This window comes from Salvia miltiorrhiza, chromosome 4 (assembly GCF_028751815.1).
Source record: "Salvia miltiorrhiza cultivar Shanhuang (shh) chromosome 4, IMPLAD_Smil_shh, whole genome shotgun sequence".
In the NCBI taxonomy this organism is placed as follows: Eukaryota; Viridiplantae; Streptophyta; class Magnoliopsida; order Lamiales; family Lamiaceae; genus Salvia; species Salvia miltiorrhiza.
The window spans coordinates 54,185,923-54,310,722 of record NC_080390.1 but is presented as its reverse complement, the minus strand read 5'-3'; the positions used below and the strand labels follow the sequence as shown (position 1 = coordinate 54,310,722).

Genomic DNA, 124,800 nt, shown 5'->3' with positions numbered 1-124,800 from the left:
TCGCCGCTCTAGATTTTCTACGGCGAGAATCACGATTGAAGTGAAATATATATAATACTATGAATTTATACGTATTATTAAAGTATAAATGGGTAAACAATATAATATAATATCGTATGATGAGTAGGATGTATAGTAGTATGACTGAATTAAATGTGCTCAACTATAAGTCCCAAGAAATGCAGTTGTTTCAACAAACATATTTAAAACAATAAGAGAGGTGAAGCACACCAACCCATTTGAGAGACTCAATAAATGTGAAGAAAACGAGTGTGGAGCTGTATGTAATAAGTAACAAGGCAACAAAAAATAATGCATGGATAATAAGGAGTAATAATAAGTCACTTTGTTGGGGCAGATGGAATTTAATGGTAATTACCTTTGAATAGCCATTGGGCATATCTTGCACGACGCAGCCGGAGGGGAGCCTCCGGCAGCTCGGGTACTGCCCCGCCCCGCCGGAGGGCTCCCGGATGGCGTCGATCGAGACGTCCACGACGGCCCACACGCCCTCCGCGTGCTGCTTGCAGAACCGGAGGAAGCTCACCTCCCTCACCGGCACCAACGGCGATAGGACTTGCAGCTCGGCATGTATCTGAAGCGATACTACCGAACTTAATCAAATGAAATAAAATACGAGATTGAAAATAATTAATTAAGTAATTAATTAATTACCAGATGAAGTGCGCCATTCCTTGTTCCTCCCATACCATTTGATATGACATCCGTGGTTGCGGTTCTCGCAATTATACAAGGAAACATCTCCGCCCATTTGTTCTATTACGATTAATTAAACATGATTAGAACTTTAATTACTCGAAATACGACGTCGTGTTATGAGAAATCAACTGTAATTAATTAACTCACCGAGTCCATCAATGTCTCGACGAGGGCTAAGCTGTTGATGATCACCGCACCGGTCTCGCGCGAAGCCTCCGCCACGAATCCGTTAGGCTTCATTCCGATGCAGGGAGTGAAGCTTCTAGAATATTCCTCGCGATTCAGCACTTCTCTTCCACCTTCCAAGCTTCGAACCCAAAGCGGCTCGTTTGTCTGCGCGATTTTGACCAATTCGTCCATGGCGGCCAATGCGAGCTCCAGATACATGGATCGCTCCAACGACCTCTCGATCGGAGTGGTGGTGTTATTCATGGCGGATTTGGCCGGAGACATGATCGGGAGAGGGCTGCCGTAGTCGGGGGGCAGCGCGGCGGTTAGGGCACCGAATCCGTTGATTCCGACTCCGAGCTCCAAGCTCGAATTAGGCATCGGCGGGCCCATCGCGGGGATGGGGCGGCCTAGGAACTTTCCGGCGAGCGCGCAGACGCGATCCAGTTCGTCTTTTAGTCTGGCGTTCTCGATTCGGAGGTGCTGCTCCTCGAGGGAGACGTCGCCGATCATGGCGGGGCCGCCGCAGTTGGTGCACATCGGATTCCTCATTGCATCTCTTATTGACATGTTCTCGGCTCGGAGCTTGTCGTTGTCTTGCCTCAGGATCGAATTCTCGTGCCGCTCCAGCTGCGTCTGTGAATTAATCCGGTAAAATTAAATTTTCATGAAATTGAAAGAGAGGAAGCTTAATTTTATTCTCTCTCTCTCTCTACCTTCATCTGAGTTCTGCGATTCTGGAACCAGAATTTGACCTGCCTGGTTTCCAAGCAAAGGCGTTTGCTGAGCTCCAGTCTTTGCTTTTCGTCGGGGTGAGGGCACTCCTTGAACAAGCTACAAAAATATGAAGAAAAAAGGAAAAAATAAATTTTTTGAAAATTGAAGTGCGATAGCGGAGAAGATGAATTCAATTGGATGAAGACGAGAGCAGACGCTTCGAGTTCTTGGATTTGCTGAGGTGTGTGGCGGTGGTATCGTTTCTTCCTCGGCGGGCGGCCGGAGACCTCGAGATCGTCTCCAGATGCGCCGTCCATGTTATCGCTCCCAGATCTGCTCTCGTGCTCTTCATCTCTGCTTCTTCTTCCTCCCACCACATTGCTCGATTCGTACTTCTCCGCCATTCTTCCCATCTCTTGCCCCTCGATTCCGGTTTGCTGCAGAAAATTAAGCAAGGATTCGTCAATCGCCATGTCTGTGGACTGAGAGAGAGAGAGGAGAGAGAGAAAGGGGGTGCGGTGCCTACGAGAGCGAGGGAGAGGCCGGGGGAGTTGAAGGCGGGCTTGGAAGAGAGAGACTGATGCGAGACGAGGCGTGGCGGAGCAATCGCGGCGGCGGGCATGGTGGCGGCGGCGGCGGCGGTGGTAGCTGTGATAATGGAGTTGTTGGTGTTGGTGTTGGTGTAAGGCAAATCTGCCGCAATTCTTGCACTCACACCACCACAGGAATTGTTATCAAGAAAATCCCCAAAATTCATTAATCCTTCTACTGTTTCTTTCCCTCTCTATAGATATAGATGTGAGAGCTTTCCCTTAAGGTATTGTAGATATATATATTAACAGATCATCAACTAAAATTCACGCACTGAAACACACACACACACACATAAATATACATATAGTTATATTTGTAGTATATCAGAAAACAGAAATCTAGCTAGTTTCTTTGAGTAGTGAATTAAGACAAGAAAAATAGAGAGGTAGAGGAGACAGAAGGCCTTAATCCAAATGTCTCCAAACTGCCTCTCACAAAAGCTTGAGATTTTTATAGTGAGAGAAAGAAAGAGAAAGAAGGCAAGCCAGAAACCCTTGCTCCTCCTTCTCTATCCCTCTCTCCTTCTTTCTCCTCTCCTACACAACAATCACCCTCTTGCTTTCTCTCTCTAGAAGCTCTTCCAATGTAAAGAAGAAGAAAAATGAGAGACGATGGAAAATGAAAAAGAAGGGTTGAATTAGAAAACCCTAGTTGAGCTGAGAGAGGGCTTTTCTTGCTTTTCCGTTATCCCAATATCTGCATGCTTGACTTGCAAAAAGCTAGTTTTCATGCCTAGAAAAGCTGAAAAGGAAAAGAGAGAGAAGAGAAGAAAAAAAGAAGGAAAAAAAAGGCCAAAGTGAAGATAATACCCGCAATACTATGTGGAGTATCGGAAGCCCACATATATATACGACCAAATTTACTAACAGCAAAAAAGGGGTGGGTTGACTCAAGACACACACTGTGCCTTCTCTATCTATATACCTAGATTTTTTTACTATATGTGACGGCAGTGAAATATGAAAAAGAATAATTTATTTTTTTAAATAAAAAATAATATAATTATTTTACTGTATTGTTCACATTATAATATTCTCTTTTTTTTGTAATTTTTTATTTAAAGATTTATTTTTTTTAACACTTTTTATACATAGGGAGTAAAAAATGTGATGTGTATAATATGATAGCGCTATTTGTTTGTCTTGTTTCCTTACAGAGTACAGACTGTCAACCCCCTGGAATTTTCTTCCATCACTGTCCTAATTCACACTTTACACTATTTTTGTTTGGGGTTGGTCCACTCAATTTAACAAATATATTGCGATTTATCTCAAAAAAAATGTAAATAATACAACGTCGACTACATGCATGGAAATTATATATATATATATATATATATATATATATAGGGTTAGGTTCAATGAAAAATGCCTAAATATAACAAAGAAGGGAGAAGTAATCTCATCCGTTGATCTTATCTAATCTAACGGACATGATTTGTTCACGCCATGTTCAACGAATTTTTTCGTTGAACATTCGTGAACATATACAATATTTTTGGGGGTTCTGGGTTTCGACCCCCCATATGTTCAACGAAAAAATCCGTTGAACATGGCGTGAACAAATCATGTCCGTTAGATTAGATAAGATCAACGGATGAGATTACTTCTCTCTTCTTTCTTACATTTAGGCCTTCTTCATTGAACCTTGTCCTATATATATATATATATATATATATGGTGCGGTTATAGTGAGAACCACACTTATCGTGAGAACATAAGAACCATTAAAATCAATGCATCTACTATATAAATTAATGCATTCGCTATTAAATTTAATGCATCCGAAAGTAATAAAATTTTTGCTCCCTTCAGGATTCGAACCCAGGATCTGCATTCATCCACCAAGATGATGCATCCACCGTAGATCTTGATGATCGAATGGCTTAAAATGGTTCTCTGTTCTAATTTTATTTAGTGGTTCTTATTTGAACCTCTCCCTATATATATAGATATATATATATATATATATATATATATATATATATATAGTGATAGATAAGATAGTATTCCATTCATCCGATAATAGGTTACAAAGGCGACATAGATTTTAAGAAAAAGTTAATTGTTTAGACATATTTTTGTGGACGATCGAAAAAATGACAAAAATTAGAACTTATTTTCGCGAATGGAGAGAATACTAATGTCTAGGCTCACTGGACATACTCTTCAAGTTTTCGGCAGATCTAGGAGTTGTCGATAATAAGACTGAACTTATTGAATTATGGAGCATGAAAGTATTTTTGTATATATTATATATATGAGGAAATACATATATATTTTTTACTCGTATATTTTTAAAAAATATCAATAATGGTTCCTATTTTCTCCATGCATGGTGATTCAAAGTATAATTGAAAATAAATAGTTCAGGATAAAATAAACAAACTCTAATCCTTGTAATTTAATTCGGAATCAATCTCGAGCCAGTCAAATTGTAATTGTGAAATGGGTGGTAAAAAGCAAAGTCCCTAGCAAGCGCATAAACTTTTTAAGGATAAATAAACGGTCAAAATAAACCCTCAGGGCTCGTTTGGTTTTTAGTAAAGGATTATGTAGGATAATTTATAACCAAGATATTTAGCGTGGATAATGACAGATTATTAATACTGAGTTGGTGTTTGCTATCATGGCTAAATACAGAATATCCTGGTTTAAGTTAATCCTAGGGGGAAGGTGGCATTATTAATTCTAAGAAATCTGGATTAATAATACTGGGTCGTGGGATTAAATCGGGTCATCCGCATTGTTACTAAATAATATCAAATACTAGACTGATCTGTACTAAATTAACTAATACAGTGTATTAGTCAATATCAAACGCGCCCTATGTTTACTTCAAGCTAGGATCATAGGCGTTTAAAGTGTTTTAGATATAAATATCCCCTCAAAAAGGTTGTAATTAATTATCAACATACATGCCATTTTCTTACTATTGCCACTGCCATCTTGATGAAATTATAATATTCTCAATCTTTGGTAATAAAACAAACGTTGTTTTATTGGTGCATATCGTTCGATGAAAAACTGAAAATATTGTAATTGCAATTTCTAAAAAAAATAGGGTTGTAATTCCAAGGTTTGAAAAGTCATATAGTAAAATTAATGAATTTGAATAAACGCTAAACTTACAACAATTAATCCATCAATGTGTACAATCTCTCGTGAGCATTCAATGTACTTAATTGGAAAAGGACAAAATAAGTAAGGGCATCCACAGCGAGGCCCGAGCCCCACCTCGACGACCCCCGCCCCGCTGCCTCATCTTTCGGCTCAAACGGGGGCTCGATTTCACGAGCCTGACTCGAAGGTATTGAAGAAAGCCGGGTGCAAAGCACAAGCTATATAAAAATTAATTTTAAATGTAGAATGGCCATTTAAAATTTCCTATTAAAAAAATCATTTTTAAATTCAAAATACAAATAAAAAATCAATTTTAAATTTTATGATTATTGTAAGTCTCAAATTTAAATTTAATGAAATTTTTTGTTTTAAATTTTATTCAAAAGTTGATTTTTAAAAATGAAATGAAAAATCTACAGAGCCCTCTGCCCGAGAGGAGATCTCTATAGAAAGATGACTCTGCAGAGAGCCTCTTAGGGCTCTCTATTGTGGATGCTCTAACATAATAAGCAATGTTGATCATATATTTTTTTTATGAGATAGTTGCAAATCTCAAACTTTGTAGTGAATCCATCTCTTCTATATTTTTTTTGCACGGGTAGGAATTAAGATCTAGCTAGACATTTATTCAATATTGAAAACAAAAATTTATTGAGGACTTTTAAAGCTCATTTATTTGAATTATCTTCCCTTATTGTTAATTTCGCGTTGAACGTCCAGAATTGCATCTCGAATCATTAGAAAACTCTAAGCGTCTAACCCAATTATTTCAAACATCGAACATCCAATGACTCAATTATTCAAACGTTAAACATCCGATGATAAAATTGACAACAATGGATAACCCTGAGAATAAGCTTAATTAAAAACTCTCAATTAATTTGAGTATCCATGTTGATGTATATATCTAATTAATTTTACCTCCAAACTCATGCAAAATAAAATAAAATGGAGCATTTACTACAAGTAAAAAGATTGAGACCCCACTGAAAGTTTCAAAAATTTGATTTAATTTACAATAAAGTCCAAAATTTAGAATTCAAAGTACATTCTAAAAAAATAATGTAGATTGGAATATATTGTCTCATTTCTTTCTATAACTATAAAAATGGTGGAGAAACTACTCGACTACATATTGCATACATATTATTCACACACACACACACACACACTATTTATATACACACATATATGCGTGTATGTTGAATTAATTTATTTTCTATTATTGGGTAGAGTTGGGATTAATCCCAAACCTTACGTTGAAAAGAAAGAATAAATGATACTCCTAATTAATGATGTAATATTACACACATAAAGCCATTTTAACCTTTTGGATTGGGGTCCCTACTATGTATCTCACCAATGGTATTTATGCAGAGTTATAACTCTTTTTGTATATTGGAAAATCAGATGCAAATGGCAACCCAAAATTTAAATTGTCAGCACTTACACATCAATTTTTGGCCCACAACACCAAAGTCCGAGTGATGGAATTGGTATATATATTCCAGATAGGAATTTATTTATTTATCCGTTATTAAAAATCTAATTGTTAAGTTGATCATGCTGTCGACATTAATATGAACACGTACCCTTTAATTTGTGGTGCCTAATTTGTGGAATGAATGAATTAGCAATTTAAAGGTTATAAGTTATAAACAACCTTTGAATTATTTAATATGTGAATTCTATAAACAATACTATCTCAAAAGTATTATTATCACTTTGAGATATAGCTAGTTTGTGCTTTGAATTTTTTAACAAGCCATATTTATGAATGTATCAAAAGTTATGGGCTTTATATCTTCTTCTACACACACACACAAACTACAGAAGCGAGAAAATATGGCGCGACCTTTTAATTTCTTTATTTAATATTGTAAATTTATCAACAAAAATGAGAAAAAAAAATAGGACGTTATTGTGTAACAACATTTTTTTTTTAATTTTGACAAAAAAAATGGACAGCTGTTGGCATTGCTGCATTAGCAGATGTAATTTAATCATATATTGAATTAGATAAAACATATATATATATATATATATATATATATATATAGGAGAGAGTTCAATAGAAACGCAAATATAGGCAGAGTATAGAGTCTTAATCTCAGTCGTTGATCTTATCCAATCTAACGGTCAGCGTTCGTTCGTTCAACGTTCAACGCGGAATTTCTGATGTTCTTGTATAAGATCTGTTTCCGTAGAATGCAACCCTATATATATATATATATATATATATATATATATTAATATATATATATATATATTAATTTGCCAAACTTATAATTTTGTTATTTTTTTAAATTGAAAGATGTCAATGGTGAAAACTTGATATTAATTAATTTGCCACTTGTTAGGCTGTTATAAATAGGTTGATTTGGACCACCTTCTTGCACAATCAAGCTATGATGGGCTACAAGTAGTTCGTTATAATAAATTTTGGGGACATGGCCTACTCTCAAATTTCCCTATAATTTATTTTGAGGTCTCAATTTCCATATAATTAATGTAATTGATTATCGATATGGCGAGGCCAAGACTACTAAACTTAATACTATTTTATATCTAAAAAAAAGAAGAAGATAGTTTTACTCATAAGGTTTTAACAAGGTCATAGAGAGTACTGACTTTAATTATAAGTGTTTTGGATATGCCCGAAAATAATTTGAGATTCATAATTACATATATATAAATTAGTTAGAGGATCCTTCAAATAAAAGAATTTTTTAAAGGTTGATTGAACATCTTAATTACTGTTTCGAGACGTAGAGACATGGCTTCGAGTGAAAATCCAACTCAATTTCGAGACGTACGTGTGTTTTTCATTCCCCAAATTTTAATTGTTAAAAATGTAGATAGTACAAATCTATAATATATTAAAAAAGACAATTTTGTAGTTATAATAAAATTGAAGGTTTATTTGTAAATGATTTTTTTTTTTATCTTCTTATTTTATATTTTATTTCTTTTTAAAATTGTGAAAATTTGTTAATTATAAAATAGTTAATATGCATATCAAATTAAAGATCACAATAAGATCTTTAATTTGATATCTTTTATGTAAATATTTGATTTAAAACGTGAAAGATATATTTTATTTAAAGATTAAAACTAAAAAAATCCCTCTCATCTGTCATTTTTTTTAAATAAATCTATTTTTTTAATTTATTTTTTTTGCCTTTTCATAGTATCATTTTTCTTCTTTCGTTTTATTATTATTATTATTATTATTATTATTATTATTATTATTATTATTATTATTATTATTATTATTATTTTCAATATTCAGCTCAAATATATTGAGTTAAAATTATTTTTTATTATTCTTATAAATGTGATAATTAGGTTGATATCAATTTTATAAATATAAAATATAAAAATATTTTTCATACATCATACGGGATGCAAATGTTAGTATATAATAATAATTATTTTTTTCTTTAAATTGGGACATTTTCATCTAAAAAGGTAATGATTTTCAGTATTGGAGTGTGTTTTTCTTAATTTTATTAGGAAAATGAAAACGTAAGGTTCTCTCAATTCATTGAACAAGTAATTAATTGTTGGAGTCGTCTCCCTAATATTTTTCGTTCGGAAAATTGTATTTTTAGCAAAATTTTAATTGCCGTGTTTGTTTTCGTAGGCTTTTTTTTTAACAAACCAAACTTTCTCTCAAAAAAAAAAAAAAAACTAACAAAACTTAGTTTTTTTTAATAAAAAGTTTTAGTATTGACTTCCTGCATAGCATGCATATAATTAACCAAATTGATCACTTAAATGAAATATCCTATATTAAAGAACCCACACAATATATAAACTATTAATAAGGAGTATAATCTACACGCATTGAGCTATCTAAAGTCGTAGAAGTTTAATTTTACAGAATCTTATCTAATTAATTGAATCTATATATTGTATTCAAGAAAGTTGGTAGCTTGAAATTAACACACACATATATACTTGATAAAAATGCTAGTCGACGAGACGAAGACTACGTACATTTGCATATTGAACACATTAATTTTAGTAGGGAGTCTCAGACTCTTGCTAGCTATAATTATTTTTTTGGTACGTATTCTAAATATAGATTATGTTAATTAGTTTATCTAGATTTAAATAGTTATGGGCAAAACATGAAAAAAAACCTTGTTCTTTTAATGAAATGATAAAACTTATGTCAGAATTTTAATCATATTGTTTGACATTCAATATGATAGAAGCTTTGCATGAATGAATTACTACTCAACTTTTGAATCATATTGTTTGACATTCAATGTATCATGAAAATCGCAGATTTTGGCAAATACACGGTAGTCTTTAGAGAATAAAAATGTATTTTAATGTCAAAAGATAGAAATGTATTTTAATGGCTTCATATATTGGGCTTTCTTAGGCTTATATTTATATTGGGCCTTTATTCTCTTTTTTGACTTGATTGGGCCTTTATTCTTTTATTTTCTTTTGATTTAAAGAGCTAATGGGCTTATTTATATTGAGTTTATTTATATAAATTTTTACAAAATGAGGATAAGAGTTTTTGGAAAATATGCGTAAATAAGTGCGACGAAAAATCAAAGAAAAAAAGAATTTACTGGTAAGTTATGGTTTTATGAATCACACACTTTACTTTCTACGACACGATCATGTGTCTGTGTAAGAATTGAGAAATACGATTAATATTTTTTTGAATTTAAAATTCGATCTACAAATTTATAATTTAATATTCTTGGTTCACAATCAGATCTATTTCTAGGGATGGCAGTGGATCCTGGATCCAGTCCAGATCCGTGGATCCAGATCCGATTTTACGGATCTGGATCTCAATTTTTGGATCCGTGGATCTGGATTCGGATCTGGATCTCATTTTCTAAAACGGATCTGGATCTGGATCTTGACATTTGAGATCCGGATCCAACCCAGATCCGACCCGTGGATCCGATTTAATTTAAAATATATTATTTATTTTTTATATTTATTTTATTAATAATATTAGATATATTAAAAATTAAAAAAAATGAATAACTTTGAAAACCTAATGTCTAAGTCCTCTCTCTCTCCCCTCTCGGTTCTTCAGCTTCTCACTCTTGCCTCCTGCGCCGCCTGACCTCCATCGCTCACTCACTCCCATCTCCTTCTCGGCCTCAGTCACGCCGCCTCACCTCCATCGCCGGTCGCCTTCTCCACTTCGCTCGCTAGCCCATCGCCGGAGAAATCAGGAACAGCAGCAGCAGTGCAGCACACTCCATTTCGTGCGACTCCAGCCGCTTCACTCCCATCGCCGGTCTCCTTCTCCAATTCGTCCGCCCGCCGCCGGCGAAGGCAGGAACAGCAGCAGCACGCTCCAGTTCGGCCGCCTCTCCAGTTCGGCTCGCAGCACGCTCCAGTTCGGCCGCCTCTCTCCAGTTCGGCTCGCCGCCAGTCTCCACCGCTGCGGCGCCGCCGTCGTTCAGCCATGAGCTTGTCTACCATAGGATGCTCTGAATCAAAGGTTAGATTTTGATTTTGAGCATGTTTATGACTGAAATTTTGATTCTGATTTGAATTGATTTATATTCGAAATTTATGAATGTTTGTCTTAGGTTATTAGGTTCTGATTTGGATTGTGAATTTCTGAATTAGGTTCTGCATTTGTTATGAAGTTAGATTTGTGATTGAATTAGGTTCTGCATTTGTTAGAATTGGAGCATGAAATTAATCTTTTGAAGATGATGTTATGAAGTTAGATTATGAAGTTATTAGGTTCTGCATTTGTTAGATTATGAACTTATTAGGAAATGATGTTATATTTGTTTTGCATTTTGCTCTAAATATTTTTTTCTTCATTTTTTTAGGATGTCGATGATGTTGAAAGTAGCTGTGCCATGGATGATGACTTTTATTCTTAGGAAATGTAATTTGGATTGGGGAAGACTTGTTCTCGTAGACTCGTGGATTGAGCTTTGTTTATTTTGATATTTTGATGACTTGATTTTCATGATCGATATTAAATGTTGTTGATTTTGTACAATATTTTTCATGATGGATATTAAATATTGTTGATTTTGTAAATTTATTTTTGAATTTAACTTGAAAACAGTAGATCCATGGATATGGACCCGCGGATCCGCGGATCTGACGGATCTGGATCTGGATCCAAAATTTCCAGATCCGCGGATCTGGATCCGGATCTGGATCTAGTATATGCAAACGGATCTGGATCTGGTATTGGCCAGACCCGGTCCAGATCCGGCCCGTTGCCATCCCTATCTATTTCACACTTAATGTTCTTGAATTCACAACCAAATCTATGAATTCACAACCAGTTCGATGAATTCACAACTGAATCATTAGTGTTCGTTGTGAATTTGAGTTCTAAAGTTTGAATTCACAACTAATTATCTATACTATATTAAAAAGGGAGTTTCCAATTTGAAATCAATTTCAAATCAATTTCAAAATTGAATGGCAATTTTGTAGTTATGATAAAATTGAAGGTTTATGTTTAAACTATATATTTCTTTTTATTTTCCATTTCTTTAACTTCTTATTTATTGTTTTATTTATTTCCAAAATTGTGAAATTTGATTAATTATAAAATATTTAATATGCATATCAAAGTAAAGATCACGATAAGAGCTTTAATTTGATATATTTTATATAAATATTTGATTTAAAATGTACAAATTAAATTTGTTTAAATATTAAAATTTTATAAATTTCTCTCTTCTCTCTCATCCTTTTGAAAAAAAATGTATTTTTAATTCTTTTTTATTGGTATTTTTTTAATTTTTTTTCTTTTCATAATATCAAATTTTATAATTATAAATTCTTTATTTATTTTTTTTTAATATGCAATTCAAATATATTTAATTAAAATTAATTTTTATTATATTCATGAATGTGATAATTGAATTAGTATTTATTTTTATATATAAAATATAAAAAATATTTGCAAATGCTAGTTTTGGTTGTGAATTCGAAAATTAGAATTTACAACTGAATTTCTAGTGTTAGTTGTGAATTCACAACCAATAAAACTTGAATTCACAACCAACACTATTTCTAATTGTGAATTCCAAATTTTGGATAATTGATTAATGTTTTTGAATTAACGTTCACATCTATTAATTCACAACTTAATGTTCTTAAATTCACGACCACATCTATGAATTCGCAACTTAATGTTCTTGAATTCATAACTAAAATTAGAATTCACAATCAGCTCGAGAAATTCACAACTAAATCTTTAGTGTTGGTTGTGAATTCGAGTTTTAAAGCTCGAATTCACAACTAGTTGTTTTGGTTGTGAATTCGAGTTTTAAAATTAGAATTCACAATCAGTTTGATGAATTCACGACTGAATTGCTAGTGTTGGTTGTGAATTCGAGTTTTAAATCTTGAATTCACAACCAACTCTATTGCTAGTTGTGAATTCAAACTTTAAACTTGAATTAACGACTAACAATATTTCTAGTTATGAATTCACAACTAATGTTTTTAGTTTTGAATTCAAACTTTAAAACTCAAATTCACAACCAAAAATAAAATCATGGTTGTGAATTCGACTGTTTGTGAAATGCGCGAACTTTTTAAAGGGTGATGTTTTAAATTAAATATGCAATGATAAAATGGTAAGTGTGGCCAATTTTTCAAGTTTTTATCTTAGTGGGCAATTTTTAAATTTACTATTCCAAAGTGACTATTTTCAAAATCCACTCTCAAATATATACCAATAATATGCACTAAATTAAATTGTCAAAAACTAACGCTACAGTCTTATTCAAATATTATAACTATGATATACATTTGACAATATCATATTATTATGTTGAATTTAGGCTTTGTATGAAATAGCTTATCGTATTTGTTATGATATGTTTATATTTGTCATACACGTATTATTATTTGGTGATGTTTAAAAATTATTAGAAAATATTTTTAATAATCAGCCGTTGGAAAATTAAGAATTACACCGAGCAAACAACTCATACACTCACTCGCCCTATGGAGGATATTCCACAACACCAATATCCAACCTCACAGCCACAAGGCAATCCTCGATGAGTTGTGGGTTTGTAAAGTTTAGACGTAGGGCTAATGCTATTTTGGCCAATATACTATAATATCACAATTTTCGTAAAATGATTAGTTGTAATTAAATTTGAGTCAATGCATACAACCATATTGAGTAAAAAAGTAGAGTCATATCAAAGTAAATATATTCATATTTGAGTAAAAATATGCAGTCATATTTCTCTACATTTTTAATACTATTTTCAAATTATACTCAGATCATGATAGTGCGATGAGTGCTCAATGACGACATCATGCTAGACTAGAAAACCCTGCACCGAATAAATATAATGGTCATGGCAAAAACGACTCAGATGGATGACTGAACGAGTGCTTGCAGTCTTCCGCAGTAATAGAAACAAATTAAACCACCAACCATAATAGAAATAATTTTAGACACAATCGTATTATTTCCATTCCCCTCTCGTACCACTGTCAACAATTGGAAATGGTGAAACACTGACTCACCAACACCTAAACTAGAAGATTGATGGTAGATCGGAACCTGGGGAATGTAAACGGACGGATGTTTCTGTCACTCTTCAATAGAACCGTTCTTCACAAATATCAGAGCGTACATATAAAACTTGGGAGAAAAGATCGGTCCTTTCTACTATTACAGACATGCTATTTATAAGAGATGAAGATGAGAGGGTAAGATCGTCTTTTCCTTCGGGGCACGTGCTCGGTACGTCCTTGGCGTCGTTGTCACTGGTGACTGTCCTTGTTCCAACGGCCTTGCAGCTTTTGCCTATTTCAGAAAGTAGTTGGGAACCCTTTTCTAAGGAGCGCTGGTGCTGCGCTGTTCTTTCAGAGGTGGTGATGGCTGCGCTGCTCCTCAAGGGTGATGATGGCTGCGCTGCTCCTCAAGGGTGATGATGGCTGCGCTGCTCCTCAAGGGTGATGATGGCTGCGCTGGTCCTCAAGGGTGATGATGGCTGCGCTGGTCCTCAAGGGTGATGATGGCTGCGCTGCTCCTCAAGGGTGATGATGGCTGCGCTGCTCTCTCAAAGGGGGTGCCGGGGTCTTCACTCTTTGTCCTGCACTGTTAGTTTTCCTATTCTGTGCAATAATCATTAAGTCAGTAGATCTTTCATATTGGTAACGTATGGGGTACGGGTCGTGTGCTGCGCTGATGAGGACCTTATCCCTCATCAGGAAAAATCTCGACGAACAATCCCACAATAGTAGATAGAAATTATCTCAATCGAAAAACTCACATACCCACTCGTCCTATGGAGGATATTCCACAACACCAATATCCAAATCAATATGAAGCTAATAGCCACAAGGCAATCATCGATGAGCTCTGAGTTCGTAAAGTTTGACATAGGGTTATACTCATAATTTAAATGATAGCAGTGACAACGAAGATTATACATACTTTTACGTAGTCATGTTATTTTTCATTTTTAGGCCTAAGGCCATTTTGGACAATTTGCTACACTATCACAATTTCTGTAAAATGATTAGTTGGATTGAGATTTAAGTCAATATACATCATCACATCCGAGTCAATACAATCATATTTGACTAAAATTACACAATTATATATCTCTACATATTCAATACAATCATATTTTCTAATTCTACTAATATAATGGTAGAAATAATAGAAACAAATTAAGCCACCAACGATAATAGAAATAATTTCAAATACAATTGTATTATTATCATTCCCTTCTCGTAGCCCATGAACAGTTTGAAAATTTCGACGGACAACCCCACAATAGAATAAATTCCCCCGATCAAACAACTCACACACAATTATGTTTCTTTCATCAGATTCACTATAGGTGGTCATTAGAGTCTCCAATTAATTTTAAGTTGCTCACTTGCTTAATTTTCTCTTATATTATTTTAAGTTTATTTGCTTGTGCTGTTTGTTGTGGCCTAGAGTTGGATGACTGATTTATTCTTGTGAAAATATGCTGGCTATGTTGTAATGGCCACAAAAGATGAAAATATATATATTTCACTTAATGCAGTCCCTTAAAATCTACTTGAAATCCCTAACTGTTTCTTATATATAATCTGTTGAGTATTACCTTCTTATACTTTGAAATTGTTATGTTTGATGCTGTATACAATATCTAATTTAAAGTAATGTATAAATCTTGAAATCAAGGTTAATGGAGCCCTTCGAGTTTTTGGTCACGTTTATCATTAAGACTATAAGCTTACCCTTAGTCGCAATAATAGTCACGCGTACTACCTGCTAGGTGTGATTCTAGTATATGTTTGGGGGTTGGCTATTTGGTTTATTCTTCGTAGGAACTCGGTAGATGTTTCCCGTTTGTTATGGGTAGATAGTTGGTTCTGGGGAATTGTAGCTCATGCAATTGGGTTTGTTTTCTGTATGTTTGGATCACTTTTTGGACTTTACCAAGTGACAATGGTAGTGAGGACTTTACCAAGTGACAATGGTAGTGATTAAGAAGATAGACAAACTTCATTTTGAGGTTTTGTCGATAGTGTTAGGATGTTTGACTTGCCTAGCTTACTATGGGACTCTCCGAGTGTACATTGACTGTGTGATTAGAGATGTTAGGGATTCTCTTAATGGTTACCCATACAGCCTCCGTCCGATCCTCATGGTCAGTTGCAGCATGTTTTAGAGACCACTAGTATTACTCCCGTGCAATGCACGGTGATACTTATTTAATTAAAATAGTAAAACAAAATTATATTTTAGAATATTATAGTATGTGAATTTAGTAGCATGAAAATGAAGATGAAACCATCTTATAGTTGGTGATAAAAAAAAATTATATTTTAAGATATTATATTTAGAATGAAGATAGTAGCCTTAAAATAAAAATGAAATCATCTTATAATTGGAGGCATATCAAATGAATGACCAAGAAGTTGACAAAACCTTTTTATCTAATGATTATTATTATCTATTTAAAATTTCCACCAAAATATTTAGATATTTTTCTTTCGAATTTTCTATTGGTCTTGAAGGGGTTTTTGGAATTTTTAATTACTTTTTACTGATTTTCATTTTACAACATATTTTTTTTAGGCGATAATTGATTGTATGGAAATCCCTAACTGTTTCTTATATATAATCTGTTGAGTATTACCTTCTTATACTTTGAAATTGTTATGTTTGATGCTGTATACAATATCTAATTTAAAGTAATGTATAAATCTTGAAATCAAGGTGAATGGAGCCCTTCGAGTTTTTTGTCACGGTTATCATTCAGACTATAGGCTTACGCCTTAGTCGCAATAATAGTCACGCGTAGCTTATTGTGGACTACCTGCTAGGTGTGATTCTAGTATATGTTTGGGGGTTGGCTATTTGGTTTATTCTCCGTAGGGACTCGGTAGATGTTTCCCGTTTGTTATGGGTAGATAGTTGGTTCTAGGGAACTGTAGCTCGTGCAGTTGGGTTTGTTTTCTGTATGTTTTGATCACTTTTTGAACTTTACCAAGTGACAATGGTAGTGATTAAGAAGAGAGACAAACTTCATTTTGAGGTTTTGTCGATAGTGTTGGGATGTTTGACTTGCCTAGCTTACTATGGGACTCTGCGAGTGTGCATTGACTGTGTGATTAGAGATGTTAGGGATTCTCTTAATGGTCACCCATACAGCCTTCGCCCGATCCTCATGGTCAGTTGCAGTATGTTTTAGAGACCATTATGGAGTGACTTCGTTCTCACGAGGAGACGCTCGTATCACGTCTACACGCGCAAGAGAAGACGCTCGTATCGCGTCTACGCACGCAGAAGTAGACGCTCGTATCGCGTCTGCAGGCGCACAAGGAGACGCTCGTATCGCGTAGGGTTATATCCATAATTTGAATGATAGAGTGACAACGAGGATTATACATACTTTTGTGTAGTCATGTTATTTCTCATTTTTAGGCCTAAGCCCATTTTGGCCAAATTACTACACTATCATAATTTTTGTAAAATGATTAGTTGGAATGAGATTTGAGTCAATACATACAATTATATTCGAGTCAAAATGTAGAGTCATATAGAGTTATATCTGAGTCAATACAGTCATATTCGAGTAAAAATACGCAGCCATATCATAGCCATAAGGCAATCATCGATGAGCTCTGAGTTTGTAAAGTTTTGACCTAAGGTTATACCCATAATTTGAATGATAGCAATGACAATGATGATTATACATACTTTTACGTAGTCCTGTTATTTCTCATTTTTAGGCCTAAGCCCATTTTGGCCAAATTACTACACTATCACAATTTCTGTAAAATGATTTGTTGAATTGAGATTTGAGTTAATATACATTATTTCCGATTTTACCTCAATACAAATTTTGGTTTGTCCCTACAAATATAACACAAAATAGAGATGGAAGAGAGATGCAAAATAATGCCAATTTGATAAATTATGATGTAAATGTTAATTTAGTAAAACAAAGTAATTCCATTATATTCCTATAATTTATTTTTAGATACCAATCATAGGAATGAAATCAAACAAGGAATTACAATTCCATTCCTTTTGTATTCCTTATGCATACCAAGTAAAGGAATCACCAAGGTTTGTCATTCATTTCCTCCATTCATTCCATTCCTACCTTCATTCCATTCCACCCTCATTCCATTCCATCATACCAATCACCTCCTAAATGTTCATTCTTTTATAGAATGGACCTTCTTGAGCTGCTTGTTACTAGTGTCATTCAAATCATAGGGTTGCGCCTTAGTTGCAATGACATGATCACATGATCGAGCAGCACATTGTAGATTATCTTTTAGTCGTGTGCCTGCTGCTTGTATGGGGAGTCGCCTGTTGGATCGTTATGCGTAGGGCTGGCGGAGGGGCGAGTCGTTCGTTCGGGGGAGCTATTTGTGTGGTAGGATTGGCTGGTGGAATTTTTGGAATGACATTGGTAGTGAACCAGGAGGAGGGTAGGCTTCCTTACGAGGTCATTTCTATATTGTTAGGAGGTTTGACTTGCTTGTACTACTACGGGACTCTAGGGGTATGGTTTGATCATATGGGCAGCGATATTGGAGGTTTGCTTCGTGGTGAGCAGTGGTTACCCATTTATGCGACTGATGCGCTTGCTGCTGGTTCGCCTGTTGCTGCTGTGCTTTCTGTTGGTTCGCGTGCACCGTCTCCTGTTGGTTCGCCTGCGCAGTCTGCTGCCATTGTGGATGAGCTTCGTCGTCACATTTATACTCTTTTATTGGGCATTTTGCAGCGACTTCTTGATCATGGGGCTACTATTTCGAGCATTTCGGACCGACTTCGTGATCACGGGGCTACTCTTTCGAGCCGACTTCGTGATCACGAGGCTACTCTTTCGAGCTTTTCAGACCGACTTCCTGATCTTTCATCGCATATCCGACGCCATGAGGGTGCTATTTCATCACTTCTCAGTGAGCATCGTCAGACTGTAGCATCTGACATGCAGGACATACACTGCGATGTATCTCGTCAGCTACAAGAGTTACAACATCATATTATTCCATCATTTGAGCCACCTCGATATTCACGACAGCAGTTACGACAGCATATTATTCCATCATTTGAGCCACCTCAATATCCACTATTTCACTCAGAGATCATCCGCTTGAGTCATCTCGGTACAGCAGCTATGAGGATGACGACGATTGATGTTCCATTATTCCGTTTTCAATCCACCATTCTCCAGATGCTGTCTCCATCGACTTTTATCACACATGATGATGAGGACTCACATCTCGATGAAACATCTATGAAGATTCAGTCGTTGATTCAGCCATTTTCAGGGCATGCACCGCCCATGAGGTTGCTTGGACCACCGATTGTAGAGAGCAGTGACGAGCATGAGGACGAGGACGGTTTAGTGCCACCTTAGTTATTGATTTTCTTTTCGATGTTGTTATGGATTTTGTACGTGGATCCAACTTAGATTTTGATTGATTTTTTCTTCAGATGTTATGTTGGATTTTGCATATGAGATTTTGTACGTGGATCCACCTTATATTTTGATTGATTTTTTCTTCGGTGGTTGTTATGTTAGATTTTGCATGTGAATAGAAATTGAAAGTTGACTAAGGTATGATCTTATATTACGAGCAAAATATATTTCTAAAAGATAAATAAATAGAAAACTAAAAAAATATTTGAAAATAAAATAAAAAGAAAAAATATATAATTTATAAATAAGATCTTCTTTTCGATGTTGTTAGGTTGGATTTTGTATGTGGATCCACCTTAAATTTTGATTGATTCAGATGTTATGTTGGATGATCTTATATTACGAGCAAAATATATTTTTAAAAGAGAAATAAAATAGAAAAATAAGAAAAAAATGGGAATTAAAATAAAAAGAAAAATATAATTTATAAATAACTCTTCAAGATAATTATCTCGTTTAAAAATTGTAGACAACATCTTATTATTTTCCTTGGAAATCTTGAGTTTAAAATTATTTAAGTCCACTATCTTAAGGCGGTTTGCAAAAATAGGCCAATATATTTCGGACTTGCAAAAATAGGCTAATTATTTTAATTTTCAGTATTTTTAGGCCACATTTCAGCCCAATTCGGCATTTATAGGCCAAAAAATCTGATTGGATTCAAATGTGGCTCAAGAATGCCGAAATTTAAAATTATTGGCCTATTTTTACAAGTCCGAAAAATATTGGCCTACTTTTGCAAATCACCTTAAGATAATGGCTTGAAATAATTTTAAACTCGGAAATCTTGATACCGTTTAAATCGATTGCAAATTTAATAACTAAGCACATAAATAATTCACTTAGCCATGTAATTGCATTTGATTTTATATGAAATCTAAAGTTCTAATAATTTGATTTCCACTAAACTTGAGTAGATTCTATTGTTGAAATTGAGTATATTTTCAAAATTTTCTTTGAACTGAAATTGAAATATTCTAAGTAAAAGAATACTACCGTAAAAAGGAAATTGACTTATATAAAAATTCTAAGTAAAAGAGTGTGTTTACTTTGATGGATAAATTTATCATGAAAAAAAGAGAAATAGTAAAAATTTATACTTTTAGGGTGCGTTCTCTTTGATTGTAAATTTATCATGAGAAAATGAGGGATAAACAAAATTTTACCATTCCTTCCTTTCTTTTCCCTCATTTCTTACAAAATAGAATTTGACTTTTGTAGGAAATGTGGGAAAAGAAATGAAGGATTTAAATGGTGAAATTTTGTTTATCTCTCATTTTCTCATGATAAATTTACAACCAAAGAGAACGCACCCTTAAATGTCACATTTCTTTTCCCACATTTTACACAGAAGAGAAGTTCACAATTTTTCCTTCCTTATTTTTACTTCAATGAGGGATAATATTATTCGTCCATTTTTGTGTGATAATATTATCCCTCCTTGAAGTGAAAATAAGGAAGAAAAAATGGTAAACTTCTTTTTTGTGTAAAATATGAGAAAAGAAATGAGATATTTAAAGGCATAAATTTTCGTTATCTCTCATTTCCTCACGATAAATTTACCCATCAAAATAAATGCACCCAAAGAATATTACCGTGCAAATCTAGTTTAGAAAAACGAAGTACTATATGGGAAATATAATAGGATTCCTTTACTATTTTTACAAATTAAGATGTCAATTTTTCTCACATTTTTTTTTTTTATCAAAATGCACTCACCAAATTCTCTCTTATTATAGATTTTCTAGGGCTAAGAATTTATTAGACATTAATAGATCAAATTAATTACTACCTTTTTTTCCCGTGGGACATCTGATTTTGTCGCGGAGATAGATAAAATTAATAAGTTTAATATGATTGGAGGATGATTAAATAGCAAACACAATTTTGGAATGCTAAGAAATCATTCGATTTGAGAATTAAAATGTGAATTGAGTTATTCATCATGAATCAAATCATGCAAATCAAACATTTAATTAAGTATGATTATTTTATCAATTATGTTTTATTATAAATTAATAAATCAAACAGATTATTTAGTGGGACCATAAAGAATATTTTAGTCATTTTAAGCTTTTATGCCTATACATATATGTCAAATTTTTTTACAAATAAATCAATGTAATATATGAATAGACGGAGTTTTCACAATCTTAACTCGATGCAGTTATTCGTGATTTATATATATTTATTCTCAATATCTTATTGCAAATAATTCTGACAATTACAGGAGACAATGTACCTATTCGAGAGGGGTGTTGCATTCATCCAATAAGATCATGCATTCACCGTAAATTTTGATGATCAAACACCTGAAAATGGTCATTCATTCTTATTTTATTTAATGGCTTTCACTTTAATAAATAACAAATGCAATTGAACTAATTTTAAATATGAGTATTTTTTGGAAAGGTTAAATATTTTAAGAAGTCTATGATATTGATAGGGGTTTCGCTTCTGGGTTCAATTTTGCCCGTATAAATATGATATTTAAAAGACTTGCCCTCTGAAAATCTCATTTGCAGTAGGAAAACCCCCTTTCTCTCTCGTCAGCCATGGCGTTTCCCTACATGGAGGCGGTCGTCGGTACGGTTTCCCCTCACTTTTACGTATTTTCCTGTGATGAGTATACGATTATCGACTTCCATGTATTTGATTTGAATCGATTTTCCGTTTGGCGGTTACTGAAATGAGCTGGTCGCCTTTTGTCCGTGTTATGAGGTTTGTTAGGGTTTAAAGATTAATTTTCTTTACCGGAACAGTTATTTTCCACAAATTTTCTCTTTGGTACTCTTATACTGTGCGCTGTGATTGCCGTGGAGTAGGTGTTAGGGTTTCTGAGAGGTATTGTATTGATTGATTGTTACTTTCAGCTGTATGTCATGCTTCTTGGACTGAAGTGAATTTTTTTAACCCCCCCTCTCTCTCTCTCATTCTCTTTTTTAACTGAAGTTTGGCTTCTGTTTGGAATGCCAATGAAATGCGCTTGTGTTATGTTGAGATTTTCGTTGTTCATTGGATTTTGAATTAGTTTTGCTTCAAGAAGATGACATTAGCATCCTTTGGGACAGTTGGTAATTTTTCTGGTTTTGGATGAATCATTATAGCTGTGTGCTAAGAGTAATGCCGCTGTATATTTGTTTTGAGTTACTACTCACACACACTCACACTGGGTGACTCAAACCTCTGTATATTGTTCATTGAATTTCTTGATCCTTATTTGGCTTTACAATTACACGGTCCAGGTTTCATGATACTGGTGTACATTTTTGAGACGTATCTTGATTTGCGGCAGCATGCTGCTCTTAAGCTGCCTACTTTGCCAAAACCACTGGTAGGAGTGATCAGCCAAGAAAAGTTTGAAAAGTCCCGTGCTTATAGTCTTGAGAAAAGGTATTGACTATTAAACAGTCTTTTACGTTTCTCATAAAAACCTACGATAACAATGCACATCTGTTCTTTAACTAATCAATTCTGTCTTGGTTATGATTTTATTTTTCAGCTATTTCCATTTTGTGCACGAATTTGTAACTATACTCATGGACTCTGCAATTTTGTACTTCGGTATATTGCCCTGGTTTTGGAAGGTGAGTCATTTTGTACCGTGCCTTATTTATTGGTTGGTAGTTGCTGACTAGCTGTTCTCTTACTTTTTTTCTTTGTCTTACGTTTTTTGGTTTCTTGTAACTGCAGAGGTCTGGAGAGGTTTTGGTATATTCTGGATTTAATGCTGAAAATGAGATATTACACACTCTTGCATTTTTAGCTGGCGTTATGTTTTGGTCCCAGGTGCATTATGAGTTCCATTTATTTATTTTCACAGATCAACAAATATTTACTCGGTTGATTTTTCGACTGTTTATAAGATCACGATAACCTGCCAGCACATGTCTTGGCTTGTTATTGCTATTGCTAGTTGCATGTTAATGGTCTTCTTTTAACTATTTGGTACATATCTTGTTTGCAGATAACTGATTTACCATTTTCTTTGTACTCAACATTTGTCATTGAGACCCGCCATGGTTTCAACAAGGTGTGCAAGTTTATTTCGATTATTGGGTCATAATTCATATTTAGATTTCCTCATTTTTTCTTTAATCTCGTTGCATTTTCTTATCAATACATTTGTCGTGATTAACTTATTTTTCATTTTACAGCAAACACTGTTGTTATTCTTTAGGGACATGGCCAAAGGAATTTTATTAGCTATAGTGATCGGTCCTCCTATTGTAGCTGCTATCATCATTATAGTGCAGGTACTTCTGTCTTTTGTATTACATGATTATGTTTAAGAGATTGTATAGATTCTAAACTGTAAACAATAATGGTCAGTTATAGCTGTACCGCTAATGTTTTACATGTTTGTCCTCTATGCATTTCAATATTTCTCTCTCTGTCTGTCTCCGCATTTTCCATGGTAAGAATTTCTATGTGGTGAACTGTATCCATTAACATTCACTAGTGGTTGATTGCAGAAAGGAGGTCCTTACTTGGCCATATATCTCTGGGGCTTTATGCTAATTGTGTCTCTTATAATGATGACTGTTTATCCAGTTCTGATTGCCCCCCTTTTCAACAAGTTCACTCCTGTGAGTAATGGGAATATTGTGCCATAATATTTCATTTTCATTTGATAACCTAAAATTAAAATAACATAAGTTGCTAATTTCAATGCTGTGTAAAATCTGAGCAGCTTCCGGAGGGAGAACTCAGGACCAAGATTGAGAATCTTGCTTCATCTCTCAAATTCCCTTTGAAAAAGTTGTTTGTTGTTGATGGGTCAACAAGGTCAAGTCACAGCAATGTGAGTAATGCCTTAGTTTTTCATTTTTGTATCCTTGTAGTATTATTTATTTATTTATTACTTACAGGAACTGTTGATTTTTGAAGTATATTCTCCTCAAACCTTTGAATATAAATAACTTCCTTAAACCATATAATAGTATTTTATATTGTGAGTAGTTGGTGTATACAGTGTTGAAATGTTGTATGGTTTTATTTAATTCTGCTATGGAAAATCTCAATGGGGTTTAGGCTTATGGGTTTGTAAAGGGAGAGAATAAAAGGATAGGTTACGGATAATTGGATATCCAACTGTATTATACATATTGAATTGTTAGCTCAATATTTGGGAGTCCAGTTTTCATTATTTGATAGCTCTATAGAGGATAATACTATATTATAATAAGACATAATTTGATAAATGCAAGGGTTTGGGATTTATTGAAGTATAAAAACAGAATAGAAGAAAGACTGCACAAGTGCCTGCCCAAGCATGAACCCGACTTGGGGTTTCTCCTGTCTAACTGTTGAATGTGCTTCCTAAAAAAAACCATCCACTTGGAATGACTATATTGATAACGAATTACTAAATAACCCAGGACTCTTCAACAAGCCTCACATGATGGCCCATCAACTTAAACCTAAATAACTTTATCAATGAAGAAAATACGATATAACTATGGAATAAAATAAGTAGAGATTAGTCAGATTACTCATCCCTGTAGGACCCAATCTGTAAAATAGTTGAAGGCAATTTGCATGGAGAGGTAATGCAATGACTTGATTTTCAAGTTTGCAATGTTTGTTGGCCTCCTGATCTGTCCCATAATTGTTACTGTGATTTGGGTTGCTTTTATCCTCACCTTTATGGCTCAGCACTCCTTTTCGCTCAAGGAGACTCACTTGTTTAAAGTCATTTTTCTGCAGGCTTACATGTATGGATTTCTTAAAAACAAAAGAATCGTCCTGTATGACACGTTAATAGAACAGGTAAGGAGTTTGTAACTACTGTTCTCTTTTGTATTAATTAACTGCAGCCTTAAATTTTATTTCATGGATTCTGTATTATATAAAGCTGCAAACTAAACAGAGAGATCCTGAGACTCAAGAGTTATCATACGGAACGTATCTGAATATTCACTTATCAAAATGTAGTGTAAGAATGAAGAAGAAGTTGTTGCTGTTATTGCTCATGAACTTGGTCACTGGAAGCTAAATCATACAATGTACTCCTTCATTGCAGTTCAGGTATGTTGGCTGTCTAGGTGGAGTTAAAGTTAAAGTATCTTGTGCGGCCATTTATTTGGAAAACTGCTTGTAAATTATTTTATAATATCAGCTTTCTTTAATTAACAGAACTAGCAGGGTTTTGTTGTGTATCATTCAGTGACGTGTTGACTCCCCCCTTTTCAAAATGTGAAGACATGTCTAGTATTGGTTGCGTGCTGTTTGTTGCTAAATCATTTTTTGAAATATTAGTTAGTCATTTTTGAAATGCTAAAGAGAAGTATTGTATTCTCCCTACTTTCCTTTAATATTACTTATGTTGAACTTTTAAACTCTGTTATCCCTGTTTTTCTTGTTTCATTTGAATTAAGCTGCTGGTAAAATGTGTGTTGCTTAATTTAACTGCCTTCTGATGCTTTCATGTTGTGAATGCTGGAAATCAAACTTCATTCGTGAACTAATTTCTACCTTAATATTGTGTCATAATTTTTGCTAGTTTATGTTGTTTATGGAACTTGATTGTGTTAGAACTCTCATTCATTTTCTCATTGGTGCTATATCAGGTGTAGAATGATGAGATTTTTAGTTATACGTTAATTTCTTATGATTTAAGTCATGATTACTGCTATGATAATTTAGTGAATATATATTATCTCATGCTTAATTGGTAATTGACAATGCAGATCCTGACGTTGTTGCAATTTGGGGGATACACTCTCGTTAGGAACTCAAAAGATCTCTTCCTAAGTTTTGGGTTTGATACACAGCCCGTTCTTATTGGCCTTATCATATTTCAGGTTTAAGTGGAATCCTTGCGCATGTGCACTGATTGATTTCGTTCCTTGTCTAATTTCATCTCATGCTTTACTTGTGGCCAGACCTTGTGTATTTTGGCTAGCACATTGGCTTCATGTTGTTTTTCATAGAACTGTGTGCTTGATCTGCATTACAATCACATTTTAAAGCATATATGATGTGGTGATGCACATGTAAAAAAAAAAAATCAAAACCAGTATGTGATTTGCCTGTACATTGTATTTTGTGGTGTTTGTTGAAACTGAATTGCATACTTGGGAGCTCACTCTTTTACAGTTTAAATTTGATTATCGTGTCTGATTGTGGGTGTTAATTCTATATTTGTCATTGCAGCATACTGTGATACCTCTCCAGCATATTGTGGGGCTTTTACTCAATCTTGTGAGCCGGGCTTTTGAGTTCCAGGTAATCTTCTCGTGTTTTGTCCTAAATTGATTGTCGTTATAAAAATCTAGCATCTAAGACTGGCGTATTGTGTCTCTCACGAAGGCTGATGCTTTTGCCAAGAAGCTTGGTTATGCTGTTCCTCTACGAGCTGGTCTTATCAAACTGCAGGTAATTTGTGTTTTTGTTTTCGTTGCACTTACAAGTGAGTCCTGCCCATCTATGGTTTTCACGAAATTTTTTCTGGAGAGGTCTGTATACCGTTTCATTTAAGTATGAATGATGGTACTACCGTTCTCCTTGCTTGTTTAGAAGTAGTATGCGTAGTAGTCTCATTTATCTGCCTTTTGTTAATTCTTTTGCGTGGCTCGACAATAGAGACTAATGAAGCTTACAATTTGTTGATGTTTGACAGGAGGAGAATCTATCATCCATGAACACTGACCCTTGGTATTCTGCTTACCACTATTCGCATCCACCCTTGGTCGAAAGATTAGCTGCTATCGATGAACCCGATAAGAAGACGGACTAAACCAATAGTAAATGAGCTGCTGCGTATGAGAGTAAACCTTGTTAAGTCGTGATTTGCTCCAATGATGAAAATGTCTGTAATCTTGTTTTTGTGAATTCTCACAGCCCTTCACTTACATGTAACAAAGGTTGAACTAGCACACGAGGAAATAGCATAATGAAAAATCACAAAACTCTTTAAGATTTTAGTCTAGAAAATTCCTTTTGTAGATCATGAGCGAATTAACCGTGGTTTCTCCTTTGGCCGAGTGAGCATTTTGCATCTAGTTTTGTCATATCATGTCACTGAAACATGAAATTTGTTTCATTACATTTTTGAAGTGTCTTTGTGAAACCGAAAAAACATGTTATTAAAATATGGGTTAATTTGTTTTAAATACATAAACATTACACAGTTTTTGGTTTTTTCCAAAATAAATAACAGTTTGTTGTAAATACAGGAACTTTCATAATTTTTGGAATTTTCCATACATGTCAATTCAGACAAAATTGAATCTGGCGCGTGATGCTGAATTTTGCTGGCGTGGCACGGAGATTAAGGAGAATAAGATTAGTATAAAGATTTGTGTTTTAAGGGATAATTTATCATTATTATATCTTGCAAATAAAGTGCTTTTAAAAAGAATTCATTCCCCATTAATAAAACCATTCGAAATTTATGAAATTAAAACGTTGAATGGATCTAGAGAAACAAGCAACATGAGTTCAAAAAATTAAATTCATGCCCAATTCTGGAGAAATAAGCTCCTGTGCCCAGATCTTACCAACCAAGAAGAATTCATGCCCAATTATGGAGAAACAAGCAACACAATCAATTACCAAGCAACAAAATTGAATAAGCTCATATCCTCAATTACCAAACAACAAGATTTCAAAATCAAATTAATGAAATTGAAAAAACAGAATCAATTACCAAGCAACATCAAATTATGTGTTTCTTCTATTTCCTCAACTACCAAGCAGGGTGGTGAGATCGGGATCTGGGGCTCGACTCCTATACAGGGGATCTGTTATTCGCCGAATTTCAGAAAGGGGCGTGGCGAGTGCAAGGGTTAGACAAGAGAATGAAGCGGCGCGGATGGAGCAGGGGTGGTGGGGCGCAGCGGCGAAGGCAGCGCGAAACCAGGGTTAGACAGGAGGAGGCGGCGATGTGGAAGGAGCAGGAGTGGTGGGGCGCACTGGCGAAGGCGGCGCAAAAAGGGCTTGGGTGGCATTGGTTTTTTTAAGTGTTTAGTTAATATTAGGAGATAATTAGTGCATTAATTAAGCTTAATTCACCCCTTATTATTTCTCAAAATAGAAACGTGTCATTTAGATTGGGACAACCCAAAATGGAATGCGTGTAGGGATGGCAATGGGCCGGATCTGGACCGGATTCTGTTTGGTCCAGATCCAGATCCATATTTTTTAACTTAGATCCAGATCCGGTCCAGATCCATTGGATCCAAAAAAATGGGATCCAGACCCAGATCCATTAGATCCACAGGGTCTCGGGTCCAGACCCAGATCCATATTATTTTCTTTTCTAAACTAATTGTGACTAAAATTAACATTTCGAATAAGCAATACTTAAATATATTTCCTACATCAAATTACATTTAACTATCTTCTAATTGTCAATTGTAAGATCAGCTTCTTTACTTCCATGATTACTAGTTTACTACTCTCTCCTCCCCATGCCAGGATAGGTTTACTCCAGCCACATGTGCTAAATTGCATAAACATGTTTCGTGCCTAGTTTCACTTGCAATTAGAACTATCAATTTATTTGTATATATATTGTGTTTTCATGAAATAAATACATTTTACTTATCAAAAACATAAACAAGAAAATAAAAAAATAAAATAAAAATGAGCTTAGGGTTGGAGAATTAAAAATATTACATATTATTAAAAATAAAAATATTATATATTTAAATATAACCGGGTTCATGGACCGGATCTGGGTTTTATATCAACTACTCCAGATCCGGATCCGATTTTTTAGAGAGTGGTCTAGATCCGGTCCAGATCCGCCGGTCCAAATTTTGCAAGGTCCAAATCCGGAAAAAAGGGTCTGGATCCGCGGATCTGGACCGGGTCTCGGATCCATTGCCATCCCTAAATGCGTGTCACAATGATGGCAAGGAGGGAGTATAAAATTTGGATATTTTAATTATTGTGAAATAAATTGTACCTAATTAAACCTTTAAATATTACAAGACAACAAAATCTGACTCTAAGACAGATTTAATTTTATCTGAATTGACTTTTGTGGGAAATTCCAAAATGTATGAAAGTTTGTGTATTTAGAACTCATTTTTATTTGTTTTGGGAAAAATCAAAACTTGTGTAAAGTTTGTGAATTTAAAACAAATTAACCCTTAAAATATCTCTAATAAAAATAGTAGTGACTCTAAAATGAAGATGAATTCATTTTATAGTTGGAGCAATATGAAATGAATGATCAAGACTTTTATAAAACCTTTTTTAATCTAATAATCACTATTATCTATTTAAAAATTTCACCAAAATATCTAGTTATCTTTTCTTTCAAATTTTCTATTAGTTTAGAAAGAATTTTTGAAACTTTCAATTACTTTTTATAGATCTGTATCTCGCAGCATATTTTTCGTACGTTAATTGGCAGTAAATCCACAAACAACACTTGCCGCCTTTAGACTAAGAATTTAACAATCTTTAAAAGTGTCAAAATACTAAAATCAGATTTTTAGCTTTAAGTATTTTCTTGAACTTTTTATTTTAATTTATTATTAAAATAGCCCGAAATTTGACCCTAAGTTCACTTTTTACCTTGAATTTATAAAATTGATAAAAAAAAAATAGTTTGTGTTAAGAAAATCAACGATTGAACACAAAAACAATAAACGACACAAAATTTAACGTGGTTCGGTTTTTCAACCTACATTCACAGGACAAGACATCGGATCACTCTTTATTTATTACAATCAAACTTTGAATACAACGAAAAACCAGAGAAAAATTGTGCACTCAATCCTCAATCAAAACTCAGAAAGGAAAAACTCTCACAAATCTTTTCTTTCAATTGTTCTCTCTGCAAAATGAAACTGGATTAGATTGCTTGAGGAAGATGAAGGTCGTTATAACTAATTCCAGCTGAGCTTCGATTTCGGCCTTTAGATAAATCAACGGCCAAGATTAAAACATCCAGTAAGAATCAGTTTGCAACTAACACTTCCCGTGTCTTTCAATTTGCAATTTGATCCCTTCGCGTAATACACGCCTATTGCTTTAAGTAGAAATGCGATTTCAAACTATCAATTGCAACAGTTTGAACTTACCTCTGTTATTCAATTTGTAACTAGAGTTAAAATTCTGTCAAATTGAAAGTGACATATCTTATCGAAAGTTGAATCGACAATCAAAACAAATATTACATCCATTTTTTTTTTTGTATTATCAGTTCTTCGTGTCATATCTCCATGAATCTTATTCACCTTGTTCTTCTTTATCTTCATCTGCTTTCTTCATAAGTATGAACTTGTCAATTTCATGCAATGTTGGGTTATATTTCTCAGAAGGATAGGAATGGAGACAAAAAAAAATTAACTTGTGAAAGAAATAGCCACAAATAAAGATAATACTAGTAGTTATGGACTATATTATATATAGCTTGCTTCCTCTTTTAGTTTTAGCTTGTATTATAAGAGAACTTCAGAAGCAAGCATGGAAAAAAAAAGGGACGAAGATAAAGAAAAGACATACATTTTTTATATAACATGGGCAACTGAAAACCGATGCAGATACATATTAAGTACTCGTTTGGTTCAGGTAGAGGAATGGAAAGGGAATGGAATCAAATAAAGGAGTGGAATGGTAACAATAACCATTACTTTTATTGAGTGTTTGGTTTAACAATGAAAATGAATCATTAGTAAGGGAATCCCTTTCTTTTGTTTCCCCTCTATTTTGAGGGGTAACAAATTGGGTGATTGGGTTACCCTTAAGTAAGGGTAATGATTATCTCATTACCCAAACCAAACAACAAGTAATGGATTCAATTACTTGATTTCCTTTCCAACATCTAAAAACACCCAACCAAACGTGGGCTAAGTAGATTGCCACGCATGAAAAATCAGGCGTGACACCTAGACATACATCGTATGTAATGTAAGGAAGGAGAAAAAGAAAATAGAATTTTAAAAGTAAATAGAACAAAGCCAAATTCATTTAATTGAAAAACCGCATTAAACATGATAGCCTAATATCGTCATTCGTCAATAAGAATTTTTGGTGGTGCAAGTAAGACTCAATTTCCTAATTAGTATTAATTAATTAGAGTTTTATTTTTTAAGACACGTTTCGTTTTTTGACCCAAACTGGCAATTGCTCGGCATTTTCCTTGTTGTAGTCACCACTCATACTGGTGACGTATGGAAATCAAATGTTTGAATTTACTACAATAAGTCAATAATACTCAATAAATCAATTTTTTAAGCTACAATCAAATAGCAATATCTTATACTTTTATCTAAGATTGATTTATAATTACTCTACTCGCTGTGATTGATAATTTGATATGCAAGATATATATCAAGAAGATACTATAGTTGATAACAAGTTGACACTGATTGCTGAAATATGAAATATTGCCATGCAATATAATTAGAGGATATATATATTGTGAAAACGTGAGAACAATGCACTTTCTTATAAAATTTATGCATTCATTGTTAAATTCAATGTATTTTTTTGTTTAAAAAAAATCGCTCAACAATGTCATCATATAATTTGAATCCAGGTATGGATCAAAGGACTGAGAATGTTCTTCGTTTTCATTCTCGTCAAAGTTTCCTCTTATATATACTCCTTACGTTCACAAAAAATAATAGTATATTTTTGTTATTTTGGGACGTCACAAAAATTAGTCTATTTCTATTTTTGGATAATACACACCATATGGTGAGCAAATTTCTCAATTTTTCAAGTGAGATTCTTTCTTCGTTCACAAATCACTCAATTATTTTATTAAAATTTGTATCGTTTCCTTCCAAGACTATTTTTTGTGGACAGAGAAAATATGTAATAGTTATAAATACAAACTAGTATTAAAATATAAATTACTGCATGGTGTGTACTTCAACCGATAAGTCATTCTACCATGAATGAAGTATTTTATATCACAAAATCATATAAACATTGCTAATGATCAAGGGTGCAATGATTGTTATTATGCTAAGCAACACTTTGTCTTCAAACTTCAATTTCTCACAAAATTATGTCACTAATCGATTGCTAGTTTTGCTATAAATTGTGAAACGTTATTATCTAAAAGGACTTCATCGTAATTACATTAAGATATTTTACACTATGATTTAGTTGCATAAAGTGAGTTGGTATTTTTTTTTCAAAAAAGAAATTAACATTAACGAAAAAACATTTTCACCAAAAGGCATATTTTGGACCCATGCTGATGTCGAAGCTTATTTTTTATTTTTTTCATTTCATTTCATTTCATTTCATTTTTTTTTTTCTCACTCTCAAACTAAAGCTGCTTCTAGAGGAAATGAAGCAGAAAGATTTATGCTTAGATATATGATACTAGCGAGTGGTAAAGTGTTGATTTCGAATGTAAAGCTATAAATTGCGAGCTTGGTGACGAAATCGGAAAAAATCCGCACAAACTATGTATATATTGTTAACATGCAGTTGTTTGAAAGGAAACTGGGTTTCGTAAATATTTTACACGATGAATTATTCCAAGGAGGAGAGCTATCTGATAAAATGAGGTATATCGCAGATCTACATGTTTCCACGCGTAGGAAGTTTTCAAGTTTCCATTTGAATTATGCAATTTATGTTCAATTTAGGGTTGAATTGCAATCTGCAGTTATTATTATGGCAAGGCTCGCGGGTTTAAAATTGAAATTAAATTCCGCTTCCAAATTGACTTGTTCAAAGATGTAGATCAGCTGTTTGAATTTATTACTGATAGAAGGAAGTCTTGGTCTATTCTTATTTTTATTTTTTCGAAAAAATTGGTGTATATTCTAATTATACTTGATGAGTTGATTATTTCTTTGAACGAGTAGATAACATGGGAGACTATTATTCAATTGTGACTGGAAATGGACGGCATGATATTGAGAGGTGGGCTTCTAGTCCATGATATTTGGATCAAGCTCTCGTGTAGTGTTTGCTACCGTGCATTTTCACCAAGCTTAAATTTTTGTCTGTTTATTATTTATATTGACATTTCGAAACTTGCAGATGGAAACTTAGGAACTTTTGGCGATGGTGGGAACCTTAAACATTGAGGATAGGGAAAGTCCTAGGTTGCATACTACAAATTTCTCATTCTTGAGGTAAGAAAATGTAACAGTTAAAAAAAATTGCTAAGTCTTAGTTCATGATGTCAACTCTTGATTGTGCCTATATAGTAATATGCCTTCAAGATTTTGTCATGTAAAATGTAAGCCTTGGTTCTTGGAAAATGATGTAGATTAATTGCAGGACCATATGGAAATGTTCAGACTTTTAGAATTTGTAGATGAAAATGGTCCCATGAAGGAACAGTTGTTCTTCATGCTGTCATGCATATATATTAAATAAGGAGAAAATTCATGGTAAGTTTTGTAAAGATAACAACTGACAGGTACTAATTATTTAATTTCTACGTCATTCGATTTTCTGAATATTGTATTGTAGGTGCTATATATGTAGATGTTATTCAAGTATCATTGTCAAGTCTTTCAAAGCAATGTGTTCCTTTTACTTGTTTGGGGCATTTCTCTTGCTTCCCCTTTTTAGTACACAATCTTCAGCTATTGATTTTCATGTTGGCGTGATTCTTAATTTGAACTCAATGGCTTCACCTGTGGGGCGTATAGGAATGAGATGCTTATCGATGGCGCTGGCTGATTTTTATTCGTTTCACGGAGACTATAAAACGAGACTGGTTCTCCATCCAATGGATTCAAACGGAAGCGTCGTTGATGCTGCTGCTGCTGGTATGAGACAACTTTTCACTCACCATAATACTCTCATTTTGTCGTTGTAATTTGATGTATTCTTAGTTGTGCATTGCAGCTCTTCATTTACTGCGAGATGTCAAAGTGGATGCCATGATTGGTCCTCAAACGTCTGCACAGGTTAACTTTGTGATGGATTTGGGAGATAAGGCTCATGTGCCGATTATATCTTTCTCTGCAACGAGCCCCTCCCTCGTTCATCAAACTCCTTATTTTGTTCAGACAGCTCAGAGTGATGCCAATCAAGTTCAGGCTATTGCTTCCATTGTTAAAGCGCTCCTGTGGACACAGGTCGTGGTCATATATGAGGACACAGAGTTTGGCAATGGCATTATGCCTTATCTGTCTAATGCGCTCCAAGATGTCAATGCTCGTGTTCCATATAGAAGCGTGCTTCCCAGATCAGCCACCGACGAACTTATCAGCAATGAACTGTACAAAATGATGACCATGCAGACTCGAGTTTTTGTGGTGCATATGTCTCAGTTTCTTGGAACTAAGCTCTTTCTAAAAGCAAGAGAATTAGGGATGATGACCGAAGGATATGTATGGATCGTTACCAGTGGGATGACGGATCTATTCAGCTCAATCAGTTCGGATGTTGCTGAGGCCATGCAAGGGGTTCTTGGTGTAAGACCTCTAATCCCCAAATCTGATGAACTTCATTCCTTCGCTTCTAGATTGAGGCAAGATAATCGCGATATGAATCAGGATGAAACAAGTATATTTGGTCTATGGGCATACGATACTTTGTGGGCTCTTGGTATGGCAGCTGAAAGAGTTGGGATTAGTAGGTCAAGTGCAACTGAGAATGAAACAAGTGTCAACTTCACTAGCCCTTTCACTTTCAAAGTTTCAGAAACTGGTCCCGAGCTTCTTGAAGCATTGTTGGATACGAGGTTCAGAGGACTTGCCGGAGAATTTAACCTAGTTAAAGGACAGTTGAAGCAGACATCATATGAGATAGTTAATATTGTCGAAAGCATAGAGAGGCCTGTAGGAACCTGGACCCCATTCTCTACCTCAAAGGCAAAATTTAGGAGTATCATTTGGCCTGGAGACTCAACAGAAAAACCGAGAGGTTGGGAATATCCTATAAAAGGTGACAACCTAAGAATTGCAGTGCCAAAGAAACCTGGTTTCAACGAGTTTTTGAAAGTGCAAACAGATCTTCAAACAAATGAAACAAAAGTTAGTGGATACTACAAAGAGGTGTTTGATGCTGTCATACACGCTTTACCCTATGCTCTACCATACGAATTTGTCCCCTATCCATTTATCAAGCCCGATGGTTCAAGATCTGGGAACTACAATGATCTCGTGTTTCAAGTTTCTTTGCAGGTGAGTTCTCTAGTGAATATGTGTCAGTTACCTTCTTATCATATTTTTGGCCACGGTTTTGTTTGTTTATTTGACCTTCTTGGTGATGACAGAAAGATTACGATGGTGCTCTTGGAGATATCACCATTACTGCTAACAGATCTGATTATGCCGATTTCACTATGCCATTTGCAGAAGGAGGCATTGCCTGTATAGTTCCCGTCAAGTATGAGGATGTGAATGATGTGTTAACATTTTTACAGCCCCTTACTATAAAACTGTGGCTAACCACTGCTATCCTTTACATCTCAACTGCGATGGCAACTTGGTTCCTCGCGAAGAGGGTCGTACAAAGTTCCAGGGATTCGCTCAGCCAACAAGTTGGCATGAGTTACCTCTTGCCATTCTTTCCCGGTGAGTGGCGATACATCCTCTACGCTTCTTACTTTGTTTGATCTGATTAGTCCTCGTTTATCATCCGTATTCGTTTCCTTGCAGGAGAACGGATTGAAGTCATCTTGATTTGTCTGATTCTCGTGACATGGGCCCTTGTGGCAAATCTGCTTAACTCAACCTACACTGCCAATTTATCTTCCAGACTCACAGTAGCCAATCTTCGAGGAAGTGTAGCGAATGTGGAGCAACTTATCGCCAAAGGAGACTATGTCGGGTACCAAGATGGTTCATTTCTTGAAGCTTACTTGATTCAGTTGGGATTTGATCCAGCAAAACTCAAAAGCCATACATCTACGGAAGATTGTGAACAAGCTCTATCCCTGGGAAACAAAAACAATGGTACATCGGCCTTTTGCGACGTCATGCCCCATATCAAGGCCATACTATCTCAAGCGTGTGGCAAGTACAAGATGATCAACCCTGTCTATCGCACAGACGGATTCGCCTTTGTAAGTGCATTTCTTTTCAACACATATACTACTATACTATAGTTGTCGTTTTTCTTTAGGATAATCGTCACTTTTTAGTTGGAGGGTACAAAAAAAATGTCATTTTTCTTCATGATAATTGTCACTTTTATCTATATTCACCGTTCTTCTTTAGGATAATCGTCACTTTTTAGTTAGAGGGTACACAAAAAAATATCATTTTTCTTCATGATAATTGTCACTTTTATCTATATGCACCATTTTTCTTTAGGATAATGTCACCTTTTAGTTAAGAGGGTGCAAAAAAAAGTGTCACTTTTCTTCATGAGAATAGTCACTTTTATCTGTATGCACCGCCGTAGCATCATTGTTTGTGAATGGCAGGCTTTCCCCAAAGCTTTCCCTGCGGTGGCTGATATCTCTAAAGCCATAGTTCAACTGACGGAAAACGGCACGATTCGCGAGATCGAGAAACGGCACTTGCCCGAGCCGGAGTGTGTGGGTCCCGACGGAAGCAGCTCCCTTGCCCGAGTGTCGTTGCAAAGCTTCTCCGTCCTCTTCGCCATCACGGGTTTTGTAACAGTGACATGCTTTCTTGTTTCGCAGGCCCTTCATCTGCACAACAAAAGATCTCTTCATCAAAGGGTTGCAGACTTCAAAGCCAATGCCTGCTCAACAATCCGCCGCTGTTTCAAACCCGACCGCCCCTCTTCTCCTCCGGCGACGGCAGAGGTAGAAATTAGCTCTTCAAATGATCATGTCATAGAGGTCATCTCAGATGTTTAGATCAACCAATACAGAATGATAGCAAGAAACTGATACCTCAAAATTATACACAGAGGTGCGTTTACAAGCAAGACTCTGCTTCTTGTTATGATTGCTAACTTAGAAGCTTCATCCTCTATACAGCAACTCTTTTCCTACACTAGTTGGGCATATCAACACAGAATCCACACACAGACCACCTTTGGTGTGTGTGCAGTCGATCTGCGTCAAGGAGAAGTTGATCGTCGTGAACGCATTAGGATCCTCAACGACGAAATCTCCGACGTGGTAGTGCACCCAGTTTCCCAAGCTCCCCAGCGTGCAGCGGGAGGCTGCATGCTGGCCGTCGTGCGTCTTCAACTGAAACTGCGCAGGTTTCGTATCCCATCCGTGCACGCGGCTTAGCCTCTGCTTACCAACTCTTCCCAGCTTCAGCCTGAAGAAGAGACTGTAAGTTCCCCGCGGATATCGGAACTCGACTTCTCCGTCCACTTCAAGCCACCAGATTTGCTCAAGGCATGCAACTGTCTCAAATCTACATCATCAATCAAAGAATAACATTCAAAAAGAAAACATTAAGACATTTTTTTTGCCTAGGCAAGTACAAGGATTTAGGTTATGAATATGGAAATTTCATGCAGACAGGGGATTTGGAGCTGATTAGATATCCAGCTTTTGAAATTCATTTAGAATCTGCAGCTTCAATTTTATGCATAAAAATAAGCATCTATCATCACAGCACTGCAAAAACTTACCTAGATTCATGAGTTGGAATGTGATTCCAATACCTCCGATCATCGATTCCAGTAATCGCCATCGCCTTGGAAGAAATAGCCAAGCAAACCCCTCCGGTTCTCTTATCAATCCAAACTTCCTAATTCCACAAAATAAGAAGAATCTCACGATCAAATTAAACCGAGAAGTTGAAGAAAATTAGGTCAAAATATAATCAATCGATATACGAACCTTAGTCCCGCCATCAAGCGTGGTGTGGCGGCACAGCGAGGCGTAAATGTCTTTCCTGCAGCTGCCTCCAATTGCTCGATCGCACAATTTGGAGATGAGATAGGGTGAAGTGGAGGGCAATTTAGGAATCCAGATGAAGTCGGCCGACGACGCTGCGCGGAAAGCGCGGTTGACTCCGGCGAGCTTGGCGATCTCCGGCGGGTCCAAGTAGGAGAGAACAAGAGCAATGCAGGATTCCGGTATGTCGTCGAGCTCGGTCCGCTGTAGCGAGATAGAAGAGGCGTTGGCTCCCATTTTCCGGTGAGAGAAAAGGGCTGTAGAAAGAGAGGTGATGGGAAGGGAAGGATCAATTTTGGCTGAATATTAGTATATGTATATGTTCTTTAAAACAATTTATAAATTATTTAATAGTACTAGTTTATAAACTCTTTTAAAAAATGTTTAACAAAATAAGTTTCTAAATAATTTGGTCTGTCTAACAATTTATAAGTTATTCGTTCACAATATTGTTGTCACTTTTGTTGTTTTGGTTCGTCTATAATATTTTTGTCACTTTCATTTATTGCAAGTAGGATCTACAAACTTCACTCACAATAATAGTGATATTCAACTCCACTCACAACAATACCCACTATTATTACTATCCACCATTTTTTTAAAACTCGTGTCGTTTACAAATTAGTAACTGCCGCAACGATATTATGGACGAAAGAAGTATAATTTACTCCCTCCGTCCCGCTATTCAAGTTCCATTTTCCTTTTTGGGTTGTCCCACCGATAATGTCCCGTTTCCTATTTGGGAAAGAATTAGGGGTCAATTAATAAATTAATAAACCCCTAATTACACCACCTAAAACAATTTCACACTGAAACACACTCTCTCTCTGCAATTGTCTCTCTCTCTCTCAAATTACTAGTCTTCAATCTTCATTCACCTCGTCGTCTGCCCTCTCCATCTCGAACCCTCTCTCCACCGTCGGCCCGCCGCCGCCTCCACTCACGTCATCGTCTGCCCTCTCCATCTCGAACCCTCTCTCCACCGTCGGCCCGCCGCCGCCTCCACTCACGTCATCGTCTGCCCTCTCCATCTCGAACCCTCTCTCGAGTTGCGTCGATTTGTGCGAGGAGAAGCTCGAGGCGATCCGCAGAGATTCGTGCCGATAGCCCACTCCAGCCACCCCCTCCAACGAAACCCTAGCAGCGGCGGGGCGGGGCTGAGTCCAAGCGGTGTTGGCTTGACCGAGAAGACGATGCAGAGGCTCGAGGCGATCTGCCGCGATTCGCATCAAAAGCCCGCTCCAGCTGCGTCTATCTACCGTCCACCCCTCTGAATGAAACCCTAGCAGCGGCGCGGCGCGGCGGAGTGCGAACGGTGGCGGCTTGAGCGAGAAGACGATCCAGATCTGTTTGAAATTTTGCTCTCTCTGTTCATGAAATTCACCAGGAATCAGTTCATGAAATTTTCACTCTTTGTTCATGAAATTTTCTCCAATTTTATTTGATTTGTTTGAATTCGATTGGTTCGAAATCTGTTTGATTTGTTTGAGTTCGATTGGTTCGAAATCTGTTTGGTTTGTTGTTGTTGACTGTAGATTTTTGTTCTTGCAAATTTTTCGCCGACTGTTTTGTTCTTGTTCAGTTTCATTTTAGAATTTTAATTTTTTAGAATCTCAATTTTTTATTTTCAGAATTTTAATTACTTAAGAATTTTTCATTTTCATTGGAATTGTCTAACATTAACAATCCTTTAATCATAAACTTAAACATGTGGACCACACTCCTTATTCACCTAATTTGCTTCTCCTTAATCTCCGTGCCGAAAAGTAATGGGACATGAATAGCGGGACGGAGGGAGTATTATTTTTATTAGGGTTAATTGCTTGTAAATTCATGAAGTTTCATTTTTTTTTCGAATGTTTTCCACGACTTTTTAATTTTGCATGGTAATTCACCACTTGTAAATTTCTTTTTAATGTTCTCGCAGTGATAAAATCCAATCAAATTTCTTCTTTTTCAATACTATGCAAGATTACAAATATCAGCCAGAAAGAATCTTCAACCATCAATTAATAGATTAGAGTTTATAAGATTACTTTTTGCAGAAGAAATGCAGGTCCAATCATAAGTGATTGTCGTATAATTTAGCTGAATTTTGTTATCATGAGAATATTAAGAAAAAAATTACGAATAATAAATTATTATGCAAAACTAAAAAAATCGTGTGAGACGTCCCAAAAAATAAAAGTTCGTGCCTTTTTATTATATAATATCACTTCAAATTGTCAAAAAAAATGGACAAATAGCGTCAAAATCCGTCTACTTTCCCCGTTTTCGCATATTTCCCCTGACTTTAAAAATTCGCGATAGAATCCTCAACCTTTGATCCGATGCGCAATTTTCCCTTAATGAAGTTTCCGGCGACTAACTACAATGACGTGTCACCTATGTGGCATTATTTTGCTGAGTCATTTAAGTAAGATTGCTGAGTCACTTAAATAAAACGAAAACGTCGTCGTTTTCCTCTCCAATTAATTAACTTGTCGAACACCCTCTCCATGCCCAGCCACCTCCCTCCTCCTCTGGCAGCCTACTGCCTCCGTCTCCCTCCGCCGTCGAAGACCGCCAACCGCCACATACAAACCACCCTCTTCTCTTTTCTCTCCTCCATCTGGCACTGTCTCTCTCCCTCTAGCGCTGCACTACCGTCGCCGCCGGACTGCACCACCGGTTGCCGCCTTCTCTCCGCGCACCCCGGTCAGCCGAGTCGCTGTCAACCGCTACCGACGCCACACAAGCTCGCTCCCTAGCTGCTGCCCTCAGCCTGCCGAACTCCAGCCGCTCGCAGCTCCCTCTCGTTCCTCATTCGAAGCTTCAAGGTATTGAAGCTTGGAGTCCATGGCTGCACATAACTCGGCCCTCGTGGCTGAAACTCCACCGGGATGATGACGAGAAAGACATGGATTTGGCTGAAGAAGAAGAACCCAAGAAGAATAACCCTAATTAGAGTAACAAATCAATTTTCCCCTAATTTTCTATGTTGGATTACATTTAAATCCCTAAAAAAGGCAAAACGACGACGTTTTACATTATTAAGTAAAAGTACGCCGCTTAATACGCCGGAATTTAATCCTACGTGGATTTCCGGACTCCATGTCATCATATCTATATATCGCCGGTCATTTTTTAGGGAGAAACGCGAACGGGATTAAAAGTCGAGGATTCTATCGCGAATTTTTAAAGTCATGGGGAAATATGCGAAAACGGGGAAAGTATACGAATTTTGACGCTATTTGCCCAAAAAAAATTAGGGGGAAAGACATATCTAACCAAAAGCATATAGTTTGAGACTTATATAGCCACCATTTTTAAACCATGACTTTAGGGGTCAAAACCTATTGAAAATACTATACTACCCTTACTAAATAGTGAATAAAAATAAAAGAAAAAGAAACTCTTTCTTTCACCAAACTCTCTCTCTCTCCCTTTTGAAAAAGTCAACTTTTACTAAAATTATTTCTTGACACTCAATTAATATAATTATATCATTATATATTTGTCTGCTGTTTGAATCTCTTTTTATTCACGCATAATAAATATGTGGACAACACATGTAAGATCATCACATCAACATGCTAATTATTACTTGCAAGTGGTTATATAAGTCGTCATTTCACTGCTTATTTATCTACAAAAAGTTCATCAAAATCTTATACGTCGGTTTTGTTATTTTAGTGGAGGAAATAATTTTTTCATTTCTAATTTTTTTCATTTCGTTACTACTCGTATTTTTTTTTTCCGATTTATAATACAAATATCAAATAATTAAGAACCTGTTAAAAGCATAAGGGATTTTCTCTTCAATTCGTATAACGTAACACATATATGTACATATATAGTTAGGGTTGAACAAAATGCTGAAAATCAAATAATAATCAAATTGAAAAATTGAATTCGATTGGATTCTTAATTTTGAATTTTTTTATTCTTTTTTTCCAAAATCAGTTCGGTTCGAGTTGGTAATTTTAGATTTAAATTTGAATTGTATTAACCTAACATTAATTTTACTTGAATAAAGTGATTTTAATTATAATTTTCTAAATTCCAACTCTAACATTTAATCTTTATATTTGCAGATGGATTAAATGTTATACTCTTTCCATCTTGAAAAAATAATCATAATTTTTATATTTTGAGTTGGATAATTTCTCACTATACTCAACCACTTTTATTATAACTCGTAACACTCTTAAATTTATAAAAAAGGCCTAATAAATAAATAAATAATTATTTCCATACATAAACATATATAAAAAAATTTAAAAAGAGAGAAAATAAAATAAGAAACTTTTGATATTTTTTCAAAACTTATTCATTTTAAATTATTTTTTCATGATTTTTATACTATATTAAATTTAAAATGCATATTGCATTTTTTTAATCAAATCATGTGATAATGTTCATAAAAGAATTAACATATAGAAAAAATTAAAAAATAATGAAAAAATTGGTGGAAGAAGAGAGAGAAAAAAGAGAGGAAATTAACAGATCTTTATATATATAAAAAGCAAAGTAAATGTAATTTAATTCAATTTGAAGGACATAATTGGAATTGAGAAAATAATTATAATAACAAAACTCTCCTACGATCATATGATTTGGCTGTAGATTGACTGGATTTTTATCAAGAGTGATAATCTAGCAATTGTGATTTATTTTTCTTAGTAATAAAAGTATAAAATTGTATCTACACATAATTTTATTTGTTTAGCAATTATGATTTATTTATTTAATACTTTAAGACTCGTGAACATAATCGAGCTTATACGAACTTTCTAAATTTATATTTATATTAAAAATATTAATAATTATTCCCTCCGTCTCATTACAAATGTCTCACTTTCCATAATGAGGCATTTGAATTACATCAAATGTGCACTTATTATAATAATCGTAGTAATTGATACGTGTTTGATAAAAAAACAAGTATTCCATTTGATGTGTTATGTTTTGAATTTGACATAGGAGATTAAAAATTCAAATTTCCGATGCCCCATGCCCTTGAAATCGGGAAAATAGCAAGAGTTCTACGGTGCACGATGACAGTGCACAACTACGTACACAGTGGGCCCCAAACGGGGCATGTTTTAGTAATTCCTATGCAATTAAGTGAAATTAAGTATGCAATTTCAATCAATAGGCATTATATTCAATAAAAATAAGTCAATAATGTTCAATTCCATTACCCCCTCAAACATATTGGACATATATCGCATGAGAGTTAATTATACTAAGAGTACGTGTTAGAGTACATATGATAGCATCGTCGTAATTGATACGTGTTTGATAAAAAAAAACAAGTATTCCATTTGATGTGTTATGTCTTGAATTTGACATAGGAGATTAAAAATCCAAATTTCCGATGCCCCATGCCCTTGAAATCGGGAAAATAGCAAGAGTTCTACGGTGCACGATGACAGTGCACAACTACGTACACAGTTTAACAACTACGTACACAGTGGGCCCCAAACGGGGCATGTTTTAGTAATTCCTATGCAATTAAGTGAAATTAAGTATGCAATTTCAATCAATAGGCATTATATTCAATAAAAATGAGTCAATAGTGTTCAATTCCATTACCCCCTCAAACATATTGGACATATATCGCATGAGAGTTAAGTATACTAAGAGTACGTGTTAGAGTACATATGATAGCATCGTAGTAATTGATACGTGTTTGATAAAAAATAAGTATTCCATTTGATGTGTTATGTCTTGAATTTGACATAGGAGATTAAAAATCCAAATTTCCGATGCCCCATGCCCTTGAAATCGGGAAAATAGCAAGAGTTCTACGGTGCACGATGACAGTGCACAACTACGTACACAGTTTAACAACTACGTACACAGTGGGCCCCAAACGGGGCATGTTTTAGTAATTCCTATGCAATTAAGTGAAATTAAGTATGCAATTTCAATCAATAGACATTATATTCAATAAAAATGAGTCAATAGTGTTCAATTCCATTACCCCCTCAAACACATTGGACATATATCGCATGAGAGTTAAGTATACTAAGAGTACGTGTTAGAGTACATATGATAGCATCGTAGTAATTGATACGTGTTTGATAAAAACAAGTATTCCATTTGATGTGTTATGTCTTGAATTTGACATAGGAGATTAAAAATCCAAATTTCCGATGCCCGAAGTCCTTCAAATCGGGAAAATAGTAAGAGTTCTACGGTGCACATCGACAGTGCACAACTACGTACACAGTGAATCGGGGAATACACAGTCAACCACAAACGGGGCATGATTTAGTAATTCATATGCAATTAAGTGAAATTAAGTATGCAATTTCAATTAATAGACATTATATTCAATAAAAATGAGTCAATAGTGTTCAATTCCATTACCCCCTCAAACACATTGGACATATATCGCATGAGAGTTAAGTACACTAAGAGTACGTGTTAGAGTGCATATAATAGCATCGTAGTTATTGAGACGTGTTTGATTAAAAACAAGTATTCGATTTGATGTGTTAACCCTTGAATTTAACATAGGAGATTAAAAATCCAAATTTCCGATGCCCGAAGTCCTTCAAATCGGGACAATAGCAAGAGTTCTACGGTGCACGGTGACAGTGCACAACTACGTGCACAGTTTAACAACTACGTACACAGTTTGCCCCAAACGGGGCATGTTTTAGTAATTCCGATGCAATTAAGTGAAATTAAGTATGCAATTTCAATCAATAGGCATTATATTCAATAAAAATGAGTCAATAGTGTTCAATTCCATTACCCCCTCAAACACATTAGACATATATCGCATGAGAGTTAAGTACACTAACAGTACGTGTTAGAGTGCATATAATAGCATCATAGTAATTGAGACGTGTTTGATAAAAAACAAGTATTCCATTTGATGTGTTATTACTTGAATTTGACGTAGGAGATACAAAATCCAAATTTCCGATGCCCCATGTCCTTCAAATCGGGAAAATAGCAAGAGTTCTACGGTGCACGGTGACAGTGCACAACTACGTGCACAGTTTAACAACTACGTACACATTTGGCCCCAAACGGGGCATGTTTTAGTAATTCCGATGCAATTAAGTGAAATTAAATATGCAATTTCAATCAATAGACATTATATTCAATAAAACCGAGACAATAGTGTTCAATTCCATTACCCCCTCAAACATATTGGGCATATATCGCATGAGAGTTAAGTATACTAAGAGTACGTGTTAGAGTACATATGATAGTATCGTAAAAATTGAGACGTGTTTGATAAAAAACAAGTATTCCATTTGATGTGTTATTACTTGAATTTGACGTAGGAGATACAAAATCCAAATTTTCGATGCCCCATGTCCTTCAAATCGGAAAAATAGCAAGAGTTCTACGGTGCACGGTGACAGTGCACAACTACGTGCACAGTTTAACAACTACGTACACATTTTGCCCCAAACGGGGCATGTTTTAGTAATTCCGATGCAATTAAGTGAAATTAAGTATGCAATTTCAATCAATAGGCATTATATTCAATAAAAACGAGACAATAGTGTTCAATTTCATTACCCCCTCAAACATATTGGGCATATATCGCATGAGAGTTAAGTATACTAAGAGTACGTGTTAGAGTACATATGATAGCATCGTAGTAATTGAGACGTGTTTGATAAAAAACAAGTATTCCATTTGATATGTTATTACTTGAATTTGACGTAGGAGATACAAAATCCAAATTTTCGATGCCACATGTCCTTCAAATCGGGAAAATAGCAAGAGTTCTACGGTGCACGGTGACAGTGCACAACTACGTGCACATTTTAACAACTACGTACACATTTTGCCCCAAACGGGGCATGTTTTAGTAATTCCGATGCAATTAAGTGAAATTAAGTATGCAATTTCAATCAATAGGCATTATATTCAATAAAAACGAGACAATAGTGTTCAATTCCTTTACCCCCTCAAACACATTGGACATATATCGCATGAGAGTTAAGTACACTAAGAGTACGTGTTAGAGTGCATATAATAGCATCGTAGTAATTGAGACGTGTTTGATTAAAAACAAGTATTCGATTTGATGTGTTAACCCTTGAATTTAACATAGGAGATTAAAAATCCAAATTTCCGATGCCCGAAGTCCTTCAAATTGGGACAATAGCAAGAGTTCTACGGTGCACGATGACAGTGCACAACTACGTACACAGTCGGCCACAAACGGGGCATGTTTTAGTAATTCCTATGCAATTAAGTGAAATTAAGTATGCAATTTCAATTAATAGGCATTATATTCAATAAAAATGAGCTTAATTAATCACTTAAATTATACAATTTAACTTAATTAATAAAAAAATAAATAACATACTTGATTAGTCACTTAATTAACTAGCTAATTTAATAAAATTAAATATTTATTAATTTTTAATAATAAATTATTAAGATTTTTACGAGCTTGTAATTCAAATAATTTGTTAATGAATATATTAACAAAATCAAATAATAATTAATTAACAAATTCAAATAATTAATAACAATGCACAACATTTTTTTTATTGTGGATGCAACTGTGTTTCTAACTGTGTAGTTAAGAACAGTTGAGTTCCCAACTGTGTAGCTAAGAACACATTCATAGCTCCCAAACTGTGTCCTCAAAATCAACCATTTATTTTATATTTTTCACACTCAATGTGGTCTTAGACGTGAATAAACTAAAATTTTTCATTACAAAACAAAAAATCATGAATTTGATATCAATATATTTTAAACTGTGTCATTTACAAATACAACTGTGTTCTGCAAAATTACTGTTCACCGCTCACTAAAATCGAAAAATAAGACATACAATTGATACATTTGCCATGAATTTAACATACATACCTAAATACAATCAGAATGCCCAAAGAATTTCGTCCGACCCAAGTGTTTTCAAATAACAAAATCGCTATTTTTTTGGGGAAAATTTTCGTGGGTTTCCACCAAAAAAGAAAAGAATGAGGAAGAAGAACACAAATCCACTTTTCATCTATTTCTTCACCAACCTACCTTACATTAGCATTTATTATCACATTAATTTAGCTGTACGAACCATCTTAACCTACGAAAATCAAAGATACGATGAAGAATAAGATCGGTAGTTTCATTAATGGAAGCCATGGAAAGAGTAATGGAAGCCATGGAAAGAGAGAGAGAGAAGATGAAGAGGGGTGGGTGAGGAGTAAATTCAATTTTTCTTTATTTTTATTTAGCAATTAGTAAGGGTGAGATTGTCTTTTCATTCCATTTTGACCCCCAAAGTCATTCTTTAAAAGTGGTGGCTACCAAAGTCATAAACTATATGCTTTTGGCTACAAGTGTCTATTGTCACAAAAAATTATTAGTTCAATTAAGCGTTCGTCTATAAATTAGACTTTGAAGTGACATATGCCTAGTTGGCTTACATAATGACACTTGGTAATAAATTTTTCCAAAAGTGGCGATCCACTTGGCTGCAAACAGGCAATAGAATATCATGTTGTTGGATTAAATTCAATATGAATTATTTGAGGAATGGTGGCCCTTAAATTCCACGTCACCATATGCCCACATATGATATCCAGCGGTGGGTAAATTAGGCCTACAGAGAATAGTAAAACAATATAGTATTTGTGTATATCATTTCACAAATATATTTAAATCTTTTTAGGGTGACCCAGCAACAACAATTCTAATGTTTACGGCAATAAATAAATAATTTTTAAACATTATAGTTTATGCAACTTGATTTTTAACGTTCACAAATTGAAATAAATAAGTTCATCTGTTTGACGGAAAATTATTTGCTCCCTATTCATGAATATTAAGCATTAAGTTGCACAAATATCACGTTAGAAATCTATTTATTTATTGCTATAAACGTTGGCGCTGTTTTTACTACTTAACTCAACTTTTTATGTTGTTGTTCTTTCTATTGATCTTAATCTCCCTCAAAATTCATTAAAAAATAACGTAATTTATTTATTCAACCACTTAAATGTGAATTTTTGTTGGAGAATAGTAACATAAAAAGATTGAAGATTTTATAAAAATAAATGTGAATTTTTTTTATTGGAGAACAATAACACGCTTGAAGAATTTATGAAAAAGAAAAAAAGACCAACAGTGATTTTTTATTGGAGTATAGTAATATTATAAAAAAAGGGGTTTGAAGATTCTATAAAAATAAGAAAACGAGATCTTTTTTTGGAGAATAGTAATATAAAAAGGATTGATGATTTTATCAAAAAAAATGTGAACTAAAATAAATGATTTTATTAAAAAAGAGGGGGAAAAAAGACCAACAGTGAATTTTTTTATTGGAGTATAGTAATATTATAAAAAAGGGGTTTGAAGATTTTTTATTTTTATTTTTTTATTTGGAGAATAGTAATATAAAAGGATTGATGATTTTTTTTTTAAAAGGTGAACTAAAATAAATGATTTTATTAAAAAAAGAGGAAAAAAATTCAACATAACAAGGGCCCAACCGGGTTCGAACCGGTGACCTATTGATCTGCAGTCAATTGCTCTACCACTGAGCTATGGACCCAATTGAAAATCAAACGTTTTATAATTTATTTATTACTATAAAACTAAAATAGTGAAGATTAAAGATAAGAGCCAAAAAGATTAAATGTTCATTAAAGTGTTTTTACCGAAGAAATCTCAGCCCCACCTAACACATATTTATTGATGAAAATCGTAATTGAATTAGGTAATAATTATAAAGAGGACTGATCGTGACAATCACTATATATAAGTATACATATCTATATCTTTTGGTGTTTCTAAAGGCCACTCCAACAAATATAACTAAATTTGTCTACAGATAACAGACATTGAGTGAAATAAAAAAGATTTAAAGGCAGATATAATGAGGTGACTAGTTTTAAATCATTTTTTAAGCATAATTTTGTTATCACTTTTTACTATGTATGTCTCGTTATCCATAAATTCTTAGTATCATTTTCAATAATACACCTTTTCCTTGAACTAGGACAGAAAATGTCGATGACGACTACTACTACTACTACTATTATTATTATTATTATTATCAATCACTAAACAACTTTATCTAATAATTGCTCCAAAACATTATGATCACACAGGCACCCGCATAGCATTTGGATATATTCAAATAAATTACAAATAGTTATACCCAATTTATAACTAACTATAACTACACATAATTTATGAATCATTGACACCTAATTATATACATGAGAGAGAGAGAGAGAGTTTTGGAGGTATTTCCCAGGAGTATTGTGCTGAGGCACCAGCTTGCCCATGAGAAACCTATATGCTTAACATGTACAATTAAGGATACATATAATTATTACTAAATTTAATGAAATTATCATTTGACACTCCATTAAAAAAATGTAAAGCTACAAAAAAAACAAAAAAAAAAACAAATCTAGTATAATGATGTCGGGTGGGTCGGCTTGTAGCTTTGTAATTAAAAATGGTAAAAGCAACTTAATTAATTACGAGTCTTCACTTTTGTGTGATTTAAATATAACAATAATCCATTCACTAATTGCCAAATTTGCATTATCAACAAGTTTTATGATATGTGGATCCGAGTCAGCAAAATCCTCTTTCGGCCACAAACTGAATTCGATCATTATAATTTTTACGCACAATTTAATATATTAGTGGGTTTTGCAGGCTGACATTAAAGACTTGGTTGTGGGAAATTTTGTTTAAATCGTACGAGTATTTAGGGATTCTAAATAAATAAATAAATTTGTCTAATAACATGTGAGCTTGACTAAGGTAGTATAGAATTAATAAATTATTACGTATAAAGTCAATGTGCTTTAGATTTGGTTTATTCACTTAAATCAACATAATAATAAGAACTCATCCAAACTCGGTTTTGATTAGCAATATAGTATCAAATTACAAAGAAAATTATGCGATGCATAATTATTGGCTAATGAAATTTGGACCAGAAGATTAATTACAGGTCCATAACTATGGGCTCAAGGCCCAATATATTTACAGTCTACTGATAATTTTAGTCTTACAACTTTGGATCATCTTCATCTATCCAACCTTTTGGTGTGCCATTATTAAGTTTTTTTTTTTAATCTCATATTTCTCCCCAATTTACAATTTGTAAATATATTGATTTCAATTATTATAATTTGTTAGGGTTGATTATAAAATAATTGGCTATTATGTTTATAAGTAATAACTTTCATTAAGTTAATACTGAAAATAAGACACCAAAATTCTGGGACAAGAATTAGAGGATTAGTCTTTCAGCACCTTAGCATTTGGTGGAGCTGCGGATTGGTGACAATACATCACTGTATAATACTTACTTCGTCTACAAAAAAATTTCTTTTTGCTATTTTGGGATGTCCGCAAAAATTAATCACTTTCCACTTTTAGAAACTTTCTATCACATGGTGGGCCCATTTCTCCACTCACAATATAATTAATTATTATTATTAACACTAAACTAAACGGTTTTCATTAAAACATGTGTCGTCCCCTTCTAGAACTATTTTTGGTGGACAGAGAGAGTATAGTTTATTTCCTAAAGTTTTATACACATTTAGATTGGAAAAAGAATTACTTTACCTATATATATAGAGAGAGATTTTAATATTCAAATGAAAAGGAAAATGAAAATATTGATTCATTGCAAGTTTCCTCCATATATATATAAGTGACAGTTATTCTGAATAAATGTGAATATTGGGTCAAAATATTGTTCGAGTCCAATTCCATCATCATCATCATCATCATCAAGAATTTCATTGGTCTAACCAGAATAGGTTAATGCATACATTATTCATACACCGGTTTGCAACAAAGTGAACACTGGGAGCATTATGGAATTACAATCATGCCCTTTGTAAACAAATTGCCCCAATTCTTACACCTACATATGATTCAAAGTTTATGACAAACTTATAACCAAAACCACCCTTCAAGTAGTCTTTGTCTTCTGTGGTGATGGGAGCAACTGTCCAACAAAAATGGGATTTATCACCAAAAATGCTCAAAAACAAACATCACAATGTAATAACAATGGAATCAAGTTAAGGGGTTAAACATAAATTTAGATTAGATTTTCATTATACACTTGAAAAAGTTCATGCAGAGGCAGATAATTACCTGGTAGCAGGAGATGAGAGAGCTCGCGAATCCAAAAGCACCAGTTACACGAGCGTTCACTTTCTTGGGTGAGAGTTGAAGCAAACCAACGGCAACGACTATGTCCATGCCAGCTTTGACGAGAGCGAGTGATCTTTCATTTGATTGTTGAAGCTTAGTTCGGTATTGTTCATTCTGCAGTGGAGACGCAACCAAGAAGAATGAAACACAACAGGGAATATCAACAACAAGAATTCAAGCCTGAAACTGCCATATTAATTTCACTACGTGTCTCAAAAGCAGACCTTATATTTGTTGGTGTTCTTCAGCTCTTTTTCTAACTTTTTCATTGATCCGGACAGCCTTCCAATTTCCCCAATCTGAAGAGACAAACAAGCACATCGAGTATTGATAAACCTAAAAACTTATCAAAATAAATGTCAAGTTGAAGCCGGGCAACGAAGAGGTCAACAACATACCTCGACCAGGGTGGTGCAGACGGAAGAACCCAGCCAGCAGAACAGAGATAGCCTTCCAATCAATTCAGTGCGCTCTTTGTTCTGCATGGTAAAATTTTCTACTTACATCCGTGACCGTTTCACCAACTCTGTCGAACTAGGCAAGTTTTAAGACATACCTTATAGATGCCGGTCCTACCCAGCCACACAATTTGATCCAAAAACAAGAAAGTGGACAAGAGTGCATTTTTCGACTAAAATAGACACAAAAAAGAAAAGGTAAGTTATGAAAAGATAAAAAGTAGGTTGAGATCTCTATAGTAGAAGAATTACTACCTTTCCCAACAAAATCAGAGGAAGTGGAGTTCCTGGAGCATTTGGACTAACGAGACCATGGAGATCATTGATGAACTGTAAAATAGATAGATATTGGAAATTTGTCAAGGTTATAAACATAATAGAAAGCACACAAGCTAAACATATATCAACAGAGAAAACTGTATAAATTTACAGAAATGAAATCCTAACAGAACTTATAGGACGAACTGACCTTGAACAATCGAAAAACTTTTCGAGCCAAGCTAGTCGTTTTGTCAACATTCTGTGCTGTTCCAGGCTCTCCATTACTCAAGAATTTTGAACCATATTGTATTGCCCTGCATATCTTGTCCCTTGCTTCGGCTTTGTTCAGATATAAAACAGCAAGAGCAAGCTCTGCTCTGGCAACATCCAGTGAACTCATGTTTTATTTTGTTGAGCCTGAAAATTCAAGATGCCAAATCAATCAACGAAAATCTTGAACTTAACTATAAGTTACAGACTGTTTAGTGTTATATTCAACTTTAGCAATATAACAGAGAATACCAAGATATGGAGCAAGTAACACACAACTAACTGCTCCAACCCAAATTCATGCTCACAAAATGGATAAAGCACCATAACAATACTAAAGAAACAATAAAGCGATTCGTAGCTGCAATCTAGCAATCAATAACTTCATACATCAGGTAGTCACCGGAATTCATTTCGAGTAATTTCAGCCAAAACATTACTTCTACAAAAGCTCGAGCTCGAAAGCAGCTCAATTTAACCTCCGAATGAATCTTGTACAGTTCCTCTTTAACCTAGAATAACATATGAGTTTGATACGAACTAATTTTGAAAACTATATGGTGCTGTCTAGTGTAATCAGAAACAAGAAAATCACATGATCCAACTCCACAGCCAACACCTTCTAACTCAGAGTAAAACTTAAGCAGAAACATCAAGTTTGATGAGCTATTTAGTAATGAGTACATATTAGTATTTCATCAACCTCACACATAAGCTACTTATTCAACATTTTTTTGCCCCAAATTTCAAAAGACAATTAAATAGAACTAAGCTCGTAGCTAAACCAGCTGAAATTCAAACACTGACCGCTCTTAGGAAGAGGAAATAACACACACACACACACACACACACACACAAACCTTAGGTTCAAATAACACAAATCTGATTTTCATTTCCTTCAAATAGAAAACAATATGAATCAACAGAAATAACCTGGACAAATCCGATAACAGCAAAAAAAGTCCCTAATTTTGGTGCTGAATCAGAAAATGAGCAATAATTTACGCAAATCACAGCATCAGATATTTTCGCGCATAGAAACACATACTCGGCAAGATATTGACTATCACAGGAAATTGTGCCCACACCTGTTATCTTGAAATCCACAACAGGAAATTTCTCTCTCTTCTCTCTCTCTCTCTCTCTCTCCTCCTTTAAAATGAGGATTATTTCCTAACATGATTCAGATAATAGGCCGGCGGCGGAGATAAAGGCGTGTTTGGTCCTCTCCTTTTCTGTTTCATTTATTTATTTATTTAAAAAAGAAAAATAGAAAACGTGAATAAATTTACATGCACAAAATTTTTTGGGCTTCAATAAGTTTGGGATAGACATCCGACGTCATTAACAGATCCATAGATTGATCCAACGGTCAACACAGCTTGGAGTTTGCGTGAGTGAATATTTTTGTTGTCTGCTTGCAATTTTTTTTTTCTTTCTCTGACATTGAAATCAACAACGATATATCCATTATCTCTACTTGTCATATTTCAAAATAATAAAATTAACACGATAATTGAAAAGGGGGGATTTCCAAAGTGTTCCCATAAAAGAATCTTGCGGGGACTTGGATGAATAGTGTATTATTTAAATTCAATTTTTAGGCCTCCAAGAATTAAAAGACATTAGAGCATCCACAGCGGCCATGTCGAGGGAGGTGTCGACCCGGGGCGAAGGAGGCGGCCGCGCGCTGGAGGGGCGCCCAGATGCGAGGCGGGGTCGAGGCTACGGCACGAGGCGAGAGAGGAGATGAGATGGCGCGTCCGCGCCTAATTTAAAAAAAAAAAATTCAAAAATCGGCTATTTTGAATGAATTCGACCGTTTCCAAATTTTCTTCTTTTTTTTTTAAAAAAAAAAAAAAAACGACCGTTGTAAATTTTGATTTTTTATTTTTTTTTTCTTTTTTCTCCTTCTATAAATACTACTCTTCCTTCCATTCTTTCAAATTCACCAACACCTTCAACTACAATTCTCTCCCCAAAAAAATTCTCTCTTCTACATTTACAAAGATGGATCGTGAATTCGATGAATACATGGAGCAACAAGGCGGATCGAGGGTTCCAATGATGGGGTTTGCTCCATTTAAATTAGGAAATTATGTTTTTTTTTTTTTATTAGCGTATTTTAATTATGTTTTTAATTTAATTTAAATTATTGTAATGTAGAATTTTAATTTTAATGAAATTTGAATTTTAAAAATAAAAGTGTAGAAATATAAATTTTGTGAAAATGGGGATCTAAGCACTCACCTAAGACACAATGCATTGGAGAGAGGTGTGTCTTAGGTGGGGCCCACTCCTAAGACACCCCTCTAAGACACCACCATTGTGGATGCTCTTATTAATTTATTTCGTGTGCAACAGCTATTTGAGATCATTATAAAAGTCTAATATTTAACGAGCCTCTCACATACATATCACGTGCTTGATTTACAAGACTCCATTGTAATAAGAGGTGGTCTTCTTGTTAACAGCTAATTTGAACTTTTTGAGGTAACAAGTATATTCTCCCTTCATCCTATAAATGTGTATATAATTGTTGATAACACAAATTTTAATAAATATTAAAAGAATATGTTATTAATGAAAACCATACTTATTTTTTTTATATAAATTATATACTAAATAAATATAAGAAATTTAAAAACCACATGATGATAGATTCAATCTCAGTACCTCAGGGAGCATTAACCACAAACATACAAAAAAAGAATTCATTTTTATTACTCCCTCCGTCCACCAAAGATATGCCACAATTTCATTTTTCGTCCGTCCACAAAAAATATGCCACATCCATTTTTAATAGTAGGATCCACACTATTCCACTCACATTTAAAGTAGAACCCTTACTCCACTACCAACTTCACTCACATTTTATTAAAACCCGTGCCGAAAGTAAAGTGGCATATCTTTGATGAACATCTTTGGTGGACGAAGGGAGTATTAAAAAACGAAAAAACACATTCTTGCAAAATGTCTTAAAATGACGAAAAGAACACTCTTACGAAGCATTATTGAAACCATATTTTATAAACTATAAACCAAATCAAACAAGCCACAGCGACTTCAAAGGGATCAAATGATAGTATGCTACGACATCAATTTTACCATGAAATCCAAGATCAACTAGAACAGGCTGACCTAAGTAAGAATTATGATCTGCATAGGTTACAACATTCTACCCAAAGTTTGACAATAACTAGAAAAACACTTGGAGAAATTTGCAGGGAAGAACGATTGAAAATAGATGCTACCAAAGGCTACCGACACCGTTCTTCCTTCTCAAGATCGAGATCGAGACCTTTCACGTGGAGGAGGAGGCGAACGGCTGCATGTTAAACATGTCAAGATAAGGCAATTTAATTAGTCTTCAGCCACAGAAACTATGCAGAAAGTAACAAATGCTAGAGATGAAAAATAATGACCTGTTGTATCTATCATTGGCAGGGCTTTCTGCTCTTCCATATTGAGGACTGCCTCTTCGCTCTGACCTAGAATTCGGTACAGATCCATGTCCATAGTCAGGACTACCCCTATCCCTTTGATAGGGACTTGGGGAACGTCTCCGATCATAGTTTCTTCTATCAGGGGACGCATCACGCCCTCTTCCATCAGGGCTGTGCCCATTTCTTTTGTCATCATCCTCCCGAATTGCATATTCCACTGATATCACTCTATCCATGAACTTGCTGCAAAGCAAGAATAGTATCAGGTAGGGCAGTTTTGGCGTCCGGCTTTAAGAAACTATGATCTGGGGTTTGAATGCAAAAATATGAAATGCTATGACCTTCTTCTAAGTTCTAATTCTTAAAGAGCCTCAAATAAAAAGTTATCAACTCTTAAAACAAACTTGAGTAAAGGAATGAAATGGAGAGGAATGCTTAAATGGCCAATCATGTGAGAAACAAAAACTAGACAATAGATGAATTCTTTCCGGACCTTAAGTGAGTCTCCTCTAATGCCCGGGTTGCATCTTCCTGCATCTCATACTGCACAAAAGCGAAATTTCTTCTGATCCTGACATTGGATATTTTTCCATAATGCTCAAAATATCTTTCAATGTCCCTGGTCCTAGTATTGATAGGATCAAAGTTTATGACGAATAAAGTCTTTGAAGGTCGTGCGCTGGAAGAAGATTTTCTGGAGCTATCAGGCCTTCTGCTACCACGCTCTTGCTGCAGATAAAATAAAAACAGACTTCATTCGGTCATAAAACAGGATCAACAATAATCTTATACCATTTAGCATTAAATAACAAAGAAAACCATACAAACCTTGGTCCACTCAACACGAAGTCTGCGCCCTTTCCTGCCAAACTCTATCCTGTCAAGCTTCCGGATCGCATCCTCTGCATCCCGCTCATCTTCCATATAGACGAAGCAGAATCCTATAAAGCCAAATAGAGTTAAAGAAAACAAGCCTAGACTTCAGCTGGAAGACAAACGATTATGTTAAGACACCTTCTGCAAACACAGTATAACCGAATGATGCTAGGTGAACAATTACAACATTCAAAACCCCTGCAAATCAGACGGAGATGAAAGGGAAAAACTTTTGTATGAAGAGAACATAACACCTGCCACTGGATCCGAATTGAACATGAATCTATGTCGAAACATGTTGGAAATCGATGACTGGGCAAAGTGATGTGGAATACAAAAGTGAATGATCTACAGGTAGTGTGGAATGGTAGAGCATGGCAGAAATATCGATTCTTTCGGACAGACACAAACATGTATCTTGGGCACAAGCCAGAAAATTAAAGCAGATTGAACCATCCATCCAGGAAGACCAAGGAATATCCAAGTAATCCTGCGCGAAAGAAACTATTGAGCTCGAAGCTTCACCTTAGTAAAAAACAAAAGCGCTCTCCTCTTATAAAGAACACGAGCTAAACATTCCTTTTTCTATTATAATTAGTTGAGAGAATATACGTTTGCATTGCAATATCTACGAAGATCTTACTTTTTAAGCAAAACAATAATTAATGCTAACAATCACTCATTTCTCCCCTTTCATCCATCCAAAAACATATTTTTTAAGTCTTCATTGACATTACAAGCTTTCCTAGATGCTTCATCGAGTGGAATACAACGGTTGCAATGTTGGAGGTCAATCACGGAAGCGGATTATATCCCAATTCCACCGAATGTACTGATCTAGTGCTACAGAATTCGAGAGACGAGCTACTTCAAAAAACCACAACCAAATATATGTACTAAATCTCTTACCAGATTTCATATCTACGCGATCCACCCTCCCATATTTTCTGAAAAGGCGATCAACGTCGGATTGCCGAGCGTCAAAGTCCAGATTCCCGCAAAATATAGGCTTCATGATCCTGAATTTTTTTCAAAAATCCCTGCGAAAATAGAAGTCAATTCCCATAACCTTCCATTTCTTACAAGGACGAGTTTTGCTTTGAATTAATCATAAAATTGACATTATTCTTAAGCAATAAAATACAGAGAATAAGATTGTAGATCTGCTACCTTGGCGCCTCCCTTTGCAGCTGGATTGATGTTGAGAAACCCTAGAAGTAAGAGGTGAGGTAAAGAAATTGAAATGAAATGAGGGCTTTAGATTTTAGAGTGAGGTTTTTGGGCCTTCACAATTTGGGCCTCGAGGCCCTAACCACATGATTGGGCTTATCATCATTATATTACAATTATTGGGCTAAAAACATAATAAAGTCATATTATCATATACTTCCTCCGTCCCACGAATCTTGATACGTTTTCCCTTTTAGACCGTCCCATGTGACACATTTCCAAATAAAATAATACTCCATCCGTCCACAATTTAAAGCCCCACTTTGATGTGGGCACGGAGACTAAGAAAGCTAAAAATGGTGATGTGGATGAAATAAAATGGTAGTTGACTAAAGTGATAAAGTAGTTGACTAAAGTGTTAAAGGTGTTGTGTGGTGGGTCCACTAGTGATAAAGTGTAATAAATATAGTATATAAAAATAATAAATGTGTTGTAAGGTGAGTCCATTAGTGGCAAATGGTAGTAATTTTAAATAAAGAGGGAGAGTAAAAAGGTACAAAAAGCAGAATAAAGCTTTAATTTGTGGACAAAAATTTAAGGGGAAGTAGGGCTTTAAATTGTGGACGGAGGGAGTAATTATTACCTTCTATCTCCTACTTTATCACTTTTATTACCTTCTCTCTCATACTTTATCACTTTTATACTTTATTAATTACACATTTAAAACATTAATTTATAACTCCTTAATTCTCGTGACGAAACTAAACGTGTTAAGATTCGTGGGACAAAGGGAGTACCGATTCGATGTATTTTTCCAAATTTTTGGTACTAAAATTGTATTGTTATTTTGGGGCAAAATATATTATTGGAGATGCTCTAACCGGAAACTCAAGTAATTTGATGTAACAAAAGATATCAATATCGACAAATTTAAGGCGACTTGTTTTAGTCTATTGTATTTGTACATACAATTACAGAGTAGTATTTTAATTTGAAGTAATGATATATTCGAATGGAATTATTTGGGGGATCCAAAACGACTGTCCTTTCTTTTGGTTTGTTATCTTTAATAGATTTATAAAAACCACTTGTAGTAATTAGTAAAGCAAGCGTTTATTTATAACTATTAGGTATAATTAATAACAAAAAATCGTACCACTAATTTATATACTTAAAAAAATCGTAGAAATTACAAAAAATATATATAATTTCGAATTATATGGGTCAAGCACACCGACACCTTGTTAGGTATGATGAGTGATGAGTGATGAGTGATGAGTGATGAGTGATGAGTGATGAGTGATGAGTGATGAGTCCCAAACAATTATGTTCAATTAATAACATTGCATGATGATCATCCAAACAGTAAGCAACAAAAATTGAACTTTATGAGCCACCAACCAATTTCTGAAAAGATATTATCTTCTTGTATAAATTATTTCCTACACATGAGGAAATAAAAGGGTAAATTGAGCTAGTATTATACTTATGCATCGAAAATGAGGTATTAGAAAAGCTCGATTTTAAAATTATACTTACTGGTTATTTTAATATCTAAATTATTTCGATAAATATTTTATCATTGTTTTTCAATTTATTGCACTTTATAATTAATATTATTGTTATGCAGCTATTCAATATATGAACTGACAACAAGATTCACGATGCTTTTATTTCTTTGAGCGATGGAAAAATAATCGTACAATTTTTTTTTTCTCATTCACTTCAATTTATGATAATATTATTACAGGGTAGCGATATGATAATATCACGAGATTAAGAAAGACAGTGAGATAAAATTTTCTCATATTTTCTTATGATAAATTTAAACTAAATAAGATTTGATTGATAAAATAATTCAACTTAATTAAGTGTTTGGTTTGTATGATTTCACCTGCGATGAATAATTCGGCCTTATATTTCAATCATTCAATTGGATGATTGTTTATCACCCTAAAATTAAATAAATTATTTATTTAATAATTTATCACCGTCAATTATTTATCATCCGTCAATTTTATAGATTTTATTTGTGTCATCACCAAATCAAACGTTTAAAAATTGACCCAAGTCTTGATCTTATCTCAAGTATTGTAATTAATGCTTTAATTAAATTAATATTTTTTTGAAACGAATATTTTTAAGAAAAAACGTTGCTTCAAATTAAGCAAAAATCTCCTTTTCTTCTTCCATTCAAGAGAAAAAACTTTTACCTAACAATAATATTATAGAATTATCCCACCAACTACAACTTTTTTTTTTTATCGTAAGTTTCTTAAATCGGACGAATCAAATAAAGGAACCTATTGTAGGCCACATATGCAATAATGAAAGTTATAGATTAACAAAGACAAAAGTTTTTTTTGAATCTCACAAGAATCAGACCTTTTCCACACAGTCCCTTTAGCCGCCATTTTCCAAAGAAAGATTTCTCGCCCACCAACTGTTTGATGGAAAAAACGGTGGGTCCCAGCAAGTGGACCCTACTGAAAAAATGCAAGTGCACAAACAGAGCTCCAACTCAATCCAAAGACGAAGACTTTCTTAGCACCTCTTTCATTCTCATCCCAAGGGATTGATTGATTAATCAAGATCCCATTTTTTTCTGAATCTTGATTAGTGCCGATTCTTGGGGAACCTGTCTTTATCTTATTGGGGGTTTTATTTCTTATTATATCCGTGTATAATTATTGGCTTTCTGTTGGTGTATTCACTCATTTGGCCTTTCTTCTTGCTGCTTCTAAAGATGTGTAATGTCTCCTCATTGGCTCCCACAAGATTACAATCTTTTCCCCTCACCCATTTCTTGAGAATTCTTGATGTGGGCTTTACTTGCCTATTTTGCAGTTGATTTTCCTTTTCCTTTCACTGGATTTCTCACCTAATAGTTGACTTTCAGATGAAAAAAGTAGTCTTTTCCCCCTCTTGAATCTTAATCTTGGATTCTTGTTAATTTGCCCTGTCTTCTTCATAGAGCTGGGATTGAAGAAAATAGGTGTGGTGTTATGTTAGGGTCTGGGATGAATCTGATCACCACAATTATTGGGTTTGGAATGAGTGCAACTTTCATTGTTTTTGTCTGCACTAGACTCATCTGCGGGCGGCTCCGCCGCATGGAGGCGCAGCAAATGTTGGAGATTGATTCAAGAAACGATCTTGAGCTGGTATTGTCTATCCCATGTTATTGCATTCTGCAATTCCTTCTAGAATTCTGTCATATGGTGATATGTGTGTGTATTTTGCTGGTCTTTAGATTGAGTAGTTGGGCTAGCTAGCTAATTACCTATGATCATTGCAATCTTGATAATTGCCTTCTGTTCTTGCACATGAATTCGAATGATTGAGTGTTTGGTTAACACTATGTGATTTTTATGGTAGTGTAATTGCTTTACCTAAATGTGTGTTTTCTGTGGCTCTAATTTACATTCTCATTTGTGTATGAAAATTTGTATTGGTTAAACTTATCTTCATCCCTTTTGACTGAAAATTACATAAAAGAGTAAGAGGGTATTTGGATAAGCTTATTTTAGAGAGCTTATAAGTTGCCAAAGTGTGGATAATTGAGCTTGTTATAAGCTTTTTAGGAGTTTATTTTGCCAAACAGTTCTCTTAAATTGATTATAAGTTACTATTTTAAGAAGTTATAAGCTCAGACAAACACCCACCCTAAGAAGTAGATTGGCTTGTAATTGAGCTTGGTGAGTTTTCCATATGGTTTGAGGCTATGAGCCATGAGGTTTCTATCTGCATCACTTTGTGGCTATTGCTGCATTCTTGAAGATTGAACGTAGCTATTCCGGATGCCTGTTTTTGGCAGCCAGAGCATCGGATTAATGGCCTCGAAGCAGTAGTAGTTGCAGCAATCCCTACCATGAAGTTCAACCGCGAAGCATTCAGCTCGATGGAAAACACACAGTGAGTTGCATCGTGGCTTTTTCGTGTCGTTGTTCTTCCTTTATAGTTGATTGAGAAGATTGGCTTAAATTTTAAACTGAATTCATTCTGAAATCACAGATGCAGCATTTGCTTGTCAGAGTACCAAGAGAAGGAAGTGTTGAGAATTATGCCAAAATGTGGGCATAGTTTCCATCTATGCTGCATTGATATATGGCTTAGGAAGCAGTCTACCTGCCCAGTATGTCGCCTCTCGGTGCAGGAATCCATCGAGGCCGCCCCTCCGACCACGCCTCAATCCTCCGAGCATTCGCAGCAGTGGCTGCTCCCACGTCGCGAGGCTGCAGCTTCCATGGAAGCATCCTCTAGATCCACATAGAAAATGAGTTTTCTTCTTCTTCTTCTTTTGGTTTATGATTCTGATAAATTGGAATTGTAGATTTGTAGGCTGTGTATTTATATAAGCCTCTTGCTGTGCAATATCAGCAGATTTGTTGCATTTTACATGGGGAATTTGGTATGTAAATGATTCATTGATTCATGGAATATGTTATCACATACATCACTCAACTTTCTTGTGGCTCATGATTCCAATGATTTAGCACCAATTATAACTCTCTCAAAGCAGAGCATTGTATAGCAATATTATAAACATCAATTATAAATTTATAATTCCGGTCAAACTTACTGCTGACATGATTAGCCGATAACTAACATCGTTTCTTATGAAACAATGTTAACGTCGTTACTGTCAACCGATTACTATCCGAGAATGATTATGCCACATCAATTATTCTACTAGTTATATTAATAGTAAATTTAACCGAAATTCTGATGGATATCAAAATCGGATTAAATCAATAATTTAATAATTATTGCATTACATACGAAAGTTTGTTTGTAAAATTAGAATTTGATGAAAAAAAAAATCATTATCTTTTAGGCAATTAAAGCTTAAAAAAAAAGAAAGAAAGAAAAAATCATTATCATTATATATTTTTTTTAGAAAATTGTGCTTGAAATATTAGTACCGAACAACTCTTGGTGCGCTAGTGTAATAATTATTTTATTTGATTTTGTTAAACTTTTCCTCTCCCCTTTCCTTTTTCTTCTTAATTGTGGATAATCTAAAAAATTAGTAATTGTGTGCTTATTAATTCGGGTTATAATAGCTTAGTGTCAAATTAAATGAATAATTTAGCTAATTCGGTGAAATTGAAAACCTTCTTTGATCGATGTAATCGCAATTCGCAAATGATTTTCCACCAAAAACAACAAAGGGCTCAAGATCTCAGAAAAAAGCAGCACACACTCCAACTGTTTGTGTAAATTCCCCACCGAAAAACAGCCAAGGCATTGATCGAGAAAAACGGGTGAATTCGGATCGCAGAATCAATCAAGATTGATTGATGGGTTCGAGCGACGATATGCCGGAGGGCACGGTGAAGAACATTCTGGAGCAGGAGTCGCTCAAGTGGGTGTTCGTCGGCGGCAAAGGCGGAGTCGGCAAGACTACATGCAGCTCAATCATGTCGATTCTGCTGGCCAACGTTAGACCATCTGTGCTCATCATCTCCACCGACCCCGCCCACAACCTCAGCGATGCGTTTCAGCAGAGGTTCACCAAGACCCCCACCCTCGTTTCCGGCTTCACAAACTTGTATGCAATGGTGAGGAAATTCATCTCTCATTTCTATTTACTATCTTGTGTCAATGCATTTTTTATGTTTATGGATATTGAATTTTGGGCGTGTTAAGTGAATTGGGCGTAGCGTGCAAAAAAGGGAGAATTTTTTTTTGAGTCTTTTAGTAAATTTATGAAAGATGATGATGTAAAAGTTGACGCTAAGGATGTTTATTTTTTAGGATTAGCCTAGTAATGAGACTAAAAATACTCAATATCTTATCAATCGTAAAAAGTAAACGCTCCCGAAGTGATTTTTTTGATATTTTCATTTGTTGTTTGATGAATCCATCTCTGCATTATTCTGAAGTTCACTTTCTTTTCTTGAAATGGAGAGTCTAAACTATGAGTAGGGCCCATCATTGATTGATGAATAAAGAGTCCCTTTCATTTAATAGATCATGTTTTCAAATTTCTTGGAAATTGTTGTGATTGTTATTTTCTAATCATGCAATGTTGATCTGTTGAAATACTTTAGAATTCTGTTATGACATATTGATATGTTAATTGGAGCAAGTTTGTGGAGCATATGCAGATTTTACTTTAAATTGAATCTAGGTTTGGCATAGCCAAGTATATATGCTGTTGTATTGTCTAGTGATATAGACTTTTTTTCTTCTAGGAAGTTGATCCTAATGTGGAAAATGAAGACAATCTTAGTGCTGATGGGGCCGATGGGTTTATGTCAGACTTGACAAATTCGATCCCAGGAATCGATGAGGCTATGAGTTTTGCAGAAATGCTCAAGTAAGTCTGATGTCATGCTTGTGCTTAAACTATGCAAGTCAAAAGCTTACATTTGCTTTTGGTGTAGACAGATTATTTTATCTGTTTATGATCTGCATATTAATTCAATCGAAAAGGTTCTTATCCCTCTCTTAAGCAGTTCAGGTAAACAAATAAGAAATTTGATATTTTGGAGATGGAAATTTTGCAGCAGTTTATCGATTTCTGGTAAACTTGTGACGCGATATCTATCTAAATCAAGGACTCAGTGATAATAGAGTGACTTTAGATTTAGTTACTCGTCAAGTTTGGAGTACAAAATCCAGTATAACCTATGTTCATTTTTTTTAACCATATTTAATACAACAACAGAAGATTGCTCATATGGTCAGTGTTGCTGGCTTGTTCCTTTTATAAATGCCTTTATCATTACAACAACTTCTTTCAGAGATTAAGAATCAGGAGTTATTTTCGAGTCCTATCATGCCTTCTTCAGTTTCTTTATATCGAGCTCTTTACCCCTTCTTCAGTTTCAATCTCAACAACAGAAGAAGTTATTTTCTGAGGAACTATGGTTGCCATTATCTTTAATTATCATGCCTGATTCATATACATTTGTTCCTTCATTCTTAGAGTTGAATTTGAATTGCAGGCTAGTGCAGACTATGGATTATTCTGTTATAGTGTTTGATACAGCCCCAACTGGTCACACTCTTCGATTATTACAATTTCCCTCGACATTAGAGAAAGGTCTTTCAAAGTTGATGAGTTTGAGGAGTAAGTTTGGTGGATTGTTCAGCCAGGTACGAGGACACTGACTTCTCAAGTAATCTTTTCAAAATATAATACTAATTCTGAATATGTTTTTGAAGGTCTCACCATGAATTCTTGAATATAGCACTTTTAATTAAATCAGCGACTTAAGGCAAACTTGTAGTGAATGGCTCTAAATAAAAAGCTTGTAGATAGTGCATAAAATGCTAAAATCAATGATTAATGGGGATCAGCTGCGTGCAATGGAATTTTTAGACATGGATTTTCTATTCAACGCAGTCAGTGGAACTTCTGCAAGTGGACTGTAAGATCCGAAATCCATATTGGGTTCTTGTCAATTTATTATTACTGTATTCTCATTAGGTCTTGTTTGTTTATCAGTTTGATCATGTGCTAGGATGTCAATTATCTTTAGGCATTTGTTTTGCTTTTCAGTTTCTTTGTTCAGTCTATTTTATGCGACTTGTCTATGGGCACTGATAGTGAAAATGGGATTCATCTACTTCAACATATGTGGAAAAGAACAATTTTAGTTCTAACAATCATTTTTTCCTTTTCTCTAAAGTCTAAACTGAATGGCTCCAACCTTTTGCCTTAGAAAATTCTTCTTGTTGAATGTCCAATCTTTTATTTTGTTACAAATGAAACTCACCCATTTTGCTGATCATATTTCAGAAAACCCTTACGAGTTCTTTTAGGTTTTTTATTTCTTTCCTCTAGCTCGTTTCCTTGGTAGGAAAGTAAGTAGCTCTCTGTCTTTTCATGCAGATGACTCGTATGTTTGGTGTTGGTGATGATTTTGGTGAAGACGACGTCTTGGGGAAGCTTGAAGGCATGAAAGATGTGATCGAACAAGTAAACAGGCAATTTAAGGATCCCGTAAGACCTCAAATGCTTATGTGGTGCTTTTTATACCTGAGGTTTATTTCTCCGGTGTTGTTACAAGGACATATGAATGAGAAATTCCTTCGTTCAGTTTTAGTTTCTTAAAAGCATTACCTCATACTGTGTATTTTGATTAACATGATTTTTGGTGAACTCTTGAGTGATGATTATGATTTTTAACACATTAATAATACATTCTACCTGAATACTGTCTGGCCACTGGAGCAAGAATATACACGGTCAATTCTCACTACAGTTGCTTACAGTTAGTGGACTATGTTAGCCGATAGAACTTGGTGAAAACACCATCTATGTCGGTGAAGCTAGCTTTTTATTTATTTATACAAAATAAAATTGTATACGATTTATTTCTCTCATGCTTTCTTAGATATTGGGCACATATCCTGATGCGGTACTGCTCTTTTCTGGCAGGATTTGACTACTTTCATCTGTGTTTGCATTCCCGAGTTCCTGTCTCTGTACGAAACTGAACGATTAGTTCAGGAGCTTACCAAATTTGAGATAGATACTCATAATATCATTATTAACCAAGTAATTTTTGATGAAGAAGGTGAACATTTCATTATCAGTGCTGTGGGGCTTTTCTTATGTATCAAATTAATTTGTTTTGATCTTTGTTTCAGTTGTTGAATCAAAACTGCTCAAAGCTAGAATTCAAATGCAACGGAAGTATCTGGATCAGTTCTACGTGTTGTATGACGACTTCAACATAACTAAGCTGCCATTGCTGCCCCAGGAGGTACTAATTGCATTGATGCTTTTGTCGTCGATACTTTGTAAATGCCATATCACATATTGGTACTTGCTTTGAGGAATGCGAAACTTCAATAAAATATTCATCAACATTTTTTGTAAGAGAGTTGCCATCTAGAGTTTCATAACATCAACTCCTGCGTTGCTTGATTTCCGAGCTTTATGATCTAGTCCTACCACCTCTCTCTCTCTCTCTGATATATTTATATATATGCACTTGATGATATTGAACAGGTTTGTGGAGTTCAAGCATTGCAAGCATTTTCGCAACATTTTTTGACACAATATGAAGCATGCATCCAACGAGGGACGTTAGAGGAGGTGGAGCAGAGAGTATCGGCCTTAAAAGAAACGCTCCAAGAAGCTGAATCGGAACTTGAAAGAGTTAAAAAAGGGAAACAGAAGGCTTGATATCCAACATAGATTGCAGGTGACTCACAGATTACCTCGCCCCCGAAACAGTCGCGTCGCAACCTTTGACTTCGTGCCAGCTCAACTCTGAAAAGGGTATTAGCTTGTGTAGTTTATTTAGATCTTGCTAGAAAAGAATCATCTATTCCAGAAATTCTTTTTCCTGAAGGCCAATAAGTGAAGATTTTTTTTTTATTTTTTTATTTTGTAATGATCTCAATCAAGGCAATTTTGTATCTGATCAGAAATTCACAGGGTCCCTTTTATTCAAATGTGAACATTTACAGGCTTTCTATAAAAGAATTCTATTTGAATTAATTCAATTTCTCTAATTGGCCCATGGGTTATATACAGCAATAGGACTCCTCACTGTGTAACGAGAGCTTCTCCATATGAGCGAGCCCGATAGGACGAGAACCCGATCGGGCATAGGCTTCGCCTTCACCACGACTTTAAAGCTCCGTCTCTGCAGCGCCTTAGAGAAGGTGAGTGTGGCCGGGCTCACCACGATCTCCACCCCTGCCGGAGCTCTGATGGTGGCGTTGTAGACTGACCGAGGCGCGCCAACGTTCACCACCGTCCGCCTGAAAACTCCCACGGTAGGTTCTTGCTGACTCTTGAGGGCGAGTTGCATACTGGGATAGTTGATCGCGTCTTCGCCACTTACAGGAACCAGTTTCGAGCAGTTTATCGGCCCCTGACCAACTAAACTGCCGATGCCGGTTCCGTTGTAGCCTTCACGGCACAGAAACTGGATGTATGACATGTCGTCCATGTCGTACACCAGCCCAGGGCTGATTGCTCTCGTCGGGTTAACCTGCCCCGCCCCGTATGCGAACTCAGCATCCTTGTCCACTCTGGAGCTCATAAGCTTTGCTGCAGGAATAGAACTCAGTTATCAATGGCACTGGTTGTAGAGCTGACAAAATCAGCCCGGCCCCCCCAAGTACTCAAAATTAGGGTTGGGCTGGCCTAAGACAAAAAAATCAAGATTACCGGTGGTCATGATGGCAGATCTGATGGCTGCTGGAGACCAGTTGGGGTGGAACGACTTCACGTAGGCCGCGACGCCCGCTACGTGAGGGCATGCCATCGACGTACCGGACATGAAGGTGAACTTGGAATACTGCGTGTCGCCTTTTAGTCCGGTTAGCGACTTCAGGAGAGTGTACGACGCTAGGATGTCGATCCCAGGAGCCGTTATGTCTGGCTGTTGGTGTCGCTTTCGTCAGAGACGACATTGGAAAAAGCGCGGTAAGAAGTGATGTTAGTTCCTATTTATTACCTTGAGAAGATGTTGTGTTCCTGGATTGGGACCCCTTGAAGAAAATGAAGCTACAAAAGGAGCTGGGATCTTGATTTCCTCTGATCTGTGTATAACTGCAGATGGTGTTCTGCACCAGATAAATCAAAGTAAGTATTGCGTGAAAAAAAATCCAAGAATGCTACACATTATATATAGAAGCAATGAAGGAGGTGGGAGGGAATGTACGTTGTTGAATGAATGTAGTCATTGATTCTTTTCCCTGCTGAGGAATTCACCATGGTTGCTGGAGCCATGAAGATCTGCGCAGCGTCAAGAAAGGCGTCGCTCTCAATGAAGGTGCCGACGCCTCCGAGGCTCTTGACGACGGAGTCGGCACCCCAGGAGCCTAGTTTGCAGTAGACAAGCTTCCCCTTCACCTTGTTGGGATCCATGGAGTTTTCAAGACAGTAGCGCGACTCCTCCCTCGTATCGGAGCTCTTGGCGGTGTCGATCCCACTCGCAAGCGGATACAGCTTCTGCCTCGGCTCGAACGTGCTTATCCCAACTCCCTGAATCAAGAAGAACTTGAGCCAGTGTTTCAATGGAACAGTGGTAGTGGGAGGTGGAAGGAAGGTGCAGAGAGTTACCGATAGCGTGAGTCCGTTTCCGAGCACGACGTTGCTCCTGAACTGGCGATCCATCCCACTAGCCCCGACGGTGAGGAGCCAAGGCGCGTGGTTTGCAACGGAGCCATGATTCGGGCCATCGTTGCCAGCTGAGGCCACCGTGAGGATCCCTTTCCTCATGGCATGGAAGGAGCCCACTGCTATTGAGTCCGAGGTGTAGCTCCCGGTTACGCCACCTATGGAGATGGATATCACGTCGACACCATCACATATGGCAGACTCAAACGCGGCGAGGATGTCCATGTCAGCGCAGCCGGAGGAGGCCCAGCAGACCTTGTACATGGCCACCCGAGCACGGGGCACTGCACCGCGTGCGGTGCCCCGTGCAAGGCCGCCCAGGTTTGCATTCGGGACGGGGACTCCCGCTAGGGTAGACGACGTGTGAGTTCCGTGCCCGTCCGTGTCCAAGGGCGACATGATGTCGTCGGGATCGGGCCGTTTGTCGAGCTTGAAGTACTTTGCTCCAATAAGCTTGCTTCAGAGCCAGGTAAAAAAAAGATGAATTTCCTTCAAACTACAACATATATCTATCTCTAGCTTGAAAACTGAAGTAGTTTTACTTGTTGCATCCTGAGAAGTTGGCTGAGTGGGCACAGCACCCTTTCCACTTTGCCGGTGGCGGGCCGAGGCCGTCGTCCTTGAAGCTGTCGGAATCTGGGGTGATTCCTGGTAGTAGTGAAGGTACAAATGATCAGATCCCTATCTAGAGATGGGATTATGCTTCATGGTGTTGTACCTGTATCAAGCAGCCCTACAATGATGTTGCTCTCAACTTTGGAGTTCCTTCTTGAGTTTGGAGTGAGTCCAACAAACTCCCACGACTTGGTTGTGTGTAGTTTGTGGTATCGATTGGGTAAAATCGACACCACTTCTTCCATATCTGAAGTTTTTTCCATCATATCATCACACCAATGCAAGGACAAAACGAAGAAGATGAAGATATATGTAAGGGCGAAAGGTGTAATTGCGCTTAACTACACGAACTTTCACCAAATTTTGATTTTGCATATGAACTAAAGATTTTGTCTTCAAATACACGAACGTACAATTGGTCTGATTTTTCACATGATTGTCAATTTTCAGCGAATTAATGCCGTTGTGGCTAGCTGAAGCAGCGAATTAATGTCGTCGTAGACGGACCAACTACATAAGCCTTTTGAGCCATGTAGACATTTCATGTGTCGACCTCAACATTAGTTTGGGGATAATTGACAATCATGTGAAAAATCAAAACAATTGAAAGTTCGTGCATTTAGAAACATATTTTTTAGTTCATGTATGAAAAATCATAATTCGGTGAAAACTCGTATATTTAAACACAATTATTTTTATTCATAACGGGAGCAAAACATACTTGATAGCTTCGTGGCTTCGTCTCGAGACAGCTTTGCGGCAAATGCATTAAAGCTTTTGGTGTAGCTATACACAAGAGACTCCGAAGCCTCATTCACACTACATACAAACACCACCAAAATCAAAGAGACGAAACAGATGCAAGAGTCTTCCATTACACGATCTTTAAAATTATTTGTTCATTCGTAAAGAAGAAAAATGCAAGAATGGGGTCACAAACCTTCCCTTCAATGATGAGAGGACATTGAGGTGTGTCTCGAGCAATCTCTCGCTCGAGGCTCCGTCTCTCAAGAAAACTATGTAGAAGTCCTGAAAATCGAATCACTTCAATCACCACACAAATCACTCACAACAAAAGTAGTAGAAACTGGTTAGAGCTCCGATCCTCACATTCTCCTGTGCAGCTACGGCGCTTGCAAAGACGACGTAGAGTAGGAGAAGAGGCGGACGACGGCGGCTGTTCATCGACATAGTAAGAGGACTGCTGCATATGAGAGGAACATGTGTGTGCATGTAATTTGACAAGAGTTGTTGGGACATATAAATAGGATGTAGGTGAAGGCATGAGGAGAAGAAACATTGCTTTCCATGAATGGTAAGACTAGAAATATAATCATAGACTTTAGCTTAACTCCTTAGTCTATATGCTATAGGATTTGGATTGGGAAATCTTAGAAGAAATATGAGCAATTATGGGATCTTAGATCATGTCTGAAAATGATTTGGGTGATTTTTGCTCTAGACTTGGGTGCTAATTTATCACAACCTTAACTTGTATTTGTGGTTACTGTTTTTCTTGATTCATTGACTTAATTGGGCTTGCACCAAATTATGTAACTTTATTTCACATGATTACACACACATCGATAATTAGAGAAATTACACACACATATCTAGGAAATCTTAATTGTACTACTCTTTCTATTTTTACCTTTATTTTTATAAGAGTACGAAGGGTACGTAAATCTATTTGTATCAAATTGATCCGGATTAATGAGGACAAAACAGTCACAAAATTAAAAATGAAAATGTGTTTGTTTAAAAAAAAATGTGTTTTACCTTATATATATACCCCTAATAAAAGTTTGCCATTTTTTATATATATTACATGAAGTTCAAAATTTGAATTATATATATTATAATTTTATTTAAATATTTTAACATATTTTTAAAAATGTAATGAAAAATATATAGTATTTTTTAATTTAAATAAATTACCATCTTTTAAAAATAAAAATATCCACTTAATGATGATCTTTAAAGAAAATTTAATGATGAATTATTGTTCAATTAATATATATATACATATATATATAGGGTGTGGTTCTAGAGAGAACTACATTATTTGTGAGAACGGGAGAACCATCAAATCTAATGCATTCACTGTAAAAATTAATGCATCCGCTGTTAAAATTAATGCACTCAAAAAAATAAAAAAAAATGCTCCCTTCAGGATTCGAACCCAGGATCTGCATTCATCCAACAAGATGATGCATCCACCGTAGATCTTGATGATCGAATGGCTGAAAATGGTTCTTCGGTCTTCTTTTATTTATGGTTCTTTCCTGAACCTCTCCCTATATATATATATATATATATATATATATATATATATATATATATAAATTATTACATAAAATTATGCAATGAAATATAGATAAAGGATAAGAATATCTTTTTATTTAGAAAATTGAATATTTATTGCATTTGATCCAGATCAAATTGATCCAAATAACATCACCCAATTACAAAATGATGCTCCTTCAACCTTCAAATTTCTGAGTTCCAAAAGTTTATTTGGTAAGATTGGTTTTTAATTCCAAACTTTAAGATGAATCCGAATTCAAACAAAAACATAAATATGTCACTAAATACTGTCTGGTTTCGAATATCAGTAGTTGTCTTACTAATCTTGACTCGTGAGACGGGCCAATACAAGTTTTTGTGTATATTTTTATTACCAATTGAGATAAGATATAGGATGGTAACTTAATTGGGGAATTTGATCAATCATGACAATGACCACAAGAATTGCTTGGATTGAAATGCAAGAGATGGCCCTTTGATTTCATAAGTAGCAAAGCTCAAAACAGTGAAGCTACCTTCAAGTTTCTGAAAGTGCTCTTCAATACATAAACCGTGTTTTACTTTGCCGGAAGCAAAGCTTTCTTACCCCATTTTCTAAAAGTATTTCCTGAAAAATTTAAGAGATTTGAAGTGAGACAATTATAGAACGTGCAAATTAACACAATACTTAAATATATTTTTTTTAACAATTAAATATAATTTCACTTTATTTTTATTTAAAATTATATATAAAATATTTAAATTATTTAATAATTATAATTATCATTACACTTTATAAATATTACTATCTCACGTCTGCGCACCGTGAGAGTGGGCATACTAGTTGATAAGTATTTGAAGGATCGATGGTAACACATAATTAAGGTGTCATTTCTTGGATCATATATAATATTGTCAATAACATAATTAGTCAAGTTCTTATATATATGTACCCTACTAATTAAGTAATAACATTAATGCCATGTCTATTTTATTCAAATTGCTCTATTTATATGCAATGTCATAATTACACATACATTAAAATAGATAGATAGAATGAGAATATTTGTCAAGCAAGCCCTTATTAATCCAATTTTTTTTTATTTTTTTTAAAGTAGATGAAATTACATAGAAGGGTTAATTCAAACTTATGTAGAAACATCAATATAGGGCAAGTTTTTCTCGCTATTTAATCAAATAGGAAACCAATCTAATAAGGAAAATTTATCCAAAAAAGAAAATATTTTTCAAGCGACCTAACACAACTATCTATTAATTGTTTGTCCCTAAAATTAGATTTCTAAATTTTTGTATATCACACAATTTACACATTGGCTTTCAAGATCTCATGAGAACAATCAAAACCGCACCTAACATTTGCATCAAAGTATATATATGTTCACTTTACAAATTTCATTGTCACTAAAATCAAAAGTGCAACTTCATATATATAAAAGTTTTGAGGCAAATTCCAAAATAAGACAAGCCATATTGAAATTAAAATTAAGACAATCATATATTTATAAGTATTCAAAGATAGATGGAAAGAAAAAGCAATGTCAAAGTGTCCATCCTTGGATCATATTATTGTCAACAGCCATCCTTCTAGGAACAGATGGCCCTTCTCCAAGATTATAGTGATGATACCTGTAACAAAAATATTTATTTAATTTTTCAATTTTATTTTATTATTTTAGCAAAAAAAAAAGTGGAGTTGATCATATATACCCTATTTGCAGAAAAGGTTCTGGCTCCATTTCCATGGGATTGGAAGCTTGTATTTGAAGTGGAAAGCTACTGGTTTCAGATGAGGTCAGATTCCATGGACAGGGAAGGCCTCTCAGGCCTTGTCCCTCGACGTCGAGCTGAAGATTCCAAAGGTCATTTATATACATATACTACAAATTAAAGTTGTCACTCAATTTTGAAATCAATTTGAAACTGATTTTAAATTGAAATATTAGTTTTTTAATATTTTAATAGTATAGTATAGGTGTCTACTATACAAAAATGTTGGTCACAAATTAAGATTAAAAGTTTGTATTTATGGTAAATAATTATAATTTACCGATGACATTTCTAGGGAAATCTTGATCTTCAGCTGCTTGTTCATGTCTCCTAGTTCTCGTTCCTGCAAGAATATATATGTGATCATGTAGTTGTAATTATATATATTATTTTATTGTTTTTTTTTTTGTCTTAAAAAATTTAAACAATGTATCTACTGATTAGATTTTTTTATATTTTTAATATAATGTCAAAATATTTTTGGGGGAGATTATTTAAAACAAGAGGAACAATTAAATCACGTATACAAGACTTTGAATGTTAATTTTTAGCTGATTTGGCAATTAAAATGAATGTCAAATTCCTTCATCTAATTGATTATTTAGGTTCTCAAAAATAATAGTATTTGTTTATTTCACAATAATGCCAAAGAATTTTTAAGTTTGGATTTCGAAATATAGTACTACATGTTTTATTTCTAGAAATTAAATTAAGTAACCAGACATGTATCAATTGATTGTTAAATATATGTCGCCTATATTAATTTCTCAAAACAAACAAAATTAATTACCTTTCTGCGCAGCTCTTCCATTTGTTCCATCAAAATCTGCGTCTGTAGACAATTTCAAGTTTTATATTATTCATTTTAATTATTAATCTGCATGCAAAAGAAAATGGTTTTCTTTTAAAAAAGATGTCAAATGAATATTACTCTTACACCAATATGCATAGTGCTAAATAAACTACATAGCATGTATGTAATTAATTAAGCAGTTTCTCAAGAAAACAAAATTACTGATAGCCCATCAAAAGTCATCAAGTGTATATGACTTTGTGGTCATGAAAAAATTCCTAAATATTTTACTTTCTCATCATATTATTTAATTCCCATCAATATATATAAAATGTGAATCAAGTACCTTTCTTTGCCTGGCCTGCGCAAGAGCCCCTTCAAGCTGTTTTTCAAGATTTTGTAACTCCTTAATACTCAGAGGGCCAAGATCTTCTCCAAGCAAGTGCCTTTTAACCATTAAATAATACATGTCACAACAAACACACACACACACACACATATAGTGAAGTTGGAGGATTCTTTAGATTAATTTGGAAATTAAGACGAAAAATTTCGAGCTTGCAAAAGTAGGAAACTTCGGCCCATTTTAATTAATGTCCTACTTATACAAGCCAGAAAAATTAATTTTCTGCCAATTTTAGTTTTGAATGAGCCCGAAACTCTTAAAATGAGCCGAGAATTGTCCTGTAGATGCATTATTTATTAATTAGCGGCCTACTTTTGCAAGGTCGAAAATATTTGTCTTAATTTTCAAACCAATCTAAGTTGCTGTCCTAAAAAACCCTCTTACTCGTATGGCTAATCCAAGCATAAATAAGTACCAAACTCGTGTAATTTGCTTTCTCAAATGCAAATTACTGTCTCTAAATACCAAAATTCAATAATCGATTGTCAAGAAACACACACACACACACACACACTTGTTAATTATGAGTTGGAAAAATGTGCAGAAAATTAATCAAATGGGAACCTTTGTGTCCGTTGAAGGGATTCATACTTGGCCTTCAATTTCGAGACCTCATGGTACCAGCTCTGTAGGTGAAAGAAACCGTTAATTAATGAGACTTTGTTATCACTAAATTAATTAAAATTAGCTCATGTAATTAACTTAAGATATACTGATAAGTTGGAAATTAATTAATTAATTACTTAATCAATTAAACCTGTGTTTCTGTTTCAGCAGGATTGTCTTGAGGAGTAAAGCAGCAACGGTGGTAACGTTCAAGGGTCCTTGCCATGCTGCAAAAGTATACAATAAATCAAATTCTTGAGATTTCTCAATTTACCAAATTAAACTCCCATCCACTTAAATACCAATATTGATCTCTCAAATTAATGCTACTCAACTTTTGTAATTTTTCTGATGGGGAAAAAAAAAAAAAAACTCATTTTTTTCTTAAAAAAAACAACAAGATTTACTGTTTTTCAAGACCGTGTTGTAACACAAAGTCAAAAGCTACTCTGAGGTTACTAAAAACGGCTGTCTTGATTCTGATTCCAGCAAAAACAGTGGTGCAATTTTTTCTACAAGTCAATTTTTTTGAGAATTATAGAAATAAAAGGCTGCTATTACGCCATTCTTTTAGGAATCTAGTAATTTATTTTAAAAAAAAAAGAAAAAAAAGATGTATAAGCCATGATTGTCGTCTACATCAATCAATTTACAATATCAGTATCAGTTCTTGGACAAATAGCAACATAATTAAGATCCAAACTGCAAGAAAAATAAAATAAAAAAATTCACCACAACCAAATTTACCTCAATCATTTTGGTACTAGGTAAGATTGAATCTGTTGCTCGGAAAGGTTGAGAAAAAAAACTTGCGACAAACAAAAGAATCATCACACCAGAAAAAACTACAAGAATCTTCACACTCTCCAAAGAAAAAATTAAAAAAAAAAAAAAAGGTTTCACCAAATTAGTTGCTACAGTTTTCTCTTTCTACAAAAGCCTGAAATTCAGATTACCCAAAAAAAAAAAAAAAAAATCTGACCTTGCAAAACTTTCATCAAGAAATGCTCCAATTGCCCCAAAACACATAACCCTCAAAGAGCCTAGTGTTCCCCCTCAAAAAATGCAATAATTCACATGCATTTTTCACCATTTTTTTCTTTCTTTCTTTCAAGAATTTGTGTTAGAAAGATAAAGCCGAGTGTGACGCAGAGTCAGAAAAGCTGAATCAACGACGATTAAACCGCAAGATCAAAGGGTGTAAGAAGAGAAGACAAACTCTGCAACTTGCCCCACACAAAAAAAAAAAAAAAAAAAAAAAAAGTGAAGCATTAAAGATAGTTAGTAGAGAGAGAAAGAGAAGAGGAGAGAGAAACCCTAGATCTTGCACGGAGGTCCGAGAAGGGTTGAAGAAGTTTCTGCTGTCTTTTTTTTATTTTTTATTTCCTTTCTTTTTGTGATATTTATTATTCCATGGGAACTCCCAGAACAGCATGAAACGTGTCGATTGCAAAACCCAAAATAAAAAAGTTTCAATCTTGATAAGAAACACAATGAAATGAAATGATGGAAAATAAAAAAAAAAATTCAAATCCCCAAAAAAAGAGGAAAAACCGGTGGATAATGACAACGTATAGTGCACAAGTACAACTCCAAACCAATCGAAATTTGAAACCTCTGCAAAATCTAACAGAAAAGTCCAGTTTTTTCTTTTCTTCTTTCAAAAAACAAAAGAATTCAAGAACATGCACATACACAATATACTTAGTTTATTTTAGCATTTTTTTTTTCAAAAAAAAACAATCTTGCATGTTTTTTTAGGCTGTCTGAAGAGAGCCCACAAGAAAACAAACCAGAAAATTTCTTTTTTACCAGAAACCCCAAATCTAAGCAACATTAACACATTTGTGTAAACACATGAACAGTTTCTTTCTATCCACAAAAACATGCCCCCCATAAAAAAATAAATAATTGGTAAAAAATGAATGAAACATTTACCTAGTACTACCAAACTCATAGAGCTTTCCTCTGCTAGAGAAGATGATGAGGGCGACTTCGGCATCGCAGAGCACAGAAAGCTCATAAGCTTTCTTGAGCAGCCCATTTCTCCTCTTTGAAAAGGTGACCTGTCTGTTGATCTTGTTCTCGATTCTCTTCAGCTCCACTCTCCCTCTCCCCATTTTCTCTCTCTAAACAAGGGGGGGGTGGGGGTGGGGGTGGGGGTGAGGGTGGGTGTATTAATAAAGTGTCTGAAAATTCCTTGTCTTCATAAATACACATGAACATGTAGTTCTTGGATTTTCCTGTTGCGAGGAAATGGTTGTGCCACAATTCTTTTAATTTCTCATAATTTTGGCTCTTTTTACCCAAAAGAAATCATTTTTTACTGTTCCCTTTTATTCCATTTCTACTGTACTACAAAACCTAACTGAACCACTCAATCTGTCTCGTGGTTTTCTTGGGTAAAGACTCACGCGCTTTCCTTTCTCATCAAATTTAATTAATGCCCCCTTTTTCTTTGTCACTATTTTTCGGAATTTATTTAATTAATTCATAAGTGGTGGCTAGCTAGCTCATGGATTAGTGAGGAATTAAATTAAGGGATGTTTATGAATTCAATAAACGCATCCATACATGGCCTCTAATTACAAACTGCGGTTTTGTTTATTTGATTAAATTTTACTATTTTTTTTTTAGTTTGTGAAGTTTGTATTTAATGCGTAGTACTTGATAGTTGATAGTAGATATGGCCATATGGGACATGAGATATATATAACTTATGGTTCCAACTCTCAAATCCCTTTTTTCTTAATTAACATTAATTGGTATTGAGTTGTAAATACATAAATTTTTAGTCGATTTATGAACCGTACATGAATTCTAATTTTAGTGTAACAATTAATATATAAATTTTTTATTTTTTATTTGTTATAGTTTTACCACAAAACTATAATTCTCAAATTTAAAATCCATTCGAAAGTCATAATTTTTTATAAATAGTGACACTTATAAATGCCACTAAATAAAATTGTGACATGTTGATTTGAGTATTTTTTTTATTATTATTTGAGAGGAAAAGGAAATATATATTAAGAACTAACAGAAGAGCTCAACACATGCGGAAAAACCTCAGAAAACATGGGATAAACACGACTAGAAAATGCAAACTTTGCAAGACTATCTGCCATGGCATTTCCTTCCCGACGAGTCGCAAAAATAAAGACATGTCGCTAAAATTAATGATATATGAAGGTGTAACTATTTTTGTGACATACTTTAAAAGAGTAGTTATTTTTATGACATATGAAAGTGTAATTATTTTTTATGACAATATATATTATAATTGGTTCTTTTAAAAATATAATTTTATTAATAATACAGTAATATAATTATATTTACATGTGTGTGTGTTAATTTGCATGTGTGACACACCCTCACTCTCACACACACACAGAAGGTGTAACAAAAATATTTTGTGATAATTTTAAATGTCACAAAATTTGTTATATGGATAGATTTCACAAAAATTGTTACACTTTTAAACGAAACAAAATTTACTTACATTTTTTGTGTAACTAAAGAATATAGATACACTTAAAGATGTTAGAAAATGTGTGACATGTCTCTTTATGTCATTAAAATTGTGTCACTACTAGACAATTTTGTTGTAGCCCTCGGACGAATTTTTATGTTATAAATAAAAATACAACCAATACATAAATTGTAAATAATTAAGATAATAATTAAAGATATTGTTTAAGTATATTATTGTAATAAATAATATAAAATAGAACAATACATGGAACAATCGGCACCAATTATAAATTCGATGCAAAACTTATATATTTGGTGTACAAATTGCACTAGGTTTGGTTCTTTGGGTAACTATCGATATGATATTGCCTTAATTAAATACACATTTTATTTTTCCATTTAAATCCCATCACACCCTTTATATATATAATAATATATCCAAAACAGTGCAGGAGTTAAACCATGTTTTATGTGATCCGATTTGTTTGAACATGATTAATGGGTAGTGGCCATGTGAAAATCAGCTTATGATTGCTTAAATTGATTTGGACAAGAAACTATAAGAGTATTTAGTAATTAAACTCCAATCTGATTTGTTACTGTAACTACCTATTAATAAATGTAAATTTATAAATATTTGTGTTCTTTGCTTTCAAGGAGATCACTTGTTGATGATAGGTTTTTTCTATTTTTTTCGTTCGCAATAAAATCACAATTTAATAAGTAATGGTATAAATTTTCATTTTTCTTTTACACAAACTGACAACACATCAATTAGTTGAAAATTAATCTACACTAATGAGACTTGAACCTAATTGATATTAACAAATTCGCCTATGTAAGAATATTAAATGGATTTTTTTTTACTTGAATATTAAATTGAACTTTCATATCATGTAATTTGTATATTGGATGACCCCAAACATAATTTTTGAGGGATTAAAAACAAAAATCAAAAAGGAAAAAAAATCGTGAAAGTGAACGTGCGATAATTAATGCTCATAGTAGTAGTGTTACTAAAAATAATGTGCGATATATCCATTTTTTTTTATATTGAATATGCTAACCAATCACCACAAGATATAAGATCAACGGTCTAAATTTCAAGTGCTCAGCCAACAACAACTTTCAGAAAGAAAATGTATTGACATGCTTGCATTATATAATGTCATGTCTATTCAGTACTATACAAAAAAAAAAAAAAAAGTTCTGGCAATATAATTGGATTATACACAAATTTTAATGAATGGATCTAGTCGTACTTCATCGATCATAGCTAATATTTTTACAAGAAAAAAAGAAGTAATTTTACTAATTAAACTTTGAATCTTTATTTTTGTTACATTGAGTCTTGGAGAATATCTCTTCATCAATAGGTTATACTAGCGCACATATCTTATTAGCAGGGGCGGATCATGATCTGTCTATAAAGGGGGCTGAACTCGACTCCGAGCCAATTTATTTTGGACATTCCGTATAGATCATTTTTGTGTCTAAGTAGAATTTTAATGGACATGGGTTAGAAATCAATCACTTAATATAATAAATAATTATACTATTTGTATTGATTCAATAATAGGTATTCCCTCCGTCCCACGAATCTTGACACGTTTAGTCTCGGCACGGGAATTAAGGAATTGTAGATTAGTGTTTTAAGTGCGTAGGTAATAAAGTATAAAAGTGATAAAGTAGGAAAGAGAAGGTAATAAAAGTGATTAAGTAGGAGGGAGAATGTAATAATTATTACCTTATTTGAAAATGTGTCAAGATTCGTGGGACGGCCCAAAAAGAATCACGTGTCAAGATTCGTGGGACGAAGGGAGTACATTGAAAGCACATAAAGAGCTATATCTATGCATTTTATTAAAAAAAATTATCTTCTATTAAAATAAACTAAATATCATTATTATGTTATTTTTTTTTTGGAGGTTAAGTTGAGCTATGAGCTAGACTATATAGATATTAAGCTAAATACATTCAATATATATAGAAAAAATATTTGGGTCGCATTGGATTGGAGCCCACTGCTGTCCTCAAATAAATCCACCACTGCTTATTAGGGATCAAAAATGTATGTGACACACATGTGAAAAATGTTTTTTTTTTTTCATGAATTTTGAAAATTTAATTAGATTGCACATGAGCTTTTAATTCTAACTTAGCTGATTAGGTGTAAGAGTTAATTACTAACTGATTTCTCGATTCTATATTTCAAGAAATAAAATTTAAGTTTTATGTTCTATATTTCTGAATATATAATAGTTAAGTTTGAAAGATATTTCTCGAAAGATGAATTGAAGATGTAAGTTCAATAATGTGCATACATCAAACCCACATGAATCTAAGCATCATCTGTCACATTCACTCATAGTACACATACAGCCACTATCTTTGTCAAGTAAATATAAGTGAGCTGACATAAAAAAAATATATACATAATGCAAATTAAATTTGTTCTACTAATGTATAAGTATTTTAAAATTTACATACCTGTTTATAAAAATATTTAAATTGTTATGGACAATTAGGAATTTAATTAGCGCTTGTTGTTAATTGTTAGAATAACAACTATATATCCTTAGTTTCTCCAATTACATTTTTTTTTGGATTTCTTTTATAAAGTCAATTAATTAAAGACATCGATTTACTTTCAATGGCGTACCTATATTGTCAAAGTCTATGAGAAAATTTGAAATGATTAATTCTGGTGTTTAGTATGTTTAATCAAATGCTAATTAATATGTGACTCAACCTTTTAATTTCCTTTTTTTATTAATTATATCTTAAATCTAAAATAGTTAATTAGGTCTGAAAATTGAGTGCATTCATCTGATTAATATAATTTCCTTATTACATGATTGTCAAACTTTATTCACAAATACTCTTGTGCAACTGGTTTTCAGAATGACACTACTTTATTCGGGAAATGACACTTGAACATTTTCGAATGACACTACTTCGACATACAAATGACACTTGAAGATCTTCAAGTGTCATTTGTATGTTGAAATAGTGTCATTCAGAAACCAATTATAAGGTGCAATCAGTTGCACGGGAAAGTGCCTCAACTTTATTACATTGCTTTTGATGTTTGTAGGATGTATTTTGTCGCTCTCTTTAGTTAGAGTACACTTTCACAATATAATCCATAAAATATTCATTTGGTAATCTTAAAATTTTCCATTCTCAATGTTTTTAATAATAGTTTATACCTAGTAAGGATACTTTATGTGGCCACCAAACTAGAAAGGAAAAAAATATTGAGGGAGTTTGGTGCACCACTTGCCAGGTCTTTATGCAAAGGTGATTAATTCCCCCTCTTGTGACAATTCAATTCAATTAGGTCACATCATTGCATAATTTATGTCCCATGCCCTCCTTTAACATTGGTACTACTAATTCACATCAATGACATGACTATACCTTGGAGTATATATTATGACTATATATATATATATATATATATATATATATATATATATATATATATATATATATACACTGACTTATTTATGTACTGACGTCTATTCAATAGGGGTAGATTTGAGAGTTCTTAAATCCAATAAATATTTCAATATAAAGGCATAGTTCACCCTTAAAAATCTTACTATGATAAACACACACACACACACGCTACAACAAAAAATTTTATTAGTGACATGAGACTTAATAGCTAATATTCGTATCACAAAAATTAGTGGCATTTAAAAGTGTAATTACTCCTTCCGTCTCAATTAATATGGCTCCCTTACCATTTTGGGTTGTCCCATTACAAATGGCCCTTTCCACCAAAAGTAAGGAATCGGAACGGAGGGAGTATTAGTGATTAGTTACACTATCAAATATCACTAATTTTTATAACATACATAATAGTTACCGAGCCTCATGTCATTAGTGATTTTTTTTTGTAGTGATATATATATATATATATATATATATATATATATATATATATATATATATATATATATGATGTTTATGTTCTAACTGATCAAATAAGATTAATAAACATTGACTTGAGATTGGAGAGCTCTATCGAAGTAGATATGTACATGTGCATTCATATATACACAAATTTTTGCTATTATAAATTCTCTAATTCTACCTTTGCCATAAAATATCTTTATCAACAATTTTAGGGCCTATGTTATCAAAAGGTCCTAAAATCATTTAAAGATTAGTTTATGTCTCAGTCTTAGAAAGCTCTCAATGTCAATTTTGAAAATTACAAATTTAGGGACTCAAGTAGTTTCCAAAAGTTCATTTGGAGAAACTCTCAAAATTCTCAATTTTAAAACCCTAGCTTAATTTTACATCAGCTGTCATCGGTGGTGGGTTAACTAATTACTAGTGTACAATACTACAATATCTTCTTCTTCTTCTTTTTTAAGTGGGAAATTATATATTTGCACTTTAAAGTTTGCGTCGGTTCAAATTTAAAACACACGTTTGACTTAAATATATGTATATTATACTACTCCCTCCGTCCTATAAAGCTTAATCAGTATTTTTTGGGGTTATTCTATATAACTTGATCATTTTTTTTATATGACAATTTTCCCCCTTTATTTAAATTTTTGTTTTTTCACATATCATACTTAACACACTAAATATTAATTCCTTAAAATTTATACTGAAAAAAAAAGTGATTAAGTTTCGGGACCAAGAAAATAATATTTAATAAATTTATTATGTTTCAAATCTAGACATGCTCCGAATATTCGATACCAAAAAATGTAGCAGTTGTCAAAATTTCACTAGGACTATATAGTATATATACAAAAATGACGTGGATTGTTTTTCATTACATTACTCAGTACCGATGAACGCGGCGTCGTTTAAAAGTTATTAAAAAATATACTCTCTTCGTCCCTCAAATAACTTCCTTATAAGGAACGGCAAAAGTTTTAAAGAAAAGTTGCTAAGTGTATTGGTAGTGGAAAAAAAATATTATAATTAGTATTGACAGTTGTGAAAATGTGTTATAATTAGTATAGAGAATGATGAACGATTAAAAAGTAAGAATAAATAAAGTTAGTGATGGGGTAATGTCCCAAAATGGATAGAAAATTATTTGGGGAACGTTCCAAAAAGGAAATATAGGAAGTTATTTGGGGACAGGTGGAGTATATAGCAATCAAAATCGTTCAGTACTATTCAAATTGTTACTCCATCCGTCCACCAATTCGTGTCCTAAAATGATTTAGTATTTATTAAGGAAATATTTACTAAAAATGAGTAGGACACGAATTGGTGGACGGACCAAAATGATAAATTAGAATACAAATTGGTGCACAAAGGGAGTATTTTTTTTTATATTTATAACGAGGTCATGGGAGATGTGAAAGAAATCCAAATAATTTCGATATAGAATATTTAAATTAACTAGATTTTCTAATACCGGGTAATTCAACCCAATTTAAATTTAAAACATAACAAATTCATGGGAAACTAAATGCATGCTAAAGTCAAAAGTATGTTCTAAATTTGACAATTGTTTCAAACTTTGGGTGTAAATTAATATGCAACTTTCCCTTTTCATAAATAATAAATCTAAACATTAATAATAGCTAGTGATGATTTAGAGGTGTTTGGATGAGCTTATAAGCTCTTTAAAATAGCTTATAAGCCGTTTAAAAATTTATAAGCTCGTTCATAGTGTTTGGCAAAATAAATTATTATAGAACTTATAAGTTGTAAAAATAAGATCTAAGAGCTTAAAAGCTACCCTAAAAATAATTAAGTTCCTCAACATCAACTTATTTTCTCAGTATATTAAAAGCAACACTAATTTTACAAAAAATACTTCAAGTATGATATGTTATTTTTATCATATATCATTCTAATTTCACCTCTCTACAATTTTCTCTCTTTAACTATATATGATTTTCTCTCTCTATTTTATGATTCACTCTCTAACTTATAAGCTCAATTATTCAATAATTTATAAGCTCTTGAAACATGATCTTATAAATTCCTGAAACTTATAAATTTTTTGAATAAGCTTAGCCAAACACCTTTACCCATATCAATGATATATATCTACAGTCGATCTGTTATCCATGTATATTTTACCCAAAATATATTTTTCATCATATACAAAAAACTTGGATGCTCAAAATTAATTAATCAAATTAAAGCCTTATTAATGGTCGAAATAACATAATTAATTACACTTAAAAGGTGGAGACTAAAGTATTACTTTAATGAAGTGATTTGTAGGATAATATATATCAGTTTTATGTTACAAGAGAAAGGGAAAACAAAGCTTTTATCGTAGAATTTAGTTTTACTCCTTCAAGTGAGGCAAGATAGAAGTTTAATAGGTCTCCATTTTTAGCAAAATATGATTATTGCAAGAGAATAAGTATTCAATAGGACCACAATACTAAAAAACTTGTAATAAAGGGACACATGAATAGGTTAGTACAATATTACAGCTATGGTCCTTAAATTTTGTCAATATTAGATAGGTGGTCCTTGGTTGCGTCTCTCAGATAGATGGTCCATGAGATTTAATTAATTTGAAGTGTACCTCTAAATTAATACTATTATTAAGTCCACGCACTTAAATGACCAATAATGTCATACTTATATATCCCACATTAAAAACTAAATTCTTATATTTCGTCCAATCACGAAAACATTTCTTAAAGGAAGGTGACACGAGTTTTAAGAGAACTTATACTCTCTCTATTTCTATTTCTATTCTAATAGGTTCATTTTTCTTTTTGAGATGTCCCATTAAAATAGGCTCATTTTTCATTTTGAGTAAAAAAAATGTACTTAATCTTCGTACTCAAAAGAAGTGAGTCTATTACAGTGGACGGATTGAGTATTACTCCCTCCGTACGTCCACGAAAAGTATAACACTTTTGTCATTTTGGGTGTCTGCGAAAACTATGACATTTCCCATTTTAAGACATGTGCCCACCAAAAATATCATACTTTTGGTGGATGGAGGGAGTATTTATTTAGTGTGTGGAGAAAGGGCCCCACAAATTAAGAGAAGTGGAAAAAGTTAATTAAACTAGTAAGTGGAGAAATGGACCTACAAATTAGTGATTGAATAAAAACCCACAAATTATTACTAAAAATAGATTAAGACATATTTTTATGGACGGATCAAAATGACAAACTATGACATCTTTTTATGGACGGATGAAGTATTAGTCAATCACTTTGCATCCAAATTAAGAATAGTGAATTATATATATAGAATGGACGTTCCAATTAGAATTGACAAATGTAGTTAGAAATGAGAATGAATCTAAAACGTTAGATTTTGATTTAATGTATATATGGCCGATATTTATCTGGAGAGTACGGAATTTTACCTGTGTTCAAATTATGGAACGAACATAAATTTTACTATATTCTTTTAATTAATATAGTTATTCAACACTATATATTGTTTCATTTATTATTCGATCATTTATCACAAAAAATAGCATTCTTATTATAACCTCACGTTGTATGGTAATGCAAGTCTAAAATTGGATTTTTATTAATACTAATATCTACTTATCTAGGTGCAAATGAATGTATATATATATTTTTTTTCTATTTTCATACTTTTAGGTCTTCTTGCAGAATTTAATTAATTTTTCACGCTCAAGAGATGATTTTTTTATGTGTGTAAGAATTAGTTTTTGTTATTATTAAGCATATCTACACTACAATTTAATGTCCTAATCTTGTAGAATTGACAAATCAATTCTGATTATTGATAAATTAATTAAAGTGATGTTGATGAAACCCAAACGATTTGGATGCATTCTTTTTCCATCTCACGAAACCTCCATGAAACAAATCCTCATTAGACTAACTAAATTTTACTACAAAGAGGTTCAAATAGGTAAAAGGTTGTAATAGTAAACAGTCGACAAATAGAAATTGAAAAGCTACGCATAAGACACTTTTTTCTTAAGCCCAAATTAGGGATGTCAATCGGGCCAGCCCACCGGGTTTTCGGGCTAGCCCTATCGGGTTCCGGGTTAGTCGGGTGCGGACTAATCGGGTTGGAGATTTTTTCGGGTTGTAAATCTTCAACCCTAACCCTAAACTTTCGGGTTTCGGGCTAGCCCATCGGGCTAATCAGGTTAAAGGCGTAAAAATAAAATTATCATTTGTATTTTATTATTCCTAATGATCTAATGTATAATGTATAAAATATACATAGATATTAAAGATATAAATTATATAGCAAAGCATGAAATGCAAAAATAAAAGATATTCAAGATTACATAAACAAAATTATATTAAAATGAGATAGTAAAATTTAACATATATCAATGCACTAGAATCAATCTGGATTATTACTGAATAATTAGTGGATTTGCCATGCACGTATCATTGACAGAAAAAAAGAATTGGTATCACTTTAAAATGAGATACTAATAATTAATTTCTAACTAATGAGATACTAATAATCAATTTCTACAAAAAATCCGTAATTAATTTCACTTTTTTTAATGAGATTGCGCGCGCACACACACACATATATATTCTAACTAATTAATTTCACTTTTTTTAATGAGGCTTCATATATATATATATATATATATATATATATATATATATATATATATATATTTAAGCAAATACCATAGATCTAAACATAACAGAAGTTGTAACTGGATGCATCAGTCACAATTCCATCAGCCCACCGGGCCAGCCCATCGGGTTTTCGGGCTAGCCCTATCGGGTTCCGGGTTAGTCGGGTGCGGGCTAATCGGGCTGGAGGTTTTTTCGGGTTGCGATTTTTCAACCCTAACCCTCTAATTTTGTCGGGTTATTCGGGTCGGCCCACGGGTTTCGGGCTGCATTGACATCCCTAGCCCAAATGCACATGTAGAGAGAGAGAGATGGTAGTTAGGGTGAGGTGGTAGTTAGGGTTTTCCATTTAAAGGAATCCATTAATAGGGCCAAGTTGGTATTTTTACTACATTTTTTCCATTTTTAGGCAATCCTTTCTTTATCACCTGAGCTTTCACGTTTCAAGATGCCGCCCTATTCGTACTCTTCTCTTGCTGGGGACCATCATCATCTTCACTTTAACTTTAATTTTATTTAATTATCATATTAATTACACCATCATTATCTTTCCATACCCTATGTATGCTCCTCCTTCTATAATACCCCCTTCTTTTCGACACGAAATATAAAAAATTAGTGTTTTAAGTGTGTTTAGTAATAAAGTGAATAAGTGATTAGATGTTTCTTTGCTTATATTTATTCTATATATATAAAGAAATTGATCAACTTAGTTGAGACGCTTCAACTAAAAAAAAATAAAAATTGATCAAGTTATTTAGCTGGGTCGGAGGAAGAGTATCACTTGAAAATAATACGAATTTTAGAAAAAAAGTTTGTAGCTAATGTATTGAGTAGAAATGGTGATCACATTAGCAAGTATTGAGCGTCGAGTGCTGTGCAAAAATGTTCCTCTCATCGAGCTCGTCAAGAGGTGGTCTTGGGTACAATCCGGGTGTACCGTACACCCGGGTATACAAACCCGCATCCTAACTCAAATCGTGTAAATGACATTATTCGGTTATACAAATGACACTGCCTGTAATTGACACTATTCTGTTATACAAATGGTACTGCGTATAAATGACACTATAACATTGTAAATGACACTGTGTATAATTGACACTATTCAGAAATATAAATGACATTTCTTGTAATTGACACTATAATATTCTAAATAACACTATAACATTTTAAAATGTTACAGTGTCATTTATATAATTCAATAATATTAATTATAAGCAGTGCCATTTGTATAACTGGATAGTGTCATTTACACGATGTGGATAAGGATGCAAATTTGGATTAACATGCGGGTCAAGATTTGAATACGGGTCAATCCAAGTGTACAGTATACCCGAGTGTACAGGAGATTTTGTGGCCCGTCAAAGCCCTTTCTCAAATTAAAAAAACTTGAACAACAAATATTTGTTGGAGAGATCGAAGTGTGACGCATCTGTCAAATTTATGATGATCTTAATTGAAACAAATCAAAATATTGGATATCACATTGCCAAGGTTTGAAAGTAATGTTATCATGACAATTTGGTCTATAAAAATCATGCCTTCAAATGCAATTAACACAATAAATAATTTGGCGTGACAATTTCCCGTTCGATCGAAATTTAAAGTTTCAAAATAATTTTTAATTTAAATGGCTTAATTATCTTAAAGTATACAAACTTTTGTTTATTTTTGATTTTATACACAAACTTTTTTTTTTTTTTCTTCAACTCTAATTTTTTTTTACAGTTATATTTTGATTTAAACATGATACCCAGTCAAAGTTAAAATTAGGGGTAAAAATTATACGATCGAATTTGTAGTAAGTAATGCTAGTATAGCAAGCAATAGAATGAGAGAGTTACACAGCAAGAAAATGGGGTGCAGATTATCAGTGGGGCCCTAAGAATATCTTTTTTTTATTGCAGAAAGGGACCCCCATCAATCGCTTATTGGATAAGTTGCCACAACAACATCATTGGACTCAATTTTGATCCAATGGGAAATACTAAAGAGAATTCTCAATTCAATTTTATTTCTAAAGAAGGATACCAAAAAAAAAAAAAGTTAACTCTTTTGAATTTAAACCATCAGAAAACGCCTCATAGGAAAAATAAATGATTTGATTTGTAATTAGGTTAATTAGATACTCTTTCCGTCCATTAAAAATATAACATTCTTGGTGGACACAAATTTTGATAAAATTGATGATGATTTTTTTTTTATGAAATTACATTATAAATAATACAAACCACACACACACCCCACCTAGTGGTTATTGTGGCCGAGAGTATTCGAACCTGTGACCTCTTAGACAACAGGCAACCACCCCAACCACTAGGCCATCCCAAAGGGACATGTTGATGATGATTTTTATGTAGTGGAAAAATAATCTCACCATTTTACGAGATGTGTTTGAGATTGAATTTGAGGTGGTTTTTTTGTAAATAAATAGTATTTGTACGGATAAAAGTTAAAGACAAAATGTGGGACCCTGTTCTAAAAAGAAAAGTGTCATACTTTTGGTGGACACCAAAAATCACATTTAACAAATTCTCATTTTGCACGTGAATTTTAAATATTTAACTACTAAATTTTTTAATTTGACAAATTTGTCCATTTTCTGGTCAAACTTTGGGCTTGCGACGACGCCGTTTCCATCCAACTATACAATATGACGTCAGTTCTATTACCATAATTATTAGCCTTTACAATTGTTATACTAAGATATTTGTTTCATCAATAAATATTAGTGAAGAGAATCGTCTCTTATAATTTTGGTTTTAATGAAGATGGACTCGGAAAAAAAATGATTATTTTTATAATTTAACACAAAATAAAAATAAGAAAAAGGTCCATCAAATTGTGATTGTGAAGATGGATGAATGATGGCAAGGGATTAGATAGCTAAAGGCAAAAGCATTTCTCATCCGTACCAAAAAAAGGGCTGCTTCCTTTTAATCTACTCTCCATTAATTATAATATAGAAAAAAGTTAAGGTAATATAGAGAAAAGTTAAGGGCCCCTTTGCAAAATATTTAGAGGGTGAATTGGCCATTGGGTAACACATTTATTAATCTTTGAAAACTGCATTTTATGGATATCTTAAAAATATTTCTCTCGATTTAACATATCACCTTTCTTTTTTTGGGAAATAGTATTGTTTCATTTACCAAAAGCATGTCAAACCACCACTTACAACAAGAAAACATAAACTAAACGCCTTAGTTCACAAACATTTTGTGAACTTTAGGGTTCAACTCTCCTCTCACCACCATCATCAATTTACATTGTCTAACTACACTCTCTTCATGGGAAGCCTTGCTATTAAATCTTCGTTCATTCCTTTCTCTCCATATGTGATAGACAATTGTTGCCACCAACAGTCTATACATAAGCTGCTTCCCCGTCTTCGAAGCTCCTTGTCTTTCTAAATACTCCACTTCATCATCCCAAGCTCCAGCTTTCCTTTGAACACCACACCACATAGCAAGCTTATCCCACACATTGGCAGAATAGGGACACAAGAAAAACAAGTGATTAAGTGATTCAATCCCTTGTGAACACAAACAACAAGTTTGGTCACATTGAATACCAAATTTCTGCAGTCTATCACATGTTGTCATCCTCTTCATAATAGCTAACCATAAGATGAAGAGACACTTTGGCGCAGCTATGCTTTTACTGATCATATGATGCCAGTTCCTTTTCTCCGGTGTGCCTCTCAATGCTATATAGAGCTTTTTGAGTCTTGCTCCATCAGAGTGTCACCGTCAGGAAGTGTAGCCATATAGTCTCTGGCTCCCAAAATTTTCTTCACCACCCAAGCCGCTTGAGATGGAATCGGCATAGTTTTCCAATCCTGCTGTTTCATATAATATCCATGTATCCATCTTACCCAAATTTTATCTTTCTTTTTCAAAACATTCCAAAGTTGCTTACATATTGCAGCTTTGTTCCAGAGCTCCAAGTTGATAATATTCCATCCACCAGCCTCCTTGGGATAACACATTTGTTCCCATGAAACTAGATTCCTTTTAGTAATGGAAGCTTTCCCAGACCACAAATATGACCTGCAAGCTGCTTGAATGGTCTTCACTACCTTTTGAGGGAGTAGAAAAACAAGACTCCAGTAGATTTGGATGCTAGTCAACACAGCTAACATATCACCTTTCAACATAGTTTGACAGCAAGATATATATATTAGAAATTATGATTACCTTTCCCAATACGATTCGACATAGCCAATCAAAATTCTCTTTCACAAATAAATTAATATTTTTTTAATATGATAGTATTCGACAATTCACTAAAAGAAGTTTTGGAAGACAATTAAAATTGTACTCCATAGAAAAAAAATATATTAAAGAGCAGGTTTTTTTTTTTTACTTATATGTTTTAAAAGTTAACCCATATTAACTACACACACTACAAAATTGATTAAAAAAGTGTTTTTTTTATTATGAGTTATTGTCTCAAATTTATATAGTAATACCTGCTAAATATTGAAATTTCTTCAAATCTATGAACAAAAGTTGTTGCAATATTTGATTATGCATCTAAAAAAAATGTGAACATTAAGTAAATATTATTAATAAATACTCTATCCGTCTACGAAAATAAATCATAACGGAGGGAAATAAGAGTTTTAAGAAAAAAAAATTATTTATTTAATTAGTGGAGAAAGGGATCCATGAATTAAAAAATGCATAGAGTTAGTGAGAGGAATGATCCCATAAATTAAAAAGTGGTGGATCCATTGATGATGATGATATATATATATATATATATATATATATATATATATATATATATAAAAGTTTGAATATGTTTTCGTGGATGGACAAAATGACAAATTATGATATATTTTCGTGGATATGGGGAGAATATAAAAATTAAAAATACAAAAAAAATCTTTTAAGCATAGTGATTAATATTCGAAGCAATTTAAATTTTGTATACCCCATATATCTCGAATAAAATAAAGAAGTGATTTCACTACCCGTTTCCACCCCAAACACTTAAGCTGAGTAACAAGTTCGAATCATTCCTCCACTCTAAATTATTAGCAAAGCAAGCAAATCAAATTCTTGAGCCATTGTACAAAATATGTTTCTTTAATATATTTGCACGTTATCTTCTACTAACATTTTGATAGAAGTATTCCAACCACAAAATATATTATTATTTAATTGAGGATTAAGGGTTATAAGATAAAATAGAAAATTTATAAATATTTTTTTTATTATAATTTTAAAATAGGGAGTTATAATTGAATAAAATGGGAGCTATGAACAACATTAATATTTGATTAAATGAAAACAAGGATTGAGGCCTGTTTGTTTTAAAAAAAAGGATTGAGGCCTGTAGTTCTGGGCCCAATAGACTTGGGTTCATTTCGTTACATTGCGGCCCAATAAGAGAATTAAATTCTTTTCGACCCTTCAAAATTAAAAATATGCCGCCTCATTAAAAAGTTGAATATGTATCAGTTTCAAAAAAAAAAAAAAGGTTGTATATTTATCTGCGATTTATTGAATATTATTTCAATCTTATGTAATCTTTTTTTTTTTCTTTTTTCTGCATCTATGATTATTACAACGCGCCCCATCACTTAAATATTCATTTATTCATATCAGTGCAACCAATATTTATGTTTTCACATCAACCATAAGGAAATATAATCAAACCAATGTGTTTTCATTTTCCAAAACGTTACATTTTTTGGAAATCCATACACTTCATAAATTGCGCTGGAAATACATAAATTCAATTAGAATTTGTCATACGCTGGCACTAGTAAAAGTATTAGTATTAATTTCCTCTCATTAGCTACAAATTCAAAAATTAAATACATTTAACCGAAATTTATTATTATTACTTTTATTTGGCGAAAATCAATAGAAAAAAAAGCACCTGAAACTATTAATCAGACTGTTTTGATTTGCGATAAGGTTTGTTGAGGAAGAGTAATTTAAGATTCTTGTCTGAAAATACTAAAAGAAACAGTATATGATGTCCCTTGTCTGATGGCTGTATATAATATATTAATATGATTAAATGATTGGCATCTTATAAAGGTTCATTTCGATTGGGACCCTCTAATGCTAATCCACACCCACATAGTCACATATTGATGGAATGCTCCACTATTTTATTTTAAGATTGATGCTGAAATAGAAATTTTATTAAAAAGAAAAGAAAAAAGAGAGACCAGAGACAAAGGAAACAAGCAAAAGCACCCGCAAGAAACCTCGGGTAACCAAAAAAAGAAACCAAGACTAAGAGAACATTTTAAGAGGGTCGTCCTCGTCTAAAACATCGTCATCTTCATCGTCCAACATATCGCCCCATTTTTTAGAGGCCACAATCGACATAGCATGGGCTGCATCGGAAGAGTTATCGGAGTTGATCACAAAGTTTTGCAGAATCTGTCCTCTAGACTGAGCATAATTCACTTTATTCAGGAACTCCACAGGTGAAGAAGTGTCAAGACCTGGGCCCTGCATATCATCACGGCGTGCTGAGTTTTGGAAATCCGAGGACATGCCATTCATTATGATACGACGGAGCCTGTGCTTGATAGAAGAATCAGAAACTCTCCCCTTCTTGTTGATAGCCCCTTTCGGACGCCCTCGTCTACGAGAAATGGGTCCTGTCGTCCCAGTCAAAGTGAGCAAATCGTTGTTGTCAGTCATCACAGCAAGCGGCTGAACAACCAAAGGTGCAGAAGTCCTCTCGTGTTCCTGGTCCACTACCTCAATTTGGTTCTTTTCGTCATCTGACTCAAGCTGTTCCAAATCCTTTCTATCCTGATTGTCCTGATAGATGCAAGCATCTGAAGCTCGGCCTCCATCAGATGGCGGCTTTTCCATGTTATCATCACAAACAAGTCTATGTTCATCTTGCAACTCTAGAGAAACCAACACAGCAAAGGGATTGGATGAGGTAGGAGAGTCTGAAGAAGAGTTCAGTTTCTGTCCAACCTCAGCAAAAGCCTTTCCAGCCCTTGCTGGAGATTCCTGATTTCCGGTGTAGGGACGAGGATGAACCCTGTGGTCATCTACCTTGGACTGACCACGTTCCCGGCCCTGATGTTCCGTAAAGCCCTCCTCGGTCGTGTTTGTTTTCCTCCTTCTGCATTCGTTAGAAATATGTCCCACAACCTTGCAAACCGAGCAGTAATAAGGCAAATTCTCATATACAAACTTGACAGTAAAATCAATGTCGCCACACTTAATATCTAAAGCCTCAGGAATATCAGCCGAAACATCTAACTCAACAAGAATTCTAGCAAAGTGACCCACATGAGCCTGTGCAGACTGACCATCAATCAAGATAGGCGTACCCACTTCTCGTGCGATCCCGGAAAGAACCTCTGGGTGCCAATATTCATGTGGCAAGTTAAAGATTCTAATCCATACGTGAACAAGGGTTGAATTCGCTTTGTAGGGATCAAAATTCGGCACCCAAGCCTGGAGATGGAGTATACCTGAGCGTAGACGCCAAGTCATTTTAGCGAAGGCCGCTGCCCTATCCTCGTCGGTGGCGAAATTAAAAGTGAAGTAACCTTTTCCGAGAGGATGAATCGACCAACCAACAGACGGTTTCCAAAGCTGCTGAAGTTCCTGCCAAAGATCCGCTGCAAACCGAGGTGACTCACCTTTGCGGAGGATCAGCCGGCCGTGAACCGCATGGGCGAAACGCCGGACTTGTCGTTGGTGGAAAGAAGGCTCTAAAACAAGGCAACGTTTGAGATCCACCAACTCTGGCCGGAGGATTGTAAAGTCATGAGCGGGGACGTCCCTAGGCTTGGAAACTTGCTCTGTCGGACTGCCATCCCTAGCTTTCAGTTTATCTGCAAAAGAAGCAGACGGTGGACTGAGCACATTCGGATGGGCAGTCCCGATCGAGCGAGGTGGGATCAGGCCCTTAGGACCATCGGCCTGAGTAGAGACACCGACAGTATGGGTAGTCATCACCGCAGCGATTTCCGGGAACGAAACATCATCAGTAGCTCTAGCATTCTCCGCCGAACTATCTGTGACAGTGATGCTCGGAGGCATCGTGATCCCAGACTCGGGGAAGAGAAGCGCCGTCATTACTGTCGTAGAGTTCATTGTCGTCTGATCAGTAGTGGTGAAATCCCTAGTAGAACTGTGGAGTGGCGATGATGATCGACTGACAGGAGCAAAGTTATTAGACACAATCGGGTAATTTTGGAGGGGAGGCTGGAGCGATGCCATTTCTCACAAACGGAGGCAATCTGTGACGACGTCGCCGCTTTCCTTCGACGCAGCTTTGAGCCGCGAACGTCGAGGCCGCGCGACGTCGATGGCGTCGCTTCTCTCAAGCTGCGGTGAGGTTGCTCCGAGCGCCGGGCTGACGGGCACAGCAGCAGCGAACTGAGACGGCAGGTGTGCAGCGAGCAACGCCGGGCTGGTGGCGCGGCGAACTCGCTGCTGCCCGGCGATGAGGCGGGAGCACCGCTGCTGGACGACTGCTGCTGGATCGGCGAGGCGCTGCTCACGGCGCGGCGGACGCCGAGCTTGAGGGAGAAGATGGGGCCGGCCCGCTGGGAGAGGCGGTGGATGTTGCGGTGGAGCGGCTGTTTCAAGAGGTGGAGGTGGCCGATGACGGGTAGAGCCACGGCGTGGTTCGGACAGGCGGGCGTGCTCTCTTTCACTAAACGCCAAAAGTGGCGTGCTCTATCTCACTTTTTCCGTTCAAAAGTGGCGTGCTCTCAATCTCCGAGATATCATTATTTTAAGATTGATGCTAAACAGTCATATTATGATCGACCATTTATACATTAGATAAATTAAAATTTTATTTATTTTTTAAAGTATTATTAAAAAATAATTATTTTAATGTATTATTCATATTGTAATTATTTTTTATAAAATAAAAAGAATAAAAGGTACAAAAAAGTAAAATATAAATAATAGTACAATAAAACAAGCAAATCCTATTTTTATTTTAAAAATAAAATCAATAAATCTTATTTTTTTTCTTATTTAACTAGTTTTTGGCGGCCACAATATAGCTGTATAGATTTATTGCTATTTTAATAGAGTTCCAAGATAATTTTGTAATAATCTTTTTATTTTTGGAGGTTGTTGTCTTGCATTGTAATTTGTTAATTTACTTTCAGGTACTCAGAGTTGTCGCAGCACAAAATCAAACACATTCAATCACACAAAAATAAATGTTGTAGACAATGTACAAAATAAACTTCATATTTTCACACATTTGTTAATTTTCATTATCTCCTTTATTTTAAAAAAACCAAAGGTAATTAGGTTAGACTACTGAAACTAGTTTCCAAATTAATTCCTCACTCAACAAACGAAAATCCGAAAATCAGGAATGTTTCACATTGCAAACATTAACAATTTTTTTTTAAAAAAAAGAAAAGCAAGAGAAGAAATAAATTAATATATGTTCTCCAAATGTTAACTACCTTTTCTCCATGAATAGAGAATCATAACATCTAATCTAATTTTATATATTATAATCTGTGAATAAAAAATATACTGGGTAAGCAGATCCCCCACCTCTCATGTAGGATGATGGGTCACAAACAAGTAAATAATTAATTAATTATGTTCTTCACTTTTCTTTTAGGAATAAATATGGGATTGATTCGGATTTTACGTTAATGGTTATAACCTTTGAATCGAAACTAATTCTAAGACCAAACTTTTAAGAGATATTCCATCATCATCGTTATATGCACGACCACGTTCGTAACTTAGAAATCTAGAAGATGCATAAATAAATGAGTCATCTTAATTAAGTTGAAATCTAGAAGATACACAATTTTTTTTATCTATATAAATAATAATTAATTAAGTTGTGTTTTTCTTAGTATAAAATTAAAGAGATAATGGTAAAAAAAATACCCTTTTTAATATAGCAAAATTAAATTATATTCCACCTTTATAAAAATGCATAAAAATTAATTACATTTCATATAAAAAGACATAATTACTCATTATAACACAAACCCCAACCCCTCAATCATCCCTAAAACTCCCCAGAAAGACAAATTTGGTGCAGAATATAAGAAAGTGTGAGATAAGAATTTTAGCGAGGAAAACTTAAATCGGAAAAAACTACGAGATCATAGTCTAGAAATCTTCCACTATATATATAGTAGGCTTACAAAATTCTCTCTACACAAAATAGGGGAAGCACAAATATCAAGTTTAGTAACTTGAAAAAAACACAATAGAACTGAGTTACTATTTTAAGAGAGATAATATAAATATTATTTTTCCTCACTTTCTCTTCTCTCAAAAGTACTTATCAAACTCTCTCTTGCTTTACCTCACTACTTTTGTTCTCTTGCACACTTTCATTCGGCATAATTAATCTCAATTTATTGTATTAATTATCCTCTTGCACACAAAAATTCAGTGTATTGCCGACAATTGAGATAGACTGCAGCAAAATGTTGCAGCCAATTTTCTTCGAAGTAAATGTTGCATCTAATGCAACACTAGGTTTACCTCAACAATTATTATGATGTTGATGATGCATGCATGTGTTTAATTGGCATATATATATATATATAGAGGGCTAAAATAAGTAAACTTTCTTAAGATATAAAATAAGAATCATTTTCAGCCCTTAGATCATTAAGATCTACGGTTGATTCATTATCCTGTTAGATGAATTCATGGTCCTGAGTTCGAATCCCGTAGCAAAAATTTATTTTTTGCAATTCATACATTTATATAGCGAATTCATACGTGTTGTACATATATAAGGGTTTTGTGCGTAATTAAACAAATTAAAGCGATAAGAATTCGCAGACCAACAAGATATTAATCAGCTGAATTGCTTGTTTAATTGATGTGATGTGATTCTGCATTTTGAATTCATAGCTTTTCACTCCACCACCATTCTTTAGTTTCCACCTTTTTTCTTGCCCAATTCTGCTCCCCGGTTGCTAAAAGCTCAAATTCTCCATCACCATCTGCATTCCTTCCTGCCTACATGGATCATCAATTTAACTCATAATAGTAGTAAAAATTATCTCCCGGGATGTTGGTTTAATGGTAGAGTGGTCAATAATTAAGGTCAAAGTTCTCAAATTCGAATCTACCGGTGATCTTTATAAATTTATTTATATATATAATAATAAAAAAAATCTATGATTACTTCCCAAATTTAGACACTTAATTGAATTTATAATCAATTAATTCCCCCCCCCCCCCCCACTTAATTTATTGATGTAGTGAAATAGTAATTTTTGCATTTTGAATAACTCAAATGGATCACTATTCAATGCAAAAAAATATTTTATTGTTATTATTTGATATAATGTATATAATTAAGATATAACTCGTAAAAGTTATATATGCAAGCGTGCATGTACTTCAAAATTAAGTAATCAAAGCAATATATTGTCTCAAAAAACTAATCAGAGCAATAAAATTTAGGGTTAATAGCCGGAAAATACACCAACTTTCATCGGAATTGCATATTGCACACGACCTTTAAAAATAGCCCCATAATACACCACCTTTTAATGTAGTCGCAAATTGCACATGCGTTGACCATCCCTAAAATCTTAGATGACGTGTCTCCCGGAATTTGCAGACGTGGACGCACCGGCGATCATGTAAAACGACGTCGTTTTGTCAAAAAAAAAATTAAATAAAAAAAATTAAAAAAGAAACAACTGTTGTTGCTTTACGCCCCGCCCCCGCCGCCGGCTGCAGGTGTGCCGGGTGGTCACGAATCTCCGGCCACCACAACATCACCGCCGCAACACCACCACAGATCTGCAAACCAAAATGGAAATCCCCAAATCCCCAGCCACACAAAAAAACCCTAGATATGCAAATCTACAAACATCAAATCCACCCAAAAATTCAGAGATTGGAGATTTGAAGGTGGAGAAACAGATTAGAGAGAGAGAAGAGGACGTCTATGACACTGGGATAGGGAGAGGTAACCGGCGGCCTCGTCGCCGCCGGAAGAGAAGAGAGGCCGAGGGAGATGGAGCTTTCGCGGCGGCGGACTAACAGATTTGCGGGGGAGCCGAGAGAGGGATGAACAGATTTGCGGGGAGCAGCGGCGGCGCCGCTGCTACCGGCGCTGACCTGGCCGAGAAAGAGAGGAGGGAGAGATGAGGCGGCTGGGAGGCGCCAGATCTGGAAAAGGGAAGAGCGGCTGCGGCGGTCGCTGTTAGGCTGCTGTTCCGGCCGAAAGATGGGAGACGATCGCTGGCGAAGGGAAGCAGACGGCTTGGAGGGGAGGAACTCCGGCGTGGGTGTGAGGATGTGAGAGGGTGTGCGTGTATGTGAGTGTGTGCGTGAGATTTGAGAGAAGAGAGAGAACAGAGATTTTAATTTAACAATTAGGGCATTATAATTGGGAAATCAGAGTTCATTTAATTAAAATGGAATAACAAAGCCAAACGACGTCGTATTATACGCGTGGCTTGCCACCGTGTTTAAAAAAGCCACGCGTAATGCCACGTCTTTAAAAAAAATTACCACGTCATCGCCGGTCAAACATAGTTGTGGTCGGAAATTTCGCCGGGTGCAATTCGCGACTAAATTAAAAGGTGGTGTATAATGGGGCTATTTTTGAAGGTCGTGTGCAATATGCCATTCTGATGAAAGTTCGTGTATTTTCTGGCTATTAACCCTAAAATTTAAAAACCTTTATATTTATTAATATAGTTTTAAAACTGACAATTAAATACTCCTAGTACATAGTGTATACTGTGTGCCACTCTTAATTTTTTGTATTTTTTTATTATTTTTTATTTAGCTTTTGTTTGTTATATTTTAATATAATTTTAAGATAATTAATTAGAATTCACTCATCTCATTAGGATTTATAATTATTTTTTTAATATTTAGTTGAATGAATAATGAATTATTTGGATTAATTAATTCAAAGTTATGATATATAATAATTTTAAAATTTTATTTTTTAGTGATGAATATTAATTAGAGTTCATCATATAATAATATGTTTTATTTTTATAACAAAGACTAATAAAATAAAGAAATTAAGAGTGTAACACGATGATACACGACCTGCCTAATTCCCTCTTCCTATATATAAACCACTCTTCTACCACACCACATGACTATATATTTACATCACAATGCACCCATATATTTACATCTAATTTGCTCAAAAAAACAAAAAACAATAATAATCTAAGTAGAAGGCTCAATGTCCTTCTCCGTCCTCCAACACCAATCCCACATCCCTTCCCAGTTCATCTGGCCCGACGACGAGAGGCCGGGCGCGGAGACGCCCCCGCCTCTCGACGTGCCTCCCGTTGACCTCGGGGGATTCCTGTCGGGGGACCCCGAGGCCGTGGCCAATGCGGCCCGCCTCATCGACCAGGCGTGCCGCAGCCACGGCTTCTTCCTCCTCGTCAACCACGGCATCGACGCGGCCCTCATCGACCGGGTCCACGCCGCGACCACCTCCTTCTTCGCCATGCCGCTCGCCGACAAGGAAAGGGCCCACCGGAAACCCGGCGAGCCCTGCGGCTACGCGAGCAGCTTCACCGACAGATTCTCCTCCAAGCTGCCGTGGAAGGAAACGCTGTCGTTTCGCTACAGCGCCGACCCCAACCTCGCCGGCATTGTCCAGACCTACTTCTCCCAGACTATGGGGGAAGACTACAAAGCCTTTGGGTGCGTTTGTCTTTTCTACGTTAATTATCGCAGCCCACCTTCATAAATTCTTAATATTTCCATTTTGCTTTATACATTTAGTATTCTATAAATTATTACTGACATTCTCAATTTTACAAGCTACGTAGAAGTGAAAGCATCTTTCATTCTTGTTTTTATTCCAAGTAAAATCTAATCTGTAAAATTAACTAATTATGCCAATTACAGTTGCTGAGGCATATATTAGAAACAGAAATAATATATATATAAAAAAGAAATTTAAATACTAACTTGGACTAAATATGAACAATGTTCATAGAAGAAACTAGGGCACTAATTAATAAGTAATGCATCCGCATGACAATTCTCGACCCATTTTAAGAGTCTCGGGCTTACATGCACGGACCGAGCACGTGACTATGCCTACAACAATCAAATTAAAGCCCGATACTCTTAAAATGGACCGAGTATTAATGTCATGCGATACGAGTGCATTACTTATTAAATAGTGTCCTACTTTTATAAACTCGTGAATTTTTGTTCTAGTTTCCAATGAATTAATTTGTGATATTTGCAGGAGGGTGGTGGAGGAGTATTGCTCGGAGATGAGCGGCGTGTGTTTGAAGGTGATGGAGGTTTTAGGCATAAGCTTGGGAGTGGGAGCGGATTGGTTCCGAGAGTTCTTCAAAGGAAACGATTCGATAATGAGATTAAACTATTACCCGGCGTGTCAGGAGGCGCATGCGGCGCTGGGCACCGGGCCCCACTGCGACCCCACCTCCCTCACCATTCTGCACCAGGACCAAGTCGCCGGCCTCCAGGTCTTCGTTGATCAACAATGGCATTCCATCACTCCCAACCCACACGCCTTTGTCGTCAACATTGGTGACACCTTCATGGTAAATTCTCATTCTCATTCTTTTATTTTCAGGCTCGTTGGCGCGTAAATACATCAACTTTGTTGCATTTCTAAAATTTAACATGGTTTTTATTTTATGCTCTCGAATACGCGAGCTTAGCGTTTTTTTTCTGATTTTTGACACCGACAAGAAAAAACCCTGACTCAAACTCCACGTCAACAGTAACGTAAATAGAGGTTTTTTTTTATGTTGGTGTCAAAAATTAGAAAAAACGCTAAGTTCTTGTTTTTGTGGGCAGAAAAATACTCCCTCCGTCCCACGAAGCTTGACCTGTTTCTAAAAATGGCAAAAAATTTACCTTTTATTCACCTTTTTCACTTTTTCACCTACCACACTTAACACACAAAATATAAATTTCTTAATTTTCGTGCCGAAAAGAATTGGGTCATGCTTCATGAGACGGAGGGAGTAAAAAACATGTTAAATTTCAGAAATGCAACAAAGTTCGTGTATTTAGATGCTAATAACCCTTTATTTCATTCAATTCTTGAGGGATATATATATGACGTAATCAATGATGTGTATGTATAGGCGCTGTCGAATGGGATCTACAAGGGGTGCCTGCACAGGGCGGTGGTGAACGGGGCGGCGGCGCGGAAGTCGCTGGCATTCTTTTTGTGTCCGAAGACGGACAGGATCGTGAGGCCGCCGCCGCAGCTGGGCGGCGCGAGGCTGTATCCGGACTTCACGTGGGCGGCGCTGCTGGAGTTCACGCAGAAGCACTACCGCGCCGACGCCAAGACGCTCGACGCCTTCGTCGCGTGGCTGCAACGCGATTCTTAATTTAATTTAATTTAATTTATAATTATGCGCGTGTTTAATTAGTTGATTGTGTAATAATTAATCAGATAATTGATTGTAGAGTTTGGCTTTCTCATGGAGTAGTTATATATATATATAGCTGCGTACGTGCGTGCATGATATATCAGTGTATAAATATGTGCATCTTTTATTCGAGAGGATGTGTGGATTGGTGATGCGTCTTTGCTATTAAGTGTGTTATTATATTGCCAGTTAAAAAATTGTAAATAAAATTTGAAAAATAAATAAAAACCTAATTAATAAAAGTAGAATTGAGCTTTAGATTGAGAGACAAAAATCCCTTTTACAATTTTTTTTTTTGATAAGGAAAGTAAATATTATAGAACGAAAAGGCACCAGTAGTTAGGGCTGGGAATCGGGTCGGGATCGGGTACCCTACCCGAAAAAATCGGGTACCCGGTCCCGATTAAGACGGAAAATCGATACCCGATCCCGAACCCGAAAAAAAATCGGGTACCCTAATACCCGACTCGGGTACCCGAGTCGGGTATTCGGGTACCCTAATTACCCGGTCAAAATTACATGTTTCAGGTCAAACTGTGTAAAATCGGGTATTTCGGGTATTAGGGTACCCGGTTTTCCTTAATCGGGTATTAGGGTACCCTAATACCTGAAAATACCCGATTTTTTAAAAAAAAATTCGAAAATGTAACCACTAATTTCATGCCCAATTGAAATTGAAATTGAAATTGAAATTAAGGAATTAAAATTTAATTAAATTGAAATTGAAATTAAGGAATTAAAATTTAATTAAATAATTTAAATACATTTAATTAAAAAATCGGGTATTTCGGGTATACCCGATACCCGATTTTTTAACACCCTAAATACCCGAACCCGACCCCGACCCCTAATTTTTCGGGTATAGGGTACCCGATACCCGATTTTTTCGGGTCGGGTATCGGGTACCCGATTACCCGATCCCGAAATTCCCACCCTAACCAGTAGTACCAAGAAGATTACAAAATCAGCGGGGATTCATAATTCGACATCCACCTATGAATCCCAACTCCATCATTAACAAAACCAAAAATTCTACCCCAACTCCACACTCTAGCTTTGATTTCTCCAAACAAGTTTGCACTCTCCCATCTTTTGTTCTCAAATCTACTCTCATTACGCATTTTCCAAATAAGCCAAGTAGTACAACACCAAAGAGCCATCAAGAGCTTCTTATTTCTTTTCCGGCCACTCAAACTAGTAAAGAACTGAAAGTGCGAGGACAGGTCATATGGCTGCGCCATGCTAACTCCGAGCCATTGAAAGATTGCTTCCCATACCTTTGAGGTCTTTGGACAGTGGATCAACAAGTGGTTCGTGGATTCCTGCCGATGAAAACAGGCGTTACATCCGACCTCGACTTCACACAACATCACATTTCTTCTCAAGAGATTGTCACACGTCGGAATTCTGTTCTTCAAAATTCTCCATGCGGTAAGCTTGACTTTGTTTGGAATAGGGATCTTCCACACCTTCGTACTCATATCAGTTTCCTCCACCGCCTCCGTAGTCTCGTTTGCTTGATTTTTAATAGCTTCATAAGCGGACTTGGTTGTAAAGCCTCTCCCGATGTCGCCACTCCATGTCCATCCGTCCTTGTTACCTGCACACAGATTAGTACCAGAAACAAGGCTAAGCAGCTCCGAAACTCCTTCCCTCTCTCTCTCAAACAGCTCTCTTCTCCACCTTAAATCCCAACACCATCCAGTATCAGTCCATTCCCCAACTTCACAGATTGCAGCTTCTTTATTCACACTCAACTGAAAAAGTCTAGGAAAAGTAAACTTCAACGGCTTTTGTCCAACCCACCACTGACTCCAGAATTTAAAGGTCTTCCCATCCCCCACCTTTGGCTTCAAATTTTGAACAAACCAAAAATTGCTCGCCCCTCCCGCCGCAGAAACAATCTTCGGCCACCACCCATCTCTAAATCTACCTTTCCCCGCATTTTCCAGACCTGTCTCTCCCCACTCAACCTCACCATAAATGGACCTAACAATTTTAGCCCAAAGCATGTCCCTTCCAGTAAGGTACCGCCACAACCATTTAACGATAAGTGCTTGATTAAACCACTCAATATTTTTAAGCCCCAAGCCTCCTTCATCTTTTGAAGCACAAAGCACCTTCCATTTCACCCAAGCAATCGCACTTTTACTAGAACCCCCTCCCCACAGAAAATTACCAAGTAAAGCATTTAGAGAACTCACAATTGATTTTGGTAAACAGGTAAAAGAGAGCTGGTAAATCGGTATAGATTGAAGCACAGCCTTCACCAAGGTCACACGGCCCGCGAGAGAGAACTTCCCATTTTTCCACGAATCGATTTTCTTTCTCACCTTCTCAACCAAGTATTTCCAATCAGCAACCTTTTTGCCCTTGCTACCCACTTTAATACCGAGGTAATTGAAAGGTAAGGAGCCTACATCACAACCCAAAACAGCCGCCATCAACTCGATCTTATCCTCCTCGACCCCAACTCCGAAGAGACAACATTTTTTGAAATTCACGGCAAGCCCTGACAGTAGCTGGAACACTCTGAGAATCCTTTTAACTGCCACTGCATTTCTTTCATCATCCTCCATCAAGAAGACCGTGTCATCAGCGTATTGGAGGTGCGGAATTGAAATGTAATCATTTCCTACCTTTACCGGGTTAATCAGCTCCTTCTCAATAGCTCTCGTGATCAAAGAGTGGAGCCCCTCCGCTGCAATAAGAAAGAGAAACGGGGAAAGCGGATCCCCCTGCCGTAATCCTCTTTCTAAACACACCTCACCAGATGGAGATCCATTCACCAAAATATTCGTCGTCGCCGAGGAGATACAACCTCGGATCCATTTCCTCCATAATGGCTCAAAATCCATTCTTTCAAGCATTAAATCCAAGAAATCCCACTCGACGGAGTCATATGCTTTCGCGAAATCCACCTTGAAGATAATCCTCCCTTTTCTCTTCTTAGTAGCCTCCGCGATTGCTTCATTTAGAACCACGACCCCATCAAGGATGTAACGGCCGCCAATGAAGGCACTCTGATTATCCGAAATAACTGAATCCATGACCTGTTTCATCCTATTCGCCAAAACCTTCGCAATGACTTTGTAGAGGCTACAAATAAGTGAAATAGGCCTAAACTCCTCAAGTGAGCAAGCTCCTTCTTTTTTAGGAATGAGAACGATGAATGAAGAGTTACATCCCCGAGGGATTTTGCCATTGGAGTGAAATTCAGTCATCACCTTTAAAAAATCTTTCTTGATAATCTCCCATGACGCTTTCCAGAACTTGAGGTTAAAGCCATCCGGTCCCGGGCTCTTGTCACCGTCACAGCTCCAAATGGCCTCTTTAATTTCTGATTCTGAAAAAGTTTTGATCAGCTCTGCATTATTTGCTGCAGAAATTTTCCGAGCAGTGAAATCTACCGGTATCATAGGTAGGACGCGCGGCGTCTTCTTGAAGTGATTCTCGAAGAACGTTTTGACGTTCTCCTTAATGGTCTTTGGATCCTCGATCCAGCAGCCCCCAACATCAAGCCCTGCAATTTCATTCTTCTTTCTTCTCCCAACAATTGCTTTGTGATAAAAACTAGTATTCAGATCGCCCTCTTTGACCCATTTGACTTTCGCCTTTTGTTGGAGAAGACTACATTTTTCTTTGGATTTAAGGAAAATCTTTGCTCGTAATTCATTTCTCCTGATTGTCTCACTCTCCTCAAGACCAAAGGTGTTATCAAAAATGTCCAGCTCCTGAAGTTCATCCTTAAGATCTGTCAATCCGTGCTCAATGTTGCCATAAATCCTCAGATTCCACTCTTTCAACGCACTCTTCACCAATTTCAATTTCTCTTTGAACACAAAGCAGCTCCATCCTCCAATCTTAGCTTCATCCCAAGATTTCCTTACCAACGCGCAAAAATCTGGGTGGGAGAGCCAAGAATTGAGGAACCTAAAAGGTTTGGGTCCCCAGTTCTTGGTTTTTGTAGTCAGGAAGATCGGGCAATGATCCGACACTGATCTCTGAAGCCCCCTTCCGACTGTGTCCGGCCATTCCTGCATCCATTTCTCGTTGACCATAAATCTGTCTAGTTTGCTCTTGCATCCTCCACCAGGTTGATACCACGTAAACTTTCTCCCCTGTGTTCTGATTTCCAGCAGATTACTTTGCCGAATAAAAGCGTCAAAAGACCTTGCATCTGCTTGATTAAAGACAACACCTTTCCCCACCCTTTCTCCCGGATCAGGCACTGCGTTGAAGTCGCCAAGAAAACACAGGCAATAGTCTTTGTTTTGAAGAGCAATGAGCTGTAATGTATCCCACAAAGATTCCTTTTCGGTGGTTCCCATGGGCGCATACACATTAACAAAACAACAATGCAGGCCTCCTTGTAGCCAAATCCCATTAACAATAACAGCCCCCGTCACGTTCCATTTACTAGTTGCCACAAACTTATCCTTGTTCCAGACCGATAGTATTCCACCCGATCTGCCTTCTGACTCCCTCACAGCCCAATCAAAATTACTCCTCCCCCACCACTTATCACACATTGAGGAACAGAAAATTTCCATTTTGGTTTCCTGAACAAAACAAAAATCTAAAGCATTTTTCCTAACCAATTCTCCGATATCACTCTGTTTAATGGAACTCCCCAAGCCTCTAATGTTGTAAGATAAAATATTCATTAAAAACCTGTTTCAATATCACCCACGACCTTCGGATGTCCTGCCTTCGCTCTTTGCTCCTTCAATTGCTCGATCATGATCGCGTCTTGGTGATTGCTCGACAAACCCAACTTTTTAGCAAAGAGCCATGTTCTTGTATCTTCATCTCTCTCCGAATTCTCCCAATCAGCCTCAGTAGATCGCGAACCGCTTCCATTCTTGCCCATCTCACCCTCTGATTCAATATCAGCAATGAAATTGCCCCAAACTTGATGCTGATTTTCGGTGGCTTTTGATTTCTGAGTTTTCTTCCTCGAACCTCCTCCTCTTCTGTTCGCCGCCGTTCCTTTCTTAGAAACAACCCCCGCAGTGAGAGAATCTGGTACCCTCGAGGGATCGCACTCCTCCCCCTCAAGTTCATTTTGAAATTCCTTCTCTTTCTCGTTTCTACTCCCTTCACTGATCTCTCTACCCCTACTCTCTGGCTCATTTGAAGGCGATTTATCAGTCCCTTCGGAGGAAACCCGCTGGAGTAATGTGAGAACGGTCCCTTTATCTGTGCCAGAGTAATGTGAGAACGGGCCATTAGTTTCCACAACCTTCCTCTCGAGTTCCGAGACGCCGTTTTTTTGAGTAACCGAATCGTTTCCTTCACCGTCCTCTGTTTCCGACTCGACGATGAAAGCCTTCGCCGGAGACTGTGAGATATCTTGTAAAGAACATTCTGAGTCAGCATCTTCGTCCAAAGACCACACCTCCTCCTCCGGGGAAACGAAATTATAGGGCATTTCTTCCACCCGGATTTGGAACGAAGCACCATCGATTTTACATTTCAGTATGTTTCCGATGGAGTTGAACCCAGTAGACATCTGTATAAAAGCCACGTCCAGCCTCTCTTTCGTTCTTGTTTTTTCTTCAATTTTCAGAAGCAACCCGAACCTCGCGCTTGCCGTACTGAAGAAACGGGAATTCCAAACATGTAGCGGGACTCCGGTCCATTTAGTCCAGACAACTCTTTGATAGTTGATATCAACAGATTTCCAAGGTCTCCACCACTGCAACCAGAAGTCTCTCCATTCGTTGAGCTTATTGAGATTTTCCTCGGTCGTCTGCTCGTTGCTGCTTTGGATTAGGACCATGTTGCCACCGAGGGAGTTCAGCTTAAAACAACCTGCGCATTCACTATTTATTTCATCTCGAACTTCCTCCCAGAGAAACTTAGATTTAATGTAACCTGTAAAAGCCCCATTAAGCCAAACCAAGTCTTCTTCCGTCGTCTGGAACTGTAATGTTTCATCATCAAGTTCTTTATCATCTTTAGCACCTGTAAGAGCTTCCTTAAACGAGACACCTGCGTGCCTATTATACACCTTCATGGTGCATGGCTGTATCTGTTCCAACTTCTTTTCTTTGACGCTATTCTGCTCATTCCTTCTCTTCTCATCAACCCTTTCGAATTTAGGTTTATAATCCCTTTGGAATTTAGGCTTATAAACTCTAATCTTATAACTGCCAATCCAAAGTTTGTTCAGGTCCACCAGTAAAGTCTCAGACCTCTCCACCTTTTCAAATCGAACAAAGCCGAACGGTCTTCCCCAAAGATCTCTCTTCCTTGGGCAGTATACATCCACCGTCTTCGCAACCGTCTCGAACTTACGTCTGAGAAAATGAAGGCTGCAATCCTCTGGGATGTTGTTAAAGAAAAAGGTTGTAGTGCCATCACGTTCATTCGAACTCCAATCTCTCCTCCCATTCAAAATGCTCCGATTCCAGCTTCTTGCCTGTTTTCTCTCGACATGTTTTGGACCAATCCCTCTTCTTCTCACCACTCTCCACTCTTTCTCGCTCTCTCTAGGCTCCATTGTAGAGAAAATCACCTGTTTTATGAAGTAATCAACTACAACGAACAATACATCAATCTAACCAAACAACTGTAATGTAAGCTCTGTCCTTAAACTTTGCTCATTTCAGTTCAAGTCTTGTCCATTCGTTTCAACATGGCACATTCAATTCATTACAATTATCCTACAATACATTCAACCCCAACAACAACCCATCTGCTTGAAAACCTTCAAGGTAATTTGCTGTCTCAAGTACTAAATTCAGTTCGCATCCATATCAACTGCACATCACCCGAGATAAGGAAGTAGAACTTAGCTTTTGAAAAGGAAGGGCTGACTTGCGAATGTGGACGCTGATATTTCGTAAAGAGTCGGAAGGCCTGGTTGGAGGCGCGTTCTCGCCGGACTTGAGGGCTGTGTTGGGCCTGTAGGCGTGGTCTCGCCGGAGTGGATAGTCTCGCTGGTCTGGAGTCGAAGGTAGCTACCGCAGGTTTCGCCGGAGGAAGGTGTCGCCGATCTGGAGTCGAAGGCAGGCTACTTCTGGGCGGCGGATCTGTGGGCGGATCTGGCTGATAACTGTGCGCGGTAGGGGAGGGCTCGGCTTAGAGGACGTGGCCGGCAAAGACCTTTGGGCGGCGGATCTGGACGCTGATCTTTCGTAAAGAATCGGAAGGCCTGGCTGGAAGTGCGATCTCGCCGGACTGGAGGGCTGCGATGGGCCTGGAGGAGTGGTCTCGCCGGAGTGAACTACTGAAAGTAACGAATTCCAGAGAGAGAAAAGCGAGATCTGATTGTGTCGATGGTCGTCGGAGGGAAGATGGCGGCGATGGTGGCGGTCCGGCTGACTGCTACTGTCGGCTGGAGCAGAGGGGGGCCAAGACCGGCGGCTGCCTCGCCGGAGGTAGCCTCAGCGACCGTGAGTCCGAGAGAGAGAGGTATCAGAGCTACGACCGTGATTATGAATTTTTATTTGGATATGGATTAATTCCCTTTTACAAATTCTTGAGACATGATCATGTTTCCAAGAATCAAATTATAATTTATTAATAAGTACTCCCTCCGTCCCGCGAGTCTTGACATGTTTGGGTTCGGCACGGGAATTAAGGAGTTGTAGATTAGTGTTTTAAGTGTGTAATTAATAAAGTATAAAATTAATAAAGTATGAGAGAGAAGGTAATAAAAGTGATAAAGTAGGAGAGAGAATATAATAAAGATGATAAAGTAGGAGAGAAAATGTAAAATTATTATCCAAAAAGAAAACGTGTCAAGATTCGTGGGACGGCCCAAAAAGGAAAACGTGTCAAGATTTGTGGGACAGAGGGAGTAGTTTTCTCTTCTAGCGAGTTGAATCACTCTTCCATCTCAAAATCAACAACAGCTAGACACCGTATATATAATTGGACTTAATTATTGAGGCATCTAAATCTTGGTATATTGTAAATATTCCAGGATTAATTCCACTTCTGGGAGTTGAAAGAAATGAGTAGAAGAATGAAGTTGCATGATTCAAAAATTGACTGGAAAAAGAGTTTTATTTGATTCGACGTCGCATAACTTTTTGAGTAGTCCTTTCATGATTTTTTTATTTTTTTTGAGAGAACTTTCATGAATTTTTCACTATTGGAAAAGTTGAAGAAGCACCAGATATATGGAATTGGAATCTAATTATTATGTTTGCATTAATTCCTTATTACAAGTTCTTTAGATTGATTGAAAGGTACTCTCTCCATCCCAGGTTAAGGACAACAAGATATTTGAAGTGGGATAACTCAAAAAGAAAAATAAGATATTTGAAATAAGACGGAGGAAGTAATAATTAATAAACTCAATATGATAAGTCGACAATAATTAATGTCCCTAGCTACATAAGATGTAAATTAGGTCGTGCTAGCCACGTGTCTACATCTGCAGACATAGTATATATATATAGAAGCATGAGAAAATATAACGTGTCTATTATTGATGTGATAATGTCACGTAAAAAGAAAGTTACCATATTTTACTCCAACTAAAGTGGGCACATCACTAATGGATACCTAATATTTTATTTAACATATGTATTGTTAGCGCTCGTGTTTGCATCATAGTATGAGATTTCAACTTTATTGTTTTTTTTTTTTAATAAAAATTCCATTTCAGCACGTTGTTGCCTTTGTCTTTTTTTTTTTTTGAATTATGGTTGCCTTTGTCTATTGGTTCGTACATTTTTCAATTATGTATAAAATTGACAGCGCCAGCTTTAGCCCAACCACAAAAAACTGCACACTATTTTTCATATGTAATCGCTATTGTACGAGAAAATGGAACAACTTTCCAATGTGTAATTATTATTATTACTATAAACTCCCTCAGTCCATCAAAGATATGCCACAATTTCCTTTTTCGTCCGTCCACAAAAAATATGTCACATCCATTTTTAGTAGTAGGGTCCACATAACTCCACTCACATTTAAAGTGGGACCCTTACTCCACTACCAACTTTGCTCACATTTTATTTAAACCCGTGCCGAAAGTAAAGTGGCATATCTTTGGTGGACGGAGGGAGTATTAAAATGAATGACCACCAAAGTCAAATTTATCAAATGTTTCTTTCATAGTAACACTTTTCTTTGCCACAATTATATTTACGACGACATTTCCACTTGCCATAAAGCTTATCATGATTTTTTTCTTTATATAAGTTACGGACTCTATCATGAAAAATAATACTATATATTATAATGAATTAATCAAATTAATGAATATCAGATCAAAATTCAAATGAAGAGAAATAACAACTCACACAACGTGTCGAGACTCGAACCAATAACTTTTTACAAGAGAGAGACTTTGGCCGTTTAGGCTAATTTACCATGATCCCTTACAACTGCATAATGTTAAATAGAAAATTGCATATATAAAATCAAAATGGCATAAAATGCATTCAAAAGTATGCATTATATACAAGTATATAATGTAGTATCGAAAAATGCATGGTTATAAGTTTTTGTGTGCTTTCAAGGGTTCTTCTAGGTTTTTCTTTTCTCTTTTTTATGCATGATTATATATGTAATAATACATTGTTGTATGCACAAAAATGCATGGGTGTTATGGTAATCAATCGTTAATTCATAAATAAAAACCTCCTAGCTAGTATATAAAAGAAGTGTGTAAAAGTACATTAATTGTAGTATTATATTTTTTTATAATTTAATCTCATTAGTTTTCACATTTGAAAATTTAGGAATGAAATTTATCGCAAAAATAATTCTTCTAGTTATGATTTCCATGTGACGACCAATTTGGATTTTCAAAGTTGTGTTGTCTTTTATCACATCACATTATAGAATATTATTGCGACTGCAACATGCACTGTTTTTTTTTTACGAAAAAAACAAATCAATTAGTTAGGTGACAGCTAAATTATGTTAGCGTTAAATTGAAGTAATCAGATATTGCATGTTGGATTATGTGAAGATTTTGGCACTAAAACAAGCTATTTTGTCATGTTTCTTTCTTTTATTTATTAGTATATGATAATAATTGATAATTAAATATATACGTTAATTTAAAATCTTGGAGTTTTGCCTAAAGATATGCATTATGTACGAATAAATGAAGGGTCATGTGATCAAGTAGCCAAAAATGATCTGTGCAAACATATGTAACAATTAGAATATATTTTTATTTTTATTTATGAAAGGAATATAACATTTAGATTATGATTGGTTTAAATTAAGGGCAATGTGACGCGGCTTAGCGCTTCTTGTTTGCATACTATGAAGCATCTTGAATTTTCGAATTGTTGAGAAATTGGACAGCCCAAAAATAGTTATAAATTGACTAAATAAACCTTGGATCTAGGTATCTTATGCTGGTTTGCATTATATCGTTATATTTTAATTACTACTGCAAACATTGGAGATTCGTATGCGAATCTTGTAAATAATAGTATATGTGATGATTTTTTCCCCTTAAAAAATGAAATACTCCATCCGTCCCTGAAATAAGTTCCTCTTTGGGGACGGCACGGGTTTTAAGGAAAAGTGGTAAAGTGTATTGATAGTGGAGTAAAATGTGTTATAATTAGTATTTGGAGTGGTGAAAATGTGAAAAAAAATGTTATAATTAGTTAGAGGAGTGGTGAAAATGTGAAAAGTAAGAATAAATAAAGTATTATTAGTGGTGGGGCAGTTGTCCAAAAATAGAATGAAAGAAAGAGGAACTTTTTTGGGGGACGTCCCAAAAAGAAAAAAGATGAACTTATTTCAGGGACGAAGAGAGTAGCTTTTATGATATAATATTCGGATAGATCCCCTCAAAAAAGAAAAAAAAAAAGAATAGATACTCCATCTGTTTTTTTTATTAAGTGTTCTCAGGCTTCGGCCGTCAAAATACACATACCAATAAAATAAGAAATTTATATTTATAACCTTAATAATTATCATAAGAAATGCATAGGAAAAAATTAAAATATGACACCTAAAAAAGGGAGATACTATAGTTTTGTAAATTAAGAAGAGAGTGTTTCTTATTCTTGCGAAAGAAGACGTGGAGGCCTTAATTTGTTAAATGGGCCATCCATTACTATAGTTTTGGGTTAGTATGGCTTTGATCCAATTTACTCGACATCAGTTTTAATCATTCAATCCAGCCCATTTTCTAACTAGGAGACCATTAATACATAGGATGGATATTTCAAATTTTCCTTTTTATTTGAGGAAATTTATGGAACATCCCCAAGGAGTTAATAGGCCTTATCTATCCATTCTCACTTAGTAAAAAAAATATTACTCATGAAAATAAAAAGTTAGTACTAACTTTTTTTAAAATTATAAATATACTAATATTTTTATAATAAATTATTAAAAAAGAATCATAAAACAAACTGTAACTGTCGCCACCCTCCCCTGAAACCCTGACCCAGCTGCTACTCCCCTCTCCCCATTCGCGTAGCCATCGCCACATTCCCTTCTCTCTCCTCGCCTGCGCGGCTTTGCCCCCTGCGCCACCGCATCCCCTCCTTGTGCCCTCACCCCTTCCTCTTTGCATACGTCGCCTCCCGTAGCCACCACTTTGCCGCCTCTCTCTAGTAAGTCTCATTCTCTCCTTGCCTGCGCCCCCTTCCCTCATAATATGAAATCTACCACTGGACCAACACTTGCACACTGAAATTTGATGAGACCCGGGCTCAAAAAATATATGAGTATATATGTATAATGAGACTCAAATATAATAAGATGGATTTTTAATCCAATCTCCTCGTATCAAGGAGTTGATAGACGTGTACTCTTTTTTCACTTCCAAATTTATTGATCTTCCCTCTTGATTTACTTTGAGACATTCTAATAATTCAATAAAAACACAGATATGAAAAACTAGTTTGGATCATCTCATTTGCTTGCAAACTTTTGATCAAGTTGAGAAGAAAATGTTTGAAGCAAGAAGAGAATCTAAGCAGATGTTGACTACTCGTCTGGAATCTGCGAGAGCAGAGGCTTATCTGTGAAGAAAGCATCCAAATTCCCACAAAGGAGTTGGTACAACCCGGCCATGGATTCCTCGGTGAAGACGGCAGCGTGAGGCGACAGCACAACGTTGTCGAGCTGACAGAGCTCCGGAGGGAGACAGGGCTCGTGCTCAAAGACATCCAGCCCAGCAGCAGCAATCTCCCCCCGGAGCAGACACGACACGAGCTCCTCCTCGTCAATGACAGCGCCACGCGCAATGTTCACAATGACCCCGCCCTTCCCCAGCGCCAGCATGACCTCCCGGTTGATCATGTGGCGCGTCTGCTCAGTTAACGCGCAGCACAGGACGAGCACGTCGCTGTTTGATGCTAGCTCGTGGATATCGGGGTAAGATGTGTACGGAGCCAACGGCTTCTTCTTCCTCGAGCAGTAGGAGATGGTGCAGCCGAATGCTTCGAGCCTCTTTGCTACCTCAACACCTATGCTTCCTAACCCCACAATTCCAACTCGCTTGCCTCCCAACTACAATCATACTTGGCATTACTAAGATATCTAAGCGCCCCAACACTTGCAAGATTAATAAAAGTAAGATAACTAATACAAAGAGGAATAGTAAATAGTTATTGTATTATTAAGATTAATTTATCTCAAGGGTGAGACGAGGTTATGTTGAAGTGTGTGATGCAAGCAAATAAATCAGACTGAATATCTTAATACATTGTTTAATTAGACATGACTTGAGACATTATAAACATGATGTGACAGTGATGCAAGAGTTTCAGGTTTCTACTACTATTAAATTAAGTCAACTACTTACTTTTTTTTTTGAATAAAAGTCAACTACTTACTAAGAGTGAAAGGTGTGCTATGTTGAATATACTAATTCATCTAATTATGAATTTATGAGGTTGCATGTTTCTACCGTTACAACTGAATGAGCATTTTCTGCAATGAAGCATGCGAAGACGGCACCTCGTAACAAGATAGGGATAGTTATATTGAAGTCTTCCTGGCCGCAACTTATGTGAACATCAAAATATTTAAGCAATCTCTAGTTTAAAAAAAATAAATATTTTAAGCAACTCATATAAAAAGAAATATTTAAGCATGATACATCCACAATCACATTTTCATGAATAGCAATTTGCAGTTTCAAAAAAAAAAAAAAAAAAAAAAATTACCTTGGAGCCAAGAGGGAAGCTGTCTGGTGGGTGAGGCCAAAGCCTATTTTTGACGAAGCGATTTCCGGCGCTCACTTTCCGAAGGACATCGAGGAGGAGCCCCACCGCGAGATCGGCCACGTCAGCGGAGAAAAAGTTGCCGGCGTAGGCGACGGCGATGCCGCGGCGGCGGCACTCAGTAAGATCGATGTGGTTGAGGCCGGCGCTGGTGGTGAAAACGAGGCGCAGGGAGGGTAAATTGCCGAGAACCGCGGCGGAGAGCTGGAAATCGCCGCTGCAGACGGCGGCCCGCGTGCCGTGGGCCCGGGCAGCTAGGAATTGGGGCAGGGGCACCTGCGATTCCCATGGCCTCAAAACTCGGAATCTCGAACTAAATTCTTTCTCGTATACTCGGAAAACGGACGGCGGGCCGAGGATTATGATTTCCGGCGACTGCTGAGCGGCGGAGGACGGCTGATTTTCACCCATATTTTTTTTTGGAACTAATCGCATGGGGGTTCTGATATAGTCGGATTAGGGCTTTGTGAAATTAGGAGTAGAAATTAGAAGCTAAACATATGAGGAGATTCATTCCACAACAGCTGCAACTATAATGCATGGATAATCTAGTACTTTAATTTTATTATGTATTTATGTGGGTATCATAGTATTATGATAGGTTGATGTATGTGTTTTGGAATTTTGTTCTTTTTTGCATGAGTGAGGCACGTGGCAAATTCACCCACAAAATCCAACCACCACAGTCGATTCTACTATTTTTATTTGGATTAAAACTGTTTAAATACATTAATTTTTTTTTTCCAATTTTTTTGTTAAAATAATAGTATTAAATTTAATATTTACTCGATTTTTAACATCGATCACATTTCCTCTAAATTGGATATGAGGTGGTTGAAAGATGATTACAGATACTTCAATATAACGTCGTACTGAAATGAGACTTTTTTTCGTGGACGGAGGAAATACATTTTAATAGAAAATTGAAAGTTCGTGATAAAATTTAAAATTGAAGAAATTGGTGTATAAGTATTTAAGCAGTAGTAACCATTTTTAATTTGATCCTTTTTTGGAGTTGAGTGATCTTCCATGCAAATATATGTACAAATAAGAGATCGAATTTATAATTTGAGTTTTCGACCTTCATCTTTGTCTACTTAATTAAGTTTCAAATGGAACAACCTAAAATTGAAAAGTGAGATATTTCGATGCCAGGAGTATTAAACTACATTGATAAACTTCCTTGTATACGACTATATGTCAATCAATTAAATCAAAGTTTACATGGGCAAAACCAGACTAACTAGGAAATACATAGACGACAAAAGAAGTAGGAAATTCATGCCAAATCAAAGTGAACACGATCAAGAAGCCGGGATTTACACAAACCTGATTGAAAAAAAAGAGAGAAAAATGAGGCAAGAATTGAAGAATCAAGTTGATCGTGGCTTAGCACCCCCATTTTCTTGGATGGAGTTGACGGGCGTGGTGGCGCCGCCCTTCTTGTTTCCACCGGTGTGGGCCGCGATGGTCCGCTCCATGAACTTCCCGGCTTTGTGCAGGCCGCTGCCAACGGCTGCGAAGCCACCCCCAACATGACCAGCTTTAGCGCCCACAGGCGCGCCAGCACCTGATGCCGTCTCATCAACAGCATCCACCGTGCTCTCGAGCACCCCTTCTTCTTTCAGTTTATGTCTCTCTTCCAACATTCTCTTCTCTTCTTCGAGGGCACTCAACTGCTCTTTCTTGGTGAATTCATGATATCTCACCTGACCAAGTTTCTCAATCCAAACACACTCAGAAGCAATGCATCACACAAAGATGATTTTGGACAAAAGTAAAGAAGGCACCTCAACTGTGAGAGATCCTCTGTCTTTTTTATCTTTGATTTTGAGCATATCAAGTGAGGGGAGCAGACTCAGCTCAATCTGTTTGGATCTTCCAGCTTCCAGTTCAATCAGAGGCAGCTTTGCAACCCCGAGACGCTTGTCGTCCCCAATGTCTTCATCAAATACCTGCTTCATCAACCACTTCAACATCTGCTCTATACATACACAGTTTCTAAGAAACAGATTTCTGTCTAGTTTCTCCCAAAACAAAGATGCAGATGCAACAACTTACTCGGAATTTCTAAGTCGAATCCATTTTTAGCTCAAGAAAAAGTTGAAATTGATAAAACAGTTCATATCAGTATTCAACTTCTTTTCTGAAGATTCCTGGATTTTCAAGTTTTTCTCATGAATTATCTCAAAAATCGCAACCATTCACCAGAAAGCTCAAGTTTTGGTTTTTAAGACAGAAAATGCTGGATTTTTGGGCAACATCAACTGAAATCACATGATCTAACTGACCAAAACATGAATGTTGTTTTACCCTACAAACTTCAACATCTGAAAGGGGTATCACATGACCAGGAAATAGGCAGGTACGTGATAAGGTTCAAGATCAGAGATAAATGGCATGTAGGAGAAAACATGTAAATCAGGAGACCACCACAAAGTAAAGAGATAAAACCTCGAAAATGAGAGACTGCGTCTCCTTGTCTTCTGCGATTAGTTCAAATGTTTCATTCCAAACAGGATTCAAGTTATTGTCTATAACTTTTGTTTTGACTTTAAACAGCGGACGTATGTGCAAAGCAACATAGGGGTCGGATTTTCCGAGCAACTCCATGTTTTTCAGCTCAGTTGCCTTAACGACAGTCACTGTAGCTTTTCCCACAGGCTTAAGTTCCAAGTCACTGCAAAGGTTCAAATAAACAGTTGAGAGTCAGGCCTCTTGATCAAGTAAATCCATGTATCCACATGACTACCAACCTTGTAAACAAGTAGAACTCGTAATAGAGAGCAATTTGATTTCACAAACTTCTCAAATACATTAAAATGCAATACACAGCAAGCGAGGGTCCTACAGGCGTAGATGCCGAACAACTAAAAATTACACAGGAAGATCTATTTTTACTAGTTGAAGTATAAAAATGCTCCATACAAGTTGTGATTCTCACAATACCAAAAATGAAAGTTCCTAAATCATCAAATAGTGAATTGCATTAGGTAAAATACAACATAAGGAGTAACCTTGTATCTACAGGCATCCCACCAATAGGAACAACGATCCTGTGCGGCCACTGCAACGTGTCTGTTACAATTGAATTAACAGTATCCTTACATCCATAAAATTACAGTTAGTCCAAGAACAGAGGTGAACTTTCCACTAAGAGAAACATCATAAAACCTTACATCAATCATATCTGAAATCCCTGGAAGAGCTGTTAAACTCCCACCAACAGCCTTTAGAGTATAATCGATTCGTGGCTTTGGCTGAAATATAGGAATAATACAAATCACATCAATTAGTCAATCATAAAGAGAGAAGACTATGCAAATGCCTCTTAGAAAACACATTCCTCTAAATCTGACATTAATATATGGTAAAAGCTAACTGAAGAACATGTAAAAACTAATATCAAACCATCACTAACTTCAGTTACTTCCGAAATCCCTCTCTAACAAGCACGGATGGTTGACACCGGACTTCCACAGCACAATTAGGAAATACACATAATTTTTTGCACAGGTTTATTACCTTAACAAAAAAAAGTAATTTCCTCATACTAAATTCTTACCCTCTAACTCAAATTCATTACCTTCAGTTCAAAAAAAATTATTACTCTGTTACTAAAAAATTAAAAATAGAAACGAAGTATCAAATGTCTTCTTAAATCTAGTTATATAAGAAAAGTAGGATGCTCATAATTTACCTCAGCCAGTAGAGCAACAACAACAGCAGAGATGCAAGGAATTTCATCTGTAAGCTGGAATATAGCACGGATCACAGTAAAAACCTGCAGATCCTTCAACTGAAAAACGGAATGGAAAACATCACTTTTTGCTCCATAATGAAAAGAAAAGTATAAAATATATGTAACTTACTACATCGAAAACTACAACAATAGCACTTAGCAGGTGGCAGTGATGTTTGCTAGCATTAAATATTTGATGCACCAACCTGAATGGGTATAGAAGCAATGCGTGCTGCCTCAACAGCTAGAATAATGTCAGGATCACCACCCCAACGGAAGTCAATATCCATAGTAATCTGACCTTCTTTAAGACTCTGAACTCGAATTCCTGCATAGATTTAGTAATTACACATGCCAAGATGTAGAATTAGAAAATATCAAAACAAAGATAATGCCAAAACAATATAAAAAGCTATCAGCAAATATCACTCCAAGAAATGTTGTTTTATCTAATCAGAATGTTGAATATTTTAAATTGCATTTATATGTGCACAAGAAATCGACAATGCACAAAAATCAAATGATGGACAAAACATAGAAGATTAAGCAAGTGATTTAACAATTTGTCAACAAAGATGTGACCTTCAATTTTGGGAGCCACAGTTCCTAGGGACAATTTGCTGAACTTCAATGAAGAAATCCCTGGAGGCCGATATTCTTCCAATGTTGGTTCAACAGAATCTCGTATGACAGCCTCTGCAGCCTGAGAAGAAGAAATTCGTACCAGAAATTTGAAGTCAACTAAATGGGAATCGGAAAATCCCAAATATGAATATCATAACAACATGTAAAGCTATTCCACAGGAAGAAATTTATGAGGAACCAATTTCATAGAATACAGGGGCTATAAGAGAAAGGAATCAATTTCATAGCATTAACTGATAATTAGGTACGCAAAGAATAGTTACATATGATACGGTTCGGAGGAAAAATAAGGGAAACTCACATCTGCAACAAATGGCCAGAGTTTACTCAGGTGCTTGTTCAGCCATTTCACCTGAAATTACAGGCAGAGTAGTATAACATGAACAACATCTCCATTCGTGCACAAAAGAAAGAAGACTGTACATTGCAAAACTGAGATTCTGAATCAAAACATAACACTTAATATCAACAGGATAATTAGAAGATTCTAATAGAGATGGCTGCTAGTGAGTTAGATATAAATCACAACATGTATCATAAGCTAAGCTAAGCTACTTCAAACCAGACTACATTCATAAGGAAATTATCTATCCCAGTTTATCCAGGATTGTGACCAAAGTTAAGATACTAAAAGTTCAACCTATTATTAACGTAACCAAAAAAGCAAAACTAAAAACAAAAAATCGAAACAATTACCAGTCAAGATTGCTAAACGAAAGCATAATATAAACATATACAGTTTCTAACGAAGAAAACTAGTATCCTAACCTGCTCAAAAACAGGAAACGATATCCACTCCGGAAAGTTGTCGCCGCAGATTTTCTTCAGATCATCCCTGTTCAGCGCGCTCACTTGTTTTACATCAACTGCCTGCCGATGGAAGCATCATATTTAGATTGAGTTGAAATACAAAACTAACAATTGAGCAAGCAAACCAAAAGATGAAGTAGTCAAGGAGTTATTTCTGCATGCGAGCACTTCAATTGACAAATTTCGATGAACAGCAAAAAGGAACAAATTCACGAAAAATACGAGGAAAGGAAATGGAAAACAACCTTGGAGATTCGCTTATCGCTGCGGCGGTTCATCATGCGCTTCCAACCCGCCATCAACGCGATTCCAAACAGTATCCCCATCACCATCCCCGACATCAACCCCATTTTTCTTCGTTTCCTTCAAATCTGAAACCCTGATTTCGCGGTTTTGGGCTTCTATCGTAGAATTCACTGCTGCATTACATTTGAATCGTGGCGTATGTGCATTTGCACGTACAAATTGCGGTATGATCATCTGATCGATGCATGGTTTTACTTATCAGAATTAATCCACTCTCTCGCTCGCTCGCTGTTCCAACTGTCGATCGCTTTGATTTTTCAGAAATTTTGTGATCAAAATCTTACACGTCTTCTTTAATTTCTTTGTATCTCAAGTCGCATGCTTGATGGTTTCAACGTGATTAATTTGTTTAAGCTGACTTAATATAATTATTTTCTTAACTCCTTCGCCATTTGGACTTATGAGAAATTATTACTTCATCGACATAAATGCGTAACAAATTAGCCAAGATCAGGGACGGAGCTTGGGGGGCTAGAGCCCCTCCCAAATTTTGAGTTTTTTTTTTAAATATATATAGATATATGTTTATACCTATTATAAAATAATTTTGTTTTATAAAAGAGTATTTGGTTATTATATTCTCTCATATGTATACTTAATTTAAGGATAATTCCGTTATTTAAAACTATATAATCTATGAAATATTGTTTGTTATTATTACTATTATACTTGTCTTTTAATAAAAAATGCCTAATATGTATGAAATGCTAAAAAAAATTATAATGTATTGAAACTAATTTATAATATATAGAAAATATATAATCTATGAACATGTTGTTTGTTATTATTATTATTATTATTATGCTTGCATTTTAATAAAAAATGTCTTAAATATACGGAATGTCCAAAAAAAGTTTTGTGATATATTGAAATTATATAATCTATGAAAATATTGTTCGTTATTATTAGTATTATGCTCGTATTTTAATAAAAAAAATACCTTAAATATACAGAATGCCCAAAAAAAATTTCCCGGGGTCTACCGCCCCCGAACCCCCGTACAATTTCAGCCCCCCGAAATTAATTCCTGGCTCCGTCCCTGGCCAAAAGATTTGTATAAACTCGTTTTTCTTAACACCTTTTGTTTACGAAACTAATAAACAGAACCTAACATTATTAGATGAAACAAAATAATAGTAGTATAAGGTTATAGATTGATAAGTTCATAATAAAATAAAATACTAAACTCATACTTATGATTGTCAGAGGGCATTGGGTTTTCTTTTTTCTTTCTATTTTTAAGAGAACTAGCAGAGTTTACGTGCGTTGCATGTATTACCTCTTTATTAAAGATAATAATATATTTAAAGATAAAAATATTATAATACTATTAATTATTGATTATTAACTTTAATAAATGTTTGCAAGAAGGTAGAAAAAAATAAATAAAAAATAAAATAAAATCATATACGTGTGTAGAATTTTGACCATCAAAATTGTATTGTAGTTATAATGATAATATATTATAATATAATTAATATAATTAAGTAAGATTATTAAGTAAGATTAGAAGAAGAAAATGCACATATTATATTTTTTTAATTACAAGACAAAAAAAAAAGTTGTTTTGCTATCATCTTATATAGTCCCACTAATCCAATTAAATATTTCTAAATCATAAAACTAATTGTTATTATGGCTAGGTATAATTACTATAGTTACATGGTATACACAAAGAGAGTTCACTATATGATACTCATACTTGAAATTTGAAGATCAGTAATAAGGAATGTCCCATTTTTCTTTTGTGTCAATACCTTTAAATAATTATTTTGCTCAACACTTTAGACAAAATTGTCCATAGAGTAAATGTGAACAAATTAAGTTGTAGCCATACTATCCAAATTTTGTACGTTTCACACCATTAACACTTGATTAAACGTGATGGAAGGTTTTTTATTTGTTTTTACAAATATAACTTTGTAAAAACTAATTTTATAAAATCTATAAAATTTTCAAAATTTGTTTTGTAAAAGTTCAAAAATATATATATTTATAAAAGAGCATTTTGGGTAGTAGCGGTTAGCATTATTATATTTTTATTTTTGTTATTAGAATCAATATTTGCTTAAGTAAAATGGTTATTTTAATATTTGTAGATAATTTAAGATGCATTTACTTTTCATGATTTAAAATATACATAATTGAGAATTTTTATCCATATTAATGGGATTTCTCCAATCCCCTTTCAATTGGATAAAACACAAGCCGGTTATCTTAAACTATAGAAATTATCAAGGGTATTGAGATATCTTAAAATTTGAATTCATCTTAATAAATAATGAGTTAACATATACTCCCTCCGTCCCGCCCAAGATGCTACATATTCCTTTTCGGGTCATCCCAACGAAGATGATACATTTCTATATTTGGCAAAAATTAATAAGAAATTTTAAACACTTAATCAACACTAATTAAGTATTCTCTTATTACCTTCTCTCTCCTACTTTATCACTTTATTATATTTTCTTTCTTATTTTATCACTTTATTACATTCTATTTCTTATTTTATCACTTTATTACATTCTCTCTCCTACTTTATCACTTTATTATTACACACTTAAAACACTAATCTGCAACTCCTTAAATTCCGTGCCGAAAAATAAATGTATCGTCTTGGCCGGGACGGAGGGAGTATATGCTATCTTTCCCTATTAAGTTAACCCTCAATAGTAAACGCCCCCTTACACTATCAAAATTATGTCTTCTTCCCAAAGTCTCATTCCTAACTAATGCCATGCATATTTTTATAATTTGATGGATCTATAAGGTAGCAAGGGCCTCCTAAGAGTAATATTTATAGAAGCTTTTAATTATTTTGAAAGAATTAGGTATGTAGGCTATAAATGAATACATAACTCCACATAAAAGATTGTCAAACTAATGAATTAATTTAATTTGAAAATTGAAAATTGAAAGTTGAACAAAAAAATTAGTACGATTACTTGATGAATTAATGTACAAATGTTGCTTAAAGTAATTTTTGAATATATCATAATAGTCGTGCATTATTTTATGTCAAACTAATGCATTATTTTCCATATCTTCTTCCAAAGGTAATTACTAATTAGCATCTACGTCAAAATTAGAGAAATATCGCATAAAGTTGTGTGTTATATTATTTATCCATACTAAAAAATATTTCCTCAATGTGTTTATGTATTTTTCGAATCTTTTTGTGTATATAGATTTAGATTTTAGTAGGACTTAATAACATACTTCGTTGAGTTTTTCTTTATAAATTTATTGAATTTATATAGTAAATTTGTTTAAAAAAATTAATAAGTCTTGGATTTAAATAATAGATTTATATGTGATAAATATAGATAAAATCGAACTTGTTTAGAATTGTGATTGGAGTTGAATTCTTTTATGTTCATTATTATGACAATAATCAACTAAATAAAAAAGATTAGAATAATAATAATACTAATAATAATATGATATTACACTATTGTCCTTAA

General features: G+C 35.2%; 13 protein-coding genes and 1 non-coding gene across 24 annotated transcripts in view; 5 read left to right on the top strand and 9 right to left on the bottom strand.

Moving 5' to 3' along the window:
* Positions 1–3,029, bottom strand: part of LOC131020648 (homeobox-leucine zipper protein ANTHOCYANINLESS 2-like) — a 5,640-nt gene extending 2,611 nt beyond the window's left edge. The window contains exons 1-6 of the mRNA XM_057949597.1: positions 2,132–3,029; positions 1,822–2,042; positions 1,605–1,722; positions 868–1,524; positions 676–777; positions 380–595 (exon numbers count right to left, since the gene is read on the bottom strand). Of these exons, the coding sequence (XP_057805580.1) occupies positions 380–595; positions 676–777; positions 868–1,524; positions 1,605–1,722; positions 1,822–2,042; positions 2,132–2,362 (1,545 nt within the window). The 5' untranslated portion in view covers positions 2,363–3,029. The remainder of the gene's footprint in view (positions 1–379; positions 596–675; positions 778–867; positions 1,525–1,604; positions 1,723–1,821; positions 2,043–2,131) is intronic.
* An 18,660-nt stretch (positions 3,030–21,689) lies between these two features.
* LOC131020679 (CAAX prenyl protease 1 homolog) lies at positions 21,690–27,285 on the top strand. Its single transcript, XM_057949654.1, has 14 exons — positions 21,690–21,856; positions 22,516–22,663; positions 22,773–22,857; positions 22,964–23,059; positions 23,238–23,303; positions 23,428–23,526; positions 23,746–23,859; positions 23,964–24,074; positions 24,980–25,042; positions 25,208–25,300; positions 25,963–26,076; positions 26,429–26,500; positions 26,585–26,650; positions 26,895–27,285. The coding sequence occupies exons 1-14, from the start codon at positions 21,826–21,828 to the stop codon at positions 27,009–27,011; spliced, it is 1,275 nt and encodes a 424-aa protein (XP_057805637.1). The 5' UTR covers positions 21,690–21,825; the 3' UTR covers positions 27,012–27,285.
* Positions 27,286–32,375: 5,090 nt separating this feature from the next.
* LOC131020647 (glutamate receptor 2.2-like) lies at positions 32,376–37,672 on the top strand. Of its 4 annotated transcripts, none has more exons than XM_057949595.1 (9): positions 32,376–32,760; positions 33,064–33,121; positions 33,242–33,336; positions 33,485–33,597; positions 33,862–33,981; positions 34,061–35,343; positions 35,436–35,736; positions 35,821–36,227; positions 36,591–37,672. In XM_057949595.1, the coding sequence occupies exons 5-9, from the start codon at positions 33,864–33,866 to the stop codon at positions 36,990–36,992; spliced, it is 2,511 nt and encodes an 836-aa protein (XP_057805578.1). In that variant the 5' UTR covers positions 32,376–32,760; positions 33,064–33,121; positions 33,242–33,336; positions 33,485–33,597; positions 33,862–33,863; the 3' UTR covers positions 36,993–37,672. The 4 variants fall into 4 exon arrangements, 3 of the variants coding, with proteins under 3 accessions (XP_057805578.1, XP_057805577.1, XP_057805579.1); XR_009100733.1 differs by lacking the exon at positions 33,485–33,597 and having other exon boundaries at positions 32,489–32,760; positions 36,591–37,047; positions 37,116–37,262; XM_057949594.1 differs by lacking the exon at positions 33,485–33,597 and having other exon boundaries at positions 32,489–32,760.
* On the bottom strand, positions 36,394–38,285 carry LOC131020709 (F-box protein PP2-A13-like). Of its 2 annotated transcripts, XR_009100736.1 has the most exons (4): positions 37,938–38,285; positions 37,727–37,845; positions 37,029–37,506; positions 36,394–36,821 (listed from the first exon to the last, which is right to left on the bottom strand). XR_009100736.1 is itself a non-coding variant. In XM_057949700.1 (3 exons), exons 1-3 carry the CDS (start codon positions 38,229–38,231, stop codon positions 37,101–37,103), a joined length of 819 nt encoding a protein of 272 aa, XP_057805683.1. In that variant the 5' UTR covers positions 38,232–38,285; the 3' UTR covers positions 37,009–37,100. The 2 variants fall into 2 exon arrangements, 1 of the variants encoding a protein (XP_057805683.1); XM_057949700.1 differs by lacking the exon at positions 36,394–36,821 and having other exon boundaries at positions 37,009–37,506.
* Positions 38,286–48,453: 10,168 nt separating this feature from the next.
* TRNAC-GCA (transfer RNA cysteine (anticodon GCA)) lies at positions 48,454–48,525 on the bottom strand. The gene has a single exon. It is a non-coding gene; the product is annotated as a tRNA-Cys (tRNA).
* Positions 48,526–50,721: 2,196 nt separating this feature from the next.
* LOC131020716 (peroxisomal membrane protein 11C-like) lies at positions 50,722–53,432 on the bottom strand. 6 transcript variants are annotated; one of them, XM_057949714.1, is made up of 8 exons: positions 53,248–53,432; positions 52,098–52,306; positions 51,884–51,958; positions 51,727–51,801; positions 51,569–51,649; positions 51,395–51,469; positions 51,111–51,284; positions 50,722–50,958 (listed from the first exon to the last, which is right to left on the bottom strand). In XM_057949714.1, exons 2-8 carry the CDS (start codon positions 52,287–52,289, stop codon positions 50,923–50,925), a joined length of 708 nt encoding a protein of 235 aa, XP_057805697.1. In that variant the 5' UTR covers positions 52,290–52,306; positions 53,248–53,432; the 3' UTR covers positions 50,722–50,922. The 6 variants fall into 6 exon arrangements, with proteins under 6 accessions (XP_057805697.1, XP_057805699.1, XP_057805700.1 ...); XM_057949716.1 differs by having other exon boundaries at positions 53,208–53,410; XM_057949717.1 differs by having other exon boundaries at positions 53,093–53,334.
* A 1,738-nt stretch (positions 53,433–55,170) lies between these two features.
* Positions 55,171–57,790, bottom strand: LOC131020707 (serine/arginine-rich splicing factor RS41-like). Of its 2 annotated transcripts, none has more exons than XM_057949699.1 (6): positions 57,652–57,790; positions 57,391–57,521; positions 56,434–56,546; positions 56,099–56,334; positions 55,585–55,848; positions 55,171–55,487 (listed from the first exon to the last, which is right to left on the bottom strand). In XM_057949699.1, exons 2-6 carry the CDS (start codon positions 57,494–57,496, stop codon positions 55,442–55,444), a joined length of 765 nt encoding a protein of 254 aa, XP_057805682.1. In that variant the 5' UTR covers positions 57,497–57,521; positions 57,652–57,790; the 3' UTR covers positions 55,171–55,441. The 2 variants fall into 2 exon arrangements, with proteins under 2 accessions (XP_057805682.1, XP_057805681.1); XM_057949698.1 differs by lacking the exon at positions 57,652–57,790 and adding an exon at positions 56,736–56,971.
* A 2,189-nt stretch (positions 57,791–59,979) lies between these two features.
* LOC131020730 (RING-H2 finger protein ATL67-like) lies at positions 59,980–62,115 on the top strand. The gene is made up of 3 exons (XM_057949740.1): positions 59,980–60,815; positions 61,469–61,566; positions 61,666–62,115. Exons 1-3 carry the CDS (start codon positions 60,657–60,659, stop codon positions 61,922–61,924), a joined length of 516 nt encoding a protein of 171 aa, XP_057805723.1. The 5' UTR covers positions 59,980–60,656; the 3' UTR covers positions 61,925–62,115.
* Positions 62,116–62,541: 426 nt separating this feature from the next.
* LOC131020688 (ATPase GET3A-like) lies at positions 62,542–67,117 on the top strand. Its single transcript, XM_057949673.1, has 7 exons — positions 62,542–63,215; positions 63,852–63,976; positions 64,608–64,758; positions 65,498–65,608; positions 66,047–66,185; positions 66,259–66,374; positions 66,623–67,117. Exons 1-7 carry the CDS (start codon positions 62,955–62,957, stop codon positions 66,797–66,799), a joined length of 1,080 nt encoding a protein of 359 aa, XP_057805656.1. The 5' UTR covers positions 62,542–62,954; the 3' UTR covers positions 66,800–67,117.
* Positions 67,029–70,657, bottom strand: LOC131020650 (subtilisin-like protease SBT4.14). The gene is made up of 10 exons (XM_057949603.1): positions 70,475–70,657; positions 70,305–70,393; positions 70,086–70,183; positions 69,468–69,611; positions 69,292–69,397; positions 68,693–69,206; positions 68,292–68,614; positions 68,085–68,193; positions 67,796–68,009; positions 67,029–67,675 (listed from the first exon to the last, which is right to left on the bottom strand). Exons 1-10 carry the CDS (start codon positions 70,622–70,624, stop codon positions 67,128–67,130), a joined length of 2,295 nt encoding a protein of 764 aa, XP_057805586.1. The 5' UTR covers positions 70,625–70,657; the 3' UTR covers positions 67,029–67,127.
* Positions 70,658–72,996: 2,339 nt separating this feature from the next.
* Positions 72,997–77,496, bottom strand: LOC131020712 (agamous-like MADS-box protein MADS3). The gene is made up of 8 exons (XM_057949708.1): positions 77,182–77,496; positions 75,395–75,470; positions 75,202–75,263; positions 74,578–74,677; positions 74,229–74,270; positions 73,719–73,781; positions 73,379–73,515; positions 72,997–73,297 (listed from the first exon to the last, which is right to left on the bottom strand). Exons 1-8 carry the CDS (start codon positions 77,361–77,363, stop codon positions 73,210–73,212), a joined length of 750 nt encoding a protein of 249 aa, XP_057805691.1. The 5' UTR covers positions 77,364–77,496; the 3' UTR covers positions 72,997–73,209.
* Positions 77,497–100,385: 22,889 nt separating this feature from the next.
* On the top strand, positions 100,386–102,809 carry LOC131020691 (gibberellin 20 oxidase 2-like). Its single transcript, XM_057949675.1, has 3 exons — positions 100,386–100,934; positions 101,491–101,812; positions 102,365–102,809. The coding sequence occupies exons 1-3, from the start codon at positions 100,462–100,464 to the stop codon at positions 102,614–102,616; spliced, it is 1,047 nt and encodes a 348-aa protein (XP_057805658.1). The 5' UTR covers positions 100,386–100,461; the 3' UTR covers positions 102,617–102,809.
* Positions 102,810–114,498: 11,689 nt separating this feature from the next.
* LOC131020696 (glyoxylate/hydroxypyruvate reductase HPR3-like) lies at positions 114,499–116,407 on the bottom strand. The gene is made up of 2 exons (XM_057949684.1): positions 115,777–116,407; positions 114,499–115,117 (listed from the first exon to the last, which is right to left on the bottom strand). The coding sequence occupies exons 1-2, from the start codon at positions 116,266–116,268 to the stop codon at positions 114,593–114,595; spliced, it is 1,017 nt and encodes a 338-aa protein (XP_057805667.1). The 5' UTR covers positions 116,269–116,407; the 3' UTR covers positions 114,499–114,592.
* A 586-nt stretch (positions 116,408–116,993) lies between these two features.
* Positions 116,994–121,732, bottom strand: LOC131020667 (calcium-dependent lipid-binding protein-like). Its single transcript, XM_057949638.1, has 11 exons — positions 121,276–121,732; positions 120,989–121,090; positions 120,522–120,572; positions 120,158–120,278; positions 119,782–119,903; positions 119,534–119,632; positions 119,013–119,093; positions 118,851–118,936; positions 118,288–118,513; positions 117,624–117,788; positions 116,994–117,542 (listed from the first exon to the last, which is right to left on the bottom strand). Exons 1-11 carry the CDS (start codon positions 121,378–121,380, stop codon positions 117,207–117,209), a joined length of 1,494 nt encoding a protein of 497 aa, XP_057805621.1. The 5' UTR covers positions 121,381–121,732; the 3' UTR covers positions 116,994–117,206.
* Between the last annotated feature and the right edge of the window lie 3,068 nt (positions 121,733–124,800).

Excerpts from the sequence above, each read along its gene's own strand:
- LOC131020679 (XM_057949654.1), top strand. The coding sequence starts at position 21,826 with ATGGCGTTTCCCTACATGGAGGCGGTCGTCG. Across the intron at positions 22,858-22,963 it reads TATTGCCCTGGTTTTGGAAG|AGGTCTGGAGAGGTTTTGGT; the intron begins GTGAGTCATTTT and ends TTGTAACTGCAG. Across the intron at positions 25,301-25,962 it reads ACTCCTTCATTGCAGTTCAG|ATCCTGACGTTGTTGCAATT; the intron begins GTATGTTGGCTG and ends TTGACAATGCAG.
- LOC131020647 (XM_057949595.1), top strand. The coding sequence starts at position 33,864 with ATGAGATGCTTATCGATGGCGCTGGCTGATTTTTATTCGTTTCACGGA. Across the intron at positions 33,982-34,060 it reads CGTTGATGCTGCTGCTGCTG|CTCTTCATTTACTGCGAGAT; the intron begins GTATGAGACAAC and ends TGTGCATTGCAG. Across the intron at positions 36,228-36,590 it reads GCACAGACGGATTCGCCTTT|GCTTTCCCCAAAGCTTTCCC; the intron begins GTAAGTGCATTT and ends TGTGAATGGCAG.
- LOC131020709 (XM_057949700.1), bottom strand. The coding sequence starts at position 38,231 with ATGGGAGCCAACGCCTCTTCTATCTCGCTACAGCGGACCGAGCTCGAC. Across the intron at positions 37,846-37,937 it reads CGCTTGATGGCGGGACTAAG|GAAGTTTGGATTGATAAGAG; the intron begins GTTCGTATATCG and ends TTGTGGAATTAG. Across the intron at positions 37,507-37,726 it reads ATTCCAACTCATGAATCTAG|ATTTGAGACAGTTGCATGCC; the intron begins GTAAGTTTTTGC and ends TTGATGATGTAG.
- LOC131020716 (XM_057949711.1), bottom strand. The coding sequence starts at position 52,289 with ATGAGTTCACTGGATGTTGCCAGAGCAGAGCTTGCTCTTGCTGTTTTA. Across the intron at positions 51,650-51,726 it reads GTAGGACCGGCATCTATAAG|AACAAAGAGCGCACTGAATT; the intron begins GTATGTCTTAAA and ends TTTACCATGCAG. Across the intron at positions 51,470-51,568 it reads TCTGCACCACCCTGGTCGAG|ATTGGGGAAATTGGAAGGCT; the intron begins GTATGTTGTTGA and ends TTGTCTCTTCAG.
- LOC131020707 (XM_057949699.1), bottom strand. The coding sequence starts at position 57,496 with ATGAAGCCTATATTTTGCGGGAATCTGGACTTTGACGCTCGGCAATCC. Across the intron at positions 56,547-57,390 it reads TCGCGTAGATATGAAATCTG|GATTCTGCTTCGTCTATATG; the intron begins GTAAGAGATTTA and ends TTGGCTTTATAG. Across the intron at positions 56,335-56,433 it reads TTCGTGTTGAGTGGACCAAG|CAAGAGCGTGGTAGCAGAAG; the intron begins GTTTGTATGGTT and ends TTTTATCTGCAG.
- LOC131020730 (XM_057949740.1), top strand. The coding sequence starts at position 60,657 with ATGTTAGGGTCTGGGATGAATCTGATCACCACAATTATTGGGTTTGGA. Across the intron at positions 60,816-61,468 it reads CAAGAAACGATCTTGAGCTG|CCAGAGCATCGGATTAATGG; the intron begins GTATTGTCTATC and ends TGTTTTTGGCAG. Across the intron at positions 61,567-61,665 it reads AGCTCGATGGAAAACACACA|ATGCAGCATTTGCTTGTCAG; the intron begins GTGAGTTGCATC and ends CTGAAATCACAG.
- LOC131020688 (XM_057949673.1), top strand. The coding sequence starts at position 62,955 with ATGGGTTCGAGCGACGATATGCCGGAGGGCACGGTGAAGAACATTCTG. Across the intron at positions 63,977-64,607 it reads AGTTTTGCAGAAATGCTCAA|GCTAGTGCAGACTATGGATT; the intron begins GTAAGTCTGATG and ends TTTGAATTGCAG. Across the intron at positions 65,609-66,046 it reads ACAGGCAATTTAAGGATCCC|GATTTGACTACTTTCATCTG; the intron begins GTAAGACCTCAA and ends CTTTTCTGGCAG.
- LOC131020650 (XM_057949603.1), bottom strand. The coding sequence starts at position 70,624 with ATGTCCCAACAACTCTTGTCAAATTACATGCACACACATGTTCCTCTC. Across the intron at positions 70,394-70,474 it reads CCGTAGCTGCACAGGAGAAT|GACTTCTACATAGTTTTCTT; the intron begins GTGAGGATCGGA and ends TTCGATTTTCAG. Across the intron at positions 67,676-67,795 it reads ATCTGCCATCATGACCACCG|CAAAGCTTATGAGCTCCAGA; the intron begins GTAATCTTGATT and ends CTATTCCTGCAG.
- LOC131020712 (XM_057949708.1), bottom strand. The coding sequence starts at position 77,363 with ATGGGGAGAGGGAGAGTGGAGCTGAAGAGAATCGAGAACAAGATCAAC. Across the intron at positions 75,471-77,181 it reads TATGAGTTTGGTAGTACTAG|CATGGCAAGGACCCTTGAAC; the intron begins GTAAATGTTTCA and ends ATACTTTTGCAG. Across the intron at positions 75,264-75,394 it reads CTGCTGAAACAGAAACACAG|AGCTGGTACCATGAGGTCTC; the intron begins GTTTAATTGATT and ends TTTCACCTACAG.
- LOC131020691 (XM_057949675.1), top strand. The coding sequence starts at position 100,462 with ATGTCCTTCTCCGTCCTCCAACACCAATCCCACATCCCTTCCCAGTTC. Across the intron at positions 100,935-101,490 it reads GAAGACTACAAAGCCTTTGG|GAGGGTGGTGGAGGAGTATT; the intron begins GTGCGTTTGTCT and ends TGATATTTGCAG. Across the intron at positions 101,813-102,364 it reads ACATTGGTGACACCTTCATG|GCGCTGTCGAATGGGATCTA; the intron begins GTAAATTCTCAT and ends GTGTATGTATAG.
- LOC131020696 (XM_057949684.1), bottom strand. The coding sequence starts at position 116,268 with ATGCGATTAGTTCCAAAAAAAAATATGGGTGAAAATCAGCCGTCCTCC. Across the intron at positions 115,118-115,776 it reads GCTTCCCTCTTGGCTCCAAG|TTGGGAGGCAAGCGAGTTGG; the intron begins GTAATTTTTTTT and ends GTATGATTGTAG.
- LOC131020667 (XM_057949638.1), bottom strand. The coding sequence starts at position 121,380 with ATGGGGTTGATGTCGGGGATGGTGATGGGGATACTGTTTGGAATCGCG. Across the intron at positions 120,573-120,988 it reads CGTTTCCTGTTTTTGAGCAG|GTGAAATGGCTGAACAAGCA; the intron begins GTTAGGATACTA and ends CTGTAATTTCAG. Across the intron at positions 119,904-120,157 it reads TGTGGCTCCCAAAATTGAAG|GAATTCGAGTTCAGAGTCTT; the intron begins GTCACATCTTTG and ends AAATCTATGCAG.